Raw genomic sequence first — 144,179 nt, 5'->3', positions numbered from 1 at the left:
AATTTTCTTTCTCTGTTTTCAACCTACCTGGTTTAGGTATCAGTACCATGTCTGTGTTATAGAAGGAATTTAGTAGGACTCCTTCATTCCCTATTTTATAAAATAATTTATATAGCATTGGGGCCAATTATTCTTTAAATGTTTGGTGGAATTCACATGTAAATCCATCTGGTCCTGGGGATTTTTTCTTAGGGAGTTGTTTAATTGCCTGTTCTATTTCTTTTTCTGAAATGGGACTATTCAAGCAATTTACTTCCTCCTCTGTTAGTCTGGGAAGTCTATATTTTTGGAGGTAGTCATCCATTTCATTTAGGTTATCAAATTTATTGACATAAAGTTGAGCAAAATAACTCATTATTTCTCTAATTTCCTCTTCATTGGTGGAAAGTTCTCCCTTTTCATTTTTAAGACTACTAATTTCATTTTCCTCCCTCCTTTTTTCTAATCATATTTACCAAAGGCTTATCTATTTTATTGGCTTTTTCATAAAACCAACTCTTAGTTTTATTAATTAGTTCAATAGTTTTTTTTACTTTCAATATTTTAATTTCTCCTTTTAATTTTAGAATTTCCAATTTAGTATTTGATTGGGGTTTTAATTTGGTCTTTTTAGTTTTTTAGTTGCAAAGCCAATTCATTAATCTTTTCTTTCTCTGTTTTATTCAAGTAAGCCTCTAGAGATATAAAATTCCCTCTTATTACCGCTTTGGCTGCATCCCACAAATTTTGGTATGACGTCTCAGCATTGTCATTATCTTGAGTGAAATTATTAATTGTGTCTATAATTTGCTGCTTCACCCAATCATTCTTTAAGATGAGATTGTTTAGTTTCCAATTACTTTTTGGTCTATTTACCCCTAACTTTTTGTAGAATGTAGTTTTTATTGCATAATGATCTGAAAAGAAAGCATTTACTATTTCTGCTTTCTGTATTTAATTTTGAGGTCTTTATGTCCTAATATATGGTCAATTTTTGAATAGGTTCCATGAACTGTTGAGAAGAAAGTATATTCCTTTCTGTCTCCATTCAATTTTCTCCAAAGATCTAACATACCTAATTTTTTCTAATATTCTATTTACTTCTTTAATTTCTTTCTTATTTGTTTTGTGGTTTGATTTGTCTAATTCTGAGAGTGCAAGGTTGAGATCTCCCATTATTACAGTTTTGTTGTCTATTTCTTCTTGCAACTATCTTAACTTCTTCTTTAGGAAGTTGGATGCCATACCACTTGGTACATATATGTTTAAAAATGATATTGCTTCGTTGTTTATGCTACCCTTTTGCAGGATGTAGTTTCCTTCCTTATCTCTTTTAATTAGATCAATTTTTGATTTTGTTTGATCTGAGATAAGGATGGCTACCCCTGCTTTTTTACCTGAAGCATAATAGATTTTGCTTCAACCTTTTACCTTTACTCTGTATGTATCTACCTGCTTTAAATGTGTTTCTTGTAAATAACATATTGTAGTGTTCTGACTTTTGATCCAGTCTGCTATCTGCCTCCTCTTTATGGGGGAGTTCATCCCATTCACATTTACGGTTAGAATTACTAATTCTGTATTTCTTGCCATCCTAATAACCCCAGATTATGCTTTACTTTTTCCTGCCTCCCCCAACCCTCTTTCTCCTTTTTGCACTTACCCTAACCCTAACCCTAACCCCACTTGTATCACGATGATTACCCTCTTTAGAATCCTTCCCTTCCCCCCCTTTGAATCTTTTCCCCTTCCTTCCCTTATTACTCTTTTTCTTCCTTTTCCTCTCCCCCTTTTTTTAATGAGGCAAGAGAGAATTTTCTCTAAAACAAATGTCAATTATTTTCTTTGAGCAATCTCTGATGAGAGTAAGATTCACATTAATGTTCCTCCCTCTCAAATTCCTCAGATATATAAGTTTCCTTTGCCTTTTCGTGAGATTGGTTTCCTTTATCCCTCCTTCCCATTTATTCGCCATCATCCTTTCCATATCTACTTCCTTTTTATGTTATATCAGTAAAATCAAATTATACATCTATTCTTTTGTATATCCACAACAGAAATACAATTCTCAAGAGTTATTTTTACCTTTTCTTCATCTCTTGAGTTCTATGGTTGGAGATCAAATTTTGTGTTTAGTTCTGGTTTTTTCCTTAGAAACAAATGGAATTCATTTGTTTCATTAAATGTCCATCTTCTTCCCTGGAAGAAAATGCTCAGCTTAGCTGGGTAGTTTATTCTTGGCTGCATTCCAAGTTCTTTTGCCTTTGTAATATCAGATTCCAGGCCCTTCGATCCTTTAATGTGGAGGCAGCCAGATCTTGGTGATCCTTATTGTGGCACCTCGGTATTTAAATTGTTGTTTTTTTTGTTTTTGTTTTTGTTTTTTTTTTTTTTTATTTTGTCCGCTTTTGTAGAATTTTTTTCCTTAATCTGATAGGTTCACTAAATTTGGCCACTATCATTCTTGTGAGATTATTTCTATTTTTAGGTCTCTTATTTCTAGGGTCTTCTTTGTGAATCTAAGAAGGTGTTCATAGATTTTTCATCGCCTATTTTGATCCAATTCTGATTCTATTACATCTGCGTTTCAATTCTGATTGATTTCTTTGACAATAGTATCTAGGTTTCATTTTTTCATCTATAATTTTTCTAAGAAGTCAATAATCTCTCAGCTATTTTTAACTTCCTATTATCTATTTTCCAACTTCTTTTGTTTCTTGCAATGTAGATAATTGCGTGGATTTTTTCCAGTTTCATTTTTTGTTTTGCTTGATTGATTCTTGCTGTCTCAATGAACGTCCATTTGTTCAGTTCTATCTTTTAAAGAATTATTTTCTATATAGCTTTTTTACTTCTTTCTGTATATGTCCAATGAGATTTTTAAATGTAATTGTTTCTGCCTAGTGGGAATTTTTTTTCCATTTCATCAATTTGAGTTTTTTTAGTGTAATTATTTTCTCTTTTCCACCAATAGATCCTACTTTCTTGAGCTTTTTGTCTCTTCCTAGAGCTAAGATCCTACTTAGGAGGTGAATTCACTTCCAATTCACAATTTTCACTTTCCTGAGATTTCTTTTGTTTGACTCTTCAGTATCTCACAAAGTCTTTGTTTCTGCATTACGGGAAGCTTTGGTTAGTCTTTCCAACTCATATTATGCAGTTTAGCCTTTGTAAGGCTTCTGCTCTCCTTTCCCATGCAGTTTTGAGACTTTGTAATCGTTTCTGGCTATGAGAGCATGCATGTAGGGGATCGTGACATTCCCTTTGGGTAGGTGGATTCTGCCTGCTTTGAGCTATTGTCTCTTCGGCTTGGCTTAACCTGCTCTATTGCTGGTAGAAGGCTGCAGGCGAGTCTCTTGGTGGTGTTTTCATCTTTTATTCATGATTTATAAGTCAAGCTCTTGAGGCTCGATGCACTCCCTGAGTCAGAGGGTACCAGCTCCACTGCAGAACTTAGGAGAGATGTAACCGGTCTTCGCCATGCGTTCCCTGAGGTATGGAAGTGCTCTGAGTGGGAGAGTTTTCGCTCTTCCACGGGGGTCTCGGACTTGACTATCATAACGTTCCCTGGGGTGGAAAGCCTTTTTGGCAGAGACTGGGAAAGTTCTACGCCCCAGGCCAGAGTCTTTGGGGCTGTGAGTAAGCAGCTTGAGGTGTTCTACTGGAAGTCTGCCGGAGTCTCAGAAAGTCTCGCCCGTGCAATCCGCCTCTGGTGCCTATTTCACCAGTCTCTTTGCCTTAGAGGTAATTTCCAGCTCCTCCTGCCATGCAGTTCAACTGCGGGACTGTGGGTTGGGGCGTGGCGGCTGGATCTGTGCCTCACTTGGTTTGAGGGGCCTCCAGAAACAATTTCCAGTCGTGATCTCCCCCCCGGAACAAACCTTTTTTTGGCGAGACTGCAGATTTTCTTCGGCTGGTGAGTTGTTATACTTTTTATCTTTATGAATAGTAGCAGTCAAGACTATTTTTGAGGCTCGATATAATATTGATAAAGAGGGTAAGAGAAGAGCTTAGAAAGTCGCCTGTGCGGTCTTCGCCATCTTGGCTCTGCCCCCCCCCCCCTTTCCCTTAATTATCATAGATCTTCTTTGCCTCTTCATGAGATGTAATTTCCCTCATTTTACCTCATTTTCCTCTTTTTCAGTACAATCCCCTTTCCACTTCTAATTTCTTTTTTATATTATCACAATAAAATCAAATTATACCTGCACTCTCTAAGTATACCCATAAGAGAGATATAATTCTCAAAGTTCTTTCCTTTTCATGCTTCTCTTGAGTTCTGTGGTCTTTTTTCAGAAATAAATGAAATTCACCTGTATTATTGAATGTCTATCTTTTTCCCTGAAAGATAATGCTCAGTTTAGTTGGATAGTTGATTCTTGGCTGCAATCCACATTTCTTTTACTTTCAGAATATCAGGTTCCAGACCCTTCAATCCTTTAAGGTAGAAGCTGTGAGCTCCTATATATTCCTAATTGTTGCTCTCAATATTTGAATGGTTTCCTTCTGGCTTCTTGCAATATTTTTTTTCTTGATCCAATAATTTTGAACTTTAGCTATACTATTCCTTGAAGTTTTCATTTTGGGATCTCTTTTAAAAGGTAATCAGTGAATTCTTTCAATGGTTATTTTATGTTCTTGGTCTAGGACATCAAGGCAGTTTTCCTTTATGATTTCCTATAAAATAATGTCTAGATTCTTTTTTCCTTCATGTCTTGCAGGAAGTCCAATAACTCTTAGATTGTCTCTCCTAGATCTATTTTCCAGGTCAACTGTATTTTCCAATAATGTATTTTACATTTTCTTCTATTTTTTTTTCATTTTATTTTTGGTTTTTGTTTGATTCTTAATTGAGTCATTTATTTTCATTTGTTCAGTTCTAATTTTTAGTGAATTATTTTTAGTTATCTTTTTTAGCTCCATTTGTATTTGGCCAATTGAATTAGTAAATGAGTTGTTTTGTTCAATGGATTTCTTTTTCCATTTCACAAATTCTGTTTTTCAAGAAGTTATTTTCTTTTTCCATTTTATCAAATTTTATCAAATTCTATTTGTAAGGAGTTATATGCTTTCTCCATTTTGCAAAGTCTATTTTGTAAGCAGTTATTTGCTTTTTCCATTTCACTGAATTATTTTTAAGGAGTTTTCTTCAGATAATTTCTGTTTCCTTTCCCAAACCCTCTTGCAAAGTTCTCATTTCCTTTCTCCATTTTTCTTTTAATTCTTTTTTAGGATCTCTTTTGAATTCTTCCAATTCCAATGGAATTTATTGAATTCCAATCTTGTGAGATGAACACCAATTCATATTACTCTTTGGGGCTTCATCTGGCTTCAATCTGCTCAGGGTTTGAAATCTGTTCTTCTCTTTCTCCATAAAACTACCTATAGTCAGAGTTCTTTTTGCTTTTTTTCTCATTTTTTAAAGGCTGAGATTTGCTTTTTGGACAAATGAGAGATTGTCCAAGCTTCCTCTACAGGTGAAAGTTGCTGTGCTAGGTCAGTACTAACTAACTTTCAGTGCTAGGTGGGTGTAGCCAGATCCTATGTAGTTCCAGAGTTCAGGGTATCACTATTTGCTTTTTTAATGTGTGTTGGATAAGCTAATCTGCTCATCTACTAGCTTGCAACCAGGACAGAGTAGCCAACACTGCTGTAAATTGTTCCCATTATATTCCCTGGTTCACAGGACCCACACCACCCTGATTGAAACTTGCCTGATTGAAACATATCTTTTCTGAAGTTCTTCCAAAATATCTTCTGCTGTAAATTTGTTGTACTCCAAATATTTGTGGGTTGTGTCATTCCAAAATTAGTTTAAAGGCTTGATTGAGTGTTGATCTGAAGGACATCAGGGAGAGCTCAAATAAAGACACGTCTCCTCTCTGCCATCTTTGCTCCACCTCCACACAATTCTTTATATGTTTTAGAAATGAGACCTTTATTAGAAACACTAGCTGTGAAGATTTTCCCCAGCTTTGTACTGCCCTTTTAATCTTGTTTCTGTTGGTTTGGTTTGTGCAAAAACTTTTTTAACTTAATGTAATCAAAGTTGTCAATTTTGCCTTTCATAATGTTCTCTAATTCTTCTTTGGTCATAAATTCCTCATTTTTGCAAAGATCTAATAAGTAAATTATCCATTGCTCTCCTAATTTGTTTATGGTATCATACTTCATGCCCCAGTCATGTACCCATTTTGACCTTAATTAAGTATGGAGTATGAGATGTAGGTCTATGCCAAGTTTCTGACATTATTTTCCAGTTTTTCCAACAATTTTTGTCAAATGGTTAGTTCTTTTTCTAGAAGCTGAAGTTTGGGGGTTTATCAACCACTTGATTACTACAGACCTTAGCAAGTATTTTTTTTAAATTAATCTGTTCCTCCTACCATTCCCGAAGATACAAAGACAAATCTCTCAATACATGTCTATATAATTTGACAAAACAAATGCCATTTTGGTCAATTCCAAAAATATATGCTTCTTTATTTAAGTATATCACCTCTCTATCTTTATCTTTACTCTTTTAGACCTGAAGTTCAATGTTGAATTGGCCAAAACTATAAAACCTTTCAAAGTTATTTTTTTCTATTATGCTGTTAACATTGCATAAAGTACTCTTCTAGTTTTGTTCATTTTAGTCTGCATTAGTTCTCAAAGATCTTCCCAATTTCCTCTGAAGTAATCCTTTTTTTAGTTTCTTATGGTAAAATATTATTCACAAACTATAATTTATTTTAAGTATTACCCAATGTAGCACTTAGCTAATTTCCAATATTTGTCTATCATGACTCTAAATATTTTTGTATGTCTAGTGTCTTTCCCCCTTTATCTATTATCTTTGGAATATAGAATTAGTAGCAGTATGCCTAGGTCAAAGAAAATATATTCATATTTTTGTAACTTTCTGAGAATAATTTCCAAATGCTTTACAGATGGTCCAATTCAAACCTCCAATAATAGTATATCAGTGAACCTGTTTTTCCTTAGCACTCTGCTTCCAATATTTTCCTCTTTTGTCATCATTGCCAAGCTGACAGATATGAAGTAGAATACCAAAGTTGCTTTAATTCATATCTATAATTATTAATGATTTAAAGTGTGTTTTACATTATTATTCATCATTAAAATAAAATATTCATGAAGAACTTATTATGAACAAAACACAGTATAGCTCAGTTTTTTAAAATTTTGTTGAGATGGTGATGGTCCATGAAATTATGAAATATATGGTTCTAAAACAACAACATAAATTTTTGAGTTGATAATAATGGTAAGAGCAAAATGATTATTTCCAATGTGATTGGATAATAGTATACAATGATATTTTTAAACTTTTTCTTCATATTAAAATATCATATCTCAGAATACCCTCTACTTATAATTACATCTCCTCAGAAAGCTATCTTAAGTTAAAAAAATAATCTATGGATCTATGATTATAGTTCATAAGCACCTACTAATGATTTTAGTTTTACCTATTAAGCAGAACACATATGTTGAAGATAGAGACACTTAATTATTTAGCAAAACTAAAAAAAAGTAGCAATAGAGTTTTTTCTTCATACATCTAAATTGCATTTTACCACAAATATAATACTAATAGAAAAAGTGAACATACTTCAAAAACATAAATCGCTGGATGTATATGTAGGAAATCTGTGTATCCAGAGCAAGTGTATAGAGGGATTATGTGTCCAGGAGACATGCATAGAGGGACAGCTTATATAACTAGCTTTCAGTGGGAGGTCTGCTAATGACTTCTACTGATGATATCACATTTCTGCCAGTCAGTCTGCCAGTGGAGAGTCTTTGACAGGCCTTGCTCTCTTGGGCACATGGTTGTTGAAACTTTTTTCTGCCTCAGGGTCTGGATTCTCTTGGAGTCTTCAGTTTATGTAGTACTTCTCTTATCTAAAGGAGAAGTCATTTTACCAAATCTCTTTGAGCTTAGACTGCAGAATCTTTAGCTTCAGCTCTTATAGTGAAACCAACCCTCCACATGCCCAGTATGAGACTAAAGAAAACCATAAGTTATGTTTTTTTCATTATTAGCACAGAAATTTGTCATTTTTTAAGAGTAGTTTTGGGAGGCTTTTCCTCTCTAGAATGAGAATCTTCAGTTCCAAAGTTCTTTTGGAACATAAAACAACCAATTAGCTAAGAAAAATCTGAAAGCATTCTATGTTGTGTCTCAGTATAAATCACAGTCTATTGTCTCAGACAAGTAGTTGGCTTAAAATTAGAAAATCATTTTAACTGCTTTCAATTACTGTCCATTTATATCCCTTTAAAAACCTGTAAACAAAGCTGCAAAGATTGCTTTTTTCAGGCTCATGTATTTTTCTACCTATACTTCAAAACCCATTGATCTTCCATGCAAATGAAAATAAAAATAAAACAAAACAATAACCTTTTTTGAAACAATACAATAATCTTTTGTTCCTAATACATGTCTTTATCATGTATATATAGCAGACAACAAGCCTCCCAAAGTTGGATCACTCTAAAATAATAATAGTAATAAAGACTAGATCTGTGATTTCATAGTATAGGAAATTCTTGAAAAAAAATTCCCTTTCTCAGTACAGGTCAACACCTTCTCTGTATTTTACAGTCTTAGACAGCTGCTTACAGGATGAAACTGTTAAATGGCTTGCCTAGTGGCATGACATTTGATACACAAAAGTTAAAATTGTTCCCATTTCATATCTATTGTAAAAAAGAAGAAAGAACATCTATTGCTTATACATTTAGAGAATTTTCATGGGCATTCAGTAGTTGCTGATGGTCATTCAGCTAGCCTATGTTAGAAGCAAATGTTGAACTCATCTTCCTTCTCTAAGGCTGTCCTCTATCCACTGTATTTTGCTTTTTCTCCATGATACATGTTCTCCTTAAATCACAGATGCTTTTAGAAATATAGGTGCATTTGAAATGCCAGTAAACTAGTTAGGAAAGAGAATGACACCCTATGGGTTATTCAGTGAAGTTCACAAGTTTCCAAACTGCTTAACTCATTCCAAGGAAGTAAATTACACTTGGGAAGGCTCAAGCTGAATACATGCAGATAGATAAGAAGATTCTGAAACAGAATTTTAAAAATATATATGAGAATCTATATCTGGCGTCCTTCTCACTCTTCTTTCCCATGGGAGAAATACACAGTTACTTCAATGGGAATTTAAAGTTTGATCCATTCCATCCCTTGGTCTCTTTTCTACCTTTCATAGACTTGTATACTCAGGATCTCTTAAGGGGGAAAAATGAAAGCAGTAGTGCTAGAAGACCAATGATTGATGATTTTTTATTATCTTATTCTTGTTCCTATAGCCATGATTTTGCTAAGTGTTAAATTTTTTATTTAAGGTCACTTCCTGTGATCACTTAAATACTATTGGGGTGCTGATCTTTGGACTTGAGACCATATCCACCCTTTTCATTTAATTTTACTTTTGTTTTTACTATATAATTTTCTATCTTTCTTCATAGGGAGAAAACATCAAAATTATCTAAGTTGCTAAGATAATTTCTGAACTAATTGACAATTTTTTTTGAACGTCTCTGTTTAGGTTGAAGATCCCTGTGTTGCCTATTTGATGAGAAGCATTCTTTTTTTATTTATAAATATATTGTGAAAGGGAACCTTGATAATTACTCTCCTTACCCTATAGTAAAAAAGAAGACATCTTCCCATCAATCAGTCAGCCAGCTAATGTGTATTTTTAAAACAATTCTCATATGACCAACTCCATGTTAGGTAAAGAATATAAAACCATAAATATGATCCCTTTCTTCAAATAACTTTCAGATTGGTAAGAAAAAGAAAATGGATACAAAACCAAAATCCAGACAGTGTAGTACAGTAAATGTGATGCTGTATACAGAGAGCAAAATTGATACCATTAGACCTGAGCTTAAATCCTATCTTTGATACTTCCTACATGTGTCATCTTAGGTAGTTAGTTCATTTATCCTCAATAGATCTCAGTTTCCTCTTTAGTGAAATCAAAGAGTTGACCTAAAAGATCTGTAGTATTCCTAAAGACTTTAGAAATATGATCTTTAGATAAAGAGAAAAAGTTTATGCTAAAAAAGAATGGATAATACAGTGGGATTTTAAGACTACAGATTTACATCTGGAAGAGGTTTTAGAAGTTTCATGCAAGTCTCTTATCTTTCAGATGAGAAATCTGAGGCTCATAAAAATTCAGTAATTTTTCAAGACTGCATTAATAATGACTGCAAGATCTAATCATAGTATTCAGATTCTATTGACTTCAAATCTAGAGGTCTTGAAAGTCTTCTTTACTATATGAGAGAAAAAAGTGTTTAAAGAAATAAGTATTTTCATTAAAATGGGAAAAGGACCTACATTGCAAAAATGTTCATAGCAGCCTTTTTTATAGTGTCAAGGAACTGGAAACTGAGTCAATATCCATCAATTGGAATTATGGTACATGAATGTAATGAAATATTATTGATCTTTAAGAAACATCAGCATCACTAAATTGTAGACAGACAGATTTCAGAAAGACCTGGAGAGTCTTATGTGAACTGATGCTAAGTGAAGTGAGTAAAACCAAGATGCATTTCTCATAAATGATAAAAGTGAAGCTTATAAGGGAAATGACTTATTAAAAAGTCATAGAATTTGTAAGTGCCAGAGACAGGATTCAGAGAAGACCTCCTCCCTGAAATTCTTATATACTTTGTTTCATTTCCACTCTGCCTTTGTGGTAAAGTACAAAAAGCATTGAACTTAGAGTTATAAGACTGGGGTTCCAATTCTAGCTCTATTTTTATTTTTTTTCTTTATAATAGCTTTTTATTTTTCAAACACATGCAAAGATAGTTTTCAAAATTCACCCTTGCAAAAACCTTGTGTTCCATATCTTTCTCCCTCTTTCCCTCCCTCCATCTTCCCTCCTCTAGAAAGCAAGTAATCCAATATAGGTTAAACATGTGTAATTCTTCTAAACATATTTCCACATTTATAATGCTGCACAAGAAAAATAAGATCAAAAAAGAAAAAAATGAGAGAAAAAAACAAGCAAGCAAACAACAACAACAAAGATGACAATACTATGTTGTGATCCACATTGAGTCCCCATAATCCATTCTTTGGATTCAGATGGCTCTCTTCATCAGAATTTTATTGGAATTGGCCTGAATCACTTCACTATTGAAAAGAACCAAGTACATCACATTTCATCATCACATAATCTTGTCGCTGTGTACGATGTTCTTTTGATTCTACTCATTTCATTTAGCATCTGTTGATGCAGTTTTCTCTAGACCTTTCCAAAATCATCCTGCTGATCATTTCTTATAGAACAATAATATTCCATTACATTCATATACCTTAACTTATTTAGCCATTCCCCAAGTGATGGACATTTACTCAGTTTCCACTTCCTTTCAACAACAAAAAGGGCTGCTGTAAAAAAATTTTGTAAATGAGGGTCCTTTTCCCTTTTTTATAATATCTTTGCAATACAGACCCAATAGAGACACTGGTGGATCAAAGGGTTTTTATAGTTTTATAGTTTTATAGTCCTTTACAATTTTATAGTCCTTTGAACATAGTTTCAAATTGCTCTCCAGAATGGTTGGATCAGTTCACAACTCCACCAAAAATATATTAGTGTCCCAGTTTTCCCACATCCCCTCCAACATTCATCATTATCTTTTCCTGTCATCTTAGCCAGTCTGAGGTGGTACCTCTGAAGTAGTATTTCAGAGTTGTCTTAATTTGCATTTCTTTAATCAATAATGATTTAGAGCATTTTTTCATAAGGCTAAAAATGGCTTTAATTTCTTTGTCTGATAATTGTTTATATCCTTTGACCATTTATCAATTGGAGAATGGCTTCTATTCTTTTAAATTTGAGTCAATTCTCTATTTTTAGAAATAAAGCCTTTATCAAAACAGTTTGAGATAACATTCCCACTAGTCTTCTGCTTCCCTTCTAATCTTGTCTGCATTGTTTTTGTTGTACAAACCCTTTTAAATTTAATACAATCAAAACTATCCCTTTTGCTTTTTGCATTTTATAATGTTTTCTAGTTCTTCTTTGATCATAAATTCCTTCCTTCTCCACAGATCTGAGAAATAAACTATCCCTTGTTATCCTAATTGTTTATAGTATTACCCTTTATGTTTAAATCATGAACCCATTTAGGCCATGGTTTTAGAGAGATGCTACTTATCATTTTAAGGAAAATTTCATTTATTCATTCTCCCTACTGTTTTACTAGGAATAGGTGTTGTATTTTAGTCAGGTGCTTTTTCTTCCTCTATTGATATAATTATATGATTTGTTAGTTTGATTATTAATATGGCCAATTATGCTAATAGTTTTCCTGATATTGAGTCAGCCCTGCATTCCTGATATAAATCCTATTTGGTCATAGTGCATTATCATGCTGATAAATTGCCATAATCTCTTTGCTAATATTTTATTTAAGATTTTACATTAATATTCACTAGAGAAATTAGTCTATAATTTTCTTTGTCTTCCCTTCCTGTTTTAAATATCAATAGCATATATGTGTCACAAAAGGAATTTGGTAGAAATCCTTCTTCCTCCATTTTCCCAAATAGTTTATAGAGAATTGGAATTACTTTTTCTTTAAATGTTTTGTTGAATTCATTTGTAATTCCATCTGGCCCTAGAGATTTTTTATTAGACAGTTCATTAATAGCTTTTGAATTTCTTTTTCTAAAGTGGGACTATTTAAGTAATATATTTCCACATTTGTTAATCTGGGTAATCTATATTTTTGCAAGTAGTCATTCATTTCACTTAGATGATCATATTCATTGTCTTGCATTTAGGCAAAATAGCTCCTAATTTTTGCTTTAATTTCCTTTTCATTGATGCAAAGTTTGACCTTTTCATTTTTCATACTGGTAATTTGATTTTCTTTCCTTTTTCTAATTAAATTTACTAAAGGTTTGTTTCATTGTTTTTTTCATAAAACCAACTCTTACTTTTATTTATTAGTTCAATAGTTTTCTTAATATCAATTGTATTACTTTCATCTTTTATTTTCAGAATTTCAAATTGTATATTTAATCAGGAAGGGTTTAATTTGTTCTGTTTCTAGGTTTTTTTTTAATTATATGGTCAACTCATTGATCTCTTTTCTTTTTTATTCATATAATCATCTGGGGATATAAAATTTCTCATAAAAATTGCTGTGGCTGCAGCTCATCACTTTTGGAGTCTTGTATCATTATTATTATTCTCTTTGATGAAATTATCAATTGTTTCTATGATTTGTTGTTCAACTCACTTTTTCTTTAGGATTAGATTATTTAGTTTGCAATTAACTTTTGGTCTATTTCCCCCTGGCCTATTATCAATTTAATTTTTATTGAATCATGAATTAAAATAGATGCATTTGTTCTTTCTGCCTTTCTGGATTGATTATGAGATTTTCATGTACTGATACATGGTCAATTTTTGCAAATGTTCCATATAACAACTAGAAAAAATTATATATTTTTCTGTTCTCATTCACCTTTTCCCAAAGGTTTATCATACCTAATTTTTCTAAAATTCACTTTACCTTCTTAACTGCCTTCTTGTTTATTTTGTGGTTTGATTTATCTAGTTCTGATAGAGTGAGTTGAGATTCCCTACTAGTATAATTTTACTATCTATTTCTTCTTGCTATTCTCTTAATTTCTCCTCTATGAATTTGGATGCTATACCACTTGGTGCATATATGTTTAGTATTGATAGTACTTCTATATCTATGGTACCCTTTAGTAAAATGTAATTTCTTTCCTTATCTCTTTTAATTACATCTATTTTTGCTTTTGCTTGATCTGAGATCAGAATTGCTACCTTTGCTTTTTTAAACTTCAGCTGACGCATAATAGATTCTGCTTCAACCTTTTACCTTTACTCTGGGTATATCTACTTCAAATGTGTTTCTTTTAAACAACATATTGCAGGATTCTGGTTTTTAATTCAGTCTGCTATATATTTTGGCTTTATGGGAAAGTTTATCCCATTCACACTCACAGTTAAAATCTCTAACTCTGTATTTTTCCCAAAGTTATATTTTTCTTTTTCCCTTCCCCTTTTTCCTTTTCCCAAAAAAAGTGTTTTGCTTCTGACCACCACATTCCTCAATTTCTTCTCCCCCTTTTCAGTCCCTCCCCCATTCCTTATTGTTTTCCCCTTCTATTTCTGCTCTTTCTTTTTTTAGTCTCCCATTTTATTTAATTCCTTTAATCTCTTGCTTGACCCTTATTGTCGAGGGTAGCATTTCTAATACAATATTGAATAATAATGGTGATAGTGGACAACCTTGTTTCACTCCTGATCTTGCTGGGAAAGGTTCCAGTTTTTCCCCATTATATATGATGCTTACTGATGGTTTTAAATATATGCTCCTGACTATTTTAAGGAAAGTCCATTTATTCTTATCCTCTCAAGTGCTTTTATTAGAAATGGATGCTGGATTTTTTCAAATGCTTTTTCTGCATTTATTGAAATGACCATATGGCTTTTGTTAATTTAGTTATTGACATAGTCAATTATGATAATAGTTTTCCTAATATTGAATTAGCTCTTCATTCCTGGTATAAATCCTACTTGGTCAGAGTGTATTATCGTGGAGATGATAAGATTTTAGCATCAATATTCATTAGGGAGATTGGTCTATAATTTTCTTTCTCTGTTTTCAACCTACCTGGTTTAGGTATCAGTACCATGTCTGTGTCATGAAAGGAATTTGGTAGGACTCCTTCAATCTTTATTTTTTCAAATAGTTTATATAGCATTCGAGTTAATTGTTCTTTAAATGTTTAGTAGAATTCACATGTAAATCCATCTGGTCCTGGGATTTTTTTCTTAGGGAGTTGGTTAATGGCTTGTTCTATTTCTTTTTCTAAAATGGGACTGTTTAAACTATTTACTTCTTTCTCTGTTAATCTGTGAAAGTTTTATTTTTGAAGGTATTCTTCCATTTCATTTAAGTAATTGAATTTATTGGCATAAAGTTGGGCAAAGTAACTCCTGATTATTGCTCTAATTTCCTCTTCATTAGTGGCAAGTTCTCCCTTTTCATTTTTGAGACTAACAATTTGATTTTCCTCATTCCTTCTTTAAAATCAGATTTACTAAGGGTTTGTCTATTTTATTGGTTTTTTTCATAGAACCAACTCTTAGTTTTATTAATTAATTCAATAGTTTTTTTTTTTATTTTCAATTTTTTTAATCTCCCCTTTTATTTTTAGAATTTCAAGGTTGGTGTTTGACTGGGGGTGTTTAATTTGTTTCTTTTCTAGCATTTTTAGATGCAAGTCCAATTCATTAACTTTCTCTTTCTCTATTTTATCCAAATAGACCTCTAGAGATATGAAAATTTCCCTTATTACCACTTTGGCTGCATCCCATACATTTTGTTATGATGTCTCATTATTGTCATTTTCTTGGGTGAAGTTATTAATTATGTCTATGATTTGCAGTTTCACCCAATCATTCGTTAGGATGAGATTACTTAGTTTCCAATTATTTTTTGCTCTATTTCCCCCTGGTTTTTATTGAATGTAATTTTCATTGCATTGTGGTCTGAAAAGGATTCATTTACTATTTCTGCCTTACTGCATTTGAGTTTGAGGTTTTTATGTCATAAAAATGGTCAATTTTTGTATAGGTTCCATGAACTGCTGAGAAGAACGTGTACTCCTTTCTGTTTCCATTTAGTTTTCTCCAAAGATCTATCATATCTAACTTTTCTAGTATTCTATTTACCTCTTTGACTTCTTTCTTATTTATTTTGTGATTTGATTTATCTAATTCTGAGAGTGCAAGGTTGAGATATCCCACTATTACAGTTTTGTTATCTATTTCTTCTTGCACTCTTAATTTTTCTTTTAAGAATTTATATGCTATATCACTTGATGTATATATGTTTAATTTGATATTGCTTCATTACCTATGCTACCCTTTAGCAATATATAGTGCCCTTCCTTATCTCTTTTAATTAGATCAATTTTTGCTTTTGCTTGATCTGAGATGAGGATGGCTACCTCTGCTTTTTTATTTTTAAAATTTTTTTATTATACATTTTTTATTTACAAGTTATATGCATGGGTAATTTTACAGCATTGACAATTGCCAAACCTTTTGTTCCAATTTTTCCCCTCCTTCCCCTGTCCCTTCCCCCAGATAGCAGGTTGACCAATACATGTTAAATATGTTAAAGTATAAATTAAATAAAATATAAGTATATATGTCCAAATAGTTATTTTGCTGTATAAAAATAATCGGACTTTGAAATAGTACACTATTTCAAAAATGAAGGAGGACAAAATTATAGGGATTGGGAATTCTGTGTAATAGTCCATAGTCATCTCTCAGAGTGCTTTCCATTGGGTGTAGCTGGTTCAATTCATTATTGCTCTGTTGGAACTGATTTGGTTAATCTCATTACTGAAGATGCCACCTCCATCAGAATTGATCATCATATACTATTGTTCCTGAAGTATATAATGATCTCCTGGTCCTGCTCATTTCACTCAGCATCAATTCATGTAAGTCTCTCCAGACCTTTCTGAAAACATCCTGTTGGTCATTTCTTACCAAACAATAATATTCCATAATATTCATATACCACAATTTATTCAGCCATTCTCCAATTGATGGGCATCCACTCAGTTTCCAGTTTCTGGCCTCTACAAAGAGGGCTGCCGCAAACATTCTTGCACATAAAAGTCCCTTACCCTTCTTTAAAATCTCTTTGGGAGATAAGCCCAGTAGTAACACTGATGGATCAAAGGGTATGCACAGTTTGATAACTTTTTGAGCATAGTTCCAAATTGCTCTCCAGAATGGCTGGATGTATTCACAATTCCACCAATAATGTATTCGTGTCCCTGTTTTCCCACATCCTCTCCCCTACTTTTTTTTTTTAACTTCACCTGAAGCACAGTAGATTCTCCTCCAACCTTTTACCTTTACTATGTATATATCACCCTGTTTCAGGTATGTTTCCTGTAAACAACATATTGTAGGATTCTGGCTTTTAATCCAGTCTGCTAACTGCTTCCTCTTTATGGGGGAGTTTACCCCATTCACATTTATGGTTAAAATTATCAATTTTGTATTACTTGCCATCTTGTTAACCCCTGCTTATGCTTTTCTCCTTTCCTTTCCCCCATCCCCTTCCCCAGTATTAAACTTGTGAGCACCACTTGCTTCTCACAGCTCTCCCTTTTTAGCTTTCCTCCCTCCACCTTATAGTTCATCCCCCTATCTTACCCACTTTCCTCACAATTTCTGTATTCCCTTCGCTTAGCTTACTCCTTCTTTTTTCACTTTCCCCCTCCCACTTTTCAATGAGGTGGGAGAAGGTTCACCATAAATTGAATTTTCTCTTTAAGCCAATTCTGATGGCAATAAGATACACATTATGTTCATCCCCCTCCATTCTTTCTCTCAGATATAATGTTTCCTTTGCCTCTTTGTGAGATGTAGTACCCCCACTTTATTACCCTCACTTTACCCTTTTCCAGGTACAATTTCCTTTCCACCTCTAGTTTCTAGAAGAAAGTATACATGTATTCTTTATATATCTTTATAGCTGAAATATAGTTCCCAAGATTTCTTTTTACCTTTTCAGGTTTCTCTCGAGTTCTATATTTGTAGCTCAAACTTTTTATTTAGTTTAGTTATTTTCACCAAAAATAGATGAAATTCACTTATTTCGTTGAATGTCCATCTTCTTCCCTGGAAAAAGATGCTCATTTTGGCTGGATAAGTTATTTTTGGCTGCATATCAAGTTCCTTAGCTTTTCAGAATATCATATTCCAGGCCCTTCAATCCTTTAATGTCAACACTGCTAGATCCTGGGTAATGCTTATTGTGGCTCCTCTATATTTGAATTGACTTTTTTCTAGCAGCTTGCAGTATTTTTTCCTTTGTCTGATAGTTCTGGAATTTGGCCACTATATTTCTTGGTGTTTTGATTTTAGGGTCCCTTTCAGTAGGTGATCGATGAATTCTTTCAATGTCTATTTTACCCTCTATTTCTATAACTTTGGGGTAGTTCTCTTTGATAATTTCCTGGAAATAGTGTACAGGCTCTTTTTTTCATCATATTTTTCAGGGAGTTCAATAATTCTCAGATTGCCTCTCCTAGATCTATTTTCCAGGTCTGTTGTTTTCCCACGATGGTATTTGACTTTTTTTCTATTGTTTGATTTTTTTTTTTTTTGGTTTTGCTTGACTGATTCTTGTTGTCTCCTCGAGTCATTCAATTCCATTTGTTCGATTCTGATTTTCAATGAAGTATTTTCTTCACTCACTTTTTTTCTAATTGTCCAATTGTATTTTTAAATGAGTTGTTTTGTTCTATGGAATTTTTTTCCATTTTGCCAATTTTATTTTTTAGAGAGCTATTTTCTTTTTTCAACTCACTAATTCTGTTTTTCAAGGATTTGATTTCTTTATTCACTCTATCTTTAAGTGAGTGGGATGACTTATCTAGACCCTCTTGCCAAGCTTCCCTTTCCTTTTTCCATTTTTCTTCTAACTCTCTTGTGAGAGCCTTTTTAATTTCTTCTATGACAGTCTTATGTGTTGAGGAGCAGATCATATCCCCCTTTGGGGATTCATCTGGCAACAGTCTGTTTTTAGTCTCCTCAGGGTTTAAAGTCTGCTCTCTATCCATATAGAAGCTATCAATAGTTAGAGTGCACTTTAATTTTTTGCTCATTTTGTCAAAGAAGAGTCAGTGAAAACAAACTAACAAGAAAAAAAAATGTTCTGCTTTTTTTTTTTTGGGGGGGGAGGCTGGATGGTATTACCGAGCTTCCTCTACAGACTACAGGGGACAGCAGTGAGGAACTAGCAAGGCAGCAATGGCTGTGCTGAATCTGTGCTCTGAGACTCTGAGAGTGTGCTGAGACACTGTGGGTGGGTGTGGCCAGGTCCTGGGAGACCCAAACTTTTCAGGGTTATAGTCTTCACCCCCTGTAGTTTTAGCTTCTCTGCTTGTCTACTGACTTGCTGCCCAGGCAAAGTAGCTAACACAGTGTTAAAGCTCTCTCTACAAAAACGGCTGAGATCACACCCCACTCCCCTCTGGTCTGGTCAGCTATGAGCTGCCTGCCTTATTCTGAATGCTGTGCTGCTGCTGCCTGCCCAATTTGTGCCCAATCTATCCATCCCCATCCACAAGCAAGAACAGACCTTTTCTGGCAAATTTCAAGGATGTCTTCTCTTGGTAATTATTTGTGGGATTTTTTCCGTCAAGCACTAATTCCGAGGCTTGTCATGAAATAAATTATTCTGAGAGAAAACATAGAGTTTAAGTAGATGTGTGCATCCTCTCCACCATCTTGGCTGGAAGTCTGGGGAATTTCAAGGACTTAGAGAAGGTTGTAAGTGTCCTTAGTCAAGTTGCTCCTGTACTATTTCTAATAAGGCCTCAATTTTGCTAAGGGCCACTGTTCTACCCACACTGGTGTATAAGTTTTCCATTGAATGGGATCAGGTGAGAGTGCAGGCAGGCCTTCAACAGCAGCCCTGCCTAAAAAGCTGAAGTATTCCATTGTAATCCTAACTGTTGTAAGATGTCTCTTCCCTATAGAGTGATGGGGATTTTTTTCAATTACAAAAGGAATAAAAAGCTCCTGTTTCACCTTCAAATATCCATCTCAAAGGTATAGCACTAATTTCAACTTGAACCTCCTATGCCAGACACATAAGTGTCTGCCTTAATCTTCCCCAGTGACTGGGCCAACTGGCACCTCTAATAACTGTATGATCTGCACCTATGTCTACTAATACTTCTACATATAAGTATGCCATTTATATACATAGTGAGCATAGGATTGTCAGCTGTAACAGCTGCAATACAGAATATTCCTGGATTCTGTTGTTGGGAGTCAAAATCTGAGCAAATATCAGCAAATTGCCTATTAGGAGTCTGTATCAGTAAACCTGATGCTACTAGTCGTGGGTGATAAGTCACACATTGTCTATCTGTATTAGTGATTTGGATATTAGCTACACATTTCCCAGTTTCCCACATCAGTGTATGGATGGACACTGTTTTGTAAGCACTCTCAGGAGGTGAAATGGTCAATCCTGCTATATCTGGAGGCAGAGGATTCATAGGTTGGACAGGGACAGATTTCACCTCTCCAAGGAATATCTCAGTAGTCCGTTGCACACAACTCTATTCTCCCCAATTGAAATCCCTTTCTCCCATCAGGTTGCTTTTTGACTGATTGGTCATGTCTGAGTACTGAACTTTTTAAGACTCTTTGGGTGTGACATCAGCTACCATCATGCTTCAAATGTTTTTTGCCTGGGGTACTGGAGCTGGGCCCCACTTCCCATTTCCCTGAGTCAATCTACATTCTGATACTCAATGGAAGCCTCTGTTGCATTTTAGACATGGGGTTTTGGGTCTTGCTCTCTCACCCTGTTTTCTCACTCTGTCTCTATGCCAACACTGAGCTTTCAGATGCCCTACTTAACCACATTGAAAGCATTGACGACTCTCTCTGGAAGTCCCTTGCCAAAAGGGACCCTGTCTTCCCATGTTTGGATCTTGGGAAGTCTGCATCATAGCCTGGATATAAAAGGTGTTTGTGCCCAGTGTGGTACAGTGTGTTATGATTTCCTCTAAACAAACATCTTTGTGTAGTCTTAGTATAATTCTTCTACAAATCTCATTAGCATTTTCTCTAGCAAGTTATTTTATCATGATTCCTGTTGTTTACCTATAGTTCATATGACAGATGTCTGCAGATGTCCCGTGAAATCAGCATAGGGTTCATTTGGACCTTGCACTATTTTTGTGAGGCTTCCCCTCTATCTTGTCTTCTTAGGATAAAGCTCCATGCTTTGATAGCAGCAGCAGCAATTTGCTCATATGCTGCTACAGGGTAATTAATTTGTGCAATGTCTGCAAAAAGACCTATACCTGCTAGTTGATCAAAGGTGACTAGTACATTAACTCCAGGTTGCCTATTTCTTTGGGCTTGTATTCTACAGAGTTCACTATACTCAGAAAGCCACAACAAGGCTTTTTTTTTTCAGTTTCTAAACATGTCCTTGTTATAGATTTCCAATCATTAGGGACTAACAACCTAACATAAGATGATGTAGTCCCATAAAGAGTGCAAGCCTTGGATCTTTGATAATTTCTAGATTAAATGGAGTGTATTTTCTTTTTTCTTGACCCGAAGAGTCAAACTCTTCAATCAGAGGGTATTTCTCTATTTTTCAATCAGATATAATCTGTCCTTCATTTTTAGTTTTAATTAATGTCTTTTGTAATTGTGTCATAGAGGGTAGACAAAGCTCCTGCATGGATGGTGCTAGTGGTATCACTGCCTTTCCCTCTCCTCCTCCTCCCTCCACCCACGAAGGCAAAATTGAGGGAGGAAAGTCAGGAGAGCAGGAGTCCTGCTGTAATGATGTCTGCTGGAGTATAACTGAGTTGTAAAAGTAAGAAGCACCACACCTCTTAAGTTCCCAAGTCCAATTCTCCATGAGTCTCAGCTGCTTTGTCAGTACCATCCCTCTCCTCCTCTTTCTCCTTATACTTCCTTATCTGACTCTTCTCCTTAAAACTTTTTCTTTTTTTTTTTTAGAACTTATGGGATTCTTTAAAGCCAATTGCATTATATTGTACATAAGTAATGTTCTTCAGGAATTGAATTAGGACCTATAGCTTTATAATATTCAATTAGTTACTCTCCCCTAGTTAGTTCCCACATGTCTGGCTCTAATTTTTCTTCCTTAGAGAGCCAAGGAGGCATGCACTTTAGTATATTTAAGAGTCCAGTGATCTGCTTCCAAGTTACCAACAAACCTTGCTTCTTTATTAACCTAACTATGCATTCTGCTCTTTTCCTAATATTGCCCAATGTCAACTAAAAAAACAAAAGTGACTAGTTTAGCCCTTACCAAAGTTTCCTGCTTGTCTATTTTTATACTCACCCTATTTCCTTGTCACAGGGACTTCTCCACTGAACTCAAGATCCTATAAGTCGAACGGCTTAGTGTAGATTCTTACATCCATGTTTGGGCACCAAAATGAAATGTTCAGGCTAGCTTTCTGGAGGTCCTTTGGAAGGGCCTTGATTTCAGCAGGATAGTCACCATGAGGATGGACAAGATTAGAGTTCAAAATCTTTATTATCTCTTACACAGTCTATATCTGTTATAGTCTGACCCAATCTCAGTCTGACCCAGTCTCCTCCAGCAGTCTGCCAGTCTGCCAGTCTCAATCAGTCTCCCTATCCATCTGACTTTGTCCCCAGTTGTTGGAATCTTTACAAAGTATTAAGACATTGGAATCTTTACAAAGTGTTAAGACATTGGAGTTGATAGAGACAATAGTTATCTGATTTGGCATGGTACAGTGTGATTGATTTGATCTTAGAAAGAGATATTTTAGGCCAGAACTTGAAACAGGGTACTAGGTGGAACTGATAGAACAATGCTTGTGTTCATACCTTTAGAGAGCTCATAAGTATCTAAGTGCTCAATGGAGTTCACACATTTGGGAGAATTCAGGGCTGGCTTAGTCTGAATTCATACCTCCCTTGAAGTTCTTAGGACCAGAGAGCACTCTGGGAGATAACCCATAATCCCTGCCTCGAGAAGGAGGAGTTAACCTTTGGGAGATGGTATATATGGAGGAAGCTCTTAGAGCTAAAGAGATTTTCTCTGGAACATCAACAGGGGGGTCGGAGACAGAGACTCTGGAAGAAAGCCTACAAGCCCTATCTTCAAGGCAAGAGAGATTCATCGTATTTTCTACCTTGGTGCTGGCTGGAGGCTGAAGAAAGCAGAAGCAGAAGCCAAGGACAAAGCTGCAAGAGCTCAAGCAGAGAGATAGGACTCTGGGCTAACCGGGCTAATCTGGAAGGAGAAATAAACGTTTGCATTTTTACCAGCTGGCTGCATTTTGGAGTAATTATTGATTTTAACTGAAACTAAGGCTGCCTCCAGAAAAGCTTCACACCCAGTTCTCCTTAAATACCCTATTATAATTACATCATTACAGTATACTGAGTATAAGCAGAATCTAGAGTGATTATATCATTATGTCAAACTACATATATGTGAATCAGAGAACTATTATCTCATCAATTTCAATGAGTTAACACCTTGTTTCAGTATATTTCTCCAAAGTTCAGCTCTCTACAATTAAGATTCAAACAATGCTCATCCTATTTTTTCTTCAACTGTAACAAGTCTTTTTTTTTTTAATCTCTTCATAGGATGTAATTTACCTCAATTTATCTCCCCTTTCCTCTTTCAATGCAATCCATTTTCTAACATTAGTTTCTCTTTTATATTCTTATATCCAAGTCAATTTTATATCCACAGAATTTAAGAATACCCCTAACAAAAATATAGCTCCCAAGAGTCACACATATCCTACTTCCAGAAGTGGAAAAGGAAGGAAAAAAAGTGACTGAAGACAATAACTCCTTAAAAATACAATCAGCCATATGCAAAAAAAAAAATCACTGAAGAAAAAAAGAATACAAAAAAGAAGAAAAAACATACAAAAACTAACTGAAAAAATTCACCCATTAAAAATTGGAATAGAACTAATGGAAGCTAATGACTCTATGAGACAGCAAGAATCAGTCAAACAAACTAAAAAGAATGAAAAAATAAAAGGATGTCCACGTCCTTTTATTGGTGAGTGAAGAAGTAATTAACTGAGTGAAGAAGACACTCTCATGGGAATATAGCCTTAAACTATACAATTAAAGTATATTTATAACAAATAGAGCTATAGCTAAAGGTTGCAGGTATTTGTCCTCTCCTGTTTCCTACCATCTTTTAATTAGCATTTAAGTATGTGATTTAATTTGAGTGATGAGCCCTTTGAATTCTCCTATCCAAGTATATCTTATTTTTATAGAAATTCTCTAGAGAAATTTAAATTGTTTATTATTATTGCCTTGTATTTTTTTGTTTGTTTGTTTTGGGGGTAGATTTCTGTTTTAAGGTGAAAGCATGGACTTCCCCGAACAATGGAAGAGAAAGTCAAGGGTGGGGTTTTCTATTTAATCTGGTATTTTGCAGTTTATGCTTGGCTCTTTTACTGACAAATATCTTGTCAGGTAGGAAATGACCCTTCTCTCAAAATCATAATAAATCCTTTTTGCTTTTCTTTTATTCTTAGAGTCTCTGATTGTTTTTGTGGTCCATACTGTTCCACACAATTTGGGGGCTTGTTCTGCTATATTTCCTATTCATGAAGGGTCTCTCCTGTACTGACTCCTCAGACAGGGCTTGATTCAGGAACTCCTGTTTTAATTGGATAAACTCCCAAAGATAGACACTTAGAAAAAGCAAAAATGGAAGTAGGCTAGCAAAGGTAGTAGATTAACTTGGCCTAAGATGATAAGACAGATGACAAAAGTGTGAACCAGTCAGAAAAGTTGTGCAACATAACCCAGAAGTCGAGAACTGGAGAGGGGAGGAGAGATTCTAATAGGTGAGCTATCTGGGTGATTAGGGATTGGATCTGGGAGAATTTAAACAGTTTGAGCCTATAAAAGGCTACCATTTCCCTTTTAATGGCAAGAACTGGTGAGGGAGGGTAGGGATGGGAAGAGAGACTCTTCCTATAAGAGAATTCTCCTCTGTCAAGTAACTGGTGAGCCATCTGGTTAATGGGAAAATCCTAGATAGTTTAAGTCCATAAGGATTCTTCTATTTTCCTTTGTTAAGAGGCCACCATTAAAAAAAGATAAGATACTGTGAATCTTAAAAAAGGAAAGTAGCTGACTCCAAACCTATGTGGTATCCTAGGAAGATAGCCATTTAGGAAGAATTGGGATGAAGTACCAAATTGTATAGGGAGAGACAGTCCATCCCCTGAGAGTTGACTATAAGTTCAGAGAAGCCTTCAATACAGGCCTGCCAGCTCCTAAGGCTTTGGCTCCTGAGCTCCCCTCTTGACTTCCATTTCAAGTTGGGGTTGAGAACAGGAGCTAGATTGGTTTAGAAAAGCTTGTATCTGCATATGAGCCTATGTGTCTTCTGTGTTTCTCTCACTCAGCTGAATTACAAAGGAAAATATGTGGCTGTTTGGAATTTACATCATTGGACTTATGCAAATAGCTTTTAGCTAGAGAAAGGAAGGACTTGTTCTGAAAGAGGTAAAGTTTTTAACTGCCACACTAAAAAGAAAAAAAAATGGACATTTTTGTGGACCTAGAACTGGCCAATTTGGGTTTGCAGAAATAGTTAAAAGTTACAGAACTGTTAAAAATTTTTTAGCAGATTCTGGGGGTTTTGAACTAAGTTTTCAGTTGCTTGGCACTATCAGTTGAGTTGGTCTATTATATTTTTAAATAGGCTTAATTTACATGATTAAAAGCCTTGGGAGGACTTGAACTTGAGGCTTTAAAAAAAAAACCTGCAGAAGGAAAACAACAACAACAACAACAACAACAACCTCTCTGGGTTTCCAAGCTTCTCAGGTTTGTAGAATCTATTTTGGCTAGGGTGATGTCTCTGACTGGCCTGAATCTTCTAGGGTTTTCACTGGTGCCCCAACATCTTTAACATGGACCTCCATTCCCAACATTTCTGATATAGACCGTGGGATAGTCATTAGGTCACAGGCCTGTAGCCTGATAAGTGGGACCAAATTTCTATGATCCTCTTCTCCAGAATTTTAAAGTCTGCCAATTTCTCAATGACCTGTGGACAGACTTGAAAGACCAGGTTTCTGCCACCTTAAATTTTGGGGTTGTATGTTTTTAAATTGGAATTCTAATTCTGAAATTGTATGAGATAATTGTTATTAACTAGTGTATGCTAAAATTGCAAACTTGTTCATTCTGGTATAAAATTTTAGAAATATATGTGCATTGATTTTGAAGTATGGTAACTAGAAATTTAAATCTGTATTTGATTTCATTTTAAGTTTAAAATTTTGGTTCTCTGATAACTAACCTAAACAGGTCACATGTTTATATCCCCTAATTAGATGAAATGTATTTGAGCTACTATGTTGCTTACTAAATTTTACTGAAGTGCCCAGATGAGAGATAATATAGGACAGCCAAAATAATGTAAATTTAAGAGCATTTATTGCTAGCTAGCGATTGAACCCCATCAGAACAGGGGATAGAGTATCAAGTGATTTCAGAGACACATATTTATAGAAAGAAACATAAAAGTTCTCTAATACATTTGTCACACTAAAGGAATTTCATCCTAAACAGGAGGCAAAGATTATCACACTAAGGGTACCATTTACAGACAGGCAATAAAACATTGTTTCTTTATGTTTATCAAGTTGTCAAGGTCTTAGATTGTTTTTGTTGTTGTTGTTGTTGTTGTTGTTGTTGTTGTTGTTTTTTAATAGGGCAGCACATCTGGGGGTGTAAAAGTACTATGTACATTAGGTTGTGAAGAGCTAGTAACAAACTTCTAACTACAGAGTTTCAAGATTATATTTCTCACAGTCCAGAAGGGTGTCCTTCCACTTCAGTATGTTGGGCCATTTGTAAAATTATATGAGCTGTGCTTTAATATTTTATCAGCCCTGCTGAATACATGGTATAAACTTTGTGAGATTTAATCCAAAGCTATTTAGAATATTAATCTTAAGATTGTCTTGCTTTCTTCCTTTAAGAAAAAAGTAAAAGCAAGAAAATTTGGCACATGTGGATGTGTGTAATTGTAGAACAAATTGTGTCTGAAGGGTGTATAATATGTCTAGAGACAAATGAGAAGGTATTGGGTTGTCCCTCCAGAGGGAGGGAACCTAGCTCCAGAATATTTAGGTTAGATTTTGGTGAAATGACACCAGTGAAGAAGCTGAGATGTAGGGGATGGGTGGAAGACTTCCCCTGAGCTCTTCTGCCTTAAGAAAAGTTAGTGCAATAGCATTAGAACACATTTTATTTAGGTATGGATAGGTAAAGACAAAACTGTTTTGGACCAAATGTTTGCCTGTTGCTCTGTTAAAGAATTAGAACTGTTCCCAGAAGTGATCTGGGACTTTCCCCATATAAAATGCTATTTGCTTTACTTTTATTTGGGGGAAAAAAAAGGAAGGAGAGGTCACATCTTTTCAGACAAAGGATAAGTTTTTAAGAAACTGTATCCTGGCTGTGTCCTTACCCCTTTTTAGCCCTTAAACAACAAGGATCCAGACAACACCTTTAGAGTTTGCATTTACTAAGTTTTGGAAGAAGCAGAGTGGAAGAATTTTACCAGACATTACACATGAATGAGACTGAAGTCTGGAGGCTGAGAGCACCAGGCTTAATGGACCTGTAGAGGAACCTCAAGAAGGGACTGTTAAGGACAATTTATAACTTCTAAAATTTACTTTGCATTAGGAATGTTTTGATGGAAGATAGGAATGATTGGGCTTAGAGGAATTTTAACAATATTGATGTTGTGCCTGTTATTTATATTTTATAGGAAATCCTTCATTGGAGGAAATTGAATTAACATTTTTAGAATGAAGAAATTATTATTAATTCTGTTAGGGTTCTTTAATGTGAAATTAGGACAGTATATTCTATATTACATATGAGTTTTAATTTATTGTATTGAGTCATTTTAAAACTGTTCCACTGTTTAGAGAGAATCTGAGAACAGTGGTCCATGTCTTTATCCTTCTGAATGCGGTTAAACCTGAACACATTTTGCTTTAGATTTATTATTGAGAATCTTAAAGTAAAATGATTTGTATAATATTGATTCAAAAATCCATCTACTTAGATATGAAATAAACTATGAAATTTCTAGGATGAATCTCTTACTGTTATCCATTTAAGTGGGTACAATCAATACTTATTTAGAATATGTGATCCTTGAGATTGAAGATAAGGTAGTGGGTGGGGTGGGTAATAAAAACACTGCTAAGGACAGGGTGGAAAGAGAGAACAAAAATATTTTCTCAGGGGAGAAAATAGGATGGAGGGAAATACAGAAATGGAAATCACAAGTGTGAATATGAATGGGACAAACTCTCCTATAAAATGGAAGAAAATAGCAGAGTGGATTAAAAAACAAAATTCCACAATATGTTGTTTACAGACATATTTGACACAGAGAGATACATACAGAGTAAGAGTAAAAGGCTGAAAGGGAATTTATTATTATTAAAATCAGCTGAATTTAAAAAAAAAAAAAGGCAGGAGTAGCAATTCTGATCTGATCCAGATAAAGCAAAAAGTAAAAGTAGAGCTAATTAAAAGAGATGAGGAAGGAAAGTACATCTTGATAAAGAGTATCATAAACAATGTAATAATGATACTAAATATCTATGTATATGATAATAAATGTTGAGCAACCAAATTCCTAGAGATTTTAAGCCATTTACAGGAAGAAAAAGGCAGAAAAACTATATTAGTGGAGGACTTCAACCTCCCTCTCTCAGAATCAGACAAAGCTAAACACAAAATAAACAAGAAAGAAACTAGGGAAGATAATAGAATTCTAGAAAGCCTAGATATGACAGATTTTTGGAGAAAATTGAATAGGTACAGAAATGAATATACCTTTTTCTCATAAGTACATGGGCACCAATACAAAAACTAACCATATATTAGGGGCATTAAAACCTCACACCTCATTTCAAAATCAGGTCAAAATTGCTATGTGATTGGGATATAAAGGATGATATTATAAACAAATTAGAGGAACAAAGCATAACTTTCCTATCAGATCTTTGGAGAAGGGAGGAATTTATGACCAAAGAAGATCTAGAGAACATTATGAAAGGCAAAATGGACAACTTTAGAGGTGGATTCTGGGAAGATAGAGGAACATTTTAGCAAATTTCAAGTTCTCCCAAATTTATCCACAAATAGAACAAATTTGTGCCTCTGAGAGAATATAGATTGGTAAAAACCCCAAGAAAACTTAAGGAAGAATAGGTGCACCACTGATACAACTAAACAATCTGAAAAAAGATTCCAGGCTGGGATCAACTTGTTTTAAGTCCAAACACCTTTGGGCTAGCTCCATAGAAAAATCAAATGGGGATCTCTTGTGACAACAGGATCCCCATCCCACAGGATGGGAGCATGGTGTGCAGTCCCAATGCAAGCCATGCCAGCATAGTCCCAGCCTCAACCCTGAATTGAGGATCAGCAAATCAGAACTCTGTTACAGATTTAGCACACTAGATCTTACATCTTACAATGATGCTGGACACTCCTACGGCAGTTTCTAGGGCAGAAAAAAAGTGTTTTGAGTCAGGTTTCTAGAAGGATCTCTGAAAACAGCTGTACAAAACCTAAAATTTGGGACAGTACATCTTCCACCTTGGAAAACAAGCTCTACTTTAACAAAGATTTAAAAGCCAAATGATAACCTAGGAAAATGATCAGACAACAAAAAGAGTTTCTGACCATTGAAATGATGACAAGGAAGATCAAAACAAGCACTCAGAAGATAACAAAATCAAATTTCTTACATCCAAAGCTTCCAAGAAAAACAAGAATTGGGCTCAGGTCATGGAAGAGCTCTAAAAGGATTTTGAAAACCAATTGAGAGAAATAGAGGAGAAATTAGGCAAAGAATAATAGTGGTGCAAAAGGAAATGCAAAAAGCTAATGAGAAGAAGAATGCCTTAAAATGCAAAATTGGTCAATTTGGAAAGGAAGTACTAAAGGTCACTGAGGAAAATAATTACTAAAATTTATAATTGAGCAAATGACAGCTAATGACTTTATGAGAAATCAAAATACAACGAAGAAAAACCAAAAAAAAAAAGTATGAAATATCTCACTGGAAAAATAATTAACATGGAAAATAGATTCAGGAGAGATAACGTAAGAATTAATTGGACTACTGAAAAAAATGATGAAAAAAAAAGAGCCTTGAAAACATCCTTCAAAAAATCATCAAGTAAAAATGCCTTTATATCCTAGAACCACAGGCTATATTACCATTGAAAGAGTCCATGGATCACTCCCTGAAAATAAAAACCCTAGGAATATTGTAACTAAATTCCAGAATTATTAAATTGAGGAGAAAATACTGCAAGCAACAAGAAAGAAATAATTCAGACATTGAGGAACCACAATAAGGATTACCCAGGACCTAGCAGCTTCCATTTTAATGGACTGAAGTGCCTAGAATATGATACTTCAGGGGGCAAAGGAACTTATATGGCAGTCAGGGTATGGATCTGGACCCAAGGCCAGGGCTGCACTGGTGCAGCCTGCACTGAGATTATGGGCTGGACTCCCACCCTGATTTCACAGAGCCTATAACTTTTTATTGACAGAACCCATTATCCCTTGCACTCACTTCTGTTCTGATTTTTCCCCTCCCTCCCTCCTCCCCCTCCCACAGATGGCAAGCAGTCCTATTACATGTTAAAGAGGTTACAGTATATCTTAGATACAATATATGTGTGCAGAACCGAACAGTTCTCTTGTTACTCAGGGAGAATTGGATGCAGAAGGTATAAATAACCCGGGAGGAAAAACAAAAAGACAAGACGTTTACATTCATTTCCTAGTGTTCTTTCTTTGGGTGTAGCTGCTTCTGTCCATCCTTGATCAATTGAAACTAAGTTAGATCTTCTCTTTGTTGAAGAAATCCACTTCCATCAGAATACATCCTCATACAATATCGTTGTTGAGGTATATAATGATCTGGTTCTGATCATTTCATTCAGCATCAGTTCATGTAAGTCTCACCAATCCTCTCTGTATTCATCCTGCTGGTCGTTTCTTACAGAACAATAATATTACATAACATTCATATACCACAATTTACTCAACCATTCTCCAATTGATGGGCATCCATTCATTTTCCAGCTTCTAGCCACTACAAACAGGGCTGTCACAAACATTTTGGCACATACAGGTCCCTTTCCCTTCTTTCGTATCTCTTTGGGGTATAAGCCCAATAAAAACACTGCTGGATCAAAGGGTATGCACAGTTTGATAACTTTTTGAGCATCATTCCAAATTGCTCTCCAGGATGGATAGATGTGTATAACACAATGTTAGCAAAAAATATTAGAATGTGAATCTAAATATAGGAGTTTAAACCTCCTTATAGGCTGAGAAAGTTACAAGGACTGGTAGAAACTTAATAACTATTTATTTGGTCATCAGGTAATATGAGAGAGAATTTTCTGAAATATACCTATAGAAATTTCTGAACTTCAAGATAAGGAGGACCAAGATGTAAGGAGATCATATTAAGTTCCATATTTTGCCATAAAATTCTCTTACAGGGAAAAAAATAACAATACGAATTCATTATGGTACCAACTTTTTGCTTAAGCATTAAAAAGATTTATACTTGCCATTAGAAAATGATAAACTTCATAGTGTTCTCATGCTTGTTTCTCTCTCAAAATATTTCTTTATCATTTATATAGACACAAAGTTATTTAAACCACAATTTGTCTGAGGCTTGGCTTGAGACTATTCTTAAAGAGAGAGATGGTGGTCAAGATGAATTATTTTGTCTACAATAACATGCAATTAGTTGATGCCATGTTTTACCCCTAATTTTTATTTTAGCCTTCCAGATTATTTGAGAGAGAGGCTACAGTAAAGAGAACAGAATAGCCGAGAGCAAAAGGAAAAGAAAACTTAGTAAACTGTCATAATCTCTCATTTTCACAATCATAATATTTTATATTACAGATCATCTGAAATGGGGAGATTAAATATGAAAATGTATCATCTAGAAAACAAATTTACAGGCTCTGTTGCTATACCAGCTTCCTCTAAAGCAGTAGGTTTTGTAAGCAAAAGTTAGTGACTAGAGTTTATGTAAAAGATCCAAACTTTCAGAGTTACATGCTGGAATTATACTTGTGTTGTTTTATCTGCTTTGGTGAGAAAAATAAAAGACCATTGGGAGAAAAAAAAGAAAGAAAACTATGCTATCTTTCTGAATTATGCCTTCCCCCACATAGTCTTCATTTTCTCTGAAAAGAACTTCAAAAACATTCTGTGTCAAATTACAATATATCTAGGCTGAGACAATCAACAGTACACTTAGGACTAGCTAACAAATGGCCCATTTTAAGAAGGCAAATGTTTGGGGTTCAAAGTAGAAAGGATCCTTTGAGACAAACAGTAAATAGGCAGCCAAATTCTTAAATACTCCTGTGAAAGTCTTTTTGAAGTTAGTGGGAGTTATCTTGGAATATCTGGGTCAGAATTTAGCTTGTAAAAGAAATCATTTCTGCAAATGGGATGGAGTTTGGGATAGAAATTATTAAGAGAATCTGCTTGACCAAAAAGATTACAAATTATGTGATATGATCTATTCTGTGCCTCAATAAATAGACATATTAAATCTATTATTCAGCTTTCAAAATGAAGACAATTTGCTGATACAATTCAATTTAACACATGCAGACATATACATGTTTAACATTTACATTTATTAATCTTCATAGCACTGTACTAAATTCTTCAAATTAGCAAATTATTAATCAAACAATTCTCTAACTTCATGGAGTTTACAATCTAATAAAATATAATATACATAAAAAGTGCCTGTCATGTACAAAGTACCTTATCACATCTTGGGGGAGATATACAGTTTAGATAAGATAATCCCTTTTTTAAACAATTATATTATTAGTTATTAATTAGCATTTATATGGTATTTTGAGCTTTGCAAAACACATTTTATATGATTTCTCATTTGGACCTCACAACAACATTATGAAGGAAATTCTATTAGAGTTATGCCTTTTTTATAGATGGGGAAACTCAGCTATATTTGACAGAGAAGACTGAGAAAGATTAAATGACTTATCTAGAGTTACTCAATTAATAAATTTTTGAGACAGAATTTGAACACAGGTGTTACTGTCTTTTAAGTCCAACACACTATACACTTTAACCATCTTTTATGGATCAAAAGATAATAAATTTACAGCTGAAAGAGACCTTGGGATCAACCAATCCAGTGTTTTCATTTTATATAGGTCAAGAAAAGTAACAACCATATAGATAGAAAAAACAAACAAACAAACAAATAAAGCCCTTATTTGAATTTAGAAATTCAGACTCAAAACTCAGTCATTTCATTGTGTCATATCCAAACATAGATAACTTAACAAATAATATCATAGAAGTACCTTAATAAAACAAAGTCCTAGATCAGATCTTAATTCAAACAGGAAAATTTGCCTTCTCCCTCACCCTTGTAATTGTAGCATAAATATGCTACATCAACATAAATAGTTGGAGGAGAAATTTTCCTCAAGGGCCAGTCTGGATAGCTCTGTCTGTCTGTCTTCCTGCTTGTCTTTCTGTCCCTGTCTTCATCATCACTAATGTCCATACAAACACACAAAGTCATATACACACACGCATATAAAAATATGTGTGTGTTTCAACTTAGATTACTTCCCCACTTTAAAAGGAAAAAAAGATCCAAAAACTCCTTCAATTCTATTAGTATTCTTTTCATAATATAGATGAAAGCAAAATAACTAATTTTTTTCTGTATATGTGCAATTTTGGTTTGGTATGGTTTTTTATGATAAGGTATTGAAGATTTGCAACTAAGGATGCTAAACATTAAGAATCTGGGTTTGGTGTTAGAGGACTGGGTTCAATCCTATCTCTGTTCCTTTTTAACCTGCATATTTTGGAAAAATCATGTTTCTTTTATTGTCATTCGTTTTCACATTTGTAAAATGAGGACATGAAATTAAATTATTTTTGTATTCTTTCTGTCTCTATGATGCTTTCATTCTAAGTCTTTTAATCAAATGATGATTTGATTGAAATCAAATGAAAAATGATGCTGATTTAGGCTATATTTAATTTAAAAAACCTTTTAGATGCTTTTCTATATATCTAGTGAGGTTAAAGAGAACATTTCATCTTTTCCATGGAGAATTAGAGTTTTGTAGTACTGTTAATAACCTTTATAAAAAGTATTAAAATAATTTTAGCAATGAGAATTGATGAAATGGGGCAAAATGTTTTTTGGCAATTTGACCAAATCTTTTGATATCAAATATTTGAATCTTTTAAATTAAAAATATTCCTTATTGCATTTATATGTTTTTCAAGCAATTCTTTCATGTCTTGTAATTTAAAGACTAAACACATAAGAGATCCAAGTATCCTTAGATGCCATTTTTTCCATGATGCAGATTATAAGGTCATTATTTCTTGTGGAGTAATGTCTCTTCCACATGTATGCTTTTTCTGATTTGATCAAACTAATTATTGATGTCCTTTTATGTATTATACCTTACTGTGATTTAGGTGAATGGAAATTATAAATATCAAAAAGTAAACTAATCAGGAAGCCATGGATCAGATCCTACTTGTAATACATATTGACTGTTTGTCCCTGGACAAGTTGCTTTTTCTAATACTATCTTAGCTTGTATGTAATATGTAAGTGTCCACTAAATGTTTTACATTTTTTCATTTTATTCTTACAAAAATACTGGGAAATAGGTGCTATCAGTGTCCACATTTTACATGTGAGAAATCTGAAGCAAATAGATATTAAGTGATTTGCTCAAAGTCATACAGCTAGTGTCAGAAGATAAACTTAAAGATAAATTTGGAAAAATTCAAGGACAATATTCTATACACTGAGAAAACATATGAAGACACAGAGAAATAACATATAGTTTCGAAAATAGCTTGCTGGAAGTGCTTACTACAAGGTAAAAAGTACAGTTTTATGAAACTCATAGAACATCACCAGAAAAGAACCTTTAATTTAACCCCCATAGAAATGTATTTGTCACCATTCTTCAATTGATAAATAGTCAAAGAATATGAACAGATAATTTTTAGATGAAGAAATTAAAACCATTTCTAGTCATTTCAAAAAATGCTGTAAATCACTATTGGTCAGAGAAATGCAAATTAAGACAACTCTGAGGTACCTACAGACCTTTCAGATTGCCTAAGATTATAGGAAAAGATAATGATGACGTTTTCAGGGGATGTAGGAAAACTGATACACTAATACTTTATTGTTGGAGTTGTGAACTTATTAATCATTATGGAAAGCAATATGGAACTATGCCTAAAGAACTATCAAATTGTGCATACCCTTTGATCCAGAGTGTCTCTATTGTATCTCTATTCAAAAGAGATAATACAAGAGGGAAAAGATGTACATATGTGAAAAAGTTTGTATCAGCACTTTTTGTAGTGACAAGGAACTGAGTGGATGCCCATAAGGTGGAGAGTGGCTGAATCAGTTTTGGTATATGAATGTTATGGAATATTATTGTCCTATAAAAAAATCAGCAGCATGATTTCAGAAATGCCCAGAGAGATTTACATGACCTTATGCTAAGTGAATAGGACCAAGAGATAGTTGTATACAACAGCAAGATTATATGTTGATAAATTCTAATGAATATAGCTCTTTTTAATAGAGATGATTCAGATCAGTTCCACTGCAGATGATGGAGAGCGCTATCTGCACCCCAAAAGAGGACTGTGGAGACTGAATGTGGATCACAACATAGAATTTTTACTTTGTTGTGGTTTGCTTGCATTTTGTTTTCATTTTCATTTTTCCCTTATTGATTTGATTTTTTTGGTGCAGCATGATAAATGTGGAAATATATATAAAAGAATTGTACAGGTTTAACATATATTGGATTTCTTGCTAACTAGGGGAATGGGTAAAGGGAAGAGAGGGAGAAAAGAATTTGGAGCACAATGTTTTGCAAGGGTGAATTTTGAAAACTATCTATGTATAAGTTTTGAAAATAAAAAGCTTTTTTAAAAAGAAATTTATTTGTCAAGCTCCAGTTTCAAACATTACATTATAATGGATATGAATGAATGGTTTTGAATATAAATTACTTATCAATGATTAATAAATTATTCAATTGTGGGAAAAGTTATTGAAATTCTGGAGTTTGAGGTTTTTATGTCCTAATATATAGTCTATTTTTGTCTAGGTTCCATGAACTGCTGAAAAGAAAGTGTACTCCTTTCTGTCTCCATTTTGTTTTCTCCAGAGATCTATCATATCTAACTTTTCTAGTATTCTATTTACCTCTTTGACTTCTTTCTTATTTATTTTGTGGTTTGATTTATCTAATTCTGAGAGTGCAAGGTTGAGATCTCCCACTATTATAGTTTTGCTGTCTATTTCTTCTTGCAGCTCTCTTAATTTCTCTTTTAAGAATTTAGATGCTACACCACTTGGTGCATATATGTTTAATATTGATATTGCTTCATTATCTATGCTACCCTTTAGCAAGATATAGTGCCCTTCCTTATCTCTTTTAATTAGATCAATTTTTGTTTTTGCTTGATCTGAGATCAGGATGGCTACCCCTGCTTTTTTGACTTCACCTGAAGCATAGTAGATTTTGCTCCAACCTTTTACCTTTACTCTGCATGTATCTCCCTGCTTCAGGTGTGTTTCCTGTAAACAACATATTGTAGGATTCTGGCTTTTAATCCATTCTGCTAACCGCTTCCTCTTTATGGGGGAGTTTACCCCGTTCACATTTATGGTTAAAATTACCAATTCTGTATTACTTGCCATCTTGTTAACCCCTGTTTATGCTTTTCTCCCTTCTTTCCCCTTACCCCCCTTCCCAGTATTAAACTTGTGAGCACCACTTGCTTCTCACAGCCCTCCCTTTTTAGTATCCCTCCTCCCCACCTTAGAGTTCCTCCCCCTATCTTACTCCTTTCCCTCACAGTTTCCATATTCCCTTCTGCTTAGCTTATTCCTTCCCTTTTCACTTTTCCCTTCTCACTTTTCAATGAGATGGGAGAAGTTTCACCATAAATTGAATATGTCTAAATTTTTTCTCTTAAAGCCAATTCTGATGGCAGTAAGATACCCACTATATTCATCCCCCTCCATTCTTTCTCTCAGATATAATAGGTTTCCTTTGCCTCTTCGTGAGATGTAGTACCCCCACTTTACCCTTTTTCTGGTACAATGTCCTTTCCACCTCTAATTTCTAGAACAAGGTATACATGTATTCTTTATACATCTTTACAGCAGAAATATAGTTCCCAAGATTTCTTTTTACCTTTTTAGGTTTCTCTTGAGTTCTATATTTGTAGATCAAACTTCTTGTTAAGTTCTGGTTTTTTCATCAAAAATAGGTGAAATTCACTTATTTCGTTGAATGACCATCTTCTTCCCTGGAAAAAGATGCTCATTCTGGCTGGGTAAGTTATTTTTGGTTGCATACTGAGTTCCTTAGCCTTTTGGAATATCATATTCCAGGCCCTTCGATCTTTTAATGTGGATGCTGCTAGATCTTGGGTGATCCTTATTGTGGCTCCTCTATATTTGAATTGGTTTTTTCTAGCCCCTTGGAGTATTTTTTCCTTCGTTTGAGGGTTCTGGCATTTGGCCATTGTATTTCTTGGTGTTTTGATTTTAGGATCCCTTTCAGTGAGTGATTGATGAATCCTTTCAATGTCTATTTTACCCTCTGTTTCTATGACTTCTGAGCAGTTCTCTTTGATAATTTCCTGGAAAATAGTGTCCAGGCTCTTTTTTTATCATATTTTTCCGGGAGTCCAGTAATTCTCAGATTGTCTCTCCTAGAACTATTTTCCAGGTCTGTTGTTTTCCCAAGAAGGTATTTCACACTTTTCTCCATTGTTTGATTTTTTTGGTTTTGCTTAACTGATTCTTGTTGTCTCCTCAAGTCATTCAATACTATTTGCTCGATTCTGATTTTCAATGAAGTATTTTCTTCATTCACTTTTTTTATATTTTTTTTTTCTAATTGTCCAATTTGTTCTATGGAATGTTTTTCCATTTTGCCAATTTTATTCTTTAGAGAGCTATTTTCTGTTCCCAGTTCACTAAGGATTTGATTTCTTTATCCACTCTGTCTTTAAATGAGTGAGATGACTTCTCCAGACTCTCTTGCCAAGCCTCCCTCTCCTTTTCCCATTTTTCTTCTAGCTCTCTTGTGAGAGCCTTTTTAATTTCTTCTATGAGATTCATTTGTGCTGATGAACAGATGATATCCTCCTTTGGGAATTCATCTGGAGACAGTCTGCTTTTAGTCTCCTCAGGGTTTAGAGTCTGCTCTCTGTCCTTATAAAAGCTGTCAGTCGTTAAGGTCCTTTTCAATTTTTTGCTCATTTTGTTGGAGAAGAATCAGAGACAAACTAGCAAAGAAAAAAAAGAAAAAATCCCAAATGGAATATGCTTTTTTGGGATGGAGGGGCTGGGTGGTGTTACCGAGCTTCTTCTACAGACTGTGGGGGCAGCAGCAAGGCACTAGCAGGACGGTGCTGCGTGTGGGCTCTGAGACTCTGAGAGCATGCTGAGATGCTGTGGGGGAGGGGTGGCCAGGTCCCGAGAAACTCCAGCTGTTTGGGGTTATATTCTTCACTCCTGTGTTTTTAGCTCCTCTGCTGGGCTACTGACTTGCTGCCAGGGTAAAGTATCAAAGCCTGTAGCAAAACTCTCCCCACAGAGATGGCTGAGATCACACCACAATCCTCTCCGGTCTGCTCAGCTGTGAGCTGCCTGCTGAGCTCTAGCTGGAGCTGCCCTCAGCCTGTGCCTGATCTAAAACCGTCCCACCCTCGAGCAAAAACAGACCTTTCCTGGCGAATCTCAAGGATGTCTTCTCTTGGTAACTATTTGTGGGTTTTTTTTTTTCAGTCAGGCATTAATTCAGAGGCTTGTAATGAGATGGGTTCTGAGAGAAAATGCAGAGCTTACTCAGCTGTGCATCTCCTCGCTGCCATCTTGGCTGGAAGTCCTGAAATTCTGGATAATTCCATGGATCCAGATCCTAATTATAATATATTCTCACTGTTCGTCCCTGCACTAGTTATTTTTCTAATACTATCTTAGACTATATGTAATATTTGTGTCCACTAAATGTTTTTTTAGCATTATCAACCCTGAAATCTTTAAACGGCAAAGCTTAAAATAATGAAATGACTACTTTAAGAAAATATGGGCTCTTAGTATATTGAAATAGTGCTATACCATCTCAAAATAACAAATATGGGAAATATTTTTAAGCATATAAATTTAATGTGAATTAACTTCTTAATAAGATAAACACAACTTTAAATACAAAACAATTAAGTGATGTTAAGATCGTGTATTTTAAGATCAGCACGAGACAGGAATTCAGGTTAGGGGAAAATCGTCAGTCTTTATTCTCAGTGAAGAAGGATCGGAGGTGGAAGAGAATCGGCGATAGCAATGTGTGCAGCTGAGTCAAGAAGCTAGCTCGACCAGCAGCCACACAACCAGCAGCTCGGAGTCTCGAACCCAGCCCAATCTCTCCCAGCTTGTCTTCCTCCCTCTCTCTCAGCCTCCACCCACCAAAATCGTCATTTCCTATACAACACATCAGGACTTGCACGGAGAGTGGGCAGGGACCATTCTTTATCCAATCATGTATATTAATAGAGTATAGCCCAATTACTATCTAGCCTCATGTACTTGGGACCTCAGTGCATCAGCTCAAACCTCAGCCCATTACAAAGTGAAGTAGCTAATGGCTAGCAGATAGAGCACTAGACTTGGAGTCAGGAAGAATAGAACTAAAGTGCAACTTCAGATACTTTCTAACTCTGTGATCCTAGACAAATCACTTCTGATTGCTAAGAAAATTGATCAATCTATTTGAATCCATTGGAGAAGGAAATGGTAAACCATTCCACTATCCTTGCCAAGAAAATCTCAAGTAAGATCATGAACAGTGAGACAAAACTAACAAATGAATAACAACACAAATAAACAACAATCTAATTGTATCTTACATACTATAGAGAAGTTAAAAAAAAAACAAAAAAACTACTTATTTCCAAACTGATGTAGGAAGTGAAAAAGCATCTACTTATTCGTATTTATTTCAAAACTAACTTTGTAAAGATGGCATTGAGAAAGCAGTGACTAGGAAATAAATTGGAAATAAAATTGAAGCTAGTACTTTAAGATATGGAAGAACTAAATTTTTGACCTATGGATGTAGGGCATTATTATTTCATTATAAGAAAAGCTCAATAAGCAGACTCCAAAAAAAATATGGAAACACATGAGTTGTGATAAATTGAAACAAGCAGAAAGAGAAACAATTAATGCTGGTTACCATAATGTAAACAAGAATCCTAAAAACAAAGGGATTTAATTGTCATACTAGGTCTTGTACCTCTTTTCTTTAATTGAAAAGATTAGGGACATTAATATCAGTTGTTAACAAAGTTGTCCACACTGTGATGGTTCTTAATTAATAAGCAAATCTGACAAATGTTAAAGTATTGACATGCAAAATTCTGTAGTGGTTTACTTTGAGATGGGAAAAATCTACTCTAAATGACTGATATAAAAAGATACTTAATTTAACTTAATTTTAAAGAGAAAATAATGACAAGGAATTAGGAGAAAAATTAATAAAAGCAAAAAATACAAAAGGTGATTTTGAGAAATAAATAGGAGGAAGGAGGAAGAAGACAAAATTGTTATGTGATACCTTGAATTTTGGTACCACAGGTGAAGAATAACTTCATATAGTGATTCACAGAAGAAAGATAGGATAATTTTTAACTTATACTCTTACCTTCAAAGGATGGATATGAGTGTAATTTAAAGTTATATACATATATTTTCGTGAAGGGGGAGGGAAACTGTTCCCTTTACTGAAGCTGTATTCCCTTTAAGATTATCACTTTGAAACTGTGTTCCCTTTAAGATTATCACTATGAAACTATATTTCCTTTTGATCTGTGGTCCCTTTTGGAGTGTCAGTTCCTCCTGGCGAAAGGCATATCCCCCCAGATAAGTTATCTTTCAGGGATGTCAGAGCCTTTGATTCAATTAGAAATCCTGGTCAACTGTGGAGGAGGAAGAAATTTGTGACAAAAAAGAACTAGACATCATTATTGCTCACAAAATGGAAAACTTTGATTATATTAAATTAAAAAGCTTTTGTACAAACAAAACCAATGCAAACAAGATTAGAAGGGAAGCAATAAACTGGGAAAACATTTTTACATTTAAAGGTTCTGATAAAGGCCTCATCTCCAAAATATATAGAAAATTGACTAATTTATAAAAAAATCAAGCCATTCTCCAATTGATAAATGGTTAAAGGATATGAACAGACAATTTTCAAATGAAAAAATTGAAACTATTTCTAGCCATATGAAAAGATGCTCTAAATTATTATTAATCAGAGAAATACAAATTAAGACAACTCTGAGATACCACTATACACCTGTCAGATTGGCTAGAATGACAGGGAAAGATAATGTGGAATGCTGGAGGGGATGTGGGAAAACTGGGACACTGATGCATTGTTGATGGAATTGTGAATGAATCCAACCATTCTGGAGAGCAATTTGGAACTATGCTCAAAAAGTTTTCAAACTATACATATCCTTTGATCCAGCAGTGTTACTACTGGGCTTATATCCCAAAGACATCTTAAAGAAGGGAAAGGGACCTGTATGTGCAAAAATGTTTGTGGCAGCCCTCTTTGTATTGGCCAGAAACTGGAAACTGAGTGGACACCCATCAATTGGAGAATGGCTGAATAAATTGTGATGTATGAATGTTATGGAATATTATTGTTCTGTAAGAAATGACTAGCAGGATGATTTCAGAAAGAGACTTACCTGAACTGATGCTGAGTGAAATGAGCAAGACCAGGAGGTCATTATATACTTCAACAACAATACTATATGATGATCAATTCTGATGGACATGGCTGTCTTCAATAATGAGATGAACCAAAACAGTTCAATTTGTTTAATAATGAAGAGAACCAACTACACCCAGTGAAAGAACTATGGGAAATGAGTATGAACCACAACATAGCATTTCTATTCCCTCTTGTTTTTGTCCACTTGCATTTTTGATTTCCTTCTCAGGTTATTTTTACCTTATGTCTAAGTCCGATTTTTCTTGTGCAGCAAAATAATATATAAACATATATTATATTTAACATATACTTTAATATATTTAACATGTATGGGTCTACCTGCCATCTGGGGGAGGAGTTGGGGAGAAGGAGGTAAAAAGTTGGAATAGAAGATTTTGCAAAGATCAATGCTGAAAAATTACCCATGCATATATCTTGTAAACAAAAAGCTATATATAAAAAAAAGAATTAGGCCTGCAGCCAAAAATACCATATCCAGCAAAATTATCCATAATATTGTATGAGGAAAAAATGGACATTCAATGAACTTGCAGATTTTGGGGATTTTCTACCAACCAAACCTAAATGCAATAGAAAATTTAAGATATAAGAGCCAATATCAAAGATCAATTTCAAGGAATTTAACATAAACAAATTGTTTATGTTTCTTAAAAAGAAATGTTGAATTAGTTGGTTTTCCATAAAATACTTGTTTTAAAATGCAAATAATGTAATTGGAGAAAATATTAAATATATAAAAATTTAAAAAAAAAGAAATCCTGGTCAAAAAGCACTCCTTTGAAGTGTTGTTAATTCCAATAGGAGATCTGGGCTGGAAACTGATAAGCATCTAAACCTGAGAATCTGAATCCTGAAGTCTCAAAACTCCTTAAAAAGGGCAGTATCTGGACTCACTTTTTGCAGAAAGCCAAGCAATTTGCTAAGACACTCTGCCCGCTGAGAAGGCATTCTTTTCTCAGTGCAAAAATCCATCTCCCCAATAGGACTTTGCCACTATAGACGTCAGTCTCTTAGCAAATTGATTTCTATCTAGCAATAAACTTTCATTTCTGCCATTAATAATTTGGTATAAGTGAATTCTTTTATTTTAAACCTGTGGCCTACCAAAAGGGAGGTTTTAACAACTGTCTTATTGCCACTAACCTCATCACCACTGGGGATTGAGGGGATACAACCTCATCATTTGGTTCCCTGATAGGGAAACCCTGGAATCTGGACAAGGTAAAAAAACACAAAAACAAAAACAACAACAACAACAAAAAAAAAAAAAAAACATTTTTTCCCCCAGTGTACACCCAAACACCCACAGTAGATTTGGGTCGTCAGAGCCCCAGACTCAAGCAGTATTCTCTCAGCGAGAATACCTGCATTCTCTGACAAAAGGCCTCCTTTTAATATTATCTCTAGAGACATCTAGAGAAAGAGGAGATACTATGGAATTTGGGGAAAACTGAGGCTTTTTCCTGTCAAAAATGAGACATAACAACTCTGCCTCTAAAAAATCCTTCCTTGAGCAGAGACATTCTGGTTGAAAAAAATCCCCAAACTGGAAAGCTTAAGATGTTTAGATTTGCTGGAAGGGAATCAGACTCCCCTATCCAGCCCCTCTAGAGACAAAGGAACCTTCCTTTCTATCTCAATGTACTCCTAAATCCCTTTTCCTCTCTTCTGAACTAAATCCTGGAACTTTCAGTTTTTCTAACAATTCTGATTTTAAGCTCTGCCCTTGGGCAGAAACACAGAGCCACCCTGAGAGGAAGTGCCTCTTTCAAAGCCAGATCCCCCTCATTCCCCCAGACCAAGGAGAAACCTGGTCATTACTCTGGGGACCTCACCCAACTTTTTCAGGTGTCCAAGGCCGGCACCCTCCTTGATCTGTCCTGGAGAGATAAACAGAGGAACCTAGAGAAGCCAACTTTGAGCCCTCAAGTTTCTCCCACTTTGCTGTTACATACAGCTGCTGGAGTCTTTGATGGCAGGAATCAGGCTTTAGCCAAGAAGAGAGGTCACAAAATTAAAGCGAGATTTGGAGGCAGTCTCTACCTTTGGCTGCTACTCCAGGAACTACAGGGATTAAGCTGTCTCCCCAATGTCCTGCTCTCCTGCAGGAGTTTGGGGCTTGGTAGAGCTTCCCTTGCTCCAGTTCCAACATGGCATCAACAGCAGAACCCTTGCTATTCCTGGAAGTGAGTAAGAACATTGCATTTCTTTCTCCTTCACTCTCACTCTGCAATTCTGGTCTCTCCTCCTCTCCACCCATAGAGTGGGGATTACAGAGGAACCCAAGACCTGTCTCAGACTTCTATGTCTTGCTGGCTTGGTAACCTGTCATTTAAATGCTCCTATCCTATTCCCTTACTGGGGTACTATTTAATGGTGAGATTGAGGACTCAATCTTATCTTCTCAAACCTTCAGAAAAAATTTTCATCCACCAACTTTTAAATTACACACATAAGAGACCTTGAGAAGTTTATCAGCAATCTGGACAAGGAGGTCCATGCCCATCCCAGACCCCTTGTCTCTTTCTTAAAGGATCCAGAGCTACCAGCCCTTTCAGAAAGCATGCTTATGCCATACATTTTAACTTTGGGACAGCCATTAGAGGTTTTAACTTCCTATCAGGTCCAGAGCATTTTAGAAGTCAAAGGACATCAGTGGCTTGGTGGGAGACCTAATAGATATCAGGGTCTCCTATCTGACCTGACTCTGGGTGCATCACAACCAGATTTTCCTGCCACCGTGTTTTCCTGACTCCATCCAACCTGGAAAAATTAGCTTCCCTGAAAATGGGGATACCAAGGCAGGATATTCTGTGGTGACTCTCACTGGCAATTTAGAGACTAAACCAATGCCTCCTGGGACCTCTGCCCTAACCAGAGCTTTGGAACTTGGGGAGAGAATGAGAGTAAACACTCCAAAATATGCTTTTGCATGCTCACGGGGCTGTCTGGAAAGAAAGGGGATTCTAAACAGCTTTTGATTTTTGCTAACACTCCTGAAAGCCTCAAGGCACTTGCTAAGCTCCTTGCAGAGAGATAAACAGCCTAGCTTTTTCAAAATACTTCTCAGTAGCACTCTGGAGAAAGGAGGGATGGAATGGACCTGCATCTTTCTTTCCCTCATTTTCACTCTCCTGCCTAACTTTTTCTCACTTTAAAAATGAGAACTTTTTGCTCCTAGCATATTCTCTCCTACTTTTCTTTGATTAGCATTATATACTCCTGACAACAATTAGCTCCTTAGCATAATTAACTCCTTAATCACTTTCAGCTAGGAGCTCTGTGGGCAGTGGGATGGACTATCAGCATTCTTAAGGCAGCCCACAGATGGGACCTGATGCATTTTTTTGGCAAAAGGCACCATTTCTAAATGTCATCATCATAACCCTGGTTAACACCCCATTTTTAATCTGCTCTTGAAATCTCTTTCTTCTAGGCTTCCAGCTGTGAATTTCAACTGCCCTCCAGCCTGCAGACTGGGATTGTTTGGGACACATGACACACAACCAGATGCTCTGCTTCTGTCTTCAGATTTCACACCTCCCCTCCTGGGTTGAACCCCCCCCCCCCCAGTATCTCCATGACCCTTGTCAGCTTGAAGTAGCTATATAAAGTTGAGATCTTCTTCCTTTTTTCCCCAAATGGATTTGGGTGGTAACTGTTTGTGGGGAGAATGAAAGGGGAGGGAAACTGTTCCCTTTACTGAGGCTATGTTCTCTTTGAGATTATGACTGTGAAGCTGTGTTCCCTTTAAGATTATCACTCTGAAACTGTATCTCCTTTTGATCTGTGATACCTTTTGGTATCTTGGTCCTCCTGGTGAAGGCATTTCCCCCCAGATAAGTTATCTTTCAGGGATGCCAGAGCCTTTGATTCAATTAGAAATCCTGGTCAAAAAGCACCCCTTTGAAGTGTTGTTAATTCCAATAGGAGATCTGGGCTCCTAGCTGAAAGGTTTATCTATTTTGTTAGTTTTTTTCATAAAACCCACTCAGTTTTGTTTACTAGTTCAGGAGTTTTTTTAGTCTCTCTTCTAGTAATCTCTCCTTTTCATTTCAAAATTTCTAATTTGATATTTAATTGGAAGTTTTTAATTTGTTCATTTTCAAGCTTTTTAGTTGTATGCCTATTTCATGTATCTCCTCTTTCATTATTTTATTTATGTAGCTATTTAGAGATATAAAATTTTCCCTAAGAATTGCTTTGACTGTATCCCATCGCTTTTAGTATGTTGTCTCATTGTCATTTTCTTGGATGAAATAATGGATTGTTTCTAACTCATTCTTTATAATTAAAATAATTTCCAATTGATTTTTAGGCTATCTTTCCCTGGCCCTTTATTGAATATAATTTTTATTGTATTGTGGTCTAAAAAGGAAACATTTATTATTTTTGTCTTTTTGCATTTGATTGTGAGGTTTTAAGCCCTAATACATGATAAATTTTAATGTAAGTGCCATGTATTGCTGAGAAAAATGTGTATTCCTTTCTAACCCTATTCAATTATCTCCAGAAGTCTATCAAATCTATGTTTTCTAGAATCCTATTAACCTCCCTTAGTTCTTTCTTGTTTATTTTGTGGTTAGATTTGTCTGATTCTAAGATGGGAAGATTGAGGCCCCCCACTCGAATAGTTTTGCTGTCTATTTCTTCCTTTAGCTGACTTAAAATCTGCTGCTCTACCACTTGGTGTAAACACATTTAATGTCATTACTACTTCATTATTTACTGTATCCTTTATCTTTATCAAGATACACTTCCCCTCCTTATACTTTTCAATAAGATCTAGTTTTACTTTTGCTTTATCTGGAATCAGAATTGCTACCCATCTTTTTTTTTTTTTTTTTTTAACTTCAGATGCAGCATAATTAATTCTGTTCCAGCCTTTTACCTTCGATCTATATGTGTCTTTTTATATCAAATGTGTTTCTTGTAAACAACATATTGTAGGATTCTGTTTTTTACTCTATTCTGTTATTTGCTTCCATTTTACTGGAGAATTCATCTCATTCAAATTAACAGTTATGATTACCAGCTCTGAATTTCCCTTCCATCTTCTTTTCTCCCTGTATATCATTTTATTCCCTATTTCCACTCTCTCCTTGGTTATGTGCTTTTTACCCACCCCACCCACTAAGTTATCTCCTATCGCCCCTTTCCCTTCTCTTACTAGTGTACCTTATCTTCTATCAACTCTTCCTTCCCTTCTCTTACCTTTTTTCCCCCTAGTGTTTCTACCCTTGCTTCTATCCTGTCCATCCTTTTTCTTTTTCTCTTTCTCCTTCAACTTCTTTATAAGATTAAATAAATTTTTATACCCAACTGAATATTTCCTCTTAGAAAAAAAAAAAGAGATTAAAGGAATAAGAGTAGGTGTGAAGACTGCGTATTTTAAAATCAGCCGGAGTCAAGAATTCAGGTTAGGGGAAAATCATCAGTCTTTATTCTCAGTGAAGAAAGATTGGAGGTGGAAGAGAATGGGCAATAGCAATGTGTGTAGCTGAGTCAAGAAGCTAGCTAGACCAGCAGCCACAGGACCAGCAGCTAAGAGCATGGAACCCAGGCTCAATCTCTCCCAGCTTCTCTTCCTGTCTCTCTGCCTCCACCAACCAAAATTGTCATTTCCTATGCAACACATCAGGACTTGCACAGAGAGTGGGCGGGGCCATTCTTTATCCAAGCGTGTATATTAATAGAGTATAGTCCAATTACTATTTAGCCTCAAGGGCTTGGGACCTCAGTGCATCAACTCAAGCCTTAGCCCATTACAAGTAGGTAATGAGGAAACCAAATTATCACTCTTTGCAGATGATATGATGCAGATGGTATACTTAGAGAACCCTAAAGATTCAACTAAGAAACTATTATAAATAATCCATAACTTTAGCAAAGTTGCAGGATACAAAATAAATCCACAAAAAATGATCAGCATTTTTATACATTGCTAACAAAATCCAACAGCAAGAGATAAAAAGAGCAATTTTATTTAAAATAACTGTCAATAATATAAAATATTTGGAAATCTATCTGCTAAAGGAAACTTAGGAACTATACGAGCAGAACTACAAAATACTTTCCACACACAAATATAGATCTAAACAATTGGGAAAATGTCAAGTGCTCTTGGATACAACAAGTGAATATAATAAAAATTACAATATTACCTACTCTAATCTATTTATTTAGTGCTATACCAATTAAACTCCCAAGAAACTATTTTACTGACCTAGAAAAAAATAACAACAAAATTCATCTGGAAGAAGAAAAGGTCAAAAATTTCAAGGGAATTAATGGGGAAAAAAATCAAATGAAGGTGGCCTAGCTGTATCTGATCTAAAACTATATTATAAATCAGCAGTCATCAAAACCACTTAGTACTGGCTAAGAAATACACTAGTTGATCAGTGGAATAGGTTAGCTCCACAGGATAAAATGGTCAATGAATATAGTAAGCTAGTGTTTGACAAATCCAAAGACCCCAACTTTGGGATAAGAATTCACTATTTGACAAAAAGTGCAGGGAAAATTGGAAACTAGTATGGCAGAAACTAATCATTGACCCACACCTAACACCATATACCAAGATAAGTTTGAAATGGATTCATGATCTAGACACAAAGAATGATATTATAAACAAATTAGAAGAACAAAGGATAGTTTACCTCTAAAACCTGTGGAGAAGGAAGGAATTTGTGACCAAAGAAGAATTAGAGATAGATATTGATCACAAAATAGATCATTTTGATTATATTAAGTTAAAAAGTTTTTATACAAACAAAACTAATGCAGACAAGATTAGAAGGGAAGCAATAAACTGGGAAAGTGATTTTTACATTCATAGGTTCTGATAAAGAACTAATTTCTAAAATTGACTCAAATTTATAATAATTCAAGTCATTCAGCAATTGATAAATGGTCAAAGGATATTAACAGACAATTTTCAGATGAAGAAAGTGAAACTATTTCTAGTCATATGAAAAGGTGCTCCAAATCACTATTGATCAGAGAAATGCAAATTACGACCACTCTGAGATAACACTACATACCTCTCAGATTGGCTAAAATGACAGGAAAAGATAAAGATGAATGTTGGATGGGAAGTGGGAAAACTGGGGCACTGACACATTGTAGGTGGAACTGTGAACAGATCCAAGTATTCTGAAGAGCAATCAAATTGCTCTATGTTCAAAATGTTATCAAACTGTGCATACCCTTTGATCCAGCAGTGTTTCTATTGGGAGTATATCCCGAAGGGATCTTAAAAGAAGGAAAGGGACCCACAAAAATGTTTTTGGCAGCCCTTTATGTAGTGGCAAGAAACTGGAAATTAAATGAATACCCATCAGTTGGAAAATGGTTGAATAAATTATGGTATATGAATGTTATGGAATATTATTGTTCCACAAGAAATGACCAGCAGGATGATTTCAAAGGGGCCTGGAGAGACTTACATGGACTGATGCTAAGTGAAATGAATAGAACTAGGAGATTGTTATACACAGCAACAATAAGATAATACGATGATCAATTCTGATGGACGTAGCTCTCTTCAATAATGAGATGATTCAAACCAGTTCCAATTGTTCAGTAATGAAGAGAGCCATCTATACCCAGAGAGAGGATCATGGGAACTGAATGTGGTTCACAACATGGCATTTTCACCCTTTTCCTTGGTGCTGCCTTCTCCTCCTCCTCCTCCTCCTCTTCTTCTTCTTCTTCTTCCTCCTTCTTCTTCCTTCTTCTTCCTTCCTTCTTCTTCTTCCTTTTTCTTCTTCCTTCCTTCTTCTTCCTTTTTCTTCTTCCTTCCTTCTTCTTCCTTCTTTTTCTTCCTTCTTCTTCCTTCTTTTTCTTCCTTCCTCCTCCTCCTCCTCCTCCTTCTTCTTCCTTCTCCTTCTTCTTCTTTTTTCTTCCTTCTTCTTCTTCTTCCTTCTTCTTCTTTTTCCTTCTTCCTTCTTCTTCTTCTTCTTCTCCTTTCATCTTCTTTCTTCTTCTTCTTTTATTTTTAAGATGGAGTTTTGTTCCTGGGGTAAAGGTGTCACTGTCTCATGCTTCCTTTGCAGCTCTTTGAACACAAAGGCCTTTTGTGTTTGTAAGGGGTAGTTTTGCCCTTCATATTCAGGAAATAGTCTGGTTTCCAAAATTTGCCTTCTGAGCTAGCACTGAAAGATGTTCCACTGATTTGTTATTCATCCAAGACTGAGAATCTTAGTTGCTGATTTTCGGTAATTAAGATCCTCTCACTTGCTTTCCCAGAGTTTATCTGACCTGGACTGAAAACTCTTTTCACCCCAGTGAGACTGATCTTGAAGTTTTTCCCAATCTATGTTGATCTGGAGAGTGGTTTCTTTATGTTAGACTCTGTTCAGAGGTTTGGTTTTATGTGGTTTTTGAGGGAAACTGGGAGAACTCCAGAACCTTCCTTACTTTACCTCACCATCTTTGGAACTACCCAATGCTGATCACTTTTTTTTTTGTTTGTTTTAATAAAGCTTTTTATTTTCAAAACATGTACATGGATAATTTGACAACAATGACCCTTGCAAAGCCTTGTGTTTCAGATTTTCTCCTCCTTTCTCCATCCCCTCTCCTAAATGGCAAGCAATTTAATTTATGTTAAACATGTTAAAATATATGTTAAATCCAATATGTATAAACATATTTATACAATTCTCTTGCTGCACAAGAGAAATCAGATCAAAAAAAGAACATAAATGAGTAAGAAAATAAAATGCAAGCGAACAACAACAAAAAGAGTAAGAATGTTATGTTGTGATCCATAATCAGTTCCTATAGTCCTCTCTCTGGGTGTAGATGCCTCTCTTCATCACAAGATCATTGGAATTGGCATCAGTCATCTCATTGTTGGAAAGAGTCATGTCCATCAGAATTGATCATCATATAATATTGATGTTATCGTGTATAATGATTTTCTGGTTCTGCTCATTTCTCTTTGCATCAGTTGGGGAAATTACACCTTAATAATAGCTGATTGGCTAAAAGATAGGTCAAGTTTTGGAATCTTAAGGAAATGGGATCTATCAAATATTATCTAATAACTATTCAAAGTATCAACACTATCCAAAAGAGATAATAATAACAATATTATTATAGCTAACATTTAAATATTATTTTACGGTTTGCAAGGTCTTTATCATCTCATTTTATCTGTTCTTTATCTCTTTAAATACCACCTACATTCCTTAAGAAATTTTTATTCCTAAAAGAGATGTGAAGAGAAAATTCTAGAAAAGTATTGTTACTGTGGATCTTCAATTTTAATATTTTTTCCACTGAATTTATAGGGATTGTTCGACTTGAGTATGAAACTCTTTTAAAATTAGAAGAGGTCATAAGTGGAGAGAAGATGTGGCTATGAATGGACTCTGATGTGATAATATCAAAGAAAGAGACATTAAGGGGTTGGGAAAAGATTGTAGTAGAAGAAGATGAAAAGTGAGGTAAAATGGGACACAGTATAACACATAAAGAAGCAATAGAGTAAAGAAGGGAGGGGGATGAGTATTGTCTGAAACTTAGTCTCATCAGTTTCAGCTCAAAGAGAGAATAATAATCACTCACTTGGGTATAGAAATTTATCTTACCTTATAAGTAAGTAGGAGGAGAAAAGGAAAAGAAAAGGAAGGGACTACATAGAAGGGATGGCAGAAACAGGAGGAGAAAGGGATAAAAGAAAGGAGGAGGGGTGATGGAAGGGAGGGCAGATAGAGGGTGAGAAGAGTTAGAAAGAAAAAATTAAGGAGAGACAGGGTGGATAGAAAGAACAAAAGCAAATGTAGGGAAGAAAATAGGATGGTGGGAAATGCACAGCTGGTAATCATAGCTGTGAATGTGAAGGGCAAGAACTTTCCCATAAAATGAAAGTGAATAGCAGAGTGGATTAAAAAACAGAACCTTACACTATGTTGTTTACAAGAAACATTTGAAACATATGAAAAAAAATGCTACAAATTAGAGAAAAGCAAATTAAAACAATACCTCTCAGATTTGCTAAGATGATAGAAAAAGTTAATGGTAAATGTTGGAGGGACTGTGAGAAAACTAAGACATTAATGCATTGTTGATGGAGTTGTGAAATGATCCAACCATTCTTGGGATAAATCTGGAACTATGCCCAAAGGACTATAAAACGGTGCATACCCTTTGACCCAGCAGTACCAATACTGGGTCTATATCCCAAGGAAATCATAAAGTGGGGAAATGATCCACATGTGTGAAAATATTTGTAGTAACTCTTTTTGTGGTAACAAAGAATTGTAAAATGAATAGATGCCCATCAATTGGGGGATGGCTGGATAAGTTATGGTATATGAAAGTAAAAATAGTCAAAGGAGTTTTTCGAGGAAATTTTGTATCTCTAAATAGTTATTGAATGCAATAGAAAAAGAGGAGATCAATGAATTGAACATGCAACTAAAAAAGCGAGGGAAAAAATCTCCAATTAAAAATCAAATTTGAAATTCTGAAGCTCTAAAGAGAGATTAATAAAAGTGAAACTAAGAAAACAATTGAACTAATTAATAAAACTAAGAATTGGTTTTATTAAAAAAAACAACAAAGTAGATAAACTTTTGGTTAATTTGATTAGGAAAAAAAAGGAAAGAAAAAAGCAAATTACCAGCATCAAAAAATGAGAAGAATAAACATATTACCAATGAAATTAAAGCAATAATTAAGTAATCTTGCCCAATTATATGCCAGCAGATCTGACTTAGATTGTCAACTTAGAAACAGTTGAAGATTGCCCAGTTTAACATAAGAGGAAATAAATTACAGAAATAGCTCCATTTTAGGGAGAAAATTGAACAAGCCATCAACAAACTCCCTGAGGAAAAAATCTCTAATGCTAGAAGAATTTATAAGTAAATACTACCAAACAGTTAAAGAACAATTAATTCTAATATTATATAAACTATTTAGAAAAATAGGTCCAGAAGGAGCCCTGCCACCTTCCTTCTGTAATACAAATATGGTACTGATACCAAAACCAGAAAGAGCCAAAATAGTGAAATAAAATTACAAACCAATCTCCCTAATGAATATTCATGCAAAAATTTCAAATATAATATTAGCTAAGAGATTACAACAACTTATCAGCAGGATAATATACTATGATCAAGAGGGATTTGGAACAGGAATGCAGAGGTGGTTCACTGTCAGGAAAGTTATTATCATAATTGACCATATCAACAACAAAACTAATAAAAATCATTTGATAATTTCAATAGATGCAGAAAAAAGCTTTTAACAAAATACAGCATCCATTTTTATTAAAAACACTAAAGAGCATAAAAATAGTTTTCCTTAAAATGATAAGCAGCATCTATCTAAAACCATCAGTAAGCATTATTTGAAACAGAGAGAAGGTGGATACATTCCCAGTAAGATCAAGGATAAATAAGGATGCCCATTATCACCATTATCATACAATATATTACTAGAAATGTGGGCTTTACCAGTAAGAAAAGAAAGAAGAAATCAAAGAATTTCAAATAGACAATGAGGAGATAAAATTATCATTGGTTGCAGATGATATGATGATATACTTAGAGAATGCTAGAGAATCATCCAAAAACTTACCAGAATCAGCATTTCTATATATTACTGACAAAACCCATCAGCAAGGATAGAAAGAGAATTTTCATTTAAAATAGCCAAAGACGAAACAAATTATTTGGGTTTCTGTCACCCAAGACAAACCTAGGAATTATATGAACACAATTACAAAACAGTTTTCACACAAATAAAATCAGATCTAAACAAATGGAAAAATATCAATTGCTCATGAATAGGCTGAGCTAATGTAAAGAAATATGACAATTCTACCTAAATTGGTCTACTTGTTCAGTGCCATCCCAATCAAACAGCCAAAAATTATTTTATGTAACTAAAAAAATAATAACAATTCATCTGAAAGCATAAAAACCAAGAATAGCAAGAGAATTAATGACAAAAATATAAAGAATGAAGCTCTAGCAGTACCAGACCTAAAACTATATTAGAAAGCAGCAGTTATTAAAACTATTTGATACTGGCTTAGAAAGAGTGCTGGATAAGTGGAATAGGTTAGATACATATGACATAATAATCAATTACTATATTAATCTAGCATTTGATATACTCCCAAATTCTAGCTTCTGGAATAAGAATTCAGTTTTTAGCAAAATTTGCTGGGAAAACTGGAAAATAATATGCCAGAAACTTGTATAGACTGACATCTCATATCCAATACCAAAATAAGACAAAATGGGTACATGATTTGGGTGTAATAACATAAGCAAATTAGGAGATCAAGAGATAGTTTACTTATCAGATCTTTGTAGAAGGGTAGGATTTATGACCAAAAACTAGAAAACATTATGAAATGCAAAATGGACAACCTTGATTACATTAAATTAAAAAGATTTTGCAGAAACAAAACCAACCACAAGCAGGATTAAAAGGGAAGTACAAAGGTGGGAAAAACTTTTTTTTATAGCCAATATAGCTGACAATGACAGATTTCTAACAGTTAAAGAACTGTATCAAATTTCTAACTTAGTTAAAGAACTGTATCAAATTTGTAAGAATACACATTATTCCCCAATTGATAAATGATCAAAGTGTATGAGGAGACAATTTTCAGATAATTAAATTAAAGCAATATCTACTCATAAGGGAAAAAATGATCTAAATCACTATTGAATAAAGAAATGCAAATTAAAACAACTTTGAAGTTCTACCTCACACTTCTCTAATTGGCTAAAATGACAGGAAAAGATAATGATAAATGTTCGAGGGGATGTGGGAAAACTGGGACAGTAAAACATTGTTAGTGGAGTTGTGAAATGATTCAGCCATTTTGGAGATCAATTTCTAACTATGTCCAAAGAAGTACAAATCTGTGCCTCTCCTTTGACCCAGCAGTGCCTCTACTGTGTCTGTATCCCAAGGAAATCATAGACGGGAAAGGTGTTTGTACCACTCTTTTTTTGGTGACAAATTCTAATATTGCAATGACTGAATAAGTTATAGTATATGAAAATAATGGAATATTTTTCATCTATAAAAATGATAAACAAGAATATTTTAGAAAGGCCTGGAAAGATTTATTGAGTGAAACAAGTAGAACCAGTAATACAGTATACATAGTAACAGCAAGACTGAATGATGATCAACTATGAAAGACTTGGTTTTTCTCAGCAGTTCAATGATCTAAGGTAACCCCAATAAACTTTGGATAGGAAACACCATCTACACCCAGAGAGAGAACTATGGAGAATGAATGTAAATCAAAATATGCCATGTTCACTTTTTTCTTTTTTATCTTTTGTTCTGATTTTTCTCTCCCAACATGATTCATAAAGAAATTTTTTTAAATTAATGTACATGTTTAACCAGAAAAAGAAAACAATAAAAGAGTTTAAAAATATAAAATAAAATAAGAGGTACTGTCAGCTTATATGGCAATACTACCTCTGGGCAGCCTGAAACATACTCCATTAAAATGTAGTCTCTTTGAGGGTAGGAATTGTCTTTCTTTTGTCTTTGTTTTCCCAGGATTAGCAGAGACCATGCTTAAATAATTGTTTTTCATTAATTAATTCATGTTGCTTCCAGAGTTGTCAGTTTTGGTTTTACTATTAAGTAATTATATTAATCTTAAAATATAACAGAATGCCTTTCCCATTTATCTTCTTTGTGAAATGTGAAAGAAAGAAAAAGTCTATTTTGCCTCAGGGATTTGATTTATGTGTATTTGAAAAATAATTCAATTCAACTCATCTAATTTTTTTAACATATGGCAAATAGGTATAAAAATGCATACTCAAAAAGGAAATATAATCTGTGACTTCAAGGAACTTGATATCTACCCAAGAACATAGTATGTCCATGGATTAATAAATAACTAGATAATTTAGGAAAAGAGAGAATTCTAATAACTGAGAAATTAGAAAAAGCTCTGAATATTGTGGAAACTAAACCTTATATGAATTGATATTACAAGAGGTAGAGCATTTCACAGGAGTGAAAAAAAAAATCCAGGCATATGGTGAAGCCTAAACAAAACCCCAAGGGTAAATGAAATTCCATGTAAAGGAAAAGGCAAGCATACCAACTTGTTTGGAACAAAAGGTTCATAAAGGGAACAAATGTGAAACTACCTTGAAATGGTAAATGAGAGAAACATTCTGAAGATCTTAAAATTATATACTGAAGAGTTCATATTTTATTCTAGAAACAATAAGCAGTTAATCAAAATTCTGAAGTAACATTAGGAGAAGAGCATATAAAACAGAGGGTTGCATTAAATAATTTCTTTAGTTTCTTCCCAATTCTTAAATTTTTTTGATTTGTTGATTTTGTTTCCTCCTGATACAGTAATACCTTTCTATTCTTTTCTCTATATATTAGGCAACCAGATAAATACCCAAAAGTCTTAGTATATGCTGACAAAAGAAAAAATCAAATTATGATTTTGAGAACAATTGCCTTGAACCTTTCTTTCTACAATCTTTACTCTGCTTATAACAGTTTATGGAACAAGAGAAGAGGCAGTTTGTAGTCTTCCAAAGAGATTATTAGATAAAGTCTTTTTACAGTGTTTTTTATTGGGAAAAATAATGAACAAGAAATATTGGCAGAAATATACTTTGAACAGAGACTTAGTATATACATGTACATACATACATATAAATATATATACATATATATATATGTATATATATATGCATATATATATATATATTTCATTAGCAGCAAAAATATTGAGGACCTGTATACATACAAAGCAAATGTGGATGTGACATGTTTTTTACACATACCAACATTGGTTTTCACTGGAATTGTGGGAATTGGGAAGAGAACCAAGACATAATGAAATACAGTTTGCATGTTACTCCCTATTTCAACTAAATTCAACAATTACAACTTACTTTGCTAAATAGAGAAGGAACTTCCGTGGAAGAATTTTCCATGATATAACTGGAAATTTTTCTGGAAATTTTGTTTCTGAGGCAGCTTTATTTACATCACTGTAAATAAAGTCACTTTTGTGGATAAATGGGATCCTTATTTAGACTGTATAATATCTCAATACAAAGGAGATTATCACCATTATCCCAGGCATCATGACACAGTGTTATTTAAACAATTCAGTGAACTCTGGACTCATCCAATGACACTTAATTTTGGACAAACACAGATATATATATATATATATATATATATATATATATATATATACATAGCTTTTTTTTTCCATACTCTATTGATAACACATGGATAATGACTTCATTGCTATAAAATAATAATTGAAAAACAAAAACAAATTGAAGTACTGAGACAGAAAACAAGGTGTGAAGTCCTTCCCAAATGTGTTGCACTCTGGCTATTTGGGTCTCAGAGCAATGACATTCTAGCTTTAGAGAATTTTAAGATTGGACATTTATATTTCATTTCAGACTGGGAATACTTACCTACCAAGCACGTTATGTTGTTAAGATATTATATTTCTCCACATGCAAATTTGAAATTATTGAAAAAGAATTCACTTTTCACTTTTTTGCATGTAAGCATTTAATTTTAAGATGGCAGACAGAAAATTTAAATCAGAGAGAAAAGAGACATAGCCAAGTTCCATTCAGTGAACAGCGTATTGTTTGATTAAAAGATTCAGATATGATGATACCAGAACAATATATTTTTTTAAATTGTTGTTAAAAAAATTTAAATGAGGAAGGTGGTAAGTAGGGGCAACTGATAGTTTGTAATAGAAGATGCCAGTATTCTAAATGTCAAATTATTTCCAGAAATAGCTATCAAAAAGACTTTAAAACAGATGAAAATTAGGTGAAGGCAACACAAACACTATTTCTCCCATCAATTTAAGAATACCTTATCAAACTACTGACTTAAAAAATAAAATTTGAAAGTAATCTTATTTTCTTCTTATATAAGTTTTACTTTCCACTTTAAAGTTGAACTGTGAATGAGTATAGAGATTTCAAAAGCAACAAAAGAACTCATGAGTTTTTCAAGTTAAAATTCAAAATTAAAATTCTAGAACAGTGGTTCTCAAATGATTTTTTTCCTCAGCATCCCTTTATGAATTTAAATATGTTTGAGAAAAGATTGATAATATAAAATGCTATCTACTTCCTGGTAGAGAAATGATAGAATGAGAGTATGGATTAAAGCAATTTTCCCTTTAATTTTCTTGATATTTTTATTTATTTATTTGTTATAATAACTTTTTACTTTTCAAAATATATGGCAAGATATTTTTCAACATTCACTCTTGCAAAATCTGGCATAGCAATTTTTTCCCCTCTCTCCTTATCCCTCCCCTCACCTAGATATCAAGTAATTCAATATGAGTTAAACTTGGGCAATTCTACTAAAAATATTTCCATCTTTATTATGCTGCACAAGAAAAATCAGATCAAAAGGGGAAAAAAATGAGAAAGGAAAAACAAGCAAGCACACAACAAAAAAGGCAAAGATATTGTATTATGATCCACATTCAGTCCCCATAGTCCTCTCTCTGAATGCAGATGGTTCTCTCCATCACAAGTCTGTTGAAATTAGCCTGAATCACCTCATTGTTGGAAAGAGCTAAGTGCATCATAGTTGATAATCACTTAATCTTGTAGTTGTATACAATGTTCTCTTAGTTCTATTCATGTCACTTTGCATCAGTTCATGTAAATCATGAAAATGTAAATGTAAAAAAGATCCCTATACAGTCCTTTCTGAAGTCATCCTACTATTGATTTTTTTTCGGAATATTATTTATGTAGAAATGTTTTGCATGATATATATATATATATATATATATATATATATATATATATTCTTAGTGGATAGGGAAACAGAACAGGGAGACATTCCAGTGGTAGAAAGGATGTCTATAGAGGGTATGTTACAAGGAATGCACCAGATTTCATCAAGGACAAGATAATGGACGGAGTAGGAAATGAAAAGATTCATGATCAAAAGAAGACTATTACCTATGAACCCTGGTATTTCAAAGGGCACTGGGAAATGTTTGAGGAGATGTAAAGTGAGACGTTGGAATGTTTGAGTTGAGGTGTATGGGAATAAACAATCAATGAGGGTGGGAAAATAAGATTTGAATAATGACAGCAGTTCAGAATTAATAGGATGAAGTGCATGTATATATTATACATATATATATATATATATACATATATAAAATATATACATATACATATACATATTGTTTATCTTTGATGATTGAATTCAGGTAGCTTATCAACATGCCTAGATATTTGGCAGTAGGATGCTTGCCTTTTTAGGGCATAGAAAGCTCTGATGAGGGGACCAGTAAAAAGGTCCAAAAGGGAATGCTGTTTCCCTTTTCCCCTGTCAGATAGGGCAGATTTGATAGGGGATTATGCTGGAATGACATTTCTATATCCCCTTCAGGCAGGAAGTTTCAACTTCATTCAAGCAGGAGGGGGTCAAACTAGGAGACCTAATTAAGAGGATTCTGACACACTATCAAATGGCTTTCTCTCTCACTTGCAGGCAGGAAGTAGCCAGGCAAATAGACTGATAAGTTGTAGAATGGTATCTCTTTCCCTCCCCTGTATTCAGAAAGAGAACTGATGAGGAGTTAGTTATATGATGTAACGAAGTCTTAAAATAAATAAATATTAAAGACATGATGAAATTCTAAGTGAATAAAAAGGAAGTAATGATAATATTAAATTTAATTATATAGGCTTTACCATGCCCAGACTATATGATGATTTGGAAGAGAAGAATTTAATATAAAATATGATACCACAAGTTAAAGATGTAAATTCATAGTAACCTAATGGAATATAAAATGAAAGTAAAAGTAAAAACAAGAATCTTATGAAAGTTTTGATAGAAATGATATATTGCATGATCAGAATTTTAAAGAGAATGTAACTTTAAGATTTTCAATGATTAAAAATTGTAAATATTAACTAGATAGAATAGGACATTATATAAGAGATTATTAAACATATTTTTGTTAATCAGTGGAATTTTTGTAATCATGAAATAATCACAAATGGTTCATTGAAATTACTAGATTAAGGTGGGGAATATCATTTCTTGATGTCAATATTTTATATATAAATAATTGTAGAATAGTTATGTTAATTTTGTTATAAAAATTAGCTAAAGTTTTGTGTACGTTGTTTTTGATGCTTTCTCATACTCAAAGGTTAGAGAGGTTTAATTTAAGCAATAAAATCTTGTGTCTATGATAAATCCAAGAACTCATTCTGTGGCATTAAACTATAGGAGTTAAAAAGATCAGACCTTTGGAGCTTAAAGGGATATCAGGGGCTTCACCCTACCCATCATTTTGTAGATGAAAAAACAGAGACCCAGAGAGATTAAATGACTTAAGCAATGAAAAAGGAAGGATTTGGAACTATGTCCTCTGGTTCCAAATCCAGTATATTTTATGGCACTTACTTTAGGTGAGTAGGTTTAAAATTATCTGCTTTAGCAGAAGAGTTCCATTGGCTAAAGTTTCTACCATGAAGTAATCTTGTAAATATACTTGTAGTAAGATTTTACTTTTAAGAATGGTGTAGGTCTGGAAAATGAGTGTTTATCTACAACATAGCATTTGCACTCTTTCTGTGTTATTTGCTTGCATTTTTGTTTTTCTTCCCAGATTATTTTATCTTTCTAAATCCAATTTTTCTTGTGCAAAAAGATAACCATATAAATATGTGTACATATATTGTATTTAACATATACTTTAACATTTTTAACATGTATGGGATTGCCTGCCATCTAGAGGAGGGGGTGGAGGGAAGGAGGGAAAAAGGAACAGAAGTGTTTGCAAGGGTCAATGTTGAAAAATTATCCATATGTTTTGTCAATAAAAAGCTATAATAATAATAATTTAAAATGTAATAAAATAATAATAATGAATTTTTAAAAGAATGATATAGGTAATTATACAAAAAAAATCACTGTTATAGAAAGTATAGGCCTTAGGAACATAACCACAAGCTCAAAAGCAAGGAAAAAAAAGATATAAATCTGTGAAAAGTCCCTGAAATAAGACAAACTATCATTCACTATCATGTTGCACATAACTAAAGTAATAGATCAGAATTAAGTTATTTTAAAATTTTATTATTAGTGATTATGAGTTTTTTCAAACTGATATTGAGAATTTGCTTTTCTTACTTAAAAAACTTCATATTCCTTGACTATCTGTGATAAAACAGCTTTTCACATAAAGATTTCTGTTAGTTTTCCATACAAGAAGTTTAAATTTTATTTACTCATTTTTTATTTTTATAAATTTTAACATATTGATTTCTCACCAAAATTGTAACTTAAATATTTTTAATCATTAAACAAAATAGTAATTACAAATGGTAATACATTAATTTTTTATAGTTTACCATTTGATATCCAAAAGAAAGAATGCATGTTTTATTTTGGAATGAATATTCTTTCTTGTATTTGACCCTGGATTGCTGCCATTTGGTGTTGTTTACATACATACATACATACATACATATATATGTATATATATATATATATATATATATATATATATCAATATGTACATATATATATTTCTTGTTATTATTTTCTTTGTTTTGCAGTCTTGAATTTTAAATTTTATTTCTATGTTTTGATGATATTCCAATATAATAACATCACAATTTGTATATCTATTCCTCAATAGAGTAAATAATTTGCTTCTATATTTTGTTATGCGTAGTGTTTCTATTAATATTTTATATATGTACAATATATATTACATATACTATATATGCTATATAATATATGTACACTACAAATTACGTAGTAATATGTATACACTATATTTTATATATCATATATAGTGTGTGTGTGTGTGTGTAAGCTTTTTTTTTCTTTGAGATTGTATGGGGTATAGTCCCATTATTGGAATTGCTCAGTGTTTAAATCAGAATGTTTAAATGTTTCTTAATTTTTCTATTAATTCTAAATTGTTGTACAAAATTATTGGACCAATTCAGAACTCCACTGATAGTGAATTAGTGTACTTCTCCCCCTCCCCCATCATTTAGTATCTCAGTGCTCAATTGGTATAAAGTGATGGATCCAAATTGTATTACTTTAAATTTATTTAGTATTAGTACATTTAACATTGCACATTTCTTTCAAACAGATATTGAAAACTTGTTTTTCTTCTTTTCAAAATTATTCACATATATATTTTACCTATTAAGGAATAACCTATACAATCCTAATTTCCTTCAAAGCACAGATTAACTTTCACTGTCTATATTAGGCTTTTGTTAATGTTCTCAATTCTTAATATTTTCTCTCCTGAAATTGATATGATTTATTTTGCATTTATTTACTTAAGTTCATTTTATATCCCAGGTATAAGTACTACTAACTGAAAAAATCAGGAATAACTTCCTATAAAAAATTGTGCCTTTGTTGAATGAAGTTAATAAGTCTAAAATGTTAAGGTAAAAAGAAAGTATATTTCAGGGAGAGAAGAATGTCTGCATACAAACATAAAGATAATGGATGGCATGTCACATTATCTCCTCAAATAATGGCTATTTTGTTCTTTGTGTGATAATATTTTATACCAAAAACAGTGCCAAGCACATTGCTGTTGCTTAGTAAATGTTTGGTGATTTATTGGCTAGAACAGAGTGTGAAGGAAAGATAGTAACATGAAAAATATTTAGAAAAATTGCTGAAAAAGGCATTGTAGAGGCCAGTGAATATGAGAGAAGGGTTTATCAGGGTGAGACATTTGTATTTTAATCTTAAAACTGATTGGAAGACAAATCCAGGAACTACATGAACATAATTACAAAACATTTCTCAAACAAAGTCAAATCTAAACAATTGGAAAAACAACAATTGTTCATGGGTAGGCTGAGCTAATATAATAAAAATGACAATTCTATTTAAATTGCTCTACTTGTTCAGTGCCATCCCAATCAAACTGCCAACAATTATTTTATAAAGCTAGAAAAAATAATAATAAAATTCATCTGAAATAACAAAAGGCCAAAAATATCAAGGGAATTATGAAAAAAAAATGCAAAGGATGGGTCCAGCAGTGCCAGATCTAAAACTATATTATAAAGTAGCAGTCATAAAAACCATTCAGTACAGGCTAAGAAATAGAATGGTGGATCAGTGTAATATATTAGATACACATGACATAATAATCAATGACTATAGTAATCTACTATCTGATGAATCCCCAAACTTCAGCTTCTGTGAAAAGAATTCATTATTTGACAACAATTGTTGGAAAAATTGGAAAATAACATGTCAGAAACAGGCATAGACCTATATCTTATACCCCTTACTAAAATAAGATCAAAGTGGGCATATGATTCAAGCATAAAAGATACCATAAGCAATTTAGGAGAGCAAGCAGTTATTTCCCTAAAGATCTCTATAGAGAAGGAAGACATTTATGACCAAAGTAGAACTAGAAGACATTGTGAAATGCAAAATGGACAACTTTAAGTACATTAAATTAAAAAGGTTTTGCACAAACAAAACCAACACAATCAAGATTATAAGGGAAACACACAGCTAAGAAAAATAATTTACAGCCAGTGTTTTTGATAAAGATCTCATTTCTAAAATATATAAAGGACAGTTTCAAATTTATAAGAATACAAGTCATTCCCTAAATGATAAATGGTCAACGGCTATGAATACAGTTTTCAGATAATGAAATTAAGACCATCATGAGAAAAATCATGAAAAAAATCTCTAAATAACTATTAATTAGAGAAATGAAAATTAAAACAATTCTGAAGTACTACCTCATACCTCTCAGATTGGGTAAAATGACAGGAAAATATAGTGATAAATGTGGCAGGGTATGTGGGAAAACTGGGATACTAATGCATTGTTGGTGGAGTTGTGAACTGGTCCACTCACTCTGGAGAACAATTTGAAACTATGATTAAAAGCATTATAAAAATATACATACCCTTTGATCCAGCCATGTTTCTACTGGGTCTGCATCCCAAACAAATCATAAAAAATGGGGAAGAACTTACATTTAAAAAAATGTTTGTAACAGCTCTTTTAGTGGTAACAAAAAATTGTAAAATGAGTAGATGCCTATCAATGGAGAATAAGTAGATAAACTGTAGCCTATAGAGGTAATGAAATATTATTGTTTTATTTAAAAAAATGATGAGAAAGCTGATTTTAGCAAGGCCTGGAAAGATTTATATGAACTGATGCTGAGCAAAACAATCAGGACCAGAAACAAATTGTACAAAGTAACAATAAGAATATGTCATGATCAACTATGAATGACTTGGTTCTTCTCAGTACTTCAACAATCAAGGCAATTCCAGGAAACTTTGGTAGAAAAAGCCATCTGCATCCAGAAAGAGTACTTTTGATTGAATGTAAATCAACTCATGCTATGTTCACTTCTTTTTTGTTTTTTTTTTTCTTTCCCTAGGTTTTTCCCTTTTGTTCTGATTTTTCTCTCCCCAGATGATTCATAAAAGAATATGTATTTAAAAAGTTAATTAATATAAATATCTAACCAGAAAAGTAAAACAATTAATAAAGAAAAAAAAAAAGATGAGTGAAAGCCAGTTCAGATTTTTGCATAGGAAATTGTTGGCATATCTGATCTTTTTCTTAGTATAAATCAGCATCTTTATGGATGGTGGATTAAGCAATAGAGAAATTTAAAAGATGGAATATAATTAAAAGGCCTAGGGAAGCTCGCAGACACAGGAGAGTGTGAAACTCATACTCAAGAGATTTATATTACTGAGTTGAAATCCAGCCTCAGGTCTTACTAGCTATATGACTCTAGGCAAGTCACTTAATCCTGTTTGCCTTAGTTCCACATTTATAAAATGAGTGAAGAATGAAATGGTAAATACTCCAGTATCTTTGCTAAGAAATCTCAATTGATATAAGAAAGAAACATACATGATTGAAAAATGATTGAATAACAAGCAGAAGATATTGAAATAATGCTATTAAGATGTGATGGTTATCTGAATTAGTTTGTTAATAATTTTAGTAAGTATGCAATGGTTTTAAAAGATGTAGAGTAAATAGATGTAATTTATGGGATGTGGGATTGGAGGAATAAAAAAAGAGTCAAATATTACTCTAAGGTTATGAACTTGAATGACAAAAAGGTTAATGACAATTTCAAATGAATCCCATTTGGAAATATTTGGTTTGAAATGCTGATAGAAAAATTGACAAACCAAAAATCTTCACATTCAGCTTTCTAATACTTTCTTTCCTTTTGTGGGAAGTTCAGTCTGTTAATGTTCAAAATTGCAGTTTCATCAAATAATATAATATTATTTTCTTAAAAGTCATTATTAATGTCTACTTTTTTCCCTAGGAAAAGAAGGTATCACAATACTTAGCAAAAAGCAATGATTCTGAAAAAAAAATTGGGCTCAGATCTCTGATGTTTCTACTTATATGACTTTGGGTCTGTTATTAAATCTTTCTTGGATTTAAACTCAGTTTTCCTGTTTTTTTTTTTTTTAAATCTGTAAAATTAGATGATTAGATATCCTCTGAGATACATTGTAGTTTAAAATTTAGGATAGTAAGATCTTTGCATAAGTATCCCCATTTATTCTCCATGCTCTTTTTAGTTTCTTACTCTTATATTTATCCTTCATCTCTATTTTATATTTTCCTGATCCAGAAAAAAATGTTTCAAGGTACCACTTATCTTGACCCTGCCCCCTGCCTTCCACCAATTACTAGATTTCTTTGGGTGAATGATTTTCATCTAAGTCATCTCATTACTTCAGTTCCATTCCCCTATTTCTTTCTTCTTCCGTAATATTTTAGAATCTTATCCTCCATCATGGACTTTTCCAGTACCTTTATCTTCATTGTTATTCCAATGTCATTCATATAAGGTAAATTTTGTAGAAGACAACAGGTTCATCTCATGATCAGATAAAATTTCCATGTGTCTTCTTCCTTACATTCCTCCTTTAACTGTAGAACACCAATCTTAGAAATATTATGCATGGAGGCAGCATAAGGTAGCAGAAAGAACACTCAATGCAAACTTGAAAGTCAAATCCAGATCCCTCCACTTTTCACCTGTAGCTGGAATAAAATGCTATTTACCATGAACTTTATATATCCCAATAGGAAAAAAGCAAAGTCCCTTCCTTCAGTTAAATTATCCCCCTCCCATTCTTTTTATCTTGTTTCCCCTTCTTAGACTTCTGAATTCTCTTAATAAAGTGATGAGAGACTCTCAAGGAACATTATACCTCATTTCCTTCTTTTTCCACTACAGCTATGGCTCATTCAAAATTTTCTCTACCTTCTTTTTATTCTCCAATGTACTGTATATTATTCTAAAAATAAGGTAGGTGGCAATATTAGATAGAGAGATGGGCCTGGAATCAAGAAAAGCTGAGTTCAAATAAAGACTCAGATACTCACTAACTGACCATGGGCAAGCCATGTGGATTTCTGCTTACTTCAAAATACTCCACTGTAAAATGGGAATAATTATAGCATTTCTCTCTCAGGCTTCTTGTGAGGATCAAATGAGATAATAGCAAACTCCTTAGCACAATGACTGGTGCATAGATATGCACTTAAGAAATATTAGTTACCTCCTCTTTCCTTCTCTATTGTCTTTCCTTGTCTTCTAATATTTTATTTTTTCTTATATAGTCTTTTCAGTGTTTTCAGGAAAGGTGAGATTTTAAAAAGACATTAACCTTATCTCTTATTCAAAACATACAAACACTAATTTACCTTGTTGTCTTTTTCATGCTATATGGACTGTTTTCCTGTCTTAAGTTTCTTGTGCTGGATGAATTTAACCTTTTCACATTTTGTTTCTTCCACAGGAATAAGACAAATTCCTCTTTCCTGATAATTTTCTTTCCCTTTAAGAATCTTATATTCCATCTTCTCTTACATTTCTTGTCATTGTGTAATGATATTTCATGATTTGGTCTACTTTTTGCTATTCTATGAAAAGCTTCCTAGGTGGTTTAAGATTATTTGAAAGGAGGCAGAGTCATGTTGTTGGAGTAAAAGCAGACACTCACCTTAGCTGTTCCCCAAACACTCCAAATACCTTTAAATAATGCCAAATTCTACAGCAATTCTATAGAACCAGAACCTTGCATTAACCATGAGTTAAAAGTCAAGTAATAGGCAGGGGAAATGAGCAAACAAAACAATTATAGCAGAATAAACCTGTAAAAAGAAAAATCGTTTTCCAGGAAAGACAACTTAGAAGGTTAGGAGAAAAGATCTGATGCACCATGATAAGAATGGTGTCCAGCACAAGCCATGGCAGCACAGATCCAGCCCCAACACATCCGGACCAATCTTCAGAGTGACCAAATCAGTTACAGCAGTGGTGGTTTCCAGATCTCTCAGCCCTCAAATGCGAAAGATAACTTAGAAAGCTTTGTGGCATCTGTGTGAGAGTGAAGCATAGTTCAGTGCAGGTTATGCCAACACATCCCCCAGCCTCAGTAAACCAGCAATAGGGCTGGGGAACCACTAAACCAGTAAGAGTAATAGTGGCTTCAGAACTCTCAGTAAACAGATAATTAGGGGGTCAAACAGCTGGTCAGAAAGAGATTACTTAGTTCTTTGTTAGCACTAAGGCATGAGTCTGTTATTTTGCCCATATTTGGACCTGGTGTGAAGTCCTGGGTGGCAACCCCAGGGCAAGAAGGACATTAACACACTTGAGAACACCACAATGAAGCAGGACTATTCTCAAAGCTCCTGGACAAAAAACAGTACTTGAAGGAGCTCACAAACAAGAACACAGTTCAGGAGAGTAGTAAAAATCCTCTCTTCAGATTATACCACCTTGAAAGAACTGAGAGCTTACAGTTCCCTAGAAGTGTCTCTGAAAAGAACTACACAAATCTCCTGAAGCTTAGTACATTGCACTCTACATCCTGGAAACAGAGCCCAACTTTATCCAAGAATTAACAGCTAAGTAATAACCTAGGAAAATGAGCAAACAACAGAAAAAGATTCTGACCTTAGAAAGTTACAATGGTGACAAGGAAGATCAAAACACACACTCAGAAAAAGATAGCAAAGTCAAAGCTCCTACATTCAAATCCTTCCAAAAAATATGAAATGGTCTCAGGTCATGAAAGAACTTTTAAAAAGCATTTTGAAATTCAAGTAATAGAAACAGAGGGAAAAGTGGGAAGATAAATGAGAGTGATCCAAGAATATAATGAAAAATACATCAATAGCTTAGTAAAAAAAAAAAGGCACACACAAATACTGAAGAAAATACTAATCTGAAACCTGAAAAATAGATTAGGCTAATGGTAAAGAAAGTACAAAAAGTCAATGAGGAGTTCTACCTTAAAAATGAAATTTGAGGCACAAAAATTCACTGAAAAAAAAATCCTTAAAAAGTAGAATTGGCTGAGGAAGAGGCAAGATGGCAAAGAACAGACAGGTCTTCATCTGAGTTATCTCTGGTGTCCCTCAGATCAACACTAGATAGAGTCTCTGAACTGGTTTTGAAATGACAAAACCCACAAATATTTGGAGTGTAACAAATTTCCAGCAGAAGATATTTTGGAAGAACTTCAGAAAAGGTCTGTTTCAATTAGGCAGGAGGTGGTGGGAAAGAGAGGGAAGAGGCATTCAAGCATAGGCACAGCTCTGGGGCCCAAGACAGTACGGCATACTTATGCCTGGAAATATATGGGGAAGCTCTTAGACAAAATACAATAGCTTTGGCTATTCTGTCCTGGTTACAAGTCAGTGGTTCAGCATATTAGCTGTGAGAATACACAGAATACAAAACATTGAGTCTCTAATAGTGAGCCTCTAAATTCCAGAATAACTCTAGACTCTTCGCAATGCTGATTGGAAGGACTTGCAGCACTATCCCAGGGTAGCTTAAAGCTGCTGTCACCTGTAAAGGAAGCTTAGGATAATCTTCCATTTGCTCTAAGAATAGACCTCAAACTTTTTTTAAAAAATGAGCAAAAAATAAAAGCAAAAAGAACTCTAATCATATATAGCTTTTATGGAGAAAGAGAAGAACAATCTCTAACCCTGAGGATCCTAAAGGCAAATCATTTCCAGATGAAGCCCCAAAGGATGATATGAGTTGGTCCCCATTTCACAGGGCTCTCTTGGAAGAATTCAAAAAGGATGTTAAAAGAGAGTTAGAATAAAAATAAGGAAATGAAATGAAAACTTTACAAGAAAATTTGGAAAAGGAAACAAATTATTTGAAGAAAACTCCTTTAAAATAGATCTAGTCAAATGGAAAAATCAAATAACTTCTTATAAAATAAATTTTATGAAATGGAAAAAGCATATAACTCCTTACAAAAATAGATATGAAAAAGAAACCAATTTGTTGAAAAACAGAATTGGTGAAATGGGAAAAAAAATCAATGAACAAAACACTTCATTTAAAAGTTCAATTGGTCAAATGCAAAAGGGGATAAAAAAGCTAATTGAAGAAAATAATTCAATAAAATTTAGACTTGAACAAATGGAAGTGAATGACCCAATGAGGCTTAAAAAGTCAATCAAACAAAACAAACAAACAAAAAAAGATAACAAAATGTAAAATACCTCATTGGAAAACAACTGACCTGGAAGATAGACAATCTAAGAATTATTCAATTTCCTGAAAACCATGATGAAAAAAAAAAAATCTTGACATCACCTTTTCAGGAAATCATCAAGGAAAACTACCCTGATATCTTAGAACTAGAGAGTTAAATAGCCCTTGAAAGAATTCACCAATCATCCCTGAAAATGAAAACCCTAGGGAACATTGTAGCTAAATTTCAGAATTATCAGATCAAGGAGAAAATGTTGCAAGCAGCCAAAAAGAAACAATTTTAATATCAAGGAGCAACAATCAGGATTACCCAAGACCTAATAGCTTCCACTTTAAAGGATCAAAGGGCATGGTATCTGATATTGCAAAAAGCAAAGGAGCTTGGATTGCAGAATAGAATCAACTACGCAACAAAATTGTGTGTTATCTTTCAGGGGAAAATTTGGATATTCAATGAAGCAGCTGAATTTCATTCATTTCTGAAGAAAAGACCAGAGCTGAACAGAAAAAACTTGATCTTCAAATACAGATCTTAAGAGAAACAAAAAGGTAAAAAGAAAAGAAAAAAAAACCTTTATTTTAACTTTAAAAGTTAAAAAACTTATATCCCTATATGGACAGATGATATGTTTAACTCTTGAGATCTGTATTTCTGTTATGGGTACATTTAGAAAGTGCAGGTATAATTTGATTTTATTGTAATGATATAAAAAAGAAAATAAAGAGGAAAGCAGTTTCTACTAAAAAAAAAAGGAAAATTGAGTTAAAATGGGGTAAATTACATCTCATGGAGAGGCAAAAAAAAAACCAAAAAACTATTACAATTGAGGGAAAGAAGGAAGGGAGATGAACATTGGGTGAATCTTACTCTCATCAAATTTGACTCAGAGAATATTACATAGATTTTAGCTTCATATAGAAGCTTGTCTCACCCTATAGGGAAGTAGGAGGGGAAAGGGGAAAAGAAAGGGGGAGCCTAAGAGAAGAAAGTACAGAAGTAGAATGGAAAAGGCATAAGAAATGGGGAAGGGCTGTAAAAGGGGAGGGCTGTTTGAGGTAGTAGTCAGAAGCAAATTATAGGGGAGGAGAGAAAGAGAAAAGACAAAGCAAAATTATAATAGGAAAAACAAGATGGCAGGAAATATAGAGTTAGTAATTTTAATTGTGAATGTAAATAGGATGAACTCTCCCATAAAATAGAAGTGGATAGCAGACTGGATTAAAAGCCAGAATCCTACAATATGTTGTTTACAAGAAACACATTTAAAGTAGAATGATACATTCAGAGTAAAGGTAAAAGGCTAGAGCAGAATTTATTATGCTTCAGCTGAATCGGGGTAGTAATCCTGATCTCAGATCAAGCAAAAGCAAAAATAGATCTAATTAAAAGAAATAAGGAAGGAAACTACATCTTGCTAAAGAGTACATAGATAATGAAATAATATCAATACTAGACATTTTTGTACCAAGTGGTGTAACATCCAAATTCCTAGAGAAGTTAAGAGAGCTACAAGAATTAGACAACAAAACTATACTAGTGGGGGATCTCAATTGTGCTCTCTCAGAACTAGATAAATCAAATCACAAAATAAATAAGAAAGAAGTTAAGGAAGGAAATAAAATTCTAATAGACCTTTGGAGAAAACTGAATGGAGATAGAAAGGAATATACTTTTTTTCTGGGCAGTATATGGAACCTATACAAAAATTGACCATGTATCAAAATCAAATACAGAAAGACAGAAATAGTAAATGCATTTTTTTCAGATTGTGATGCAATAAAAATTACATGCAATAAAAGGCCAGAAAATAGAACAAAAATTATTTGAAAACTAAATAATCTAATCCTAAAGAATGAGTGGTTGAAATAACAAATCATAAACACAATTGATAATTTCATCCAAGAATATACCAAAATTTATGGGATGCAGCCAAAGCAATTCTTAGGGGCAGTTTTGTATCTCTAGATGATTACTTGCATAAAATAGAGAAAAAAAAAGATTTATGAATTGGGTGTGCAACTAAAAAAAAAAACTAGAAAAGAACAAATTAACCCCCCCAATTATTATCAAATTTGAAATTCTGAAAATAAAAAAGGAGAGTAAAAAAATTGAAAGTAAGAAAACTATTGACTTAAATAAAAATAAGAGTTGGTTTTATGAAAAAAAAACAAAATAAACTTATAATTAATTTGATTAGAAAAAGGAAAGAAAATCAAATTGGTATTATCAAAAATGAAAGGGGAGAACTTCTAATCAATGAAGAGAAAATTAGAGCAATAATTAGTTTTTTTTTTGTTTTTTTGTTTTTTTTTTTGCCCAACTATATGTCAACAAATCTGATAATCCAAGTGAAATGGAGGAAAACTTACAAAAATAAAGATTACTCATATTAACAGAAGAGAAAATAAATTGCTTAAATAGTCCCATTTTGGAAAAAGAAATTGAACAAGCTATTAATGAACTCCTCTAGAAAAACATCCATAGTTGTTGTGGCAGCATAATGACATTTGTTCATGTGAATACTGGGGCGTTCCTTTATGTAGTTTTTATTTTTTATTAATGTTTTAATCTTTTGGTTTTCATTTTTCACTTGTGAGGTTTCTTTTTTGGTAGATTCTTTTTCTTCTTCTTCTTCGTCTTTTTTGTTCAGATTGTTAATGTGGTATAGTGTTTAATGGTATGGTCTTGGAGTTAGTAGGACCTGGATATTAAGCACTGTCTCTAAGTGTTTCTACCTATCTGTTTTTTCTAGATCATCTTTAAAATAGAGACAATAATATCAGTAACATTTTTTTTTTTTTACAAATAAACTAAAAACAGAAGTGACAGCTGAGAGCATGACATGGAAGGAGACATAAAAAATTAAAAACATTTGCAGAAATATATTCCTGAAGAGTACAATGATAGATGTTCATAATGATAATGTCATATCACCAAGAAAGTTTAAGTTATATTCCTATTCAACTACTTAAGAAAGCATGAAAATGCATAATTCATTTTAGAATAATTTTCACAAAAAGCATAAAATTAAATTAAAAGTTTGGGTGTTTTTAGTCTTCCATGATAAAAAAACTCTTAATATTTGTAAAGAATGTCCCATTCCTTATGTTAGTTCTAGTTGTTCTTTCTGTCTCAATTCTCTTCTCATTTTAATACATTCACCACAGAATCACCAGAATGATTTTTTCAAAGCATAAAATTGAACTGTCTCCTTCTCCCACTCAATAACTATAACAGCTCTATATTACTTCCTGGATTATTGCCATGGTATTAGGAAGAAGCAGCACTAAAAACTGTTTAAAACGTGGCTTCTTCTTATCTTTATAATTTTCTTACATATTACTCCCCTTTATGCAATTTATGGTCGAGCCATACTGGATCATTTGGTTTTTCCTTGCATGCAAAACTCCATCTTCCAACTCCTTACTTTTACACTTCTTATCCACCATACTTGAAATCATAAAAATTCCTGGCTTTCTTCAACACCCAGCTTAAAAGACACCTTCTTTATTATGAGACTCAGCAATTTTTCCAGCTGTCACAGCCTTCTCCTCGAAAGTTACCTTCATTCATTTCTTTAAGTATCTATATTTATGTACATATCTACATCCAAATCTATATACTCATTTATTTATATATATATGCATCTACCTCTATGCCTATAGCTATGATTATATCAATATTTTATCTATCGCTGTCTATGTATCTGTAATTAAATCAGTATCTATATTTATGATGCATATATATTAACAAATATTATGATAAAATTTTATTATATAATATAATATTGTCACTGTATCAATACAGTGATAATGAATGTTATTATTAAAATGGAAACTTCTTCATGGAATGTTTAGTATAATGTTCTTAGTGGATTTTCTGGAGGTCTCTGGAGCAGCCTTCTTTTCAGCAAATTAATCACCACAAGAATAATCAGATGTTAAAGTCCAAAGTCCAAATTCTTTATTGTCTCCTGGCCTGGGGTCTGGGCCAGGTTTTTTGAGGTCCTCCTGCAAGTGTCTTGGTTTCTGTGGGGGAGGCAGGAGGACCACCACCACCACCACCATGATCTCTGTCTTGAAGTCTGTCTCATTCTGAGACTTTGTGCTCTATCCTTCAGTCCTCTTGTCCTCTGTGGCTCTATCTCCAAGCCTCTCATTCTCCCAGGAGAGCCACTAGGAGCCTGACTGAAAATGGAATGAATTCCATTCTGTCCTTGATGGCTGTTATACATATATACTCCATTATCGTACGTGTGAATCTTGTGGAACTATAAGTACATGTACTGAACTAGAGAACTAGCACTATGCTAAACTAGGTAACCATTGTATCATCAATTCTACTGACTTAACATCTTGTTTAAGAACTCTGGCCCATAACAGTTTAGCCTTTATTTTTAAATTTTCCTCAGTGGCATAGTATGGCACATATCGTGTGCTTAATAAATGATTGATGGTTGATTTACTTAACACTACCCAGTGAAGGCACTGAAAAATGAGCATTACTTTCTTAACATACATTAATTTTTATATATATATATATATATATATATATATATATATATAAAATAAATGCACATATTTGTCAAAGTGGATTATTTTTTATAACTTTGTAATTTCTAACAGCATTGAATACTATGAAATCTTATGTAAGCTATTGATATTATCTCATTTTTAGGGAGATCTGTTTTTGAGAAGCATTGACTTTCTGCAATTCTACTATTCTACTATGAATCTACTATTCACAATAACTTAAGAATTTGGTGATAAATTCTCATTCTGATCTACTCTAGGAACATAGTATCTATATAATTTGGCATCTCACTTGTAAATAACAGATGAAGATGTGACTTTAACTTTGATATTTAGGGTAATTACTTTACATTATTTCAGAATGCCATTTCAATACCATAATAGATTCTAAGTTCACTACAAAATAGTGGTGATGCTAACATGTAGATGAAAAGGCAAAAATCCAGTGGATAAAAAAAAAACTCATAATATTTGTGCTGATATAGGATTTGATTAATACTCCAAAGAGTTTCTTAACTATAATGTTGTAGCTATTTGTCATATAATGTCTATGTGGTATAGTGGATAGACCTCTGAACCTGTTGTTCAAATCTGTCTTCAGACATTTACTGAGTACCCTTAGGCAAGTCACTCAAACTCTGTTTGCTGCAGTTACTTCACCTGTAATATGAGAATAATAATAGCATTTTTACCCCAGGTTTGTTGTAAGGATTAAATGAGGGGATAATTATAAAGCAATTAGTACAGTGCCCAGCACATATTAGGTACAACATAAATTTTAGCTGATATTAAGAGTAATATTTTTATCTTGCTGATTCTGATAGTAACCGTTTTATTCTCTCCTATCCTATGTAGCCCATATAGGGTTATTATATTTGTTCTTCCATTAGTTCATCAAAGGGAACTTTGCAAAATTTCAAAATATGTGAAGACCTGCCTCAACTATTATTCTGTTTGTTTTTTAATACATATTTATAGATATACATATACAAATATGCATTTGTTATCCATTTTCCTCACATGATCAGCCATCTTCTTTTTAATCTATACATTCTGTTGATAAATATCCTTTATACTTCTCCTGTGTTATTATTTGTTTGTGTTGTATTGTTTCTCTATTTGTATCCAGTATTTAGTTTTCCACTGTTCTCTGGGTGTTCTTTAACCTTGATTCTTTAGAGATCATAGGTTCACTGCCATTCAATATCATCAAAAGAATATTGGGATTAAAAATACAGCCTTTGTTTCAGGAAGAAGGTTGGAATCATTAAATATTTCTTTTAAAAATTCTGATTAACAATTAAATATATGCAGCTAGGTTCTGATTAGTACAAACAATGAATTCTCTCAAGTTGTTACATTATTCAAATTTCCACTGAATATGTCCACTGGGTTGAAACCAATTACCATATTTTACCTAATTATAAGTCTGAATAATGCGAATTCAAATACATAGTCCACTTCATGGAGAAGTCATTATTTGCTCTAATTGGAACAAAGCTGTTTTCTTTTATCATTTTTACTTGCTTCTTCAATTGTATTGTCATTTAAATTTTTTTTCTCATCCTTGAATAAAAATCCAGAGAGATTCAGTTGACTATTCATAACTCACTTGTCCATTGTCAAACACATAACACTTTTCATTTTCAAATAATTCCTTACTTTTCTATAATAAAATTGTGAAGTATTTCTTGAGGTGAGGGGAGGAAAAATTGCTGAATATTCAAACAATTGCATTATTCATTGTCAAGTTCTTCTTTCTAAATTTAACAGACAAAAAAGCAACGGTACATATAGACATGAACTCCTTTCCCTTAGTTCTGATTCTCTCAAGTTCAAGAGCTCCTCTTGAAGCAGTCCCTTCAATTACAATTGATACTACTGAAGAATCAGTCTATGCAAGAGAATGAATTCTCTCAGAGGTTTTTAAGGGAAGAGCTCAAAATTTGTTGAAATACATAGTAGATAAGGTGTCATGTCCAAAGACTGTTCTTATTCCCTCATTGCCTTTTTCATCAGGGCCAGGCTTTCTGAAAACATAGAAAGTTTTAAGATTCAGTTCAAGAAGTTAAACAAGTAGTAGTATGAGTGGGTAAAAAGTCTGGGGTTTCCTTCTTTTTCCACCTGGGAAATGGAGACTTTTTAGCTGAAGTCAAATACAAAAGAATTCCATTCAACTTGGCTAATATTCAAAATAAATTCCTACTGTATTAAAACAAAACAAAACTGAACTGAACTATTTAGTGATGAATGATAAATAAGGTATGATTCTTATTCAGATCATACCAGAAGAGAAGAAGAAATAGTAAAAAACCAAAAAAAACAAAAAGAAAACAAAAAAAGAAAAAAGAAAGAAAGAAAGAATAGAAAAAAAAATAAACAAACAAGAAGGCAGGGAGTACTTGGATCCTTTTTTCTCCAGTGTTTTATTATTTTTTAAAGCATCATGATGTAGTGGATAAAGCCTGGTTTTGGAGTTGGAAGGACCTAGATTTCAGCCTTATTTTAAACATTGATTAATTGTTGAACTTTTAAGCAGCTCACAATCCATGAGCCAGTTTTTTCACTTTTAAGATGGGAAAAATGTGCACACAAGAATTACTCCATAGAGAGCAATCTGGAATTATGCCCAAAAAGTTATCAAACTGTGCATACCCTTTGATCCAGCAGTGCTACTACTGGGCTCATACCCCAAGGAGATACTGAAGAAGGGAAAGGGACCTGTATGTGCCAAAATGTTTGTGGCAGCCCCGTTTGTAGTGACTAGAAACTGGAAAATGAATGGATGCCCTTCAGTTGGAGAATGGTTGGGTAAATAGTGGTATATGAATGTTATGGAATATTATTGTTCTGTAAGAAATGACCAGCAGGATGAAAACAGAGAGGCTTGGAAAGACTTACATGAACTGATGCTAAGTGAAATGAGCAGAACCAGGAGATCATTATATACTTCAACAACAATACTGTAGGAAGATATATTCTGATGGAAGTGGATTTCTTTGACAAAGAGACCTAATTCAGTTTCAATTGACCAATGATGGACAGAAGCAGCTACACCCAAAGAAAGAATATTGGGAAATGAATGTAAACTGTTTGCATTTTTGTTTTTCTTCCCAGGTTATTTTTTACCTTCTGAATCCAATTCTCCCTGTGCAACAAGAGAACTATTTGGTTCTGCACACATATATTGTATCTATGATATACTGTTATATATTCAACATATATAGGACTACTTGCCATCTAGGGGAGGGGGTGGAGGGAGAGAGGGGAAAAATCGGAACAGAAGTGAGTGCAAGGGATAATGTTGTAAAAATTTATCCTGGCATGGGTTCTGTCAATAAAAAGTTATTATAAAAAAAAAAAAAAAGAATTACTCCATAGAGTTGGTAGGCAGATCAACTAGTACCAGTTTTATATATTTAGCCCACCATAACTGCTCATACAGATGCTGAGCACTTGCTATTTTTGAATAAAGTCACAAAATTTCTGAGTCTTTGTATTTCCCAGAAAAGATTTATTTTTCTATATTCTTTGTATTTAAAAAAATACAAAATAGAAAAATACAAACAAATATGAAAAATATTGATAACACACTGTGAATTTCTATTATATATAATTTACCCCCTTCCTCCTACTTTTTTTTTTGTTTTTATTCATGTTCTTTTTCTTCTTCATTTTTTTTTTATTGTTATTTCTCTTGTTATTCTTGTTGTAATTATTGTGGTGATGGTTATTGTTCTGGTTTTTCTTCTTTTTTTCTTCTCTTCCTCCTCCTCCTCCTTTTCCTTATCTTTTTTTTTTTTTGTATGTTTAGGTGCTAGTAAATAAATTCCCTGATCTTCATACCTTCTGAACTTATTTGAAATAGAATTTTTTTTATCATTTCCTACTGAGCTTTATTATGTAGAAGACTCATGTTTTAAGGGAATTTCTTTTATAGCTTGCTATTTTAGGGAAGTTATTAATTTCTTCCATTAATTTTATTTGAATCTTTAAGTTAACCAACATATCATCAAAATCAATAATTTAATTTCTTCTTTACATGTGTATATCCTGAATTAATTTTTCTCTTCTTATTTTTATGACTAATATTACAAAAGCACTGTAATATAATAATGATGTTAAAGACAACTTCACTTTTTCTCTGATAAAACTGCAAAGATATTTAGCATTTCTGCATTATAGATATTCCTAGCTACAGGTATTAGTTACTTTTTATCATGTTAAGAAAATGACTAGTTATTAAAATACCCATAGAGATTATGAGAATATATAGCCAGGATAATGCACTATGACTAAATGAGATTTACAAATAAATAAATAAATAAATACAAATACAGGGCTGGTTATCAGGAAAATTATCAGCATAAATAACCATATCAATAACAAAACTTACGAAAATCATATGACTATCTCATTAGATACAGAAAAAAATCACTTGATAAAATATAACACCTATTCCTAATTTAAAAAAAAAAAAAAACACTGCAAAGCATAGGAATGAGTGGAATTTTCTTTGAAATGACAACTAGCATCTACTTAAAGTCATCAGTAAGCATTATGAGTAATGGCAATAAGATAAAGCATTCCCAATAAATATCAGGAGTGAAACAAGGATGCTTATCATCACTGCTAATATTAAATATTATACTAGAAATTAGGCTAGCAATAAAGAAGAAAAAGAAATTGAAGGAATTAGAGTAGGCATTCAGGAAACAAGATTTTCATTTTTTGCAGATGATATGGTGCTATGCTTAGAAAATGCTACAGAATCAACTAAAAAATACAAAAAAATTAGCAATTTTAACAAGGTTGTAGTATGTAAAATAAACACACATAAATCACTGACATTTCTAAAGGTTTCCAAAAAATCCTAGCAGCAAGAAATAGGAAGAGAAATACCACTTAAAGTAACTGTAGACAATATAAATTATCTGGGACTCTGTCTGCCAAGAAAAACGCAAGTTCTATATGAACACAATTAAAAAATATTTTCACATAAATAAAGTTAGATTTAAACAACTGGAAAAATATCAGTCATGGGTAGGACAAGCTAATATAATAAAAATGACAATTCTAGTTAAATTAATCTATCGCTTCAGTATCATGCCCATCAAACACCAAAAATTACTTTTTTTGAGCTATAAAAAATAACAACTCATCTGGGAGAACAAAAGGTTAAGAATATCAAAGGAATTGATGAAAAAACTACAAAAGAAATGCCTAGCTGCAATAGAATTAAAATTATATCATAAAGTGCAGTCAGCAAAATCATTTGGTACTAAGAGATAGAGTAGTAGATCAATGGAATAGGTTAGATACAACAGACAAAGCAATCAAGGACTATAGTAATCTTCTGCTTGATAAACCCAAAGACTCCAGCTTCTGTGATAAGAACTCAATATTTAACAAAAATTGTTGTAAAATAGTATAGCAGAAACTAGGCCTTTGACCAATGTCTCATGCTCTTTCCAAGATAAGGTCAAAATGGGTCCATGATTTAGGTAAAATGTTTGATGGTATAAGCAAATTAGTAGAGCAGAGAAGAATCTGTCTGATGGAGGATCTTATGGCCAAAGAAGAATTAGAGAACCTTATGAAATACAAAATAAATATTGATAATTTTGATTACATTAAATTAAAAAGTTTTGCACAAACAAAACCAATGCAGCCAAAATTAGATGGGAAGCAGAAAGCTGGGGAATATTTTTTTTTTAATAATCAATGTTTCTGATAAAGACCTCACTTCTAAAATGTATACATAATTGAATTAAATTTGTATAAATACAAATTATTCCACACTTTATAAATGGTCAAAGGATATAGATAAAGAATTTTCAGATGAAGAAATTGAAATCACTTATAGTTATATGAAAAGATGTACTCCATTTCTATAGATTATAGAAATATAAATTAACACTACTCTGAGTTACTAGTTCACACATTTTAAGTTGGCTAAGATGACAGGAAAAGATAATGATGAATGTTAATGTGAATGTGGGAAAACTGGTACACGGCAATGTAGGTGGAATTGGTAACTGATCTAACAATTATGGAAAAGTAATTTGGAACTGTGTCCAAAGTGCTATAAACCAGTGCATACTTTTTGATCCAGCAATGTCATTACTTACATTGTGTCCCAAAGAGATCATACAAAAGGAAAAGGACCTAAAAGTGCAAAAATAGTAGTAGCAAGTCCTTTTTGTAGTGGCAAGGAAGTGGAAATTGAGCAAAGGCCTTTCAATTGGGGAATGGATGAATAAGTTATGGTATATGAATGCAATGAAATGTTATTGTTTTATAAGATATGATAAGCAGGTTGATTTCAGAAAAGCCTGGAGAGGTTTACATAAATTGTTGCTGAGCAAAGTGAAAAGAACATTGAACACAATAACAGCAAGATTGTGTGATGATCAACTGTGATAGATTTAACTTTTCTCAGCAATGTGATGATCCGGTATAATTACAATAGACTTGGCATGGAAAATACCATTCACATCCAGAGAACTATGGAGACTAAATGTGGATCAAAGGATAGCATTTTCACTATCTGTTTGTTTACTTGCTTTTTCTTTCTTGTGTTTCTTTTATCTTTTGTCTGATTTTTCTTTCTATGATAAATATGAAAATATGTTTATAAGGATAGTAGATGTTTAACCTATATTGAATTGCTTGCTGTCTTAGGGAGGGATCAGAAGAAGGAGGGTGGGAGTAAAATTTTGGAACACAAAATCTTACAGAAATGAATGTTGAGAACTCTGTATTTGGAAAATAAAATACAATTGAGAAAAAAAGAAATGGATCATTTATGCTAATACTTTTTGACATAAATGATTCTTTTATGTTTTTAAAATCTTATTTTCTGCATGTTTGCCATTTTTTCAATTTTTTGTCCATTATATATTCATTAAGTTCATTAAATGTTCATTAAAGATATTGCTTTATAGATTTCCTCCTCTATTTTATCTTTCTCTGGCTTGGATACTGGATTTGATTTATCTAATACAAAGAGTTTCATAGAATGCCTTTTTCTTCATATTCCCAAATATTTTTTAATAATATTGGAGTTCATTGTGCTTTGGATATTTGATAGAATTAACTTTTAACTTAATTTGGTCCTGGGTTTCCTTTCAGCTCCTTTAAGTTCCTTCATGGCTTGTTCATTCTTATTATTTGATAGCAGCTTGTTTAAATCTTGCTTGATTAATGCAAGTATTTTTTAATTTAAGTTATCAGGTTTTGTTTTGTTTTTTGTCTCTCCAAACACCTTCATATTTCTGATAGTATTCTTGTCCAGTTTTGGATGGGATCGAGGAAACTTACTAAAGTTTCTCTTCTTGATCATCTTTCCATTTGGTGTTATTAATATAGATACTTCTAACCAGATGGCTCAACAAGAATTATTTTAGTAGGGATACCATCAAAGATAAGACAAGCATAAACATTACTAGCACTGCCTTTATAGTGAACAATAAGGTGAGGTAACTCAGGATAAGGGAATATCATGGTATAAGGATAAGTGAGGAAGAAAAAAGGAGGAAAGAGATGCAATTAATTCATTTTTGTGGTTTCTTTACTTGATTCTGAGGCTGCAGCAATATGAATGTTAATAATTTCTCAGTCTTCAATGAGAAAACACATTTGGATGGCCTTATTATAACTGCCTTGTTAGGTAGAAAAATCAAATAATTGTAGAGCAGGAAACAGTTAACATTCCTCAAATCCTCTGAACAAAATGGAAAAAAAAAACAATCCCTGAAATTAAACTTTGTACTGACTCCAAACTCTGAGTGACTGTGGCAAAAAAGAAAGAGCAGTAAATGTTTTCATTTAGTTAAGGGATTTTTCTTAAGAGGACCAAGAAGTTCTGTGCAAAAAGACACATGAATATGCTGAGCATGGGAAGAGAGGGATTTCATATCAAATTAATCTTCCACAAAGAGATCAGAGATCACAGATATTTTTGCCCTTGGTCTTAGGCTGATATATGATTAGAAAAAAACTTCTGTTAGATTGCTCTGTAGGCCTGAGCCATTTGAATAAAACTTGATGTTCAACAGGCCTGAAGCCACAGTTCCTAATGAAGCCTCAGTAAGACAGTATAATATTTTATGGGTAGCTTCTTAGAAAGGAAAATACTGTGGTACTGTCAACCATAGTGTCCAGGTAGTCTATACCAGAGTTGGTATGAGACAACAGAGCAATTTTTAATATATAATCGGGGCCTTTTCAGAGCCAATGGAGAGCATGACATGAAATTTTCATTGCTGTTGTATAAAATTCAGAGATTGTCATAAGGCTACAATCATTTTTGGAAAACAAAAAGATAAAGATAAAATACATTAATTATAACAGAGAGTTATTGCAGACACTATATCTAGAATTATAACAGGTCAATGGATATAACAACCAGATTGCAGAGGGGTTTGTTAATCATATCTTACAAGGGAGAATAAAATTTTAATAAAAAAAAAAACTTTCAAAAATATCTGAAGAAAAGACAAAACTGAGAATAAGGACAAAAGGAAAGGATTGACACTCACAATTATCACTTTTTATTATTATAAACAAATGGAAACAAATTTGCTTCCTGTTGATTGGATAATAGCTAAACAAATTATGGTACTTGAATATAATGAAGTGTTATTTGTGAAAAGAAATGTTGAAAGGGATGAATTAAGAGAAACTGGGAACATTTATGCAAAATGATGAGTAAGAAAAGAGGGAACAAAAGTACAGTTTGTTCAATGACTATTTTTACTTTTTTGCTTTGTCTGAGATCAGAATTGCTACCCTGGTTTCTTTTTTTTTTTTAACTTTGACGGAAGCATAATAAATTCTGCTTAATCTTTTATCTTTACTCTGTATATCTCTTTCTATTTCAAATGTGTTTTTTGTAAAGAACATATTGTAGGATTATGGGTTTTAATCCACTCAGCTATCTACTTCCATTTTATGGAAGAGTTCATTCCATTCACATTCACAGCTATGATTACCAACTATGTATTTCCCTCCATCCTATTTTCTTCCCTATATATACTTTTGTTCTCTCTTTCCCTAACCCTAATCCTGTTCCTCCTTAGTAGTAATTGGTTCTGACCCAGCCCAATCTTAACCTTCCCTCTCTCCTATTACCATCCCCTCTTTTCTCTTACACCTTTCTCCTAATGTTTCCTATTATTCAGTCCTTCCCTTTTCTTTCCAACTTCCTTATAAAGATAAATTTCTATACCCAACTGAGTGATTGTTATTCCCTCTTTGAGTCAAAACTGATGAGATTAAGCTTCAGATAATGATTATCTTTCTCCCTTTTTTCCTTCTATTGTAATAGATCTTTTGTACATTTTCATATGATCTAATATATTCCATTTTACCTCCCCTTTCCTCTTCTCTTAGTACAATCCTTTTTCCCCACCCATTAATATTTTTTTCTTTGATTATCATCACATTAGAGTCATTCACACCCATATTCTCTGTCCATATATGCTCCTTTACCTGCCCTATTAAAACATTCACTTCTCAAGAGTTACAAGTATCATTTCTCATCTAGTGATATAAAGAATTTAATCTTATTTTTCCTGTTTATCTTTCTACGTTTCTTTTGAGTCCTATATTTGAAGATCAAATTTTCTTTTTAGTTTCATTTTTATCAATAGAAATGATTGAAAATCCATTACTTCATTGAAGATCCATCTCTTCCCCTGAAGGATGATGTTCAATCTCATTGGGTAGTTAGTTTTTGGTTGTAATCCTAAATTCTTTGTCTTCCAGAATATGATAGTCCAGGCATTCCAGTCCTTTATTTTAGAAGTTGTCAGATCCTGGATAGTCCTGATTGTAGCACTTCAATATTTGAACTGTTTTTTTCCCCCCCTGGCAGCTTGCAGCATTTTGTCCTTAATATTGTAGTTGTGGAGTTTTGCATCCTTTTTTGGTGTTTTCCTTGTGTGATCTCTTTCCAGAGGCAATCTATAGATTCTTTCAATGACTATTTTGTCATGTAGTTATAATATGTCAGGAAGATCTACTTTTCTTATTTGATTTTAAAATGCTTTATGAGCATTTCCAAGAAGCTCCTGTCTCACTTTTTGGCATTTTCTATGTGGGCTTTTGTCCTCTTTAGAGTTAGTATTTTGGTCATTCTGTCAATATAGTAGCTCTGTAAGGTTAAGATTCTCTTCTTTTTCTTGCTCTTCTCTCTCTCTCTCTCTCTCTCTCTCTCTCTCTCTCTCTGTCTCTCTGTCTCTCTCTCTCTCTCTCTCTCTCTCTCTCTGTGTCTATTTCTTTCTTCCTTCCCTTCATCCCTCCCCCCTATTATCATTCCTTCCTTCATTCTTTCCTTTCTTTCTTTTATTCTATTTTGTGACTTTTAAGGTCAAGCCCTGTTCCTGGGGAACAGAAATACTGTCCCAAGCTTCTTGTTCCATTCTGAGCATTGGCTTTGAATATGGGGGACACTTGTATTTGGTGTATTGTTCACAGCAGGAGATAGCTGTACCTTTCTTAGTTCTTTTTTCCCCCTTATTGTCTTTATATTCTTGACATTCTTCTAGATGAATTTGGTTATTTATTTTTTATAGCTCTATACAATAATTTTTGGGTAGCTTGATTGATATTGTGCTGAATAAGACAATTAATTGAGGTAGAATTATTATTTTCATTATATTAACTATGCATACCCATGAACAATTGATGTTTTTTCAGTTGTTTAGATCTGACTTTATTTTGTGTGAAAAGGGTTTTGTAATTGTGTTCAAATAGTTTCTGGGATTGTCTTTGCAGGAAAACTTCCACTATGTTTTTACTGTCTAGGATTATTTTAAATAGAATTTTTACCTTGTACTGCTAACAAAGCTAGGGTTTTGTTAGTAATAAATAAATGCTGATAATTTTATGGGCTTATTGTATATTTTGCAACTCTTCTAAGGTTGTTAGTTGTTTCAGGTAGTTTTTTTTTAGTTGATTCTTTAGGATTCTCTAAGTATCTCATCATATCATCTGCATTAGTCTTGTTTCCTGATTGCCTACTCTATCCTTGTGATAACATTCTGTGATCTCTTTGCTATAATTTTATTTAAATTTTTGTACCAATATTCATTAGAAAACTTAAGTCTGTAATTTTCTTTCTTTCTCTTCCTTCCTTCCTTCCCTCTTTCCTTTTTTTTTTTTTTCAGCTCTTCCTAGTTTAGATATCCACACCACATTTGAGTCATAAAAAGAATCTGGTAGGACTCTTTTCTCACCAATTTTAAAATAATTTATATAGTATTGAAATTAAATTTTCTTTAAATTCTTAGCAGGATTCATTTGTAAATCCATCTGATCCTGGAGATATTTTCTTAGGAAGTTCACTGATGCTTGTTCAATTTCTTGTTGTTTAATGGAGTAATTTGAGTATTTAATTTTTTCTTCCTTTCATCTGGGCAACTTATATTTTCATAATGTTCATCCATTTTACTTACATTGTCAGATTTATTGGCATACAGTTCAGCAAAATATTTCCTAGTTATTGCTTTGATTTTTCCTTTAATGGTGAAAATGGTTTTATTTTTTGATAGAGGTAATTTCTTTCTTATCAAAATTAACCAAAATTTTATCTATTTTTAATAAAACTAGCTCTTAGTTTTATTTATTAGTTCAATAGTATTTTTTTCAATTTTATTAATCTCTCCTTTGATTTTCAGAATTTCTAATTTGGTATTTGATTGAAGATTTTAAATTTGTTCTTTCTCTTTTGTTACATGCCCAATTTATTGATCTCTCTCTATCTCTCTCATCTCTCTGTTTCTCTGTCTCTCTCTCTCTCTTTAAATTTTATTCACATTGTAATGCTGGAGAGGCTGAGCAAGATAGAGATTAGAGAGTATTTAATAATTTATTAAATGGAGAGATATACTGGGATCAAATGGGTCCATGGTTTTGTCCCAGGGCTGAATGACACTATCATCTCCAAGAATCCAGCCAACAATGAGAGTTCTCAAAGACATATACACACATGGCTCAGACACAGGGGGTAGACTGAGGCAGAGGCAGAGTCAGGGTGCTGAAAGTGGGAACAGGACTCTGACAGGGTGGGGTGAGCTACCAGAGATGAGATGACATAATCAGGGGGAGGCACCCCGGACATGGAGAGAGGCATCTTGATAAGATGGTATCTGATATTCTGATAGATTGGGATGGGGAGAGGCATTCTGATATTCTAAAACATAAGATCTTTTATCCTTATCAAATATTCTGATAAAGAGGGAGGGGAGGTTTTACAAGATTGAGCTTTGACTGAAGCAGTGAAACTGAGTGAGGACTTGGTCAGGATAATTAGGGAGACTGAGTCAGGAGAATAAAAGAGAACTGTGACATAACAACATAAGCATTTAGATATACTGGATTTCTCCTAAGAAACACATTCAAAATGGTTGAATAAGCAATCTAATAAATGTTCCCCCCCAAAAATTTATGGAAATCCCCAGAATTATTTACTGTCTAAAATGAGAGTTGTTTTGAACTGAAATTCTCTTCAAATATTCTACAGTGGCCCATTAGTTAAATGAAATGGAGACATTTTAAATTTCTTCTTTTCATCTTGAATTGCTCCTCATAGATCATAGCCATTCATAGTACTGTCACTCATTGTGCCAGTTTCTTAAGAAAGAAAGAGTTCATTTGTGCTGCTTCTTCTATGCAGTAATACAGGAAAACTCTTTAAAATATTTATTGTCTTTCTCTGTTATGACTGTTTTTACTCTATAGGTCTTCAATGTCTCCCAGACCACCTTTCTACCTACAATCATTTATCAGAAGAAAAGATGAAATCATGCTGCATCTCTTCATTTTTCAAACTACAGAGAAAAAGGAAAGGGGACAAATTTCTAGCATTCACCATCCATTTTAGGAAAATGTTCATACCACATAGTTCTAAGTAAAAAGTTCCTACACTCTCTGAATTAACAATTAGAATCATATATTAGTACCTTTACCTCTAATCAATCAAGAAAACAGGGTAGTACTCTAAATGTTATTCAGCAAAGATACAAACCATCAGAGACTGACAGTACAAAGACTGAGTGATCAGCAATGACAAAACAAATCTGAAAATTCTCTAAAGTGGATTACTACCAGATGCAAATTATCAATGGCTGCTAAAATATCTGACCTCTGCTGAGTGTAAAGGGCTGAAACTTTGAATAGGTACACTTGAATCAGACAACTGAGCACTTAAGGCTAATTACCTATTTGAAATAAGTTAATGACTCTATTAGCATATGTTTGGATAAATGGCTCTTTTCACCATTGATGCTGGCTCAATATTTGGTGAAAAGATAATCATAGGCAAGGATTTGAGGGTAGGGTAACAGAGGCAAGAGCTCACTTGGTTGCAGGTTGAGGAGGAGAAAGGTAGAGATTCTGAATTCTAGAATCAAGGAGAGATCCTTGGCAAAACTACTGGCAGTTTTGTCTGTCTCCTTCATTTCTCCCCTTAAAGAGCAAGGACTTTTGCCTATTCTGACTCTGACTGATCATGAGGCCTCAAGGGAGCTGACCCGGGCTTTACAGCTGAGGGTCACTAATCTATTAATTTAGCTTCGTAGTTTCTTTAACCCATGTTAAACATATAGATAAAAACTGATTAAAACAAAAATAAAATGTATTGATACAAAGATAGATAAGATAGGATAGATAGAAAGGATGGATAGATAGATGGTAGATAGGTAGTTAGATAGATAGACAGACAGACAGATAGTTAGATGAGGCAATGGATAGAGCTCCTTACCTGGAGTCAAGATCTGCATGAAAATTCAAATATTCATCAGATATTTACTAGCTGTATAACTTTCAGCAAGTCAACTAACCTGCTTGCTTCATTTTCCTCAACTGTAAAATGAATATAATAGTTCTATCTTCCTAGGTGGTAGTGTGCCACAGTTCTCTTTTAATGTCCTGACCCAGTTTCCCTAAGTCCTATTCAGTTACTCTGCCTCAGGATATAACCATTGCCTCTTAATGTTTGATAGGATAAAGGTTTTATATCTTAGACCTTAGGCTATACTTATTCTTTCTTAATGTTTAATGTGATAAAGGTATTTATCCATTTTAGACATCATTAACATATCAGGAGCCTCTTCAGTACCTCCTGCCATTATGTCATCCTAAGTGCCTGCCTCCATTATGTCATCCTACGTGCCTGCCTCCATTATGTCATCCTAGGTGCCTGCCTCCATTATGTCATCCCCATCCAGGTATCTCCGCCATTATGTCATCAGTCTTGTAAGCCTATAAAAGAATCTTGTATCTGACATTCAGGGCTGGATTCTTTGATACGATAGTCTCATTCAGCCCTTGGACCAAACATGGATCCATTTGGTCCCAGTTACTCTCTCCATTTAATAAATTATTAAATACTCTCGGATCTCTATCTTGTTCAGTTTCTCTGGCATTACAGTGGTTCTGAAGATCAAATGACATAATATTGGAAAAGAACTTTGCACAGTGCCTGGCACATAGTATGTGCTATATAAAGAACATAATGATTATGATAATGGTGGACAGATATATACAGGAAGAGAGACAGATAGATAAGTAGATAGACAGGTGTATCCATTGCTAAAGCTTCAAATTGTATTTTTGTTGTACAGATTTGCTGTAATGGGAGGCATCCACTCTTTTCACAGTACAGATTTTTTCTTCAGAGAACATGTTTTGGAGACAAAGGTGGAATTTTCACATGGGGGTGATTAGACTGTTTCAGGTAAAGTAGGAAAAAAGGAGGAGAGTTGAAGGATAATTACTACTTAATGACAAAACAATTGAGTTGTAAAGAGCTTAGCTCAGCTCTCTTCTTTTTTCCCTTTCATCCACTGTCAAGGTAAATAGCACAAAATCAGGCAATTTTATTATGAAGAAGAGAAAAAGGACCAGTGAATGTGCAATGAATACATCTAATATATAGCTATCTTTGTAGACTTCATTATATTATCTGAGATGTTTTGGCACAAGGTTAATTATGCAAGATTTTAGTACTTTTTTTTGAAAATCAATATGACATCTTTAAAACAAATACAGTTCCAAAATACAAATAATTCTCTTTGTTCTTTTCATTCAAGTAAACATATTCTCAATGAAAGGATGTGGATGAAGCCTTCATGACCACACTCCCAAATCTCTTCCTGATGTGCTCAGTATGGTGTGAAAATGAGTGGGTGCACAGAACTAACTATTCCTCGGGGAAAGCCCAGAATAGCACAGGGAAGCATTCTAGTACATATATCTGAAATATTGCTCCCTTGATAAATGACCCACATGGAGCTTTCTAAGTACTCAAGAACCAGATATCTGAGTGACTACAGGGTACCTTCCTGTCTTTGTGCTGAGAGATGAATAAAGAGCAGTTTGAAATGAAAATAAACCTTCTGGTTGATTCCTGACTGCATAGGGGAAAACTTGGGCCTTAAAGGCACATAGAGTATGTGTGTGTGTATGCATGTGTTTGCATACCCAACTAAACAAACAAAAATGTTGTTGTTGTTGTTGTTTTAAAGTGAATATGATCTCTTTGCTGAATAATATACTTCTGTTTTTCCTGAGATTTATTTTTTATTTTGGATCAGGTATTTCATCAGTATATGAAACTCCAAATAGAGAGAGCTCTTTCTATTAATATGAAAGAAACACACACTCACACACACACACAGAAATACAGGCACACACACACATGTGTGTGTATGTATGATTCTCTAAAACTATTATGTCTAATACTGCATGTAATGTATCTATTTATATGTGTCTATACATATGGAGGGAGGGAAAAGAGAGAGAGAGAGAGAGAAAGAGAGCAGTGTCAAATAGAAACATTCTATCTGTTGCAGACACATAGATTATAAGTATTCTCTAAATAGATAGATAAATATATAGATATACATGTATATGCATATACATATATATTTATATTTATAGTTCCATGAATAAGACGTTCTGTCTCTTGGCTCCCTCCATTTTCTTTGACTATCTCTCATTCTTGAATAGTGTCCATTCATTCCAACTATTAAACTCCCTGGTTTTCTTTAAGACCTAACTAATATCCCATCTTCTCTAAAATCTCTCTTAATTACAGCTTCACCACTGTTAATTATTTCCTTTTTAATATATATATATATATATATATATATATATATATATATGTATGTATATCTTGTTTTGTATATGTTTATTTGCTTGTTAATTCCCCATTTGATTGTAAACTCCTTGAAGTCAAGGACTGTTTTCCCTCTTTGTTTTCCTAATACTTAGTAAAGTACCTAGCATATACTAGGCACTTAATAAATGTTGATTGATACATAAAAATTATATATTTAATAGTATACATAGAGTTACACTTGGGGCACTGAGTTGTGACTTACTTATGATTCCAAAACTAGTTTATGTCACAGATAGATCTAGAGCTCTTTATTCACTAACTCTCCATTTAAAAAAAAAAAAAAAAAAAAAAAAGGCAAGTAAATAAAGTAAAATACCTGACATATTTTTGACTCTTCCTAGTTTTCCAATTATTTTGCATATGATCTTGACTCCTACTCCCCAACACGCATACACATATACTCTATGATCCAGTAATACTAATTTATCATTAACAGTATTTTGGCTAATTCCTCACACAGAACACTCCATCTTCTTTTTCTGGTCCTTTAAAATAGCTGTCTCCCAGCCCTGGAAAGCTTTCCCTCTCCTCTCCTTCTGGCTGCCCTTCCCTCATTCAGTTCTAACTGAAAACCCATTAATATAGATCTTTTCCTCCTTACTCCGCAGCCCACCCTTTCACTCCCTTCCTTGTAAGATTGTTGCTCATCTATATTTATATACTAAACACTTCCATTGTTATTTGCAAGTAGTCTTCTGTCTTCCTTCAATAGAATATGATCTCCTTGAGTGAAGGGACAAGACTTTGTCTTGCTTTGCATCCCTAATGCTTAGCAAAATGCACATGATAAACACTTGATGATTAATGTCTTATTTATTGACAGACTCAGAATTACCTATCAGAAACCAGAATTTTAACCATGAATTTGCTGAATGTTGCTGACACATTTTCCTCCTTTGTATCATAGATTCTTAGGTAAAACAAAATATTCAGTTGCTAAGAAAATGTGCTCACCTCCTATTGTGAAGCAAATTTGTTTTACAATGAAGACTATCAAACAACTCAGATATATCCACATGCATGATAAATATTGCATTGTCTTGGGAATGTGTGAAGGTTTTTTAAGTTTGACTTCCAGCTTAGAGTGTTGTGAGTTTTTTTTAACATTTGTTTTGGATTGTATTATTATTGTTGTTGCTACTTTCTAGTTTTTCTCCATTATGAAAAGTGTATTGTTTACCCTTGTTAAATTCTTTAGATTTTAGGCATTGTGGTATAAATCACAATGGCAAAGGATACCTGATACAAAGAGTCATCCAGATTCATATTAGTCTGAAGCTTTTCTGTATGCCCTTATTGTTTAGTTCTCTGGCCAGTTCTAGACTCCCTATGAAGTATTGACTCAATCTAGGATATAATTGAGGATTTGAGTTTTATGAAACCCTGGTACAAAATTAAGCTTGATCCAAGGTTAGTTTTAGAAGGCTACTATGAGGTACAGGCTACTCCTGATAGCTGGGGATGAATTGTTTAAAGAGTAAAATGTACATTTTTGGATTAAGCCAGGATACCTGGCTTATAATTTTCATCCCAACTGATTTTGATATTCACATGCCTAGATTTTCTTTTCATTAGGAATAACTCCTTACTTAATAGATACTCACCCATTTTCTCAGGACTTAGGGATCCCTAAATTCCAATGCTGCTATCAATTGCCTTTCAATAGAGGTATTACTTTATTTCTGTGGCCCTAAAACATTCTCAAAGAGACAGGAATACCCATTTCTGAATGATTCTGGAAAAGTCAATTTTAGAAGCATTTTGTAGACAACAAACCAATCAACTAGCCAGCCAACCATCAAAAAATCCCATCAAATGAATTTAGCTCCCATCCCTAGGACTATACTAGGAGATTATCTTCTACCTGTTTTTCATATGTTAGATATAAACACAGCCCTGAAGGCAGAAAAGTTGTATAGATAGTTACTTTCATCCTGCTTTTCACTAGCATAAAAAAGGGGTATAAAATTAATTAATAAATTAACAAGTTTTTGCAAAAACTAAAACCAATGCAGCTAAGATTAGAAGGGAAGCAGAAACTGGGAAAAAATTTTTTTTACAGCCAGTGTTTCTGATAAATGACTTGTTTCTAATATCTTTTAAGAATTGAGTCAAATTAAAAGAATACAAATCATTTTTCAATAATATCAGTGGTCACGGGATATGAACAATTTTCAGATAAAGAAATTGAAATCACCTATATCTGTATGAAAAAATGTTGCAAATCACTATTGACTAGAGAAAAGCAAATTAAAACAATACCTCTCAGATTTGCTAAAATGACAGGATAAGATAATGTTATATGTTGGAGGGAATGTGGGAAAACTAGGCCACTAATATATTGTTAGTGGAGTTGTGAAATGATCCAACCATTTTGGACAGTAATTTGGAACTATATTCAAAGGATTATAAAATTGTGCATACCCTTTGATCCAGCAGTGCCAATACTGGGTCTATATTCCATAGAAATCAAAAAAGGGAAAAGTGCCCATATGTACAAAAATGTTTTTAACAGCTCTTTTTACAGTGGCAAAGAATTGAAAAATATGTAAATGCCCATCAATTGATGAATAGCTGAATAAATTGTGGTATGTGAAACTAATAGAATATTATTGTTTTATATACAATGATAAGCAAGCTGATTTTAGAAAGGTCTAGAAAGATTTATATGAAGTAATGCTAAGTGAGGTAAACAAAACCAGGAATACATTATATACAGCAACAGCAAGGTAGTGTGATGATCAACAATGAACTTCAGCAGTTCAATGATCCAAAATAATCCCAATAAACTTTGGGTGAAAAACCCTATCCAAATACAAAGATAGAACTTTGGAGAGTGAATGTAAATCAAGCAGACTTTATTCACTTTTTTTTTTATTCTGTGATTTTTTTCTCTTGTATTTTTTTTCATTTTCTGCTTTTTCTCTCTCAACATAATTCATATGAAAATATGCAAAAAATAAATGTATGTATATAGAAAAATATTGTTTCTACATGTAACTGGGTAAAATAATTATTTTCTTCGTGCAAAGAAAATTAATGGGTGTGCTAAGAATGGTAGCTTCAAAAGTAACAGTTCACTACTAGGGAGGAGAAAGATGATGAATCATTTAAGCTCCAGAATTTTGAGATGAAATAAGACTAAATTTGATGGTTGTTCACACCAAAGGTAATAGCCAACATCAAGGTGGTAAAACCATTGGAGTGAAGGAGGGGAAAACAATAGGTTGTCTAAGAATGGGTGAACCAACACAGGCAGGAAATAAAGCAGGTTAATTATAAATACTGACCTGGGCATAATGGATAATGCTATCTCTCTCTCTCTCTCTCTCTCTCTCTCTCTCTCTCTCTCTCACACACACACACACACACACACACAGTGTTTTAAGATTAAAAAAAATATTAAAAATAGCATATATTACTTAATCTGATCTTTACAAAAATTCTGTAAGGCAAATGCTATTATAACCCTCATTTTAGTTTAGAAAACAGGGTTTAGGTAGGTTAAATGATCAGTCGAGAGTTATATACTTATTATCTAAGGTGAGATGCAAGCTAAGGTCTTCTTTACTCCAATCTAGTATTCTATCTACAACATCATATTACTACTGCTTAATGACTTTTAGAGATACTGGTAAAGTAGATTGGAAGCAATAAAAGGCAACATTAATGTTTAAATATAAAGTCCAAATAATATTTTACTTCAGCTTTGCCCTTATACATTAAAACAATGTGACTTTATCTTATTCTGAGCATTACCATGTCTTCCCACTTTGTCTTTGCATCTGAAGATAAAACCTTATCTCCTACTCTCAAGGAGCTTACATATAGAAGTAGACAATGTATAAACAACTATGTACATTCAAGATCTGTACCATGTAAACATAACTAGTAATGGGCAACCCACTGCTTCCCCATAACTTTGGACAACTCATTATTAGAATGTTGAATATCTTTGTGTTTTTATTTTGCTTAAAAAATATCACATTACACTTATTTCTGCTTTTGGGGACAGAGTGAAAAATTCTATTATATTTTTCACCTGACAGATCTTCAGATACTTGAGTATTTTTACATACTCCTGGCTATGTCTTTTTTTCAGGTCAAATATCCTGTTACTTTAGTTGATTTTCATATTCCTCTAGTGGTCTTACCAACCTATCTCCTGGCAGATTGTATCCAGTTTATCAATGTTCCCCTAAAATGTGGTACCCAGAATTGATCAAAAAATTTACATGTGTTATAACCAGAGCTGAGTACAATTTTGGTCTAATATGACTAGAGAAAAACATGAAGGTATTTTGATTTATGCCTTGGCTAAAAACTTGGGGACTTAATTTTGTTGTTGACCAATTATTACTTACCATATCATTAAGAGATCCCTTGGACAATTGAACAAATTAAATTTTTCTCACTCATTAGACATTGAAAGCTAAAAGTTCATTCCTCCAAGTATATACATAGGTTTCTCTCAAAAAAAGAGCAACTTCTTTGAAATAACCTTGTGGTTCTGTTGGGGAGGGGAAAGCTAAAACAGGAGGTACTATGATTTTCCTGTAATTTGTGAAGGATTAACAACCCAAGGAAAATTTGGATTCTTGCTTCCCTTAGATAAACAGAGTTTCGGCTTTTTAGGCTTAGAGCAAACACATTTTCATGAACTGGACATCATGATGAATTCACTTTACTAAGGTTTTTATACCTGTGTAATTATACTACAATCTTAACACTCCTGAGGTTAAAGATCTATTTGTATGGCTTGAGGCAACCTTGGAGAACATAAAATTACAATTAGTTTAGCTGGATATGCTGCAAATTGCCCATTATTTAGTAAGAATTTAGTAATAAGCATAGACTATTTCCTTCACCCTAATTCCTTCCTTCATATAAAATTTATAGAATGCTACTGTGTGTGAAACTCTATGCTAAGTACTTTATGGGAGGGGCAGGGAGGGAGATACAGATATAAGTAAAACATGGCCATGCTCATTCAGATTTTTCAAAATCAAGAGGTTCATGTAAAAAGTAATAATAATACATCATCAAGTTCCAAAAGCTGTGGGAAGACAAAACATATTAATGCTCTCTCTCCTTTTTAAAATATAGCTTTTTGTTTTCAAAATATACGCAAAGATAGTTTTCATCATTCACTCTTGCAAAACCTTGTGTCCTACATTTTTCTCCCTCTGTTCCCTCCACTCCCTACTCTAGACAGCAAGTAATCCAGTACATGTTAAACATGAATAATTCTATAGATCATAAAAGAAAAATAAATGAGAAAGAAGGAAAAAAGCAAGTAAAGAGCAATACAAAAGACATTATTTTGTGATCTGTATTCAGTCCCCATAGTCCTCTTTCTGAATGCAGATGGCTCTCTCCATCACAAATCTAATGGAATTGGTCTGAATCACCTCATTGTTGAAAACAGTCATGTCCATCAAAATTAATCGCCACATAATCTTATTGTTATTGTGTACAATGTTTTCTTAATTCTGCTCACTTCTTTTAGTATCTTAGATCTTTCTGAAATTATCCTGCTGATCATTTCTTTTTTTAATAGTAGCTTTTCATTTTCAAAATATATGCAAAGATAATTTTCAACATTCATCCTTTCAAAACCTGGTATTCCAAATTTTTATCCCTCCCTTTCCCCACCCCTTCCCTACACAACAAATAATCCAATATATTTTAAATGTGCAATTCTTCTATACATATTTCCACAATTATCATGTTGCACAAGAAAAATCAGATCAAAAAGAAAAAAAAAGAGAGAAACAAAACAAAAAGCAAGCAAGCAACAATAAAAAGGTGAAAATACTATGTTGTGATCCACAATCAGTTCCTACAATCCTCTTTCTGGATGCAGATGGTTCTCTCCATCACATCTATTAGAATTGGCCTGAAACACCTCATTATTGAAAAGAGCTATGTCCATTAGAATTTATCATCACAGAATCTTATTACTGTACACACTGTTCTGTTGTTTCTACTCATTTCAATTAGCATCAGTTCATGTAAACCTCCCCAGGCCTTTCTGAAACTATCCTGCTGATCATTTCTTCTAGAACAATAATTTTTCCATACCATACATATACTATCACTTTTTTAGTCATTCCCCATTTAGGGACCTCCACTTGATTTCTAGTTCCTTGCTACCACAAAAAAGGACTGTGAAAAAGATTTTTACACATATGGTTCCTTTCCCCTTTCTTATGATGTCTTTGGAATATGGGTTCAGCACAGACACAGCTGGATCAAAAGGTGTGCACAGTTTGATAGCCCTTTGGGCATAGTTTCATGCTCTCCAGAATGGTTGAATCAGTCCACAATCCCACCAACAATGTATTAGTGTCTCAGTTCTTCTACATTCCCTTCAGCATTTATTATTATCTTTTCCTGTCATCTTGGCCAATCTAAGATGTGTGTACACTAATACTTTCTTTGAAGGAGCTGTAATTGAATATGTCACATTGACTTCTGTGATTTCTTTTGTCTTCAAGTCCAACAATATTTAATTCTCATTATGGCAGTGATATGTATATGTGTATGTACGTATATACACAGTTTATGTATATATACATATAGAATACATACATAAATATATGTATATACACACATAAGTGTGTGTGTGTGTGTGTGTGTGTGTGCGCAAGAGAGAAAGAGAGAAAGAATGGAGGAGAGAGAGAAGAAATATACAGACAGAGAGAAAAAGAGAGAGACAGACAGGGAGAATTCTGTTGGTATCCCTTGTATACAAAGGTAGGCTAATATTCTTAAGCAAAAAGAATTACCAATACACTAACTAAAGTCACTGCTATCATCAACCATTATAATTTGTTTATTTGGATTTAGATGTCATTGAATTAATGAATCATTATTACCCATCAGGAAGACATAATGTTCTTTTTCTCCAAATTAATAAATTTATATCTTATACTTCCTAGAAAATATTTGAATCTTCAATATAATCACAGAACAATAGTTGGATGCAAGGTACAAGATCTTATTTCAGCCAACCAATATATAATCTACAAAACAGAATTATACATAGAGCCATAAGTTTACCAAGTTGTCAAGAATCCATTTCCTTCTAAATTTACTTGGATCTGAATTATAAGTGAAAGTCCCTTAGAGATCATATACTTCAATATATTCACTTGCAGAGAAGAAAACTGATGCTAAGAGAGAAGAAATAATCAGCTTTAGATGACTCAGTAAATCAACAGGGATTCCTAGATTCAAATCCAGACCTTCTCACTCTAAGACTAATGTTCTATGTACTACACACTACTGCTTGAGTATATGTGGCATTGTCTTATTGAATTAAATATGGTCATTTGATCTGTCTTGGCTAACTCTATTAATCTCTCTAACTTAGCTACCCATCAAGACTGTTAGATTAATCAATTTTTTTCACATAATATTCTAATTTCTTAATAGTAAATCTTGATTATGACAACTTCTTACCATATCATCTTTTGATAATTTTACTGGAGAGTTTTGCAGGAAAATAAAAAGTAAGTAACAAATGTTTTATATCTTAAAATCTCCAAGATACTGATTTTTTTTTGTTTTATGTTATTTGCTAAATACTTACTATATGTTGGACATTGCACTAGGCACTGGGGATACTTAAACAAACAAACAAACAAAAAAAACCCAAAAGATAATTCATTGTGCCTCTGCATGTGTGTATGCATGCTCACTTGCATACTTGCATGTAGTTATGTTTTCATGTGGAATATAACATTTACAATTCCAATAATGAACATATTAATGAAATCCAACAGGGCTATATATTTTCCTGAATGAAGTGTTATGGGGCTAAGTGGGAGTCTTAAGCCTTAAATTTCATTTATTTTTATATTTACTTCCTATTGGGTATGTAACTCTGAGCAAATTATTTTATTCCTCTAGACCTTAAGTTTCTCATGCAAAATTGAGCCGATTACAATTTCCTTTCTTTTATAAGAAAAATCATGAAAGTTATTAATATTAGTCAATAAGGTCCAAGAAAGAGAGAAAAAAGATTTTAAAAATATGAACAAGGAGGATAGGAAAGAGTTGTAGCAGTAGGAAAAAAATGACAATGAAAAAGGTAGTCCACTTTGATATATAAGATTAAGGAGAAAGAATAAGCAGAATAGGGATTTGTCTAGCTGTTGTTGGCACTATTCTCAACTTATGTCATTAAAAACATACTGTAGGTCTTGACTGATTTTACAAGGCTTTGAAGTGGAGAAGGAAGAAGGGATAAGATATGTCATAAAAAGTGCAATCTTATTTTTTAAGATAAAATATAACTTTCTGTACAGTAAAGTGTTAGAATCACCAGATATGGCATGTAAGGGATACAATGAGAACAGAAATGACTAGGAACCCCAGCAGTATATTTTCATTTTTTTTTAATTGTCTAATTGCCACATCTTGTATTCTGAGAATCTGGAGGAGCAAGAAGTCTCTATTAAATAGAAACTGATGTTCACAAAAAAGATACACAGTACTAAATGTGAATCAATAATTAATTCAATCACTGCAATCCATGTGTTTAATGGTGATATTTCAGTTACCATATTCTTTGATTGACAAACAACTCAGTCCACTAACTCTGCTTTTTATTTTTTTTTACTCGAATATTCTTTTGTGGGTGAATGAAACTACCTAGTCATCTCTTAGACAAATATGTATGTACCTAAGAGTAAATGCATTTTAACATATTTTAGTTCTGAGGCTAATTTCCATATGCACAAAGACCATTCTATTTTTTTAACTTTTTCTTCTTTTTTGTCTGTTGAGTTGGTGAGCAGTTATAACCCTTTTCTTTTTCAAAGATCCAAGTTCGAAAGCAAATGTCATATCTAAATAATCATAAATTGTGTCATCTGCTGCATAAAACAGATTAAAATGTTCACATGCCACCCCACATTCTTCACTGTATATAGGATTCAAAATAGGTGGAGACCTATACTTACAAAAGACTTCTTTCTTTTCTTATTTATTTGAATGGAATCATAATACTTACCCAGTACAAATTTATGCCTATGCTTCCCAGGAGCATGAAAGTGGCTTAGCACTCTCAGAATCTATGCCAGGAGAGCATAGTTCTTATAGGGTTTTTTTCTCCCCAGAAAGGTTTGGAGAATGGTCCTCATAGTGTATTGTATTGTTGTTATTTAGTGAATTGCAAAAGAGCTTCTTTAAAAAAAAATTGACTCCAAAAAGGGATCTATTTTTTTAGCTAAAATAGGAGATAGGAGGAAGTAAAATTAGGTATGGACAAAGGCAATATCAATTCAGATAAAATAAAAATATTCATGATAATAAAATGGATTTTATCTTGATCCTGATTATTTTTATAGTTGGGAAGTCCAATTATGAAGAGGCTAAAATTCATAGCCACTGTTTAGTTTATAGAATCACTTTCACTTTTTTTCTATATTAATGCAAATAACCAAACAATATACATTGGATATTGATACTGATGCATTGAATAAATGTTATAGTACAATTGATGTCAGGGAAAATTGAAACTGCTTCAATTCTCTGCTCAAAAAGCTCTGATGAGTTTCTATTGCATCTAGGATAAAATACAAAACTCCTTTGATATTAAAGTCATTCATAATCTTTCTCAAACCTATTTTTCTAGGTTTTTCATGCTGTGGACAACTTGACCAAATTGTTTCTCCTTGTATACCACATTCTTTCTCCTGCCTCTGTATCCCCCAAGCCTGGAAGGCATGTATTGTTACCAAAACCTCTTAGAATCCTAAATTCCTTCCAAGTGCAAGAGAGAACACAAAATATCCTGGGTCCTACCAATACATGAAAGGCTAGGAATGTTGCTAGTCTAGTAAGAGAAAATGACATTTTCTGGACTTGTTATTTTCTACCTTTTATTCACTCAATTTTATACTTAAGAGAATAGCAGGTGTTTAAGATAAAAAACAAAACTGGAAAATCCTAAAACTGTTAAAAATTATTGTATTAATAACTCTTGCATGTTTGATGACTAGGTATGAATATCTTTTATAGAATAAAATCAATAGATAATTAGATTACTTATCATGAATTAGTTTGAGATTACACACTGAAATCCAAATACAATGACCAGGAAGTTAAGCCTAAAAAAAAGCCTGAGAGTTTTAGTGACATGGAAGAATTTGGCAATTAAAAATTGTAAGCTTATATAAGAAAAAATTGGAAATATTTGTCCCAAGAGCATTTTATGTTGAATTGTTTTCAGTCTTGTCCAACTCTATGACCCCATTTAGAATTTTCTTGACAAAGATATCAAAGTGCTTTGCCATTTCCATCTCATTTTATAGATGAGGACTGAGGTAAACAGGGTTAAATTTTTTGCCTAGAATCACACAGTAAGTTTCTGAGACTGGATTTGAGCTTATGAAGATGAGTCACCCAGATCTCAAGCTCCAGGACTCTATTCACTGTTCCACCTTGTTGCCTTAAGAATATCCCACAAGAAAGATAACGCGGAATGTTGGAGGGGCTGTGGGAAAACAGGGACACTGATACATTGTTGGTGGAATTGTGGACACATCCAGCCATTCAGGAGAGCAATTTGAATCTATGCCCAAAAAGTTATCAAACTGAGCATACCCTTTGATCCAGCAGTGTTTCTACTGGGCTTATACCTCAAAGAGATACTGAAGAAGGGAAAGGGACCTGTATGTGCCAAAATGTTTGTGGCAGCCCTGTTTGTAGTGGTTAGAAACTGGAAAACGAATGGATGCCCATCAATTGGAGAATGGTTGAGTAAATTGTGGTATATGAATGTTATGGAATATTATTGTCCTGTAAGAAATGACCAGCAGGATGAATACAGAAAGCATTGGTGAGACTTACATGAACTGATGCTGAGATAAATGAGCAGAACCAGGAGATCATTATATACCTCAACAATGATACTGTATGAGGACATGTTCTGATGGAAGTGGATTTCTTCGACAAAGAGAAGATCTAACTCAGTTTCTATTGATCAAGGATGGACAGAAGCAGCTACACCCAAAGAAAGAACACTAGGAAATGAATGTAAACTGCTTGTCTTTTTGTTTTTCCTTGCGGGTTATTTTTACCTTCTGAATCCAATTCTCCCTGAGTAACAAGAGATCTGTTCGGTTCTGCACACATATATTGTATCTAAGATATACTGTAACCTCTTTAACATGTAATAGGACTGCTTGCCATCTGGGGGAGGGGGTGGAGGGAGGGATGGGAAAAATCGGAACAGAAGTGAGTGCAAGGGATAATGGGTTCTGTCAATAAAAAGTTATTTAAAAAAAAAAGAATATCCCACAAGAGATGAAATGACTTCTAAAATGTTAGAAGGGAATAAGGAAATCACTCTATATCATCTACAAAACAAGCAAACAAACAAATAGAAACCTTGAACAATTATTGTTTTTAGGAATGAGATAAGAACCATTACTTTTCTAAAAGAGTTATTTTGAAAAAGCCTCTAGTAGTTGAACTGAATGAACATGAGAGCCCACTCTTGTCATAAGAAAGAATCAGAACTGTAGTAAAGGTCTTCATCAGGGAGAAGTTTTACAACTCAGTGGCATTCCTAGTTGGAATATTCCTCGCAGTGTCCAGAAGAGGTGCTTTGAATAAATTGGCATCCGGCAGAATAGTATCCAGTGGATGCTTGCAGAGAGTGATGGAAAGACAATATTAGGAGACACTGACATTTGGTATTAGTTGCACCTCCATATTGTGTGGCATTTTTTAGTTACCCATTATACCCTTTATGTATCCTCTTCTACTTGTGTATTTTTATTTTTATTTTCTTTCAAAACAGATGCATGGATAATTCTTCAACATTAATCCTTGCAAAACCTTGTGTTCCAATTCCCCCCCTCCTTTTCCTTCTCCTCCAGATGACAAGTAGTCCAACATGTTAAACATCTTCATCACAAGACTGTTGGAACTATTCAGAATGATATAATAACTTTAAAGAGAACACATTATATGATAAAATTAATTCTAAGCACCAGGTGGAGGTGGAGCTAGGAAGAGGTTGAAGGGCAGTTAGAAGTTGAAGTGGGAAGTTCATCTTCCTGAATTCAAATCTTTCTAGCTATGTGATCCTGAAGATATCACTTAACCCTGTTTGCCTCAGTTCCTCCTCTGTAAAATGAGTTGGAGAAGGAAATGACAAACTATCTTTGCCAGGAAAATCCCAAATGGGGCCATGAAGAGTTTAACATGTGTGAAGCAACTGAAAAAATCCTATAAATGGAAGCTGGTGTGAATCACAAAGATCTAAGAAACTTTTAAGGCCTCAGTTTCCCCATCTGTAAAATGAAAGGGTTGGGTTAATTATCCTTAAGGTTACTTACAACTCTAAGATTCCACTAGTTAATGAAGAGGAAAAAAAAAAAGAATAAAAATCCTTCCTCTGGCATTTGCATTTAAAGGACTTTTGCTCTTTTACAATTGCTGCATTTCAGGAACCTTGCCAATCTTCATTGGGGGCCTGGCCATAGGCAGGACAGAATCTGGAGATTTTTCCTAAGAATGCCTGATTTTAAAGATCTCATTCCTGAGACAAATACTCTGGGAGCTAATCTTCAGCATATAGAGAAATCTTCTTGACTGTCAGGAAGCCAGTGGCATGGCTATGCCAGCAGCTGAGTAAAGTCTTGCCACCTTCATAGAATCCTAGAGTGATAGAATGATTTTAGGCCTTTCATAGCTTCAGGGTCTGTACTGCTGCTTCATTTTTAGGTGTAGAGCCAGAGGGAAAGATTCAGAAAAAAAAAAAAATTGAGACAATCTTCAACCATCTTTGCTACTCTCAGCTGGCAAATTGGGTACTGGAGAAGCTACATTAACACTTCTAGGTCACTACTCAGTAAATTACTGCTTCAGGGCAGTAGATTGTACTCTAGTGTCAGGAAAAACTTAATGGGGATTTCAAAGAGGCAGCAGCATGAGAACTAGGAGAACTGGAATCAATAATTAAAGCTCTTAATGCCTCTGTAAAGCTAGTAAGTATTATGATTGTTCCAGATATAATAAAAAAAGAGTCCAGGAAATCAGTTCTGTTGTTCAATAAATCAACAAGTATTTCTGAGTGCTAGCTTTGTGCCATACACAACTCAAAAGATTAAAGGACTTAGAAATAAAATCTAGGCCTGCCTTTTTCTACCTTCTTTCTTTATGATGGAATATTTTATTCATAAAAGCAAATTTTTAAAAGCAGAAAAGAATTTAGAAATTTTCCAACCTAATCCCCTTATTTAATTTTTATTTTATTTAATATCCTTTTTTCCCCATCATACATATTTCCCACTATTTCTTCCTTTCCAAGACAGGTAACCAAGACTTAAGACAAGAAATAAATAGGAGGAAACAAACAAAAGATAAACAAGACACATCAACATCAAGACAAAATTCAATATTACAGAGATAGAACTCTATATCCATAGTCCTCTACCTATGCAAAGAAGGGAAGGAGATGTATGGTTACATCTTTTCTTTGCTACCAAATCTGGTCATTAAAAATCCATAGTATTCTGTTGTTTGTTGTTGTTCTTTTCATTTATACTATTGTAATCATGTATATAATGTTTTCTTGAGTCTGTTTACTTCATTTTGTATTCATTTATTTGTTCTACCATACTTTTCTGAATTCAAGTTGCTCATTTGGTATGCACATTTTTTTCATTACATGCATGTATTATAAATTTTTAGCCTTTCTCCAATCAATGGGTAGGTACTATTTCCAGATCTTTGTATTCTCCTCATTTTCTATATCAACAGGTTCATATGAAAGTCATACAGATAGCAAGGGGAAGAAATAGAAATAGAATTCAAGGTTTTCTGAGATTCAATCTGTTATTTTTTCCACTATGTTACACTCCCAATGGTGAAGACATTTGGATTTTCTTTTCTGTACCTCTTTATTTTAACTGTAATGGCATTCAGATGAAAACTGTTACACATTATGCAGGTCATGACTTATGCATGTTTTCTCCTTCCTTGAGACTCCTTCTTCTTTTAACTACTTTATGAAGGATCTGTTGAAATATCTGATGTTGTTATTGACTTGTTTCAATCATTCCAACTTTCTGTGACCCCATTTGAGATTTTCTTTGCAAAAATACTAGACTGGTTTATGATTTCCTTTTCCAATTCATTTTATAGATGAGGAAACTGAGACAAATAGAGTTAAATAATTTACCCAGAGTCACATTGCTACTGAGTGACTGAGGCTGGTTTTGAATTCATAAAGATGAATATCCCTGCCCTTAGGCCTGGATCTCTATCCACTGTATTACTTAGTTGTCTTGATCAATTTTTATTAATCAATAAATCATAAATAGAATACTTCAATTTTGTGGGGTATTTTCAATCAAGTATTCTAAAATGAATTCAATCAGTCAACAAGCATTTATTTAGCACTTGCTATGTGCCATATTCTGTCAGGAGTCAGGGATATAGAGATAAAAAAGAAATAGTCCCTAGTCTAATGGAGTAAAATATACACATACATACGTATATGAAAATAGATACAAGATCATGTTGGGGAGAAAGATCCTAGATATTTTGAATATCAGGAAAGGCCTCATGTTTAAGATGGCTTTTGAATCCTGTTTGGAAAGATATTATGGATTTTAAGAAGCAGTGGTGAAAAGAGAATGCCTTCTAGATCTAGGTAAAAGCTTGTGCAAAGGCAAAAGTAAAAGAGATGGCATTCCAAGTGTGAAGGACAACAAATAAATCAATTGTGCAAATGACTATTGAAACATACTCACAAAAATGACAGTATTCAGTTTATCTACAGGTCACTTCCAAAATTTAACTTGTAAATTGATTATTTGGAAGTCAGATCATACTTTCCCAAAGGGGAAAATAAAATATTTTGAATAATACCAGATCCATCTTTAAAAGTTTGTTTAAATCATAATGTATTTAAATGATCATGACAGACCAGAACTAACTATGATGTGAATATGTTATACCTCATTGTCATATACCTGGACCCCCAAGGAAGATTCCTTTTCTTCTTTATATGGCAATAGTCATCAAACTTTATGAAAGCAGGGATTTTTCATTTTTGTATCTTCAGGATTTAACATAATAACTGATACATAGTAGCACTTAAATGCTTGTTGATTCTTGGTCAATAGGGTTCATAACAATGATGTGAAAATAGAATCTAAACAGTGTCTAGGATTATTCATGTATAAATGTAATGGGGGACTGGCCAATGAAGCAATAGAGCATTTGCAACATCACCTGCTTTATGAAAATTCAATATATAGACACTTGTTGACACTTGATGATATGAGAGACTGAGGGACTGGTTCTGAATGGTGAAAAGAACTTTCCAAAAAATTTTCAAGCCAGAAAGCCTGAGGATAAATCTTGGGCTGAACATGCCTACAAATTTATTTATTGTTGTTATTATTTATTATTAATTATTGTTAATTATTGATTAACAAATATTTTGAAACAGACAAGACAAGATCTTGATTTGGTGAGCTTCAAAAGTCTGGAAGCGTCAATAGAGTTCCACTTATCAGAGTTCGTAGCAGAGAATACTGAGGCTAGAAAAATAATAACTGAGTCCAGGTAGGATCTGTCTTGAGGAGTGGTCTGCTTAAAGAATGCATCCTTCAGGGACAGCTAGGTGGTTCAGTGGATAAAACATCAGCCCTGAAGTCAAGAGGACCTGAGTTCAAATCTGACCTCAGATACTTAACACTTCCTAACCGTGTGATACTAGGTAAGTTACTTAACTCCAATTGTCTTAGCAAAAAAAAAAAAAAAAAAAAAAAAAAATATATATATATATATATATATATATATATATATCCTTCCAGGAGGTAACCTAACTGAACAAAAGAAAAATGAATTCATCTATCAGCTTGGCCACATCCAGAAGCAAACTTATTAGATATTTTTCAGGTCCAAGCAGTACCTTTTAGTCAAATATGCTCCCTCCATGGATACCTTGATACTTTTATGCTAGAATTTGAACCAATAGTCAAAGTTGAATATGTAAAGAAGAGAAATTATAGCTCCAATTTGGGGGAATGTTTGTGTAACTTCTGTACTTGCTTTACTTCCTCAGTAAATATCTCCATTTAAAAAAAATCTAATTGACACCAACTCATTGATTGAAATTGAGAAATCAACTGATTGATATATATGGGATGTCAGGAGGGGGAGGGAAAGGAACACACCAGATGGAGATTCATGATCAAAAGTATCAGAATCCCTAGTCCTTCGAGATTATTTCTAGAAATCTTGAAGACAGAGCAATTAACTTCTAGGAACTTACCTGCTACTTCAAGGATGGGGTGAAGGGGCTGGGAGAGTGAGTCCAAAGAAAGTACATAAAGAATATAAATTAATTGAGTGTATCACTCATATATACAAGTAAGTTTTGCTCTGTGCTAATTTCCCTTATAAGCTTTCATAATATAATTAAAAAGTGTCTAAGTCTTGTTGAACAATGATATGCTATACACACACATGCACACACACACACCTTCATACATCCCAAAGTGAATTTAAAAAAGACCTCAAATTGTTTGACTTACATCTATGTGCACAGGACCAAAAGGATAAGGAAAGTGTCTGCCTTATGCAAAAAAACTAACAAAAAGTTGTATAGCAGGCTCTCTTGGAATAAATCTAAGCATCTCTAGCAAGAAGAAGAAATTGTTATATACATTGTTAATTGCATTAACCAAAAAAAAAAAAAAATTAAGGCACATAAGACATCAGTAAAACTATCTGACTTCAGTTGTAGACCTAACCACCAGAGTGTAGCTAAAACCACTCTTCCTCTTTTCCCAAGCACAAGTTGTTGCCAATAATATCCTAGAAATGAGAGAAATAATGACTACATATAAATATACCTATAGATTTCAGAGAGTAGTAGCCATACAAAGACCAAGCAATAAGCCAGAGAGAGTAATTTTGTTTTTGACAAATATCTGCCATCTTATACTGGGAATATTTACTTTAACTTCTAATACTTCATCTAAGTTCAAGGGTCTATACAACAAACAATCTAGTCCTGGATAATGTGCCCAGATTATAGCTGTATTTCTGTGCCTACAGCAAACTAGGGCAAACACACCTGTTTTCCATCATAGGGATTGTATATTGTTTAAATAATGGCATTATGGGAAAATATATGCACAGGCAGACTTTAATCCTTTCATTACAACATCTACAAAACATTAGTAAAATAAAACAACTTTTCAAGTCAGAATAATATACCATATAGGAAATTTGTTTTTCATTAGCCTCTTACCCAGTCTCAAAAATGGAAAGTAACTCAGAGGTTATAAAATGCAGCTTGTACATGAAGAAAAATTCCCCTCTAGGCAACAGTCATCAGATGGGCTTCCAGCTTTTGTTGAAAAATAAGTGTGAAAGAACCTACTTACTATGTGCTAAGGCAGTCTGTCTCATTTGCCTGATGTGATGTGGCTGATGCAGGCATCAGAAGGTAGTAGGCACCAAAATTGGGGTGTGGTCATGTGAAAAATTCACAATAACTATTCTCTTTGCTGAAGGGAGATTTTTTTTAGGGAAATAGGTTACAGACAAAATTGTGTAGAATAGAGAGATAAGGTGAAGAACTTACAGGAATGTATCAATTCTTTTTCTGTATTTTATTTTCATTATTTCTGTGTTTCCCCTATGATCTGTATAATATGTGCAGGCTCATATTTACTTGAACCTTAGCCAGCTATAAACATATTTACTTAACCCGAGTTGATGACATTTATCAGTATTTGACATTTATCGATATTTAGTCTATTAGCCTGACCACTATCTGCTTGATTAAGCCAGAAGGCCTGATTTTCTGTTTTCTAGAAATCAGGAGATTTCCAAGAAAAAGAAACCTTACATTCCAATCTCTTCGAATAGCAACAACCGATTAGATACCTCCCTCTTCCCTTCTCAATGCTCTCTTACTTGTGATGTAATCTCTTGTATAAAAGTTATGTATCTTTACTATTCTTTAGCCCTCCTACCAGGACCTTTCTCTTTCTTATCTCATGATGGGACAGCTCATCCACTAGGGGTTTTAATAAACAACTTTTCTGCTTTCTACTGAATGATCTCTGAGTAGTCATTTTGGGTAAGTGTCTTCTACATCTCTCACAAAATGAAGGGATACAATAGACACTAGGAATGGAAAAATGGGAGAGATGGGAGAGTATAGAAAGAGTTTTATTAATTAAAGATGAAAAGGGCAAGTTCCCTACTGGAAATAGCCATTTACCAGGAGAAAAGAAATATCCCATGAGGTTAAGTTAGAGTTAGTTACAAGAGGAGAAGTGGGATTAAAAGAGACCACATGGCATGGAAAAAGGGTAAGGCAAAAGATACCACACATTGGTGGACAGACCCAAAGGAAGGCAGCATGGGATGGGCCATAAGTAAATTTATAAGGAGAATTTAGCCTCAGGTACATGACTGAGATTTCTGACAGGACATGGCAAGGTGAGGCTATCTAAGACTCCTACAAAAGATGAGTCTCAGGAGTTTGACATAACTTGGATTTCTTACCTGGTGACCTCCCCAAAGAATGGGACTATTGAGCTAAACTTATCTCTATCAGTGCCTTCTCCCTACTTGCCTGAGGGATCAATTCTTCAGTTTCTCTCAGCCTAACATACCATCAGGTCCTCATTAAATGAGGTGATCAAATTACCTGGAGTCCGTTCTCACACCACACCTCAATTTGCTTCTTAGCAACTTTTCATACTGTACTCTGAGGTCAAATGAACAAAGCCTAATTCTTCTTGCACATGACATATTGAAGTACCCCAATGGATAAAGAGCAGGTCCTAAAGTCTGGAAGAACTGAATTAAAAAAATCTGGCTTCAGATACTCATTAGCTGTGTCACCCTGTTTGGTGAGCCACTGTTTGGCTCAGTTCCTGATTTATAAAATAGGTTATTGTGAGAATCAAATGAAATGATAGCTGTAAAATACTTAGCATAGTGCCTACTATATAAACTTTAGTTGTTGTCATTCTTATTACTATTCAATATTTGAAGATAGCTATCATATCTTCTACAAGTTTCATCTTCTCCATGCTCAACATCCCAAGTTCCTTCAATCTGACATGTCCTTGATTTCTCTTGTCTTGATGTTGCCCTATCTTTTATTTTCTCACATGTTGTGCCTAGAACTGAACACAATACCCTGGCTAGACAACATAATCTCTAGATTCAGCTTATACCAATTTACAAGAACCAATTTTAAAATTCTCATTTTGAGGATTTACAGAAATCAACAAAGGCACTAGAATTATTGTTTTTTCTTTATTGTTAAGACAAGAAAATGAAGATAAAGTGTTTATAATGTAGAATAAACTTTAAAAAGGGTCTTGCTAAATTTTTTTTGAGTTTGCTGTCAAACTTTTACCAGTATATGTTTGATGTGGGTTGACCAGAGTTCATAAATATACATACATACATACATATATATATATATATACATACATATATATATATATATATATATATATATATATATATATATATATATTCAACTGCTCAGTTTTCAGTTGCGGGATCAAGAATTTCTGTCTTTGTATGATAAGAGCATAGTCCTAGTAAAATTCACACTCGAATATTGGAGGTGCTAATAAGGCCTTTAGGTGTTGATCCTAAAATTAGACAGACAAGTTCTATAGTTTTATTGAAGATGCTCAGTAGGAGTCTCTTTGAATCCCTGCTCACTGGACCCTGGGCTCTGATCAGTCAGCTTTCACCTTAGTTAGCCCAGAAGCAGGCCCTCAAGCTTCTTCCTGACTGAACAACAACTGTGCTAAACACTGGAGGCACTGTGCTAAGTGCTGGGAAATATTCCCAGTTTGCCTATTCCTTTTGTAGTTGCTATTGTAGAGCCTGGGGCTAAAGAGGCAGCTTTGTAATATTTTGCTGAAGTATCAAGTACCTGGAATAGATAACAGGTTGCCCAGTGGACTCAGCTTCTCTGAAGCCATTAGTTGATTGTACTGCTCAATTATTCACTGATTTTAATAAAAATTGTGATCTTTCAAATCTTTTAGTGTGAAAAGTGAGGAATCTTGTAACTGTTCTGTTTACCTATTGGTGTCTATTTCATAAGCACATCTTAAATTTCAAAAGTTGAGTGTGTTAAAAGTTTGACAGTTTATATTTATCTACAAAGAAGCTGGATTCTTTTCTCTATCATTGGTCTATCATTGAGGATAGACCAAGATATCTCCAAAATAGATGTGGCCATTTCCAAGATGTGAAATTTCTTCATGTTCTAGAAATGATATAGGCTTTAAAGAATCTTCATGGTTTCAATGTAGAGAGTGAGATGGCCAAATTGACTTATATAAAGACAGGTGATATACTTGAGAGCTTTTAATGGATAAATTTGTAACACCCTAAAAATTGTACCTTTAAAAGAAGGTCTGGGTCCAATGAAGACTTGAAGAATATTTTAAACACAGATTTTCATAGCTGTTTTCTCACCGTAAGTTTATATGAAGTCTGAAATTTGAGTTCCACTTATTTCCTGGTAGAAATGCATTAACTCATTTTACCCAGACAATAACCCTTGGGATTAATGTTTATCTTGTGCATTTGCTCTTTTATTCTTCACCCCCTTAACCTTATCTCAGACTAACTTATTAACAATTTGGACTTGCTCCATGTTGCTCTGTAAACCTTAAATTGTCTAATCTCTCAGAATAGATCCTAAATTCAATGTATAATATGTCCTATTTTATCTCTTTTATCCCCATGAAAGGAACCTGCTAACACTAGAGGTAATCTTTCCAAAGATCCAAGTTCTAATCTTGTCTCTGACATATCCTGTTTATGTGACCCTAAAGAAGTCATATAATCTCTTAATGCTTCAGTCAGTTCTTTAAGACTATAAATTGCACAAGTGCTATTCTGCCTTGGTGAATGTAGTATTCTCGTTTAAAATTCCAAATAGCAATGAAATCACAGGTTTGGTCCCTCCAAACATGCTAGGAATTTTTTTTTTCCTTAAATCAAATAAAAAATTTTCAGATTCAATCCATTGCTTCTAGATTTACCTTTGAATGCCAGGCAATGGCTGGCATTTATAAACATTTAATAAATCCTGGTAAGTTGACTCTTCTAAGTATCAGTTTTTTTGGTACTATAAAACAGATTATCATGATCTTCTCACCCTCCATCCTCATCCCATCTCCTCACCATGTTCTCTTCTTTAGACTAACTGACCCAAGTTTCACCAGATATGAACTTGAGTCTCTTTTGCCATCAAATAAGAAAGTATCATCAGATATAAGAATGAAAGATAAGTAGGTGTAAGTTCTGTCTGTGTGTTGAGGCATGGGAGCATAATATGGGACTGGCAGAAATAAGGAGACAAGCATGTATTTGCATGCTCTGTACACAATGTATATCTTATATAAATAGGATAGGTGATTCACAACTTAAAAGCTGATGAGCAGAGAGTTGATAGCATTTCACACTCTCCAGTGAAATCTTTGGTCTTAAAAATCTAATGACCTATGTGTTTTGCCCCTATTGTGAAGCTCCCAGACATAGCTCTTTTTCATAGTCCTGCCTGTCAGTATTCTCAGATTGTTTTTTGTTCTCTCACTAGAGATCTGAAGCAATTGAAAGAGCTCAAATTTAGAGAGCACTCTAAATATTACAAAATGTTTTATCCACATTATGCCACTTGAATCTTACAAAAAAACTTGTGAAAAAGGTCTGCAGATATTATTATCACTATTTTGCCAAAAAAGGTGGGGAGAAACTGAGCCTCTGGATACAGTTAATAAGTGTTACAGGTAGAATCTGAACTCAGGTCTAATAATGCCGGAGAAAATGAGGCAAGATAAAGATTAGGGAGTATTTAATAATTTATTGAAAAGAGAGAGATTTACTGGGACCAAATGGATCCATGGTTTGGTCCCAGGGCTGAATGAGACTATCTTCTCCAAGAATCCAGCCAACAATGCAAGTTCTCAATGACATATATACATATGGCTCAGACACAGTGAGTAGAACAAAGCAGAGGTGGAGTCAGCGTGTTGAGAGCTGGAACAGGACTCTGACAGGGTGGGGAACTCACCAAAGATAGGGATGACATAATGGGGGAGGCACCCCGGACATGGGGAGAGGCATCTTGATAAAATGGTATGTGATATTCTGATAGATTGGGATGGAGAGAGACATTCTGATATACTAAAATATAAGATCTTTTATCCTTATAAAATATTCTGTTGATTAAGAGAGAGGGGTGGTTTTGCAGAATTGAGCAGAACAATTGAGGCAGAACAATTTAGGGACAATTTGGGGGAACTGATTCAGGACAATTAGGGAAACTGAGTCAGGATAATTAGGGAAACTGAGTCAGGATAATAAAAGAACTATGGCACAACAGTGTGTTTAGTGCAAAATTAATGTATAAATGTTTTTTATTTTGTAAAGTTAAAAACTTAATGAAATCTATAATTTTCTTTCTTCTTTTCTCTCTCTCTCTCTCTCTCTCTCTCTCTCTCTCTCTCTCTCTCCCTCTCTCTTTCTCTTTCATTGAGGCAACTGGGTTTAAGTGAATTTTCTAGGGTCACAACAGCTAGCAAGTGTTAAATGTCTGAGGCCAGATTTGAATTCAGATCCTCCTGACTTCAGGACAGGTGCTTTATTCACTATTCCACCTAGCTGCCCCAAAATCCATAATTTTGAAATCAATAGTTTAAAAGCAAAAGACGCTTGGACGTTAGGGGCCTTTTCCTTGATTTGTCTCACAAACTTCAGCTCTACCAACCAACAACATATTTAACCAAAAATATTCTGATATTACAATTCACTTCCTAACTGTGTGTATTAATCAGCTCATCCAATGAAATCTTTTGCCTCTGTCTCTTTACAATAAGCTTAAGACCTGGAAAGTTCACATAAGAAACCAGTGTCTCCCTCAGTGCTGACAATAACATTAGTAAGAAACATCTTTCAGGTTTTTTTTTTTTTCATTTCCTTCCTGCCTGTAATATAAAGCCTATCATCAACTCTGCCTCTAAGTAAACAGAGCAATATGTGGTCTCAACATGGGAGCCATTCATTGCTTAGAAGACAGTGTCAATTATTGCTTAAATATTCAAAACTGGCTCTGCATCCCGACAGTCTGTAGTCACACATTTACTGAGCTATTACTCTTTTATGTAGTACTGAGGTTTAAAAAACCTGCTGTTCCCATCCATGGAGCTGTTATATATATAATATTTCCCCCTTCTCAAATATACACACAGAATTAGAATTACACAGAATTTCAGAGTTGAAAGGAATCTTAGTAAATACCTAATACACTACACCTGACTGTAAAAGGATCCTCACTAAATATACCCATCCAGACTTTCCTTAAAGGTTTCCAGTGAAGGGGAATAGGGGATCTCTCCCTTGGTGGCCCATTTAATTTCTGTTTAATTCTGCTGGTTAGGAAGTTTTTCCTTACATCCAGTTAAAAGTCTCCTCTTGGCAAATTTTGCCTTTTGCTCCAGGTTTTATCTTGTGGGGCCAAACAGAAAAAGTCAAAACCTTTTCCCACTTGATAGCCTTTCAGGTACTTAAAAACTGCCATCAGATCTCTTCATCTCCCTTCCCCCACCTTTTGAGTCTACTTTTTCATTCATGCTTCTTATGTCTTTATATCGTGGAGCAAATTCATTATCTTAATATAGTTTAAGACAAGGCATATGCCTAGATAATATTATACTCATAGAAAAACATCTATTCACTCTAAAACTATTAACCATGCATATGATTCTTTGACCCTACTGAAAATATGTTTGGGTAACAAATTTGAATTTGATCACAACACAGCAAGGAACAAAGATATGAAATAGAATATAATCTTGTTTAAACAACAGAGATATAGTAAGACTCCTAAGCAAAAATATGAAATAGTGGAATCAAGTTTAAAATAAGATTGGTATCAAATCCCAACTCTGGCAATTAACTAGCCAAATAATGTTGAACATTTTTTAAAAACTATTAGAGCCTTAGTTTATTCTTCTGTGAAATGGGGGGAGCAATACCTATACTTATAGACTTCATAGGACTCTTTAGGGAAAGGAAACACTTTGAATAACAAGATCCAAAATGAGCTCAACAAACCTAAAGGATGAACTAAGTTTATCCAAATGAAACTAAACAAGAATGAATGTATAATTCTCCATGTCAATTAAAACAAAACAAATCACAAATATATAATGAGGAAGGTGTGGCCCAAACTACAAAGTTCAGAAAGATCTAAGGAGTTGTGTGCATGGATTTCAAGCCAAGTATGAGTTGACATAGGAATATGAATCCCAACATAGATTTATTATCCTATGCAAAATATCTGAAAATAGTCTCTTTTTTGTTTTATGGTTTTTGCTTTTTTTTTTTTTTTTTTTTTACTTTTTTATTGAATAGAAAAAAAAGCAGAAAAGAAAAACAAAAGAGAACACAACATTGTCAAGTACCCAGCAGAATATCAGGGAAGATTCAAAATATGTAACAATAAATTATGAAGAAAATAGAAGAATCTATTGAAGAAAATACATACGTAACTATCCATCTTTTCTTTGCTTGTAGGTTGTTCTTTTGTTTTCTGCTGTGCACATTTTTTACTTTATTCTTTTTTCCCCTTTCGTCCTCCTCCATCTCCTCTAAGCACTTTCAAGTTTAATCTGAATTATTAACATTTTCTCCATTACTTTCTTAAGTTTGGATGATCAATAAATTAATAAATCAAGTCCTGATTTGTACCATTTAGTGATTTCCAAGGTATAAAAGCTCATATTGAAAATTTAACAATTGCCTTCACTTGATAGACTTGGCTCTTATGGATATTTACATATTTTATTTTATTTTTATTATTATTATAGTAACTTTTTATTGACAGAACACGTTAGGGTAATTTTTTTACAACATTATCCCTTGCACTCATTTTTGTTCCGATTTTTCCCTCCCACCCTCTACCCCCTCCCCTAGATGGCAAGCAGTCCTATCTATGTTGAATATGTCCTAGTATATCCGTAAATGTTGTGTGCAGATCCAAACATTTTCTTATTGCACAGGGAGGGTGGATTAAAGGAAAATAACCGGGAAGAAAAACAAAATGCAAACACTTTACATTTCATTTCCCAGTGTTTTTTCTTTGGGTGTAGCTGCTTTGTCCATCATTGATCAATTGAAACTGAATTAGGTTCTTTGTAAAGAAATCCACTTCCTCTTAATCTTACATTCATTATTGACATATAAATGATCTCTTGGTTTATTCATTTCATTAGCTTCGTTCGTAATTCTCTCAACTTCTCTGTATTCTCTTTGGTCATTTCTTACAAAAATAATATTCCATAACATTCATATACCACAATTTAACCATTCTCAATTGTGGGCATCCACTCAGTTTCAGCTTCTAGCCACAAAAACAGGGCTACAAACATTTGGCATACGTCCCTTTCCCTTCTTTAGTATCTCCTTGGGGTATTCCCAGTGAAACACTGCGGATCAAAGGGATCACAGTTTAATAACTTTTTTGGGCATAATTCAGATTGCTCTCCAAAATGGTTGGATTCGTTTTAACTCCACCAACAATGATCAGTGTCCCATTTTCCCAATCCTCAACAATCCCTCATTATTTTTCCTGTCATCTTACCCAATCGAAAATGTGGTGTCTCAGGTTGTCTTAATTTGCATTTCTCTGATTAATAATGATTTGCAACACTCTTTTTTGAGTGGTAATATTTCAATTTCATCATCTGAAAATTGTCTGTTCATATCCTTTGACCTTTATCAATTGGAGAATGGCTTGGTTTCTTATAAATTAAGGTCAGTTCTCTATATATTTTTTGGAAATGGGCCTTTATCAGAACCTTTAACTGGAAGATGTTTTCCCATTTGTTGCCCCTTCTAATCTTGTTTACATTAGTTTTGTTTGTACAGAAGCTTTTTAATTTGATGTAAACAAAATTTTCTATTTTGTGATCAATAATGGTCTCTAGTTCTTCTTTAGTCACAAATTTCTTCCTCCTCCACAAATCTGAGAGATAAACTATCCTATTTTCTTCCAATTTGTTTATAATCTCGTTCTTTATGTCTAAATCATGGACCCATTTTGATCTTATGTTGGTATATGGTGTTAAGTGTGGGTCCATGCCTAATTTCTGCCATACTAATTTCCAGTTATCCCAGCAGTTTTGTCATAATGAATTCTTATCCCAAAGTTAGGATCTTTGGGTTTGTCAAACACTAAATTGCTATAGTTGACTATTCTGCCTTGTAAACCTAACCTGTTCCACTGATCAACTAATCTTTTTCTTAGCCAATTCCAAATGGATTTGGTGACTGCTGCTTTATAATATAGTTTTAGATCAGGTACAGCTAGGCCACCTTCATTTGATTTTTTTTCATTAATTCTTTTGAGATTCTTGACCTTTTATTATTCCATGTGAATTTTGTTGTTATTTTTTTCTAGATCATTAAAATATTTTCTTGGAAGTATGATTGGTATAGCACTAAATATATAGATTAGTTCAGGGAGTATTGTCATCTTTATTATATTCGCTCGACTTATCCAGGAGCACTTGATATTTTTCCAATTTTTTAAGTCTGACTTTATTTGTGTGGAACATTTTTTGTAATTTAGCTCATATAATTCCTGACTTTCCTTTGGTAGATAGATTCCCAAATATTTTATGCTGTCGACAGTTATTCTGGATGGAATTTCTCTTTGTATCTCTTGCTGTTGGATTTTGTTGGTGATGTATAAAAATGCTGAGGATTTATGGGGATTTATTTTATAACCTGCAACTTTGCTAAAGTTATGGATTATTTCTAATAGCTTTTTCGTAGAATCTCTAGGGTTCTCTAAGTATACCATCATATCATCTGCAAAAAGTGATAGTTTGGTTTCCTCACTGCCTGTTCTGATTCCTTTAATCTCTTTCTCGACTCTTATTGCCGAGGCTAGTGTTTCTAACACAATATTGAATAATAATGGTGACAGTGGGCAACCTTGCTTCACTCCAGATCTTTTTGGGAAAGATTCGAGTTTTTCCCCATTGCATATAATGCTTACTGATGGTTTTAAATATATGCTCCTGACTATTTTAAGAAAAAGCCCATTTATTCCTATACTCTCAAGTGTTTTATTAGGAATGGATGTTGGATTTTTCAAATGCTTTTCTGCATCTATTGAGATGATCATATGGTTTTGTTAGTTTGCTTATTGATATGTCAATTATGCTAATAGTTTTCTAATATTGAACCAGCCCTGTATTCCTGGTATAAATCCTACTTGATCATAGTGTATTATCCTGGGATGATTTTCTGTAATCTTTTTGCTAATATTTTATTTAGATTTTAGCATCGATATTCATTGAGAGATTGGTCATAATTTTCTTTCCTGTTTTCAGCTACCTGGTTTGGTATCAGTAACATGTCTGTGTCGTAAAAGGAGTTTGATAGGACTCCTTCAGTCCCTATTTTTTCATATAGTTTATATAGCATTGGGGTTAATTGTTCTTTAAATGTTTGGTAGAATTCACATATAAATCCATCTGGTCCTGAGGTTTTTCTTAGGGAGTTGGTTAATAGCTTGTTCTATTTCTTTTCTAAGATGGGACTGTTTAGGATATTTACTTCTTCCTCTGTTAATCTGGGCAAGCTATATTTGAAGGTATTCTTCCATTTCATTTAAGTTGTCAGATTTATTGCCATAAAGTTGGGCAAGTAATTTGCTAATTTTGCTCTAATTTCCTTTTCCTTAGTGCGAGTTCTCCCTTTTCATTTTAAGACTAACAATTTGATTTTCCTCTTTCTTTTTAATCAGATTTACTAAGGGTTTGTCTATTTTGTTGGTTTTCATAGAACCAACTCTTAGTTTTATTAATTAATTCAATAGTTTTTTACTTTCAATTTATTGATCTCTCCTTTTATTCTAGAATTTCAAGTTTAGTGTTTGACTGGGGCTTTTAATTTGTTCCTTTATAAGCATTTTAATTGCAAGCCCAATTCGTTGACCTTCTCTTTCTCTGCTTTATGCAAGTAAGCCTCTAGAGATATAAAATTTCCCCTTATTACCGCTTTGGCTGCATCCCACACATTTTGATATGATGTCTCATTATTGTCATTTTCTTGGGTGAAGTTATTAATTATATCTATGATTTGCTGTTCTACCCAATCATTCTTTAGTATGAGATTAGTTTCCAATTATTTTTTGGTCTACTTTCCCTGGCTTTTTGTTGAGTATAATTTTTATTGCATCGTGGTCTGAAAGGATGCATTCACTATTTCTGCCTTGCATTTTGAGGTTTGGGGTTTTAATGTCCTAAAATATGGTCTATTTTTGTATAGGTTCCATGAACTGCTGAGAAGAAAGTGTACTCCTTTCTGCCTCCATTTCGTTTTCTCCAGAGGTCTATCATATCTAACTTTTCTAGTATTCTATTTACCTCTTTGACTTCTTTCTTATTTATTTTGTGATATGATTTATTTAATTCTGAGAGTGCAAGGCTGAGATCTCCCACTATTATAGTTTTGCTATCTATTTCTTGTTGCAGCTCTCTTAATTTCTCTTTTAAGAATTTAGATGCTACACCACTTGGTGCATATATGTTTGATATTGATATTGCTTCAGTATTTATGGTACCCTTTAGCAAGATATAGTGCCCTTCCTTATCTCTTTTAATTAGATCAATTTTTGTTTTGTAGATCTGGATCAGGATGCTACCCCTGCTTTTGACTTCACCTGAAGCATAGTAGATTTGCTCCATCCTTGTACCTTTACCTGCATGTATCTCCCTGCTTCAGGTTGTTTCCTGTAAACAACATATTATAGGATTCTGGCTTTTAATCCATTCTGCTAATCAGCTTCCTCTTTTGAGGGGTTACCCCGTTCACATTGTAGTTAAAATTACCAATTCTGTATTACTTGCAATCTTGTTAGCCCCTATTTGTGCTTTTCTCCCTTTTCCCCCTTACTCCCTTCCCAGTGTAAACTTGTGAGCACCACTTGCTTCTCACGGCCCTCCTTTTTAGTATCCCTCCTCCCCACCTTAGGTTCCTCCCCTATCTTACTCCTTTCCCTCACAGTTTCTGTGTTCCTTCTCTAGCTTATTCCTTCCCTTTTCACTTTTCCCTTCTCACTTTTCAATGGGATGGGAAGTTTCACCATATATTGAATATGTCTAAAATTTTTCTCTTAAAGTCAATTCTTATGGCATAAAATACCCACTATATTCATCCCCTCCATTCTTTCTCTCAGATATAATATGTTTCCTTTGCCTCTTGTGAGATATAGTACCCCCACTTTACCCTTTTTCTGATACAATGTCTTTCCACCTCTAATTTCTAGAACAAGGTATACAAGTATTTTTTATACATCTTTACAGCGAAATATAGTTCCCAAGATTTCTTTTTACCTTTTAGGTTTTCTTGAGTTCTATATTTGCAGATCAAACTTCTTGTTAAGTTCTGGTTTTCACCAAAAATAGGTGAAATTCATATTTCGTTGAATGACCATCTTCTTCTCTGGAAAAGATGCTCATTCTGGCTGAGTAAGTTATTTTGGTTTGCATACCGAGTTCCTTAGCCTTTCAGATATCATATTCAGGCCTTCGATCTATTAATGTGGATGCTGATAGATCTTGGGTGATCCTTATTGTGCTCCTCCATATTTGAATTGGGTTTTTCTAGCCCCTTGGAGTATTTTTTCCTTTGTTTGAGGGTTCTGGCATTTGGCCACTATATTTCTTGGTGTTTTGATTTTAGGATCCCTTTCAGTGGGTGATCGATGAATCCTTTCAATGTCATTTGCCCTCTGTCTCTGACTTCTTGGCAGTTCTCTTTGATAATTTCCTGGAAAATAGTGTCAGGCTCTTTTTTCATCGTATTTTCTGGGAGTGCAATGATTCTCAGATTGTCTCTCCTAGACCTGTTTTCAGGTCTGTTGTTTTCCCAGAAGTATTTCACATTTTTCTCCATTGTTTGGTTTTTGGTTTTGTATGATGTTCTTCTTGTCTCCTCAGGTCATTCAATTCCATTTGTTCTATTCTGATTTTCAATGAAGTGTTTTCTGCACTCACTTTTTTGTATCTTTTCTAATTGTCCAATTTGTTCTATGGAATGTTTTCCATTTCTTAATTTTATTCTTTAGAGAGCTATTTTCTGTTTCCAATTCACTAATCGTATTTTTTCAAGGTTTGTTTTCTTTATCCACTCTGTCTTTAAATGGAGTGAGAATGCTTCTCAGACTCTCTTGCCAAGCCTCCCTCTCCTTTTCCCATTTTCTTCTAGCTCTCTTGTGAGAGCCTTTTTAATTTCTTCTATGAGATTCATCTGTGCTGAGGATCAGATGATCTCCTAATGTGGGGATTCACCTGAAAATAATCTGTTTTTAGTCTCCTCAGGGTTTAGATTCTGTTCTCTGTCTGTATAAAAGCTGTCAATCGTTAAAGTCCTTTTTAACTTTTTGCTCATTTTGTCAGAGAAGAATCAGAGACAAACTAGCAAAGAAAAAAAAGGAAAAAAACCTCAAATGGAATCTGCTTTTTTGGGGGAGGGGCTGGGTAGCGTTATCAAGCTTCCTCTACAGACTGAGGGGGCAGCAGTGAGGCACTAGCAGGACTGTCCTGTGCCTGTGCTCTGAGACTCTGAGAGTGTGCTGAGATGCTGTGGGGGAGGGGTGTCTGGTCCCAAGGAACTCCAGCTGTTTGGGGTTGTATTCTTCACCCCCGTGTTTTTAGCTTCTCTGCTGGGCTACTGACTTGCTGCCAGGGCAAAGTATCCAAGCCTGTAGCAAAGCTCTCCCTGCAGAGACGGCTGAGATCACACCCCAACATCCTATGGTCTGCTCGGCTCTGAGCTGCCTGCCCCAGCTCTTGCTGCCGCTGCCTGCCCTCAGCCTGTGCCTGATCTAAAACTGTCTCGCCCTCAAGCAAAAACAGACCTTTCCTGGCGAATCTCAAGGATGTCTTCTCTTGGTAACTGTTTATGGTTTTTTTTTTTTTTTCAGTCAGGCATTAATTCAGAGGCTTGTAATGAGATGGATTCTGAGAGAAAATCTGGAGCTTACACAGCTGTGTGCCTCCTTGCCACCATCTTGGCTGGAAGTCCTATTTACATATTTTAAAAAATGATTGAAGAACTGATAATGTTTAACTTGGACAAAAATTAGGAGAGAGTCATGGTTACTGTCCTCAAGTTTTGTGTCTTCAAGGTATGCTATATGAAGGGGAAATTATATTTATTCTGCTTGGCCCTAGAAGACAGAACTAGAAGAATGGAGAAGTATAATTAGATGTCTTAATGACTGGGGAAAAAAATCTCCAAACTTGGAACTCTCCAAATGGATGACGTCAGCACATAAGAGGGTTTCTATTGTCTACAGATCTTCAAGCTAGATATCTAGGTCTAAGCAATGTTAAAGAAAATTCGATGATTTCTGTAAGTGCATCAAATATTCAACTTCCCAATAAAGATGAATAAGTAATCATAGTTGATATTAAGATTTGTAAAGTGTTTCAAACTATCTCATTTTACCTTCACAATAACCATAGAAGTTGATATAATTATTACTCACATTTTAGAAATGAGGAGCCTGAGTTCACAAAAGATTTAATAACTTGCCCAGAGTCATTCTTTTATGACACAGAATTTGAACCCTTATTTTCAGGATTCCTGGTCCTCCTTACAGAGCGCCAGTTCTAGAATCAATACGATCCTTCTTCCTGATTTTAAATCTAGCCTCAGACGCCAGCTGAATAACTCTGGGAAAGTCATTTAACCCTGTTTGCCTCAGTTTCCTTATCTGTAAAATGAGTCAGAGAAGGAAATGGCAAACTATTTTGGTATCTGCCAAGAAAACTCCAAATCAAATCATGAAGAGTCAGACACAATTGAAAAATTACTAATCTTCTCAACACTGAGTCTACCCCTTTGATCACTATTCCATGAATATATTTCAAATGCTGGATCTGTAGTGACACTGTAGTGTAGTACATTCTAGTAGTTTAGAATAACCCCTCTAATATTTTAAGTATCTGGACAATTCAAGTGAATAGGCATAGGAACTTAATCAAGTCCATAATTTTACTAGCTTATTATTAATAAGTCACAAAGTACATGATGATGTGGGTAATATGACTATCTTACTTGACAGCAATAGAAAGGATTGGGCATATGGCAAATTTTCTTAGTAGCATGGTATAATATACATTTCTCCTTACCCCTATTTGCCTTGGAACAAGACTAACTTAGGCTCAAAGTATAACAAGCTCAGGGCTAGAGTACAATGAAACACTTATATGTACCATGCTGTGTGTCTGTGTATATATATATATATATATATATATATATATATATATATATATATATAAAGAATAAAAAGGATCCAGTCATTAAAGTCTGTATCTATCTGCTTATTTTACCAGGACAATAACACTATGTCAAAAAAAATGTCAGTACCTCTGTCAAATCTTAGGAATTCTAGTTCCCCACAGATTGAGGTTTTAGTCCCCTAATCCTTTTGTACCCAACTTCTTAAACTGTGGTATGCAACCCTATATAGGTTCTCATAACTGAATATGGACGTTATGAAATTATTGATATTTAATTTTTATGTCTACTTTATGTACCTATAGACCTGGGATCATGGGGAAACTTCTCAAGCAGAAAAGGGGTCACAATTGGAAAAAGTTTAAGAAGCCTTGCACTAGACCAGAGGTGTTAAAAACACAGCCCATGGACTGAATATAGTCCACAAAACTTCAGATTAAAATATTACTAGGAAATATTTAACAAAATAATAATACATAAAATATTAATGTGTGGTTTTCTAAGTTAATATGTGGCCCATAGGGATCTTTGTTTCTGGTTTAGTGGCCCTTGTTTCCATTTGAGTTTGACACCACTGCTCTAGAATAATCAAATTTTGAGGGTAGTCTCTTAAAAATTAAACCATCTCAACCTACAAAAAATAAATGCTGTTAAGTACCTTTTCACCCAATGTAGCCTTGAGGGCATTTGACAAAGGAGAAACATACCAGAGCTCCAGGAGAGGAAAAAAGCTATAGCAAAATGTGATGATGCACCATAGAACTAAATGTCAAAACAAGTCTTCAAATTTGGTAGAAACTCCATCCCTCATCCAGTTTACATGGTAGAGCAGATTGTCAAAATATTGAGCTCAAGGAAAGGCACTATTTGGGAAATGGGAAGCAATTGAAGTCACAAGACTGAAATGGATGACTCATCATCATCTGAAAAATCCCATTCCTATGTTGACAAAAGAGTCAATAAAGTCTAGTGGCAGGCAAGGTTTGGTGCTGGGAATCTAAACAAGACTCTTGTCTCTACTCCCATAGGACTATCTGTCACTTAATAACATGGCAGTATCCTTAGGATGAAAATTTGCAAGATTTTATAAACTAGGAGTCTCTATGCCTTTTATGATGGAAATACTTTTCTTATGTCATTATATTAAATTTTCCACAAAACTTTTTTCTTTAGATCTGGAATTGTGAAACAATGTTTTACCTTCATGTTTTCTGGAGTAGCAGGGATGTTGATGTTATTATGGAATGGAGATTGATTTTCTAGGAGAGGAGGTAAAAAGAGAACATAGATACAATGCTTAGACATCCCAAGGATACTTTTATTACTCTAAGCCTAAAGATAACATCTGACTTAAATTGGAATCTAATAACATTGTCACTTATTCCCAAGGCTATAGCTAGCCACAGTATTTAGGAATGGGAGGGATAGGAGACAGAAATGTGCTTTAATCAACTAGAACTAGTTCAGAACAATTGTTAAGCTTTCAGCATGGCCACTTACATTTCTGAAATCAGCAAAGGTTGCAAATTAGGGCTTGATTTACTGTTTTGAAGATTGTTTAGACCCAATGAAATGTTAATAATGCAGATTATACATAAATGTACAATCTGTATACATTCCTCCCCCTCCCCCATTCCCAGCACCTCCACCCCTCCACCTGGAGCCAGGTGTTGAACCAGCACACCATAGGCCAGAGAGAACAAAATGGGAATCACTGAATTTTTGAGAGCTACTGAACTCTAGTGATAAGCAGAGTGTATGGCAGAAAAAATAGTGAAGCATAACACCAAAAGTGAAGAGACCTGGGTCCCATCTCTGACAGTTAGGATTCAATGGTGATTTAATGAAAGTGATCAACATCTGAAACTACTTAAGACAAACAATTTTCTTTTTCAGAATGTTAATGGTAAAATCACTTAACATGTTTGAGCCTCTATTTCTTCATCTTTAAATAATATCTATGGAATCTAACTCAGACTTATGATAATGATGAATGAAAATAATGAATGGAAAGCACATAGAAAGTGTCAAATAATATTTAGAAATTTCTATAAAAGCCAGCTATTCTTACCATTTGGATATAGGTGGAAATACCAAATGGACTAGAGAAAATAGGGTTGAGAATTTTGATGTTAGAACTGAACAATAAATTCAACTCAAAATTAAGTTTTTTGGAAGATCTACTGACCTTTGGGAACACAAAGACAAAAATGAGACTGTCCTTACTTTATGTTCTGGTTTCTACATTTTCCTTTTCTTCTGAATCTATTTTTAGGAGTGAAGAGACTCTGTGGCTTATTGTCATTGTTCTTAAGTCATTTCAGTCATGTCTGACTCTGTATGAATCCATTTAGAATTTTCCTGGAAAAGATACTGGTGTGGTTTGCCATTCAGTTCTTCAGCTCATTTACAAATAAAGAATTGTAGCAAACAGAATTAAATTACTTGCCCAGGGTTACACAGCTAGTAAGTGTATGAGGTCAGATTTAGATGAGTCTTACTGATCTCAGGTCCAGCATTCTTTCTATTCAATGAGCCACCTAACTCCCAATGTCTGTGGAAATCTTTGGAGTCATGCAACTACATTAACAGCAAAAACAACAACCAAAAAGATGTGTTTCAACAGGATCTAAACCAAGTTTATACCACAAAAAAGGCGATAAGTGATGAAGCTGATTTCCCAAACCAGCAATTGATTATGCTATCTGAATTTATCTCCTTAATGTCTTTTATCCAACATTAGTTTTCTCTTTTGTTCACAGAGGAACCTAGTGATCGTCACTGGGTCTTTACACTCGAAACAGGACAGTTTGTGTCTCTTTATGGATAATGAAGAGCTCAGGAATCTGGGTACAATCAATTGGCAAGGAAGTTATTGCCCATGACAAATAAATCCAGACTTGTCTCCTTCTCTTGTCTGCTATCATAAGCCATAAGTGTACTTATTGTTGTTTTTTGTTTTTGTTTTTTAAATATAGCTTCTGAGAAAGTAATCAGAACTATTACAATAATCTCTTATCACTTATGGTTCAGTAATTTCCATTATGTCTTACTTCTAATGACCCCAGTTGGGATTTTCTTGGCAGATACTAACATAGTTTGCCATTTCCTTCTCCAATACATTTTACATATGAAAACTGAGACAAACAGGGTTAAATGACTTGCCTAGGGTCACATTGCTAATAAGTGCCTGAGGCCAGATTTGAACTCAGGAAGATGAGTCTTTGGGACTCCAGGCCTAACAGTTTATCCACTATGACAACTTGTTGCCCTAGTCATTCACAAATTTGCTCAAGTTTTTTGCAAATTTACTTATTTTTTTTCTATGTCATCTCTTGGTATAATGAAATCCATAATGTTATTACTTACTCTGGGAAGTATGATTTTATCCTCTGTTATAGATTTAGAGCTAGAAGGGATTGTAGAGATCATATAATCAAACCCTCTTATTTTATAGATGAGATGAACTATGGCCATAAGGACTTGCATCACTCCCTGAGGATATGCATATGTTAAGTAGCAGAGAGATTTGAAATTGGGTCTTTTGACACTAACACTAATTAATTTGTTTTTTTTTTCCCCCAGCACCTCTTTACTTTGTTTAAAGGGTTACCTTCTTCTGCTCATATTTCAGTATTTAGTTAGTGTTCATAACCTTCATGATTTCATACTTAAATTATTTCCCTACCCAGTCTTCATCTTTTTAGCCTCCCCTAATATAGAAGATCCTGCCTTTATTTCTCTGATAAATCCACTCACTCTTCTCTGCACTTTATCATTTTTGAGGTACAATAGCTAAAAAGTCTCATGGTATAGGCCCAGTGAAATTTTATGAACTCTAAAGAAGAAATAGATCTTTTCCTTCAATTGTTCAGATTGAAATCACTGGACAAAAATCCCGTAAACTCACTAGTACAATCTTTTTTATCTGTTTAAAAAAAATCTGAAAGCATATCTATGAAAGATTATGAGATGGAGACAATTTAGTACTAAAATCTTCCCTTTTTATATAGGCACGGGTTTCAAATTATCAATTTCTGAAATAATGACTTCCTCTTTCCATTTATTTTTTACTATTTATAAACACATTGACATATTTACATGTCTTTGCGGTTAGAGATCTGTCCTCTAAGTTAAGAATACCTGGGGTTAAGCACCATGTATGACAAATACTGGGTAATTCTAGACAAATAACTTTACCTCTCACTGGCAAGTCCTGGACCTGTGATTGCATAATCTCATTGGTAAAAGAAACTCCTAGCTTAGGAAACTGCTACCAATGCTCTTTTACCTCATCTAGAAAAAGTCATTCCATTTTATAACACCAACATATTCTCCCTGATGTCATATGGCTAAGCATTTGAGAATACAGAAATCTTAAAAAGAATCAGAATTCCAGAATCTAGAGTGTTGCAAAAGACACATCGGTTATGGAGTCTGAGTCTGAGTTCTACTGGCAGTTTGATCTTTGTGTCTTTGGCACATCACAGCTTCCCAAGGACTTCATTTCCTTATTTGTAAAATAAAGGAGATTGGTTAAAATAGATGGACTCTGAGATTCAGTCTAGCTCTATAATTGCTGTCCTGAGAGGTTGGAGGAAAAGATGTGGTATATGGAAAAGTGTCACAAATTATTACTATTCTGATGTTTGTAATATTTCTACTATTCCTATCATTACCATCACCACTTCATCATTATCATAAAGGATTTTTAAGGAATTTTAAAGTTTATGAGCTGAATTATCTCTTTTCACAATTAGAACAAAGAACATAAAGCAAAGGTATTGCACACAAGGACATCAAGTTATATAGTAGCTAAAATATTCCTGAGTACAGTCCATACAAGATTAAAATATAATTGGGAAAATTTTAACTTTACAAGTAAAAATAGAATAGAATATAGATAATGTTAATGTATATTATCCTAAATCAATATGCAACCTGCAAATAATCTTACATATAGTTTAGTGTGGCCCCTGTTTCTTCTGAGTTTAACATTACTGATATAAAGAACATCCCTGTTTACATGGAAATTCACAAGGATGTGAGTTAATCATAGAGTGAGATATAAGGATAAGTAGAGAGACAAGAAAAGTATTACAATGAAATCTGGGCAATATCTTTATTTCAGCTATTATTGTTAATTTTATATAGTGCATTAAAGCTTGCAAAGAACTTTACAAATATTATCTCATTTTTGTCCTCACAAGAATTCTGAAAAGTACTATTATTATCTCCATTTTACACAAGAAATTGGGCTAATAAATATTGGAGACTAGAATGTCAGCTCCACTGCTCGATTCACAGTACCACAGCTGAGCTGCCTAGATCTACAGGAATTCCTGCAAACCATTGAGAAGATCTTTCATAGAACCCTTATGGAAGCACACATACCATAGAGTTAGGAATGGAAGGATGGCAATCTGGGTAGGTGGATGGAGCTCCAGGATACAATAAAAATTTCAACATTCTTCAAGTTCCTTAAAAAAGGGATATTTGGATGTAAAATTTTTTTTTCTCTATTTCATAATTTTGATATTGAATGTTTTAATAAGACATTCACCACAAATCACCCAGGGTCACCAATTGCCCAAGACTGTATCTTGATGATTTTGACTTATAAACCTGTGCTTTCTCTTTATCAAAATATTTCAATAATTCTAACAGAGACCAATCAGGAATGGGATTAGATTATGTTTTAACAATGTTTCCATTAGGAAAAAAAAAGACACACAAACTGTTGTTTTTCTGTACTTGGATCATTACATGACTAGTCTAATGTGTCCTGCATCTACAGCCACAAGGGGGCATGGATAAATGAGGAGATTTTACATATAAATGCTTTTACAAAAAAAAAAAAAAAAAAAAAAAAAAAAAAAAAAAAAAAAAGTTTTAGATGATAAATGAAAAAGTAAATTTTTTTTTCTTGATCATTTTTATAAATGTTTCATTTCCAAATGTCATTCTGGGTGACCCAAGAGAACCAAAAGACAGATCAAACAACCTTTCTGGTTTGGATTTATTCCTTCTGACTGTAGTCATATGGTTGAAACTGATCTGCTTACATGTGCAATTTAATCTCAGTCAAATGCAGGGGAAAGTATCCTTTAGAAAAAATTTTAAATTTCATAGAAAAGCAAAACTACAGAAAAGTTGTACGTTCCATGAGTCTTAGGTTTTTGTAATCATTTTTTCATTCAATAATTTAAAATTTATTTTGAATAATAACCTTTTTTTTTTTTTTACCTTCCCAGTGAAAAGATATACAGGAACCAAGCCAGTCTTTTAAGGAATTATTTAAATAATAAGGATAAAATTACTCTTTGATCTTGTTTTAAAACATTACTTTTCTTTATTTATAAACATTGTTTTAATAGGACTGATAAATTTAAATTAATAAAAAAGTAACCTTCTCTCCCCCAAAATTGAAAAGCAACACAGCATATATCTAATAATTCTGTGGTTGCATTAAAAATAGAAATTTTGTTCCTGTATTTTAACAGGTTAATACCAACATGATCCATTGCCTTTTACTTGAGTTTTGCTGCCATTTAAATTGTCTTCATTTATATAGTTGTAGCCAGTGTATTTATTGTTCTTTTGTATCTCCTTTCTTCATTCTGTATCACATCATACAAGTCTTCTTATAATTCTTTGAATTTGTCCCACTTCATTCCTTATTGTGTGATAATATTCCATTACATTCACATAGTGAAATTTATTCAGTCATTTTCTTATGTTGGACATATACTTCACTTCCAACATTTTGCTGATACAAATAGTGTTAATTATGAATAATTTGTATAGGTATGATACTTTATTTTTCTCCATCTGTAAGATCCTTAAAATCTTATTTTTTGATCAAAAAGCACAAACAATCCTGTAATTGAAAAATATTTACAAGTCAATATTGCTTTCTATAATACTTGGGCAAATTTATACCTCATCCTGGAACAAATGTAGAAAACAACTGAATAATTAAAGTACAATTATTTTTTAAAATATGTAATTACTTTCATTTTAAAAAAATACTTTAATTTTTACTTTTGCAAAGTATAAATAATTACACATATTATAAATTAGCATAAATAATAGTATAATTACTAATATGCTATAAATAGTAAGTAAACAACTTGAAATATCTTCTCACTGATTAAAAATACTTTTCTTTTATATATAGATTAATGAGGCATAAGGAATAATGTTTAAAATGAGTCATGTATATAATTATACACACACACACATATATATATATTATATATATGTACACATGTAAATACATATACACATATCTCTATCAATCTATCTACCTAACCAAATTGGTATATATGATAAGGGGACAATGACACTTAACCAGTTTACAAAATGCTACAAAATAAATCTCTTTTACTAATCTAGAAAACTCTGATCTTATATCTGTCTTAGAAACCTAAAAAATTCAAGAGAAAAACAACAACAACAAAGGAATTGAGGTAAACTAGAAGATCTGAGGAACAATGACTTTTAGATAACTGTCCAGGGATTCTAGACAATAAATAAATGATTATCTCTTCCTGAAGCTCTCACATCCAGTGATTCACTGGATGTCTAATCTCTCTGTTTGGCCTTTAGTTTCTACTTCCCTTTTAAGTGATTTTTCTGATTTCAATTACTGTTGATACAAGTCATTCATTCTAACAAAAAATCTAGACTAGTCTTATCTAAGCATAGGGAAACTGTCATCAGACTCATTGTAGCCTGACATAGATTATCAGATGGACCTGGGGTCAGACTAATCTAAGGCCTGAAGCAGTAGTCTGGTTCCAGAAATAGAGTTTTGATACCCAAGTAAAATGGCATAAGAAGAAAGAGGCAAATTGTTTTGCTCCTATTGTATCACCAACAAGCAACTAAATTAATCTGTCGGAAATTCTAGTGAAATATTGCTTGACCCAATAATAAAGTCTTATTGATTCAATCCAAGAGCATTCATCCTATAGCTGTCACAATCAGACTACTATAGCAAATTCATGTGGTATATGTTACAATACAATACACATATGTAAAGAGTTTACAGAGGAAGAATACTGATTTAGGTACTTAGAGATATAAAAAGGAAATTGGGTAAAAGCTAGTCCTTGTCTTCAAGGAGCTACAAATCTAGTAGGGTCATGTTTAATCATTTCAGTTGTTCCTGGATCTTTGCAATTTCAATGGCAGAATTAATGGAAAAGATACTGGAGTGCCTTGCCATTTCTTACTCCATCTCATTTGACAGATGAAGTACTGAAGCAAACACTACCTTTTCCCTGTTAAACAACTTTCCCAGTTGTTTCCCAGTATGTATCTGAGACTAGAGTCAAGTCCTTCTGACTACAAATCCTGTTCGTTATTTACTGTGTTGCCCAACTGCCCAACAGGAAGATGGTTTTATAATGAACAAGATCATATGATAAGTGCAAATGAAATTTACAAAATGAAACTCTACATAAGGTCTAAAATGTAGATACTAAATGGAAAAACCAAAGAAGGCTTCCTAGAAGTGCTAGCAACTAATTTGGATTACTAAAAATAATTAAAAAGTCAATAACTCAATTGACATGAGTACCATGACTATGAAACAAAGTCCGTACCTAGAGTTATAAGCGAACAATATATGTCTCGGATGGCAGAAAACAGTTTACTATGGCTTGATGGTAATATTCTTCAAGAGGGATAATATGTTAAAGCTAAAAGAAAAGGTTAGCACAATATTATAGGGATCTTGAATGTCAGCCAAGCAAGGTTGAAATGTTTTTCTTAGTGATAGAGAGCTCACCTTTTGAAGGTTTTCTAACACAGACCTGGTTGGACCAGATTATCAGTTTTAGATTTAGTGCTTGAATCCTGACTCTGATACTCAATCTGTATGATCCTCAGCAAGTGGCATCACTTTTCTCACTCCTGAATTCCTTCATTGCTGTGAGGGTTATGTGAGATAACATGCAAATGTTTTGCATACATTGAAATATTATCTATGTGCTAGTAATTATTATCACATAATTTTTATAATCATTGGTTCTAATAGCATGGTTATTGATATTAATGATAAATATTATCTTTTTATTGATATTAAAGTTGGACTGGTGAAAGAAAGGACATAGTAGGACCTCCTAAAATCCTAAACAGTGCAGGAGAATTGTAATAAAGGCCTCTAGTACAGTAGGTTGACCATGGTTGAGGGTAAAGAGTAGATTTAGTGTGAACAAATGATTTTCTTGATTTCAATTATTGATAAGTCATTCATTCCAACAGAAATCTGATCTTATATAAACCCTTATGTTGGGTTAAGGAACCTTTTTTTTTCCTGCCAAGACCTATTTGAGCATTTATAACATTATTCACAGGCCTTACAAAATTATCAACTTAAAAATCAAGCAATGAGAAGCTGTTGTACCTAGATTTCAGCTCATCATTGCCTGAAGTGGTAGCCTTGGCAGAGGCAGACCAAATGACTTTCCAAGTCTTATACAGCCCATGGGATAGATGTTCCCCAATTCTTAGTTCCAGAGATAATTTGAAATCTTGATTTTTTTTTTAGTTTCTCTCTTCACAAAATTACTTTCCCTTTGTTTTCTGATTGAAGGAGATGATAAAGATCTATTAATTTAAATGGACTGAATATATGTAGGTATATGGTTGACTGGCAGGCCATTCCTGGGTTCATATTCAAAGTCTTTTTAACTTGCTTAAGATGTTTTGTAACTAATACCACACTTGTAATAGTTTTTTTTTTTTTTTAATGTGGGATCATCTTGAAAAGATAATTAAATAAATATTTTTAGAAATTATTTTAATCATATCTGAAATAAATGTAAGCACTACTAACTTTAATCCTAATCATCTGGTAGCAGACACCAGTTGTGAATGAAAAATAGTTAAAAGAAATCAGTAGGATTTTCCCTGATGCTGTAATTCTCTTTAAACAATAAAATGATCACATGGTAAAATGTATGGACTTTGGTCCTGATAACACCCCACCCCCAAAAGTATTATTAAGGGAATAAAGAGCATTAATTAGAAAAATTATGTCTTATTAATTTTGCTTTTTCTATGATACAAAGAAAAAAAAAGCTGAAGATACCTTCTCCTACCTGGCCAACTAGTTCCCTTTGACATTAATTTTCATATAATGAAAATATATAATAGCCAACATTATATGGCAGTTTAAGTTATACAAAATTTTATATGTGTATATATATTTACTATCTTATTATATATTTATTTACAGATATAGTTTTATATATTCATGCATGTGTATAAATATATGTATATGTGTATACTCACATATAATATTATATATATATATATATATATATATATATTTATCTTCACCACAGACCTGCCCTGTCAGGTAATGCTGGTGTTATCCTCAGTTTACAAATGAAAAAAATGAAGTTGCAAAAGGTAAAGGTACTTGTCCAGGTTCTTCTCTAATAAGTATCTGAGGCAAGATTCAAAATCAGCCCTTCCCGATTCCAATTCCAAAATTATCTATATTCTCATTCTCTCTCTCTCTCTCTCTCTCTCTCTCTCTCGTACACACACACAAACACACACACACACAAATGCACATCCACATACACCTACAAAAGAGAAAGAAAGAAAAAGAAAGTAAAAAATAATTACAAGTGTCTACAGGTTATGAAAATGTCTGAGTCTAAAAAGAAGTCATTCATTTCACTGATTCATTGGGAGAATATATTTCAAAAAATGAGTAATTTCATCAGGTTAGGTTTCTCGTCCACCCATATAGATGGCATCTGCATCACTCCTTAGCAGCTTGAAAGAGTATTTATGTTAAAAAAAAAAATCATTACCTAGTTGCTAGCCTTCACATGATGAGCATGTCTAAACTTAGCTAAGCTGGTCCTCTATAACACATGTTTCCAGTGAGAGTCTTTTCACCTATCATTATCCTTAGCATAGTTTTTTCAATTCCAACATCATACCTATACCAAAATGAAGCAGTGGAGTAAACTTTTAGGAGAAATACAAGTATATACTAAACTAAACAAAATAACAACAAACCCTATTTCATTATTCCTTTTAAAAATTGTTGGGGTTTTTTGGAGGGGAGGGGATTGCAGCAATTGGAATTAAGTGACTTGCCCAGGACCACACATTAAGAAGTGTTAAGTGTCTGAGATTGGATTTGAATTCAGTTTCTTTTGACTTCAATGTGACATTTTACCTCAGTTTCATCCCAATCTCATTTTGGTCATGCATGAAGTCACTTATAGGACTTTATTGCTCAAGTCCTAATTTTGGCTTTTCCATTTTGTGGGAGATGATAATGTAGCTATTTTAAAAAGTTAAATATAACACTTTTGGAATGTCCAAGTTTCCTAGAGGATAGATGGATAAATCGATAGGGAGATAGATTTGTAGATAGCTAAGCAGAAAAATATGTAGAGAGAGATATATAATTGATAGACATATAGATATAAAACTGATATATGACTATGTCTATACATACATGTATATGAGGGTATATAATATATATACTCACAACTGTACATATAAATATATATACATATTCATATATATATATACATATGTATATAGGTATGTGTTTGTGTGTATATACATTTATGCATATATATTTACATCTATCTCTCTATCTACACATCCATGCATATATACATATATATATGATAGATTGTAATGCCAAGTCTGAAGTCAGGAAAATTTATCTTTATGAGTTCAAATACAGCTTTGGACACTTAACTGTGTGAACCTGGGCAAGTCATTTAATCCTGTTTGCCTGTTTCTCATGTACAAAATGAATTGGAGAAGGAAATGACCAACCACTCCAGTATCTTTGTCAAGAAAAAGTCAAATGAAAATACAGAGTTAGACATGACTGAAACAACCGAACAATGACAAAATATGCACACAGATGAACATGTGTGTACACATATATGGATACATATGAAAGTATGTGTATGTGTGTGAATATATAAATGCATGTGAATATGAATATATGTGTGCATAGATATATACAAATATGTATAAGTACACACATATGTGCATAGACACGTGTGTATCTATAAATTTCAACCTAGAACTTTTGATTCTATACTGTCCTCATCCTACCAAAGGCATGCATCCTTCTTTTAATTTTCTATTTGCATTTCTATAAATTTATATAATAGTAGATATACTTCTGGGAAGTAGGGGCAGGTAGTCCTGAACTCAGATCCCCTACTTATTAGATCCATATCAATGGACAAGTGACTTTACATTTTAAGACTATAGGTAATTCTCTACTACTTTATACTATAGATGTATTGTTATCTATATTGGTGAAAAACATTCTCCAAATTGGAGTTCTCACATCGATGAAATCACAGATCCTTAAAGTACAAATGTTTGCTTCCTCTAATGCATTCTGAAAAACAATGTAGTACAGTTGTAAATCTGGGTCTAGAACTTAAGGATTTGGATTCTTAGTCTGGTCTGAACCTCATTCTGTTGTACTACTATGCTTTTCCTCAACATATTCAATATGCTTATGGGATCCATACTTGTTCTTGGGAGACTTTTTTTTCCTCAAGTAGATAATGAAGGAGAGTGTCAAATAATTATAAGGACAGTGTCTCCAGAACTGTTCACAATGTTTTATGGAAGAATAATTTTTAATTTATTTTGAGAGGGACATACTTTAAAACATGACTAAAGATTGAAAAAATTCTTCAACTCACAATTATTTATGGTATTTTCTGGAGATAGTTAATAAAGTGAGGGAAATAGATAGAAGAAAGAGAAGTATCAATTCATTAAGAACAGAGCAATTTGTATTCTTATCCATTCAAGATAAATGTCAATATTCTCCCCTTCACTCCCACCTTAATTACATATAACTAAAAGTAATTGTATATTTTAATAAAATATTCATCTATTAATATTTTAGGGTTCTTTATAATTATCTCTCAGAATAGCTACATATATAGAGAGATAAATAGCCAGCCAGCCAGAGACAGTCAGAAAAAATGGGACAAATAGAGAGAGACCTAAGTGGGTAAAGAGGGGACTAGACAGATAAGTAATTGATGACGATAGATGAAGTATATATTAAATTCTTGTTGTATCTGAAGCACTGTACTAAATGCTAGAGACACGATACAAGTAAAAAGTAAGACAGTCTCAGTCCTTAAAGAGTTTGTTTTAATGGAAGATGACACAAAAAAGGGAACAAGAATAGAGTATGCTAACTCTCCTTTTTACCACTATAATAATGTTTGGAAATGAGAAAATGTTTTTGAATCTCTGTTTACTATTTAATATTGAAATTCCTTGCAAAGCTATTCAGTCAAATGACATTATTTAGGGAAACCTCAGCATTCATCTTTAGGATTATCTCTCTCTCTTCCATTCCCCTCCCCCCCAAATCGCCTTCTCTCTAACTGATGTCTCTTACAGAAGAACCAAATTAAAAAGTTACTTTTCAGTGCCTTAGGAATAGGGCAACTTGAAAATAAATCTTCAGAGAGCTTCTGGCTGTAGATTTAATGTGGTAATACCTCAAAGTGTACTTGCCTGTTTTGAATACAGGCTTATAATGCATTCCAATCCATGCTCATTTCATCTCTGTAGTACACACCCACTTTGAGCCAGAAAATCATTTGCTAGCTTGTAGTGTGCAGTGGATGGGGATAGGAGGGAAAGGTTGGAGGGTAATGTTTATTAAAGCTGTCAAGGGAGCTAAGATCCAGTTACATCTGGCTAAACACAGGACAGTGCTATAACAATTGCTGAGGCAACAGTCCCCCATCATAAGGCTTTTAGAATTTTTGTGAAACCCCACCTGCCAAGAGTAGGAATGCAATATTAAATAATTTGCAAAACACTCTATCTCTGCTGGACTCAATCTTGGTTACTTTGAAAGGGAAGGAATAATAAAGGGGTGGCTTTATTTTAGAAGAGGGAGCAGAGGAGCCTGTGATGACCCCAACATAAAATCTAGCCATAGGTATGAAACATTGATGCCATAAATTTCCAAGTAAAGCATTATTAAAAATTTCCAGTTCTATAAATGCTGCCATTAATCACTCCCAAATTAACCTTATGCAAGTTAAATTATTACGAGTTCCTGTGTAAATTAAATAGTTATTAGTTCCAGGCCTTTTCTTCTTGGTAGAAGCAGCCACAGTCCGAAAAGCATGGGATAGGGAAATCTACTGGTTTCAATTTACAAAAGGGTATTTGAAGGGGGGAGGGGAATTTTCCTTGATTACAAGAGCAAAACCACTTCACAGTATAATATCATAATAATTGTAGCCATATATCATACCATGTCATAACTCCAGGACAAAGCTAAGCAGGCTTTCATATGCAGCAGCCAAGAATGTAAAGGAAAAGATTCAGTGAGGTAATGGATTTTTTCTCCCTTATTCCACTAGAGAGCAGTATTCTTTTGTACAAATCAGGTAGGTTCTTATCAGCAAAAGAACCTGAGAGAAAAATCCCTTGCAAAATAGAAGTATATGTGCAAAATAAGATTCTTTTTTCCTTTAGTGGAGAACCAGATATTTGGAATTTTAAAAAGGCGATGATCATATATCCATGTAATATACCCACACACTCATACATTTATAAACATACACACACACATATATCAATCAGCAAAGTTCTATCTTATTACAGCTTCTACATACTTAAAGCTTTTTTTTTTTCATATTGAAAAATACATTGGATATTAAATGACATGGCCCCTCTTATCTTCAAAGAAGATAATGATTTCCTGCCTGAACATCTGCCAGTACTCAGTAGTAGCACTCCTTGGAGTTTAGACTAGAGTTTACAAACCAACGGATTAAAAACAAAACAACTTCAGAGTAGAGATGGTAGCAGTATAAGAGATAGGAACTGCACCCCTCTGCCAAATTGAGGGGAAGTTTTGTTTGTTTTTCCTCAGTTCCTGAGACTTGTATTGGAGCATAGGCTGTCTGTTACTTTATTATTATTGCTAGTCTAATGAAACATTGTACCAGTGGATCATGGGAAAACATCTCTACCCCACAACCTTTTAATCCTCAAATGAGTAATATCTTTTTGACAGATAGGGTAATATTTCAAAAAGTCTAAACCCCTTCTCCCAGCACCTGAGAATTATCAACACATCATGTTGTATAAATGTGATTCTAGTCCTCTTCCAATCACATGCAGACAAAAAAGCAAGAAAACAAGTGATGAGTGTGTATGTTTGAGTGACTGTTCTATTTATCTGATTTTTTAAAAAAGTGCTTTGTGATTCTACAGATTCTCCCAAGGAAGAAATGGATATGCTTGCCAAACAACTCAGCTTAATAGAGAACTTTTTCATAGAAAAAAAAAAATAAAAGCTTCTTTCTAAGAGCCAGTGATACCTAAAGAATACTTTTCTACTGGACTGCACCAGTTTTATCTGAGTTGCTTTTGGTTTGTTTTATTTGATAGTACAATATAGTGCTTTAGTATTCCTTTTTGCCATAAACTCAGGACCATAGTTGGATGTGGGAAATGTTATGGTAAAATTGGTAAGTGGAAAAAAAATCTAAGGCTAAACTATTAACAACAGGAAATGTATTTCAGTTTACTCAGCATGTTAATACTAAAATACTGAAATACTAAAGAGCACATGTGGTGTCAAGTTGGACACCAGAAGACCTTAGATTTTTATTGAGGCTTGGGGATGTTCACTCCATTTCTTGATCTAGTGGTTATGAATAGCCAGGTAAACTATTTCCTTTGACTCCCAATTTGGATATTTTAAAGAGATATAAATTCAACTTTCTTGGTAAGGAATTATCGAGCTTGGATAAATAAATATCTTTGTGAATTGAGCAAAATATGTGAACTAATGGAGAGACATCATGGAAGAGTAGAGAGAGGCATGGCCTTGGAGTTAATAAGAGCTGTGGAAAAGAGTACTGGATTTGGCCTGCCTCTGTCTTTGGAATTGTCTCTGTCATTTAGTACTTGGGTGAATTGGGATAAGTTGTTTTACCATTCTATGCTTCTGTAAAACGAAGGGATTAGATTAAACTCTCAAATCCCTTTCAGCAATAAATTTGTCTCTTCTCATCTTCAAAGAATGTCACCTAATGTAGAAATGAAGACAACTTGACATTTCTAAATTTACCATGAAGTACCACTACTGGGCCCACTGTGACTGGGGTATTATGCCCTTTCCCTAATTTGGTTTAAATTCATTTCAGTTCTAGGGTAGCTTGATGAATAATAAGTGGGGCTACTTTCTTTCTCACACATGTAACTATTGCTATAATTTTCCAGGATTCTGAAGTTAAATCTCATTAGAATACAAAACACATTTCAGGATTATTAATGAGATCTTTTACATTTCACCCCAGCTCTTTACTATCCCCAAACTTCCATTTTATGTATGCTGGTAAAACAGCTGAGACAATCTCCTTTTTAAAGGCTGTCCTTCAAGAGTGCTGAAGAGTTAACAGGAACCTCACTCTTACCACAATTCTGCTACTCTGGAACTCTTGAATTCATGAGATCACCTTCAAAAATGGACATATCAGCCTTATAATAGCTATTCATTTCCCTAAGATTAAGAATGAACAAAAGAAACAGTCCAATCCAATGTTCAGGCTTGTGTAGGGAAGACATGTTGACTAAATGCCATGTGCTTATGAACAAATGGAGGACAGAGTTAGTATTAAAACAAGGTTTCTCTTCCCTCGCCCATCTCTTGAACTTGGGCTCAAAACAGTTCTGACATGACTGACTCGAAGACAGGAAGAAATAGGTTAAGAGGCCAAAGTTTTTGTCCTCTTTTATACACCTACTGTGACTTCACAGTCAATAAGAATTCTTAGTCTTTTTAAAGTGAAAACTTGTAGCTCTGATTCATGTATGGTCAAGAATAGACCTCAAAGCTCTTATATAGTAAAATGGAATCAGGAATGGTAACCCTGAACATGTTCTATTGGAATGGTCCCTTTATGTAATCTACACATAACCACATATTGATATGTAGGACTTACTATAGATGTGCATACATATCTGTTTATGAAAAGACAGAATGGTTGTGAAGATTTTTAAAACGATTTGTGTTACTAGAAAGTAGCATAAAATATTACATAATATGAATTCTCAAGAGTGTTTTAAAATGTACAATAATTTTAAAAAGACTTTTTGGGAAAGATTAGGTAAATTATTAAGTCTCTAAGACATTTATTTACTAATCTCTGCTTGTCTCTGTCTCTGTCTCAGAATTTCTGTCTCTCTGTCACTCCCTCTCTGTCTGTCTGTTTTCTCTCTCTCCCTCCCTCTATGTCTTCCTCATTCCTTCTCTTCCTCCTTCCTTGCTCCCTCCTTCTTTCCTTCACTCCCTCCCTCTCTCCACCCCTCCCTGCCCTCCTCTCTCTTCCTCTCTCTCTTCCTCCTTCCCTCGTTCCTTCTCTCTCTCTCTCTCTCTCTCTCTCTCTCTCTCTCTCTCTCTCTCTCTCTCTCTCCCCCTCTCTCCCTCTCTCTTTTCCCTTCCCTAGCTGGCTGGGGTTAAAGTTGGAATTACTGCAAGATCCTTGGAATGAGCGATCACATTCTATTTCCATTCTGGATTAAGAGAAAAATGTTGGCTATTTCAAATAAAGCCTTTTCTCTGAGTTCTTTCAGGCTAATTTTGAGAACTCCAGAGATTTAAAAAGTTTTAGGGGAAAATGTTTCTAAATTAGGAACATAAATTCCAAATGGTTCATCATTTGTCTCATCTGTAATTTTAATTCTATTAACTATGACAATAAAACATTCTGCTAGATGAAGAGGCAATTAAGTCCTAATATGGACAAAGTAGTAATACTCAAAGAGCTGATATATATAGGTCATATCACCATGATATTTATATATGAACTCTGAAACATTTATATCTCTTGTGTAGGACTTAAAATGAATAGTACCTTATCTAATAGTAAACTCATAAAATTTGCTTTTTTTCCTATAGAGTTCCAATCTTGTTTTCATGAATTAAAATTTCCTACATGTTGTAGGCCTACTCTTATACTGAGTTATATGTGATGGAACTTAGGCAGACCAGCACTCTGAGAACTACAGGTTAACTCAGTTTAACCTTTTGCCCAACTAAACTACTTTTGCTTTCCAATGGCTTGAATCCCCATCCAAAAGGACTGGAGTGTCATAAACTGGATGGAATGGATTTCTTCAGCTTACCCACCAGGGTAGTAAAAAATGTAAACTGCCTGTCCAAATATACACAATAAATTTCCATTGCTTTAAGGGTAAAATAAAAACATTTCCTCTTCCATTCTGGATCACAAACCTGACTTTTTTTTTTTTTTTTTAATGTGCTAACTCTCAAGGTCATTGCTTTACAAAGGGGTCTGAGTACAGTCTGGGAAGGATGCTTCCTGTTTCTTTCCTACTTTCTTACCTTGCCTCCACTCCTCTATTTACAATCCTATTTTCATTAATGCAAATTTGACTATTATTTAATTGTTTTTTGTTTTTAGTTTAAAAAGTATGCACATGCACACATATACACAGAGAACACATTTTGGATCCCATTCATGCTTCAAAATTACTAGTAACTTGAGAGATCTGCAAGTAATTTTGCAAAAATGTTTAGCTAGTTTTGCCAAGGTTGTCTGACCCAGGGGGCTTTGCCTCACTGATGTAAGTTTGAAGAGTCTACAATCCAGCTTGATCAGGACCAGCTGTGAATGTTCTGGTTGTGCACATCAGACGCTAAATGAAGGAGAAAGGGCTGAATACTCCAAAGCAGGCTCCAAGGTTTGTGAGGTAGGAAAGAAATAAGAATACAGCTAAAAGTGAGGCATGTCTTTCAATCCTGCTAAGCTCCCTTTTGCTCAGTTAAGCTTTTTGACTGTACCCTGGTGTCACTTTAAAATCCCACTCACTCTGATATTGCTCAAGCCAGAGGGAGGATGTCTCCAGCAGTGGATAAGCATAAATCTTTAGTAATAAGGTTTGTTTAATAACATTTGATGTGTTGGAATAAGTATATGTATATGTATCTTCATAAAGTGCTAATAAAATGCACACAATGAATATATTGCTTGTCCAGCTCTCATTTCCCAAACAAGCCAGATATATTTTGTTTGTTGACTAATCCCAAACCATGTTACAGAGCAAATGATAGTCATTTTTTTTTCATGTCCAGCCAACCATCCATAACAAGTTGACCAAGAAAGTTCATAGGGTCAATGTATTTATGAAGCAGATGACTACTGGTATTCCCAGCACCAACCACACAACCATGTATATTTTTCCCAGTTGAGGAACTACCACATTTAAATCCCTTCATGAGAAAGTAATCACAATTGTAGGCAGACAAGACAGTACAAAGATGTCCAATAAAACCTATTTAAAATAGAGGAGTTTTCTCCCCTGGAAATGATTACTCAATTAAGATGAAATAACCAAGCCAGATTGACAATCTCACCCATTATATCATTATTAGTGATTTTTAAAAATAGCATATGGAATTTATTGTCTCCAAAACCTTAATCACAGTATCTCATCTGAAAAGAACCTTGAAGGTAAATTTCCTAGATGGTCCACTGAATAGAGAACTGAATCTGGAATCATAAAGACATGAATTCCAGTCTCAGACACTTACTGATTGAGTGATTCTTGGCATGTAGTTTGTCTGCCAGAGTGTCTGCCTCAGTTTCTTTATCTGTACAATAGGGATCATAAAAGCATCTACTTTTCCATGGTTGTTGTAATGATCAATTGGAATTATATATATATATATATATATATATATATATATATATATATATTTATATATATATATATATAAAATACCTTGAAAACATTAAAGCATCATAAAAAGACTAGTTATATAAATGTTATCTATTCAAACTCATCATACAGATGAGAAAACTGAGGTTTACAGAAATTACAGGGCTTATTTATGCCTACTCAATTAATGATGAAATTTAGACTAGGACCCCAATCTCCAAAATTCCCAGATTCCATAATACCTTTCATTTCTGTGCCACAGCATTTCTAATTTAGCAGATAACTTTGATTACTAGAACAGTGTCACTCAGCCCTTCAGGAACAGTTGCAAAAATAGAGATTCAATATCATATAATTTGAAATGCAAGTAGGAAAACAATATCAAGCCAATCTGTTCAACTGGACCATTGTTTCTCATGAAAGTTTTTTTCTTATTTGGAACTAAAATCTTTTATCTTGTAAATTCCAATTAATGATCCTAATTTTACCTTAACCATTCCTAATAAACCAGAGGTGGTTTCCAATATAACATATGTTGTCACAACATCTTGGTTACTCTTCATAGTAACTTTTCCAGGAGCAGAAATTATATGGAATAGATTTTATATATATATATATATATATATATATATATATATATATATATACAAAGAAAAAAACTAGACAAGAAATAATATTTTATTAGGTTTGACATTGAGCAAAAAGACTCTCTGGGTTTTAGTTTCCTCATCCTTAAAAAGAAATGGACAGGACTGATCTTATTTTCTGCATAGTATCATTCTTAATTTTTAATGAAACAATATATGAAAAAAGTATTTTACAAATTCTAAGGCTCCATACACATTTAAGTTATTTATCTTGTTATTCTCTGAAGTCTCTGTAATTTGCCAAAAATTCTCTTAAAATTATAGAAAAATACTTTAATTTAATGCTGTACATGTGTTGTGATAAATGTCTAGTGCAGTGTCAGTATTACCATTTCTATTTATCTGAAATCTAAACTTCTATAAATGTAGTCTCAAGTGGCATTGACTTTTCTAGGAAGGTACATTACATTTTGGTTCACATTAAGTTTGTATTTAATCAAAACATTCTGTGTTTCACACAAACTTCTATCAAGCAGGGTCTCCTTTATTCTCTATTTACACTATTTTGAAACATCTAAATGAAAGACTTAAATTTATCCCAATTAAACTTCAGCTGGTTGGTATTGATTTGGTGTTTCAACCTAGCAGAGTCATTTTGAATCTTAAGCCTATCTGTAATACTTCAGCTATTTCCCTCATCTTTGCCTCATCTGAAAATGTGTTTACCATTTCTTCAGTGTATTCAAAGGGTAACTAAGTGATACAGGAGACAGAATCCCAGGCCTAAAGTAAGAAAAAATTTAGTACAGAACTATCTTTGGATACATTCTAGTTGAGTGATCCTGATCAAGTCATTAATTACTATGTGCATCACTTTCCACAATTACAAAATAGGGGTGATAATAGCATCTGCTTATAGGACTTGTTGTGAGGATTGAACATTCTAATATTTGTAAAGCACTTAGGATAGTGCTTGGTATATAGTAAGTGCTTGATAAATGCACATTCTGTCCCTTTTCTCCTCTTCCTTGCCAACATCCAAATAATTGATATAGGAAAATTAAAACAAACAAACAATCAAGGACAAGAGCTGAATTTTGTGTAATTCCTTTAGAAATCTCCCTCCAAGGAGTTCCAGAGATGGAGCCAAAATGACAAAGTAGAAAAAAGCACATAGCTGAGCTCTTCCAACATTCCCCTTCAAACAAATTTAAAACAATGCCTCAAACTGAATTATGAAGTAATAGAGTCAATAAAAGGTCAGTGAGACATTCTTCCAGTCTAAGACAACTTATCACATAAAAAAAGAACTTCATGACAAGAGGATGGAGGTTGGCCTAGGTGCCACATGAATGAAAAACCAGTGTAGGGACTAGATGGTAGTGACAAAAGAAACAGCAGCTTTGGGAGATATCAAGCCGAATAAAGCAAAAGACCCTGGCAACTAGTCAGGAAGAGATTACAGGGAATCCCTGTGTTTGGTACAGGATGCAGAACAAG

This window comes from Sarcophilus harrisii, chromosome 1, assembly GCF_902635505.1.
Source record: "Sarcophilus harrisii chromosome 1, mSarHar1.11, whole genome shotgun sequence".
Lineage (NCBI taxonomy): Eukaryota > Metazoa > Chordata > Mammalia > Dasyuromorphia > Dasyuridae > Sarcophilus > Sarcophilus harrisii.
This window is presented reverse-complemented; position numbering follows the sequence as displayed.